Below are 144,179 nucleotides of genomic sequence, written 5' to 3'. Positions count from 1 at the left end.
AATTTCTATGCTGTGCATTTTCCCTGAATGACTCTGGTACTTCAGACAAGGTTTTCAGCAAGAAATCATCATAACAAGAATATCTTCCCTTTATTTTCTTCTCAGAAGAACTAACATTATTCTGATAGTTGAAAGGTTTCTGAAGCCTAATGGTAGAATTTCAAAGGTCTTCTTATTTATTTGAGATTTTTTGGGCCAAATTCCTGATGTTCTCCCTCTTTCCTGACTTTTGGCTGATGTAAAGTCATCAGCTATATAAAATGTTGTTTATTCAATATATAAAACATAAAGCATTTTTCATGACAGTGAGGTCACATCATAAATGGGTTGTAAAATTTTGGGGTGACATATTCAATAAATTTTTAAACAGATTTTCCCTGGTTATGTCTAAGAAAAATACTGTAGTTTACCTACTTCTTTCAAGGAAAGATGAAAAAATATACACAAGGTCTGACTGGCCATGTTGAACATATTTTTAACTACTGAGTCTTAGGAATAATCCCAGCTATTGAAAGCTCAACTGAAGAATATTTTCAAGTGCTGGTATTGAGAAAAAATAACTGTATCATAATTTTCTCGCAAGCCAGAGGGTAGGGAAAAGAAGCACTCATTTGGGGATGTGTGTATATTTGCTTTATGTAGCATTTTTGAGGGTCTTAAAGCCTCAGTTTGTTTCAGTTCAGCCTTTGTTTGGCCTCAGTTCAGCACAGGCTGCATACATTTTGGATGGAAATGGATAAAAATAGTTCCTTGGTTTTAAGTATGCTGCTTTTCTGAAATGGGCCTTTCTGAGCATAATGTGAATATTGATCAGATTAAGTTATCTCTAATTCCTAGAATAAATTTCCATCTCTAACAATATATGTGGAATTTTAATAAAATCATTGCTCTGCAGTGGGAATGGCATGCACACCACCAGTCTTCCAAGCCTGTTGGTATCTCTGTGCCTGGTCTGGGTTGAAAGTTTGAAGGACATGAACTTGAAGGATGGTACACAGGGATTTTTCAAAGACCACTGCTTTGGGATACTCCTTGAACTTTTGAAAAGTCTTTAATGTGATGTCATTACCTGAAATTTATTAACATTTGATCTATGCCAGAGCATTTGGAGATAGAATGAAACTAGACAGTAATATGAAATGGAGAAGTGGATGTTGGAAGAGTAAGATGATGGAAGAGTAAGAAGAGCAGATATCACAAAAGAAAAAATATCCTGGAATAAGTGATGAAAGAAGTGAATGCAAAATGTGAACCAAGAGAGTTGCCAGATGTAATAAACTTATGGATGGAGAAGCAAATCCACTTTTGTGTGTAGTTCAGTAAAAAAGAGACACTTAGTGTAAGGGCTTGGATAAGGTCAGGGAGAATAGAATAGAATAGAATAGAATAGAATAGAATAGAATAGAATAGAATAGAATAGAATAGAATAGAATAGAATAGAATAGAATAGAATAGAATAGAATAGAATATTAAAGTTGGAAGGGACCTACGATCATCATTGAGTCCAACTGCCTGGCCACTCTGTGGATGACCAGAAGTTAAAATACATTTTTACAAGCACTGTTTACATGTCTCCTAAACAGTAACAGGCTTGAGGCATTGATTACCTCTTGTAAGACAATCCTGTTGATATAGAAATAGTTCCTAAGATCTAGTCTAAACCTCTCCAGTGCAGCTCTGAACCATTCCCATCAATCCTGACACTGGACACCAGGGAGAAGAGACGAGCACCTCCCTCTCCACATCCCCTCCCTAGGAAGCCACAGAGAACAATGAGGTCAGACCTCAGACTACTTTTCTCCAAACCAGACAAGCACCTAGACAAAATGGTCTAGGGCCATTCAGCTTGGAAACAGACAAACAGGAGCCAATATTGTTAAGGAATATAATATCATTAAGTTCATGGATAAATTACCAGGGAAATATTTTCACTAACCATAACACAAGATTTAAAGGAAAGAGGGTAAATTTACAATATAAAAAAAAAATTGGCTTTTATACCAATTGCCTTTATTATGAAATTCAATGCTACAAGATGTTACTAATGAGGAGATAAATTAATTTGTCAATTGCTATTAAACAAAAAATGTGTAGATGGAACCTTTGACTCCAGAATCCCTAGACTCAGAGATCAGAATCCGAGACAGAAACTCAGAGAAAACAGAAATCAGAGGCTGGCCCTGTGCTTTAATTTTCCCCCATCAAAATGTCAAGTGTCTGTTGTAAAAGACAAGATATTGGGATAACTCAATTGTAATCAGATGCAAATTTCCAAGATCCTGAAAAAAAATCTTTGAATCCTGAAAAAAATCTATGAGAACTGAGGAAGTGCTTGATGTTAGCGTGAATTGGAAGAGTCTTGAAGTAAAACTATAATCATTATTAGGAAAGCCAGACAGTAAATACAGGTAGAACATTCAAAACCTTATCTCAAAAAAGGAAAATTAATTCTGTGCACCATTCAAATGAAAGGAATACAAAGCAGAGGATTTCCATCATTCTGTATGTCCCATTACATTTCAATTCAGTTCCAAGTACATTACATTCTGTCCTTTTGTCACTTGTTACATCTTTATCTGTAATTGTTTTTCTGTTTCAGGGGATTTGTGGAGTTTTTTCTATGTCTGATGGTTCCTTTACTTCACACTCTGTCTCTTCCCCATTGTTTTATCCTTTAGTCTCTGTTTCTTTTCTCTCCTCATTTAAATAATCCATCAAACAATTGTATTACATGTGACTGCATTTTTAAGTTGGATCTGAAATATTTTTATCTCATTTTAGCTCATGTAGATGCACTCACCTTTGCACTGTTGTTTGACTAACTTGCTTCCTGATTAGATTATAAGAGATCTATTCTTTTTATTTTGCTGTGTTTGGGCTTTTTTCTCAAGTCCACCATTTACTTTTTGAATTAATTAGGGATGAAAATGTTCTAAATATATGGATTACTATGCAAAAAAAAAACCCAAAACCAAAAACAACAACAACAACAACAAAAAAACCCAACTAAACAAAAAGACACCTCCTTATATTTAAACTTACAACAGATTTTTCAAAAACATAATTTTGTACCCACAGATTCTTATTATGGTGATTTAATTTTACTGGATACCTACCCTTTAATTGCATTCAAGATAATTAAATCTAGAATGCTATTTTTACTGTAGAAATGGGTTTTGACAGTTCCTTTTGGAGATGAGCAGGACACAAAATGAAGTACTGCAAGGTGTGAATAGCTTTGCTCAAACAATTCCCCAAGGCAAAAGAAACAACTGAGCTTGCATGAGAAAGCTCAGACTAAGCCTCTGAATCTCAAAATTATTGATAAATTTTAGATGTATTTGTCTTAGGAAAGGAAGGCGAATACATTTGTGAATTACTGCAGAGAAGTCCATTTTCTCGGTGTTTGTTCCAAATACTCTAGAACATTCACTGTGCACTGCTGAAATATCATACCTAGTTAATGAGTAGGATTAGACCAACAACTTCTTTTATTTCTCAGGTAGATGGACATACAAGTTTCATCCATCAATTTCATAATAAATAGTAATGAAAAAGAAAGAGCCATTTGGGCCTCTAAGCTATGAGATAATATACAAAGGGGCTGCAACTGCACGAAACTAAAAATCAGAGTGTAATTTAACATGAGGATTAGCCCCAAAATCAGTAGGGTGATTCCAGATTTTCTAATAAGTGTACAAACTTTCCATGGAATAAGTTTAGCCTGGTCTAGTGATTGCACCTTCCTTAGCTGGGGAACAGAATGGTCACTGCTTGGGATTAAAATTTAGTATCTACTTTGATTCAAAAAGTCTTTTGGATCTGTGTAACACCGTGCTTGCATTTGCAGTTGTAAGAGCTGGATGCTCTGAGGAGGTCATATTGTGCTTGATTATTTTATATGCTGTAGCTGAAATAGAGAATTTACCATTTAAATATTTTTTTATTTGAAAGAAAAATGATCGTGTAGTTAAGTGACAAATTCCTACCAAGAAGTACTTTTTATGTGCTACCCCAATATTTAAGCAACAGAATCAATTATCAGTCCCTCACATAAAAGTGATCCTGGATCTTGGTATCTCAGCAGAGAGCAGAAGATATAAGGATAAAATTACAAAGGCAGGCTTAGATTGTATGAACTTCAGAAAGAGGAATATTCAGGAAATCTGGATCTGTAACATCTGTTAAGCTACTCAGGATTGCTACAGAACTAAGAGTTCCCAAATTCCGGAGAACTCAAAGTGAATTATTTGCATATTGATCTGTTGAGAAGCGTGCAGGAAATCTAAGTCATCACTTCCAAATACTTTCCATATGTTGATTTTAAAACAATATTATCTTATCCAGTTGCATAAGGCTGTCTCAGAATACAGTAAGCACATACTACTACTTGAAATTGACCTACCCTCATGTTTTTTGGCTTTTTTCTGTCCTGAATAAGCAAACCTCAGTCCTTAGCAGACAGAAATCAATCCAGGTTTATCACACTATTTTGGAAGATCTTTTGTCCAGAGAGTGCTATAGCAAAAAAGTCAATAGGAAATGACAAAAATAATAAAGAGAGAGGATTGACACTGATATTTCAATATCTTAGTGACAGATGAGGAAGAACTCCTAACAAGGGAATACTCCAGCATATAGCTGATAAAGATTATTCTACCAATGAGGGTCTGAGGATCAATAGTAAAATTGAGAAGGATAGAGAGGCTGAAGGTTCATCATGAATCTGTGGAAATCCTTGGAAAGAAGCAACATTGTCAAAGAACTGCCTCTTTTCCAGAAACAGAATTAAATTATCTAATCTGTCAAAATTTATCAATTAAGAATTAAGAGAAAATATGCATATATAAATCTATATGTTCATATCCTATAAATTTTGAGCTGAATAAACACTTTTTTTTTCTGAAGATGACAGTTTTTGTTGCTTTAATCAGAAATTGACAATACCCAGAAGAAAAACGATGAGGGTGCCAGATTATGTTAATCATGTTAACTTGTCTGAAAGTATCATTACGCCTTTGAGAAAGGAGCAGCTTGGCCTTGGGCTGTTGCCTTGAGTTTGAACTGAATCTCAGTGATGCAAAGAATTCAGGAGAACCATACAGCTCATGCTCACTCCATAATTATGGTATTGCTTCTTGCTCCTTTCCAGACCAAGGCAGTCCTTTTGATTTTTTTGTTAGATGTGATACAATTATTGGATTCATTTTGGGAGTCTTGAACTATTTGTCTTTGTTCTGTGTGTAGAAGAGAGAATCTCTAGTTCTAGTTATTTTGGGGGGTTGCTGTAGAAGCTTAGAGAGTAAATGTGGTGTGAAATAGAAATACTGAACAAAACCCTGGAATGTATGAACAAACTTTATTTGGAATGGTCAGAAAAGTTCAAAAAGTGATGCCTTAGAGTAACAACTATGAAATCTTTTCTATCACTATAAAACTGGTCGAGCTCTCTGAAAATCCCTTGAGTTTACAGATAGTTTTTTGTACTGAATTGGTTTGCCTATTACTAGTTATAAAACTAGAAACCATATTATCAGCTGTGAAACTATATAATTAGTTTCTTTATGGACCTGCAGTTTTTGCTAGATAAAATAAAAACTGACACCAAATGCAGACGCCATTACGATATGACAGGTCATTTATGGAAAGAAGGTTGTGTAGAATAACATTTGATAATTTGTTGGAAACATTAGCATATAGATGGCTATGGAATGTGTGAAATATTATCGGAAGAATTCTAATCTAAATTGCTGCAATGTCCAAATAGGATTTAGTGTTTTGTTACTCTAATGCTCATAGCAATTCCGACTTAAACAATTTATAGACATAGCATTCAGCTGTGAATAGAACCATGCATTCTTTCTCTGTGTTAAAATATTGAAAGCTGTTGAGTTGAGAGCATAGATTATTGTTATTATACGAAGATATGTGATCAAATGTTCAGAAGTGACTAATAACCCTGAGGAAAAATTATTATTTTTTGCTCCAATACATTTGTATAGCTGAGGAAACTTTTTTTTCTAATCATATTTTCTAATCATGTTTGACTAAAACTAGTAGGAGTGCTTTCACAGTTCCAGCATGCATAAGATTAAGTCAATATTTCCTGAAAAGGAAGAATTTTTCTGTAACTATGCACCATTAGGGATTATATTAGGAGAAAAACCCCAAGCCCTACTTATTCACAGAGCCACTGTCAGTGAGTGGGACAGAAAAAACAACAGATGATACAATTACATGTATAAATTGAATGGTTTTAGGCAGAATACCCTGACCTATGGATTAAAGTGATTGAAATGGAGACCAGAAATTTCCCAAGCCTGAAATCCAAGGTTACTCACAACCCAATAAAGTAAAGGAGTGGTAAAATGTTGGAATTCTCTTCCTGACTGCTCAGGGAACACATTACTGACAATCCTCTCTGTCCACCACTGCTTGCATTGGATGTGCAATTCTTCTCAACTGTGAAATGAGTGCTAGGAGTCTTTTGTCAGATCAGAGATAACACCTAATTTTTCACAAAGACACTTGACATTCTTTCTAAGAACTTCCACAAGAACATTTGTAACAAAATCAATTATTTTAACATCTGTACATGTATACAGTAATTTAATATCTTTATTTGAACACTCAACATGGGAATGTAAATTCCCATGAGAATGTAAATTTCTTTACCCAAATGCAAGTGTTTATCACCAAATAGTAAACTCGAAAAATCCCACAGTACATGGGAGATATAAAACTTATCATCTTCCATTCTTCCTGTTAAATAGGTTGCTCTATCTCCAAGTTTATGATTTCTAATTGGAATTTCTCTCAATGAGTTTGTTTGGGTTCTGTATATTACTATTCAATCCTAATAGTACTCCTTGTACTCCTTGTGTTTTAAGGGCTTTTTTTATTCTTTCCAGTGTCTGCAGAGATATAGGGAATATAATTTTCTGCAGTTAAGCACATCTTAAAAAGGGTTGCAGACTGAGTATGAAGATAGCAGATTCCTTCCAGTTTATTTAAAAGAAACCCCTCTTTATCATGCCTCTCAGTAATGGGAAGTAAGGATTAATTCCTCAGCAAATGAAGTAATTTTACATATTTTTGTATGTAAGTGGGTCAGGAAACACATGTAACTTCTATGATGGGCAGGATCCAGTCTGAGTTTTTTGGGGGAAAATGAAGCTTTTAATTATTAATGTAATGTATTATAACAAAATGTAATATCAACTTCTGATTTTTTTCTAGATTGAAAGTTCATAAAACAGTGAAAAGTTTTTTCTATTACTTCCCTTCTTTAAGGGAAATAATAGAAAATTATAGAAAAATTATTTTATGGAAGAAAGAGTAATGCAGAATACACACTTGTAAGATTTCTTTGTTTAGATTTTTGTTTTTAAGAAGGTGGGTAATTATTGAATTAAATCTTGCAAAATAAAAAATAACATAATCAAACTTTGAGGCATGCATCTCAATTGCAATTGGTACTTGTCTTCCTAGAAAAACACGTATATAGATTACAGCTGGAAGAGCTTTCAGTTCATTAAAAATCCAAAATTATTTAACTTCTGTAATTAATTAGGACTCCAAAACTGCTCATCCTGAAAATACTGGTCCACACTGTCTGTTCTAAATGCATGGATCTATCTTTTTGACTGCCATTTATTAATATCTCAAACAAAGCAACACTATATGGTTTTGGGAAAGCAAGAACCTTCCCTAGAAGTTCTGTTGTCTTTCCTGTAGCAGCTGTAATGTCTTAAACTCTGTGTCCTTCCCTATGAGGGAACCTAAAGGAACACAAGATGATAAAGCTGCTATTAATATGGATAGCATTGCATGCTCTCCAAATTCCAGACATCTCATGGTGAACCTCTATTATATTAGAAACAGGGGGGAAAGAAAGCTAAATATAAGGAATTGTGAAGATGAACCAAGATACTGTTGCATGTTCTGTCCTCAAAGCAAGCATAAAAATATAAAATGAAACCAGTTCATTCCTCTCTGAATAGGTCAACTAACTACACTGGTTAACTATTAAAATGAGTGCTAAGTGACTTCTTTTTCAAATTTTCCACTGCAAGAGTAACACAGTCATTTGACTTGATTATCTGCTGTATTAATTGATGTTTTGAGCATTTGAATGTGTTGATTTATTGATTCAATTTAAATTGTGACTTTGATCACAGATACGTGCATCACCCTCTGCCACTTTTAATTAATGCTCTAAAACTTCTAAAACTGGAGTGTATCAATTTGAGAATGTGTTTGTTCAGTTTTAGTAGAACAAGGAAATATAATAACCATAAAAACCATGAGTTTTTATTTCTTCCCTCAAAGTGACACGTGGGTTATGTACTCAAGGGCTAAGCAACACTAATGTACCTGCAAGCTGCTTAATTCACTTTCTATATTCATATTAAGTCACCCGTATTTTGACTTGGTCAATAGAAAGGTGAGTGGAATATGTTTCTTTAGAGATTAGATTATGTATATGAAATATTAGATGATCAGATATTTTATGAAGTGTTCTTTTACTATTTTAAAGGAGTCTGGTTTTGGATAAAAGTATTTTTTTGAATAAAATTAGGACTTGAATAAATTTTCCTTTCTGACCAACAGAAACTAAATTGAAGTTATCTTTGGGTGAAAATTCTGAAATCTCTCTAAAAGTTGCAGAAATATTGGCATCAGATTTGAAAATCACCATTTTGATAACTTAAGTTTTTCTCAGAAAACAATTCACTGTACTCAGTGATACAATGAGCCTCAGGAAACAGAAGCTGGACTTTCAGGCCTGCTCAAAACATCATTTTCATCCATTAATATTGCTCTTCTGCTTTGGCCTCATTGTTATTAACAAAGATGTTATGTCCTCATTGCATCTTCACAGAGCATGACCCTGATCCTCAGGGAAGGATCTAAGTTCACTCAAATTATTGCCAGTAATAAAAGAATCTTTTTAACTAGGATATCACAACTGTGAGTAATCCCCTGGCTTTAGATGCCAGAGGTGAGCTGGGGAGGATCTACTCTGTTTCCTTGCCCTGTTGCTTTTCTGAGACATGAGGGTCGTGTGAGGAACAGGAAACCAAGACCTCAGAGCACCTGCTGGGTTTGCATCCTGATCTCATGCATGAAGACTCTAAGCACAACTTAGCACACTTCTTTATCTTTTTTCATTTACTCAAATATTCATTTAAAACTCAGCTGCTACAGATAAAATAGTACATCCCATTTCAAAACATCTCAGAGCTCTTCAACATCACCATTAATGGCCTGGATGCAGGATCTGAAGAGATACTGTGAGGTCATAGACAATGCAAAACTGGGAGAAGCTGTTGACTCCCTTAAGGACAGGGGGGCCCTGCAAAGAGACCTGGACAAGTTGGAGGACTGGGAAAACATCGACCATATGAAATTCACCAAGGGAAAATGCCAGATTCTGCACCTGGGATGGGGTAAGCCTGGATGTACAGACAGACTGGGGAATGAGACTGGGAAGCCTCATTGCAGTTACAACTTCCTTGGGAGGGGAAGAGGAGGGGCAGGCACTGATGACCAGTGACAGGACCTGAGGGAGTGGCCTGAAGCTGTTTAGGAGGTTTAGGTTGGATATCACACAAAGGTTCTTCACCCAGAGGGTGGCTGGGCACTGGGACAGCTCCCCAGGGCAGGTCACAGCACAGCCTGACAGAGTTCAGGAAGTGAAGTTTGGAGAATGCTCCCAGCACCTGGTGGGATTCTTGAGGATGGTGCTGTGCAGAGATGAGAGCTGGACTCAGTGATTCATGTGGATCCCTTTCAACTCAGCTCTTGTGGATTCTTGTGGATCTCTTTCAACTCAGCATATTCTGTGATGCTGTGATTCTGTGATTCTCCTTTCTTTCTATTCGTTTATAGTATTGTTTTATGCAGTGCTAAAGCACCAATTAACTCACAGAAAACTTCCAGGTTCTCATGATTATTAATCTCTGCTTTTCAAAGAGCTAACTGAGTTACTGTTGTGTAAACCCAGAACATTATTCATGAGGCTCTGACTGAAATGGCATTTCTTTCAGTTTTCAACAAGATCAACTATATCCTTAATGAACAGGAGCAAATGGGAAATAAATCCAGCAGAGGATTTTGATACTGAATCTGAAAATACTACAGTCTATCAGTCTTGGCAAGAAAATTGCATAAAAAAGAGAGAAATAGCGTCTGAATTATGCATGTTGAAAAGAAAGAAGGAAATGTGTCCTGGGTGCATGAGAACATTAAGAATATTGCAGTGCTCAACTTTGCTGTACAAACCTCACAAATATCACTAGGTACACTATTCCTACTTTATAGCATATCACGTCAGATAAGTGTAACTGATTATTATGACTGCAAAAAACTTTAAATTTCCATGAAGCCTTGCTTTGTATCCTGTCGTGGTGGCCTTTTCTGTCCTTGTTCCGGTGCTCTCACCACCGAACAAAAATCAGGGCTGCTTCCAGGGTTGTCTTTTTAAGGATGCTTTGTCCAGTTCCAGAAAAGCACAGTATCTCACCTTTGGGACATCTGTCCCCCCCATATTTTATATACCCCCTGGGGCCGAGGGGTACCCACACTGAACCTTCTTTGGCTCTGGGACATTTCTCCCCCTGGACTCAGTCTCTGTATCACACGGAAACATGGCTCTGTCCATGGCTACACAAAAGAGTCCAGCATAAAATGCCACTCCATCTTCTCCATTTTTCCAACATCTCTCACTCTCTCTCTCTCTGGTCCAGACCTTCATCACTCGTTTAGGAAGGGTTAATGTTCTGTGAAGTTTTCATTGTCCAAGAAGGGTTAAAAACTCCTCCAGGCGGCTGGACTCCTGGCTGCAACCCCCCCCCCCATCTCCTCAGCCGGGCTGCCTGCTGCCGGCACATGTTTACTGAATTTCAAGGTAATGGCACACAAACACAGGCTGCACTCTCTCTCTGTCTGTCTCCAAGGGTGGGGGGGGGAACAGGCTGCCCATCGCTTCCCGGTATTTCTTTACTTCTTCCTTCCACCCTTCGAGGGGGGGGCCAGGCCTACCTCTCCCAGGCCGGGCCGCCAGCCAGCAACTGGGCCAGGGGAGAGACCCAACTCCTTCCCGCCGGAAATCCAAAGGGAGAGCCTGCCAGGGGGAGAGCCCTGCTTTTACCCTGTGTTCTCAGAGGTGGATCCAATGCCCAGTGGTTGGGCCAGATGGCAATATTCAAATCTGAGCACTCATTGGCCCTATCTACAGCATCCCAGAAATCCTTTTTCCGGGTCAAACCATGACATATCCTCAAATAAAATCTCATTGGTTTTTTTATTTTCCCTTGGATCCTTTAGTATATTTAGAACATTATGCTACAAATCTGAGAAAAAAAATGAAAATGAAATAATTTCCTTCATTTTAAAAGGTATCTTTTTTTTTATTACATCCTTTCTATTAAGCCAGTCTTTTCTGTGAGGTGGTGAAATTCATGATGTTGCAGGAAAGTCTGCTTTTCTCTCAATTTCCTTTTCATAGTGAATCTGCCTCCATGATGACCATTTTTCCAGCAGATGCACCATCTCTTAACACTGTATTTATTCACTGCTGTTAGTATTCACCAGTGAAAAGACAGCAGGTTTTTGCATCAAGCAGGAGCCAGGCAGTGAGGCCATTGGCATTCAGTGCTACCCTGAGTCAAACCCTTCCCACCAGGGTGAGAGGTTCAATGGAGATTTGGGGAGGCACTGGGTGCCCCTGCAGGGCTGCAGCAGAGATTCTGACCCCTTCACTCTGGCAGACAGGGGCTCCTTCTGGACACCTGGAGCTTCCACAGTCTCTGCACTGGCTGAATTGTAGTTTTCTGTCTCTCCATGAGGACTTTACCTCTAAGCATCTGATCTTTCAGCCGAAATAGAGAAAACGACCTGATCCTTTAGCTCCTTGAATGCTTTTTTTACTGTACTAGTAGTCAGCAGCAGCTGGCTGTTCTACACTCTACCCAAAATACATTAACACCTCAACCACCTCTTTCTGTTAATCATTTTCTTTGTACTACAGCAATCACAGTCCCTTTCTGTTAGTCACTGTGTATTTTTTCAAGGCCTATTTACTTGAAAGATCTTGCCACCCAAGCACAAAATCAGAAATGGATACAAAGAAGATGGGAGAGTCCTCAGGAAACAATGAAATTATATGAAATTATATAACATAAGGAAGGAAAGACACTTATGTCAAAACCAGCCATTAACCTGACCAGCTAATTTGAAGACTGCAATCATAAAATCTGCACACAAGGGGGATCATACTTGCAAGATTCTGCATGCTAATTTGTCTGAGTGTGTTGTTAAAACTACATTCCCATCCTTCTGTAGATGTAAATTTATTTTAAAACTAATTAAGTTTTCAGAATTTTGAAGAGATGAAAGAGACTGAAGATGCTAAAACACTTAGAAAGCACTTCAGTCAGTTGTTGCTGTTTCTTCACCTTTCATAGAAAAATAAATTTGGGGCAAAAAATTTCATTTTATTGGCAGAGTTACTCTGGCCATGGACACCACTATGCAAGTCATTCTTGCATGTCATGTGGATTTATCATCTGGAGCACAATATTCATACCTGATTTGCCAAACCACCAATGAGGGTTTATTCTCTGAGATGTGCAGTGAATGTATATAAAACAAATAATTAAATAGACGTGAACGTAAACCAGGAGACGACAAAGTTGCAGAACTGCCACCTACTAGATTCACTCTGTGCTGTTCACAGCTTCCTAAGAGGGTTGTTTTTTAATGGACTTTGTCTCTATGCCTAGGTAAAGTATGTTACTAAGACACTCTATTAAGAAGAGAAAGAAAAAGAGAACTTCTGTGTTGGGGGATTTTAGTTCCAGCTAATTTATGTAATATTGCTACATCATTTGTACCCAATTCAGTGACAAGCTCATAAAGGGACTTTATTACACTCTGTGCCTGCAAATAATTAAGGGAAAAAAGAGCCTTTGTTCAGCTAATCATCTGTGTGTTATCAAAATAATCCTTCTGGGCCCCATTTAAAAGTCTAAATACCTCTGGCAGTTGAAGTGTAATGCATGTAAATAATTGAAATTATAAATATCTCTAAACAAAAGAAATTGCTAGAGATCTGGTAGCTTGCCAATAAAGTCTTGCTCAGTGAATTCACTGAGTTGAGAACAACAAAGGAGATGTTGTAATCGGACAGCATATGGCAAAGTTATTTTTAAAGTTTCGAAGTAGTGTTTTGTTTACTGACTTCCTTTTAAATGGTGTGCTGTGGAAACAGAGGGCATCTAATTTTGCTTATGGTAGAAGACAGATGTTCCAGGCATCAAGAAAATAAAGGAATATTCTTCAGGTGTCTTACTTTATGTTTTTCTTTGCATTTTTATGCCCCAAAAATAATACCTCAGGTGTTGAATCAAGGACTTTCAGTAATTTACTGCAAGCAAGAAGTAATTTTACATTCTTTAAGAGATCACAGCTCCTCTTTAAAATAATCCAAGGAACCTAATGAATTAAACATTTTGCAGCTGCAGACTCTCAATTTTTGTTTACTTGTCCTATAAGTAGTAATAATATCTTTATATGCAGTAATATTTGGTGTACAAATATATCTGTTTATTTATTAATCAGAAATAGCCAGAGCTGAGTTAAAATCAAACAGTCAAAGAAAGTACTTTGCACAATATTTATGAGATTGTGGTTTGGTCTGAGTGGTAGTTTACAGGTTCAAATATTTTTTTTCTGTGCACCATTTGGAAACATCTGCGGATTTTGGTATTCAAAGATGTGAAAATTCACTTTCACTTAAAATGCTTTACATTTCAGGTGCTTGAACAAGACCTTAAATAATTAATTTCTGTTTAAATTTAAATGGAATTTTTTCAAAAATTTTCTCACTGAAATTTAAATAAACACGCTATTAGTCTCAGAGAATAAAGAAAACCTGACTACATTCACCTATCACTTCCATTTTGTGTGTCTCTGATTAGAAATAGTGCTTGCATATGAGCAATAAGATTTATAACATTACATCAATGACTGTACTGGATGAGAAAAATGACCTAGTATGATCCTAACCCCAGCTGTAGCATTGAGCACAAGTCTAGGGAAGGGAAAAACAGTGCACACATTTTTTGTATCTCCCACTCAGCCTTTGCCTGTTTTATCCTGAGAGGGGCTCACGAGACTGATTTTGGATTGTCATTTAATTCTCCTTATCTGATCTCTCTTCCCAGAACTTTAAAGTATCCTGTGAATCCACTTCCTCAAAATCCTCTGGAAAGAATTTCCATGGGAGCAATACTCTCTGCAGTGCCCTGGCTCTTCTACTGACAGAGATAATGAACAGCTTCTAACCCTGCTCTCTGTGTCTCCCATAATTCTGCTGATCTCTCTCATGTCCCCTCTGCATCAGCTCAGCAAGTGAGTTCTGCTTCACTCAGAAACTGTTTCCTATTTTTGATCATTCCCATCAGCTTTCTCTGAATCTCTTAATGTGTCTTTTATCAGGATGAGGGGATCAAAATGGGCAGGATGGGATGGGAGAATAAATAAATTTATTCTTATAGCATGAATGATCTGGTTTTTTTTCCAGAAACTACAGGAGAGAACCTCAAATGTCCATCCAAAATGCTAACAGCACATTTCTACTAATGCATCATATTGCATAAAACTGATTTCCACCTCTTATTTGACTACCTAATCATAATATTTCATAAAGGCCCTTGTAATTATTCACAACCTGCCCTGATCTCATTACCCTGAATAATTACAAATTACCAGTATACTTTCTTCTCTCACTTCACACCCTGGTTTTAGATAGATAGATCATTATAATGCAACATTTCCCTAGACTTCCTCTTCCCAATGTGATATGACCAGGACAGAACAGGTTTAGGATAAATCAGGTTCCCAGACCAGCACTTTTCCAAATCACTTCCAAGAAATACCCTCTGCCATCACCGTTTGCTGCCTGTTCTCCTAATTACTGTTGTTTGTTTCTGGATGAAGTCAGCACATGACAAGGAAATATATTTAGCAGATTGATTGAGAGAACCTTCATCCTGGGCTATAGTGATGAATGACTTTCCAATTGCAAATTCTTGCAGATTTTGATGCATAATGTATTTGATCCACTATAGTGACATTTACAAGTCTGCGAATGTTGGGAAAAACTAATGAATATCAAATATCAAAAGTCTGCCTTTAAAATTTCAGCAAGACAATTGTGATTTGTTTCATTGCGAAAATGGTAATTAGTTACATTACATCTTTTAATCCTTGGACCAATCTTGGTGCCATCAGTTGAGACAAAGTGGTATGTCCTACAAACATCTAAAAGAGTATGTGATGGAAGAGCTGTTGTTCACCACTATCAACTGCCTCTCCTATTTCAATCTGGCCAAAATTCATACTTATTTCTTTGCTTCACAGGATTTTTCAGATAGCTGATTAGATTCTTTTTCTTGTCTCGTTTGGTGTCAGTATGAATACATGTTATTCTTTCTGTTTGCTTATTTTGTGCTACTTTTATCAAGTGATTTTTTTTCTGTCTTGTCTGTTGGTTTTGACAACCATTACCATCAATATAAGGACCAAATTCAGTAAATATTTTTATTTAATGGAGACTATCATAGTTATTTAGATCTCTGTGTATGATAGAATTAGGTAAAAAGGTTCATCAAACAGTAATTAAAACAGAAACATTGGGAAAAAAATCTGAGGTAAAGAGGTCTATAAATGTGACCTTTCAAAGGGACTTTGCAGGGCTTCTGGCTTTGGTTCTGCTACTGTTCTTACTGTTGCAATGCTATGGCACATTTTAGCTAATGATTTTTTTCTTACTCTGTAAATATATAATATTCAAATTATCAGGAATATTATAAGGAAAGAGCCTTCTATTATAAAAAATTTGGGGAAATAATTCCTCCTTGACATTTTGACACTGGAGGAGGACACTAGTTTTATGTGCATTGAAATAATAACTCCAGAGGTCACATCAGATGAGACAGAATCTAAAAGAATTCAGTGACTTATTCATCTTGTTCCTTCAGAAGCTGAACAAATCCAGAGGTCAAGATTATCAAAGCAGGGTTACAGAGGTCTAGTTCTGACACATATATATAGATATGTATTCTGAATTAAGGTCTTGGACCTTGTGTCATAGCTCCAAAATCCCACAAAGAGTTACTGAACTGAGGCAGATGTTCCAAGCAGACCCCACACAGAAGTGAAGTCTCACTGACCTGCTTTTCAGAAGATTATTGGTTCAGAAGTTCCCACTGAAACTAACAGGGCCTGCTGAATGCTTGGCACTTCTGACAGTAGCACTTTCTGTGAGTCCAGAAACAAGTCAGGACTTACATGAAAAATCAGATAACACATTCCCTGTATGCAAAGAGAGAATGTGGGAATTGCTGATTGCATTTAAGACACCTTTGCAGATGTTTCAAAATTACTCGTCCATCCTGCATACAATTTTCATTTAGTGTGTTAACTCTTAAAACTAGATTCTTCTCTTCATTTCTGACAAGCAGTATTTTCATTCTCCTAATCTAAATTGAACTGTGTGATGGTGCAAAGTACATTTCCTCAATGATAACTCCAGACATACGTAATTTTCTCACATCCCAAAGTCTAATGTGAAGGATACAGCATGAAGCACATAGATGGGAAAGCAAAATTAAGATTAAAATGTCATTACTTTACTTCTGGGGAAAATGCAATTGCTAGGCTTGAAGCTAATTTGAATATTATTTGAGAAACTGGATGACTGTGTGCAGAGCTCGGCAGGACATGACAAATATACTTGCAACCCTCTTCCCTTTAAAAAGGTGAAAGGAGTTGACCTTAAATGAAAGGAAACTGGGGTTCATTTACATTATGTTTATATGGTTCTCCACCTGGCCATGTCAACAATAACTGGTTTTTTACCCTGGAAAAATACCTACTTTAATTTAAATTTCATAGGAAAAGGAAGTTTTAATAATGACATTCAAGTCAAAATGAACAGGAATTTAAGTGGCAAGGGATAGAAAGCTTCAAGAAGCAGAGTTCTGCACTAGATTCAGAGCCAGTACTGACCTACTTGTTTAGACAATAAATCCTTATTAAGCTACCATGACTACAGCCTCAAAAAAGAATCACAACTGATCTTGTATGTACATCTCAGTGAAAAATGGAAGTAATTTCTCTATATTAAACAAGTAAGGAACTTGTTAAAGTGGCCTTCCCAAGGTCACACAGGGAATCTGAATAGAGTCTTTCTCATGGCTCTTCTGCTTTTTATTGTTTAGGCTAAAGTCTCAATTTGGATTCAGATCTGAGGATTTTTTAGTAAATCTTACATATGGCCTAACTTTATGTGACCTTGTCTGCACTATGTACACTTCTGCTCAGAGTGAAAAAGGTGAAATCCTAAATAATGTAATTCATCAGAAAATGAGAGCAAAAGAAGTACTGTAGAGGAAAACTAGAAATCTTGATTTAATTTTAAATGTTTCTCCTTTTAATTACTCAAGAGAAAAATCAATTTGGGCCATTCCACACTTCATTTTCTTTGAAGCATGTAATTTTAAATGCTTGGTTTTGTACTTTGTCTCACTTTTTTATTAATTCTAAGTAATAGAGCTATAGAACATAAGTTAGAAAAATATGAAAACTACTTAAATTTACATTGTTTGAAATTTTTTCATGGAAAAAAAAAAGAATTAATGTGAAGTCTATTTTTCTCTTTAGTTGCAGGTTTCCCAGGCTTTATAGTAGAAAAAATTAAGAAAAGGGAAATCTGAAAATACTAGGAATAAAAGTATTCATTTATTTTTAGTAACATATGTTTTCAGGATTCCTCCATTAGATATGAAACTCTCACAGCCCATTCTAGGCACTCCTCCCTTGTAAGGACTGCTGCTTCAGAGGGCAGTTTGATGAACTTGTTTGAGGACATGCAACTACATTTTGGAGTCAATTTAGAAAGAGTGACAGCTCTCCTAGATGCCCCCACTATTGCTGAGCATGTTATCCACTCCTGTAACTGCTAGAACCTTTGAAGGAGTCAGGCTAATCACTTTAAGGAATAATACATATTACTGATAACAGAAAACTGACAGTTTTGCCATTGACAGTGACTGACTGCAAAAGTGAATTTAACACAAAATACAGATAATCTCTAATCACAAATGAGTTAGCTCAGGTAGTCATTCATGGTACATTGAGTTAGGTCCTTATTCAGTAGGTGTCCCTGTTAGGTTTGAGAGATGGCTGAGGCAGGGTAGAAATCAGGTTTAAGCTGTCAACCAAACCCAGAAGGTATGATGGAGTATTCCTTAACTTCTCCCCATTTCTATAATTATTTTTATACTGTTTCTTTACACATAGGTGGAACCTGAGTGACTCCGGTCTTACACACCTTTGTTACTGATTACTCTCTCAATCATAAGGTATAGTCAAGAAAATATGGAAGGCATGCTCAGGGAGGGGTGGTCATACCTTGCAAGTGGATAGAGAAGGATCTGTGTGTTAGTATCTAAAATTAGATTAAATGAACCAAGTTCACCTGAGAGGAGCGGTATCACCACGGTTGCTGGTTCAGCAGCAGGACATCTCCTGTCTCCCTTGGCTGATGGGTACTTTGTGGTTTATTGGCTACCTGGGAACACCAAGTTTTCCTCTTCAAGGATTACAGCAGAGCCTGGCTGTGGTGTTTCCACTCTGGTCCACCCTCCATCCCATCCCTCTCAGCAGCTGCCTAAAGTTGCAGGCTCTGTTGGGAGGGGAATCGTGGTGGGATAGACTTTGTGCACACCAACTGCATTCCATCCAGGAAGCAGCAACTGCATTTCACCATACAACATCTGTACTGCCATAACTTCTGCTAGAAAGTGAGTATAACTGCCCAGTTTTCTATAATTTCACCCCTAGCCATGTTCTCACAACATGAGACCATCATAATATTAGGCATGGTACAGATACATGGAAATAGAGTTCTTCCTCTCAGAGCCCAATCCTAACATTCTCCTTCATCTTAGCCTAGCAAACATGCTGAATACTTGTTTCCCAAGATGTATTTGTATACAGAAAATAATTAATTAATCTATAGAAGCAATTATTCTGCCAAAAAATAATTGTTTTCTAAAAAAAAATTATTCTGCTGAAATGACCTATGAAAGGAAAGCCAGGATAACAAAAATCAAAACAAGAAGCGGTCCCAGATTTCAAACACCTTTGAATTCCAAAATAGTCCAATGAGCATAATGTAAAAGCACACACCATCTGCAAATTTCATATTTCCTATAGACTGATTGTTGTAGAGTGGATAGTTGATTTCAGACCATGTGTGAATGGGTGGCAGATTTTCTCTGCAATATATTTAACAAAACCCACACTGACATTTTATAGCATTATCATGTCAGCATATGACATTAAGAATAAAGATTAAAAAACATTTAAGGCATTTAACTGACTTAATTCCAGCAAATGACCTTTGCTGACATTACTTACATGCTGTTTTGCAGTGAAACAAAAAATTAGGTTCAACTGTTCACAGCCTGTCAACATTTTAAAGTACTTGAGGAACAAATCTGATTTTTCAGAAAACTGGAACCTTTCCCAGTGGCCTGGATAAGTGAGCTCTTGAACAACCTCAGGCAGTGAAGGAGATAAAGGAGATGGTGAAAATTTTTTGGGAACACCTTTCCCAAAAAGGTTTTTCTCCACAGGCTGACTGATCTGCTGTCCTCTAGCTAAGCTGAAAAATCAACATGATGCTACATTTTTTTGACAGACACCCAACTATATCTCAAGCTTTTCTTTCAATTATTTTTGGTCTAACACCACCACTTGACATTTCCAGGTGTTTTTCTTGAACTATGTAAAAATAGCAGGGTGAAACTTCTGAGCTCCTTCTCCTGCAGTATCCCACCAGAAAGAACAGTTATTTCCATTTTCTTACATGGAATTTCCCACTTAGCATAACTACTTTTGTTTCCTTATATTCACATGTTTTGGACGAGAAACCATCACAAATAAATACCAATCCAATTTCTCCTGTCATCCTTCTGCTCCTTTCATTTCTGGCCAATCAAACTTGAAAGAGCCCTTTACACACTTCATAAATCTTCATTTTCTTCCCACAAATAGTTAAAATTTGTTGTTAAGCTTTAAGTCCTATATGTTTACCTTTCAGACTTATATTAGAATTTTTGTGCCTTGTCTTATTGACAACTAATATTTTTCTAAACTTGAATATTTTTGTCTGCAAGGATCAACCAGTTTGACTCACACAATATCAGCTTGCTTTTCTAATACCTGCACAGGTCATTACACATCCTTTTTAATCCCTAATGACAATGATTTATGTGCATGATCTTCTTTTTCATTATCCTTGTCCATCTCTGTAAAGAGTTCTGCCTTGCTAGAGAACTGCCTGCTTCAGTAAAATTTTCTCGTATAAAACTAAAGAGAATTTAATTTATCATACTATTTAAAAAAAAGGATTTGAGCATGCAGAAAGATGTAACTTTTCCAATGAAAATTAAACAAAATCAAAGGCATTATGATGTGCCATCTCCCTGTTAGTCTTTTGCTAGATACAAAACTTGTTTTCAGCTAAAACAGCACTAGTAGCATGGAAGGTCTAACACATCATCGTAACTTCATAGGGGTTTATTTAGGCTTGTTTCTCCCTTTTCTTTAAAATTTAAGTTAGAAATTAAAGTCTCCTAATTTTTAAAAAAGATCATTTCAATAAGAGCCCTCATTTTTAAATGAAAGCCCTGCTCTATGGATGCATATCATCAAAACAGAAGTCCCTTTGTATTGACAGCAGCTAGATGAAAATGCAGAGGGCTGGTTACTGATGTTTGCATGTTTTAGGTCTGTTAAATGCTGCACAGCAGCTTGGCATTAATAGCTGTGCTGCCTGGTAGCTTTGTCTTTGTTAGCTCAAGTTAATGTTGAATGGAGTGATTTTTCAACTCCCTGGCAATTTGAAGCAAGTTAGTACCAGGACATGGATCCTTTTTTGAAATCTGTATGGGATCTCTCTCTACCTGCTGTGCCTAATTTCTAAGCCCAGTGCTATCATTAGGAAAAAAGTGTTGTTTTCTCTTTTGTCTGTGTGCTCTACTTCACATCAACATCATCAAAAACCTCTCATGACTCTTGCTGTAAATTGATCCTGTGTAGCCCTGACTGACCTTCAGACCCCACAAAGCTGAGTTTTTTCAAAGTTTAAAACCTTTCTTTGTGACAGATCAAATAGCCTGGGACATGTTTGGACCTCTTATTATTCCATTGAGAATATTTCATTTCCATAAGGAATGGATTTTTAACCAAGCAGACCACTTTTCAGCAGTTATTACAGCCCTGCTCTCTCCAGCATTGTACAAGGTGCAATCTGCTTTTATCCACTGGCTGAAAAGAAGGACAGAAAGAGAGGAAAGTAATTCCAGGCCTCACCTGGTAGTTGCTGCATAGACAAAAGTACTTTATTTGAGGGTTCTTCAGGTGGCTGACTTGGAAGATTTACTGGATTTTCACAGGCATCATAGCTGTGTACAGCTATGATATATCTAAGTTATATCCTGGAATTCATCTTGCTCTTCAGTTTATCTTCTTCTGCAATTTATACTTTCATACTTTAGTGCAAACATCTGTTTATAATACCTGCTCCTACCGGAAACACTTTTTATATCCTTTTCCTAATGCATCCTTTCTTTAGACTTCTAATTGTAAAGGCTGTTACTTGGTACAGATGTTCATCAGTTTTTGTTAATAGAGACAAAAATAAAGGGCTTTTTGGTCTCTCCCTACCTGTGTTTGATAATCAGTATACTTAGGTATGTTTCTGTATTTCAGCTCAACACAAAATTGGGATATTTCCAATCCTAAAAACTGGGTTTGGGCTTTACCTGTTACTAGGAGAAAGGTGTTTATAAGATAAAATAAATATTATCTAGTAGTGGTTTTGCACAACATTTTTTTTAGAATATATTGTTATCAGACACTAAATATGCTGGTAGGCAAAAGCAGAGCAAGAAAGGGGCAGAACAGAAAAGAGAAGGTTCTTGAATCTCAGCACAGGCACTCTAGCTTCTACAGCTCCACTACATGGGACACCAGCTGCTTTTGGAATGCTGGAATGCAGTGATTTTATCAGTGTTCTTCTAATACCTCCTGTGAGCACAGCATTCCTGGGAGAGGAGAGAAAATGCAGCCTGCAAGGCACTCTGAAAAACCCTTACCCTGTCTGCGTAAAAAGGAGGAACATTTTTTGTCTGATTCCAGAATTTTTCTGAGTTGCTCTAATTTTTTGTTATGGTTATTATTACTGATTGTTTAGGATTTATTAATTGTTTATTATTATTATCCCACACAAAAATTATGTCTGAAAATCTGTCATATGTAGGAACTGCATCTGTTATAAAGGCTCTGTTAAAATAAAACCCTGGAGTCTCTTCAGATGGCTATGTGGTGAGTTTTAGGGGTTACAATCAGACAAATACCATTAACTTCCTTGATCTGCTTCTTTCACCTCACTCTGCAGGTCTGATTAGACAGGATTTCAGTGGGAATTTCTCTGGAACTGGAATGCCTGGGTCATGTTGACTTTCTATGCAAAGTCAAAGTGGCACCACAGATTCCTAGAAATGTGCATTCATATATCAATGGATCCATGCAATATTTGCTCTGATATTTGCTTTGAGAATGTCACAGTAGCACAGATAGTGCAGTTAGGTGCTTGGCTTTGGTAAGTTGCACCTGCTTTAATGTCCTTAGAACATAATGGCCTTTTTATTTCTTGTAATACATTTTCAGCTGGTGGAAAAGTACTTGCTGTTTGCATTGGGGTCCTTCTATGGCAGCAGACTGTCTCCAGAGGAATATAGGGCTACATTTTATTTACTGGTGCTAATGGGACCATATGACTTTTACTGTCAGTTGGAAAATGAGGCCACTGCCAGATGTGTGAAACAAAATTGCATTTTGTACTCAAATGCTTTTTCTCAGTTAATTCAAAGGAAGCCTGCAAAGACAAATGTTCTGGCTAGTAATGACAATCTACCTTTTTAAATTAAAATAGAACATGTGTTTTATAAAGGAGTTAAGGAAAATAAATGATAAAATGTGCTAAGTGCTGCAGCTAAATTAAAGCTCTTTTTTTTCCAGGTGAAGCACTTTGATTTATTTCCCTAGACTACAAGGACTTTTTCACTGCCTTCTGCTATCAGCTAAGAAAAAGGAGCTTTTTATTTTCACAGTGGCACTCCAAGCTTTCTCAGATCTCTGGAATGAGTGATCCAGATGTTAAAGGACACAGCAGGACTCAATGGGGATTTGGAAAAGACTGCCAAGTAGATAAGATCATAGCTTAAAGAGCAAGGATGAGTCTGTCTAAATTTGAGAAGACTTACAAGTTCCTACATCTAGAAGAAACTTTTTCCGCCCCTGGATAACTTGTGAATGTGCCCTTTATCCAGGGAAAACACAGATATGGTGCAACTACTGGAAGTAAATGTCATGGAAATCCTGCTAAGATTTCCTTTCCATAAGGTAACTAATAAAGAATCAGTTTTCCTTAGTGCAGTTTCTTTTTTCCAACTTAGACAATTTTAATGTGTCATTCAAAAGACTTTTCTAATCACATCTCAGCCCTCCAAAAATTCTGAGAAGTATTAATTATGGTCTATTAAAATGTAAAATGTAAATTAGGGTTAAAATACCAATCAGAAGGATCATATGCATGAATTTTAACACACCTTGCACAAAATACTTTTAATTTAGCAATTTAGCAATTAGTTAAATTTAGCTTATATTTCAGACTGAATTAATAACAAAGATGCCCCCTCTAAAAGTTTTTATATTGCTTGAAGATTTTACAGGAAAAAGCATACATACTGATTGCCATTTTGCACAAGCATATGCAGTTCTGATTTGTACTCAAGTGTTTCATCTCTCCAACACATTCAAATGTGGGGGTTATAGCAATGGATAATAGAAAAATGTAATTTAAAATGTAGAGAAAATAAAGTATCTCATGTCCAACTGGTAGCAAAGTTAGACATGCAGAACATAAAAACCTCTGTTCTTCCTTTTTCTTTTATACCTGCCTCCAAAACACACAAACAGATCATCAGCTGTGTTTCTCAGATCAGCTGAGTGTTCCTTCAAGACCAACTCTATGCTTTTTGCAGTTTACCTTGAACACTAATATTTTTTCATAGGAGTATCATCTCTATTAATTGCTTCTTGGAACCAGCCTTCATAAAAGACACTGCACAAGGAAGTCCAAATCCACAGAAAATTAAATATATATCAAGTTACAGGCTCAAGTGTAAAGGCACAAGGGAAGAATATCCAGGCCTCACCTCTTAAATGAAAAATTTTGTAAACCACCTATATAAAAATGCATTCTCTATGTGTGTGTGCATGATATCCATTCATGATACCTTTATACTGTGTCATATAGCTTGTCAAATGTTAATGAATGATGAGCCAATTAGCCTGTCCAGGGAAGTGGACATCAGTATTTTTTCCCACAATGCGAACTGCAGATGTATTTGGTTTTTGAAAAATAGAAAAGAATTTTTTAAAAGCAGCTAAAAACATAGAAGTTATAAATGGCCATGGATGTCATAAATAAATGCATCTAATACGTTGTTGGATATCCAAGTGGCTGAAACACTCCTCTTCCTTGACAGGGTGAGAAAGTGAGATGAAAAGCTCCTTGGGGAGGAAGGTCAGGGAGGGCATTAACCATCCTCCCCTACTACCAACCCCTTGACAAGTACACCAAGTGCAGGCAGGGTGTGTGAGGGGACAGCCCAACCCCTCTGAGAGATCCTGTCCTTCAAACTCATAATGCTGTGCATGAGCCCCAGGACAACCCCTCATCACATTGAACAGCAGCTGCATAATAGAGACAGGTTATTGAAAGTGCCTGAACAGCAGTGTGGCAGAAATGGAAACTTCCATGAGGTGTTGGTAGAGGCCTTGGAGCAGAAAGACCCTGCTGGCACTGCCATCCCCCCAGGCCATCCCCATGCCTGGACTGGGCTCAGCGGGGCCCTGTGGGGTGCAGGAGCCCCAGTGAGGGCAGTGGGGACAGCCCTGCTCTGCAGGCACACAGGGACACCTGGGTCACCTGTCCTGGCCCCACACAGGGACCTGCAGCCTCACAGAGAGGAGCTGTCTGTGCTGCCAGGCAGTGTGAGAGTGCATGGAAATACAGGGGCCCATTACCTACGGAAGGAAGTTTGGATATGGGCTGGTGTCCTGCATTTCGAGCATCTGAGACTGTGGTTTATCTGTTGTGTCACCAATATTGATCCTGAATGTATAGTTCATTGATTGCCAGTTCACTGACTGCCCGGTAACTATGTCATCAATAAATCAGCAAACCTTTAATCCTTATTTGATTTAAACCACATGAGGTGAGTAGTGTTTCCCCATGACACATATGATCTATCTCTACACTGATTTAGAGGCCTGAGACCCACTGAGGAGGATACAGGACCATGCTTGTGTCCATAAATAAACAAAAGTTCTTTGCTGAAATGGTCCAGTAGTGGCAAGGGTAAATATAATGGAATATGGAGGATATTATGCTCTAGAAAACAGAACTTATAACTCCATTACTAGGGAGAGCAATTTGAGAAAATTATACAGTAGGTTTTGCAAACAGCAAGACTCCTTATGTTTAGTAGCCATTATTTTTTCAGTTTATTGAAATACCACAATTTCCACCTTCTATTCACTGTTGATTTACAAAGGAGCTAAAAGGTTTGTGACAATTCCTGCAAGCACAGAATGGGTTTCTCTTGTTAGTTTTGAATGTCACTACTTTGTTGCTGATTGTGATTTCAAACTGGCAAGCTTGGTTATCCAGTGCTATATGGAGATACAATGGTAACCAGCTGTAGAGAGGGTATTTACAGCAAAATCTTCAGCTTTCTCTAGAAAAACTAGATTCCTGAAGCAGGGCACAGAGTCAGCCCAACAGAGACGTTAGTGAGAAGAAAAATCTGAACCATGTTGCTCACTCAGAAATCAAACGTTCATGAAGAATTTTCTGGATATTTATCAGACAGAAGAATCAAAAAGCTGAGAAAGATAACTGAATTTTAGAAAAAAAAATAAAAAGGATCAAAATTCATATGGAAAACTTCTGCCCTGAACCATCCCTAATACAACAAAATTTCATGTGAACAAAGTTTTCCAGTGCTTCCAGAACACAGAAATATTGAAATCCCAGATACGAAATAAAGATTGTGGGGACATTCAATAGTTAGTGAATAATTATACCTGGTCTCTTAAAACATCTTTCATAAATTTAGTCTTTAATAAATGCAAAATAAACATTCAAACTGGAGGAGCTTTTTAAGCAGTAACGTCCAACATTTCTACTAAGTAATTACTAAGAATATTTGCTTTTATTTTGAACACAGACTGGTTTTGACAGTCATTCATAGGGAAAAATGTATTTGTAATTAATTTTTTTTTCTTACCAGTTTAGTTCTGCAGCACTTCAGCCCTAGATAAAAGACCTATTCATTGCCTCATGTGCTGAAAAATGTCAATTATAAACACAATCCTTCCTTGCAATTGAAAATACTATCATTAATTAGTTAATATTAGAGCAAGATCCGAAGGTTTGGTATTCTGCTCACATTCAGATGTGAAAGGAGTTGGATGTTTCATTATACTTTGATTTGTAAAACCAAACAATTGGAAAATGCACAACTGGACAAAATTCTCTTGTAAAGGGGCTTCTGGAAGCAATTGTACTTCTGGCTAATGGCTAAGGTAAATGACAAGTTTCATTGGATTTTGACATCTGGATTCTGCATAGTACCTCCTACAGAGTGAGAATTGTAGAATTGCTGATTTATTCATACACATGAGATATATTCATTGTTTCACCCCTCCATCTGATATTTGTGTTCTGATTAAAATAGGAAAAAAAGGCAGAAGGATAAAATTAAATTTCAAGGCCAAATTTATTGTTATTCTTTATGTGCATGACAACTGCTGATGAATCTGGATATAGCTGCCGCTGACAGAAAGCTGAATAAACTGCCATTGGAACTATGGGCAGTATTGTCTGTGCCATGTCTGCAGGCTCTCTGGAAAATTGACTACCAAAATGGTGCAAACAATTCAGCACCTTTGTAGCAACAAAAAGGTGAAAATAAAGTGTCAGAATAAAAATGAAGTACTATTCCGAAAGAATTGGTCCCTTTAAGACCAGTTGGCTGTTCTGCAGAAAGCTTAAACTAGTTTAAGCCAACCTAATCTCACCTTACTCCTGTCCACAAGTTCCCAGTCTTTTCCTTGTGTCTGTACAAGGCTTTATGCAATCCGGCACACATCCTAGTGGCCCTACTGGAAGAAATAATTTTCTGCATTAGTTTTTAGCAGAATGAGCTGTCTGAGCTGGCTGACTGGAAAGCTAATGTGAGTCAGGCTGGCAGCAGAAACACACCATGGAGAGCAGGCTGAGAAAAGTCCGCGCTGAAATCCCAGCCAAGCAGATCAACTGGAACCAAGGCTGCTTTTCAAATTGGCTCTGCTCTGAACTATGGAGACTATTTTATCATCCATGTCACGCAGCTCCTGTGATATTGTGATAAATAATATGAACAAGTAGAATAAATGTATTATCCTCTGTCATGATCTGCGTAAGAACTGAACAGTATGTGCAGTATAAAAATAGGCCTGGGAAGACAGAGGGGTTGTTTGTGTTGTAAAAACAGTTGCCTTTGAAAAGAGTTGTTGATGAATATGCTAAAACAGCTGAAATTAGGACAGACCTTGTTAAGAAAAGAAGTTTGCAACAGGCTGAAATGTTGCATTTTTATTTTTTTAGTGTCACTGACATGTGCATCTGCTTCTTAAGGAGCATGGGGTGAAAAGACCTCTCCTTAAATGTCTCATTCAGTTCCATGTCATTGCAGACACTGATGCTACATAGTTGTTTTAAGAGTTTATCAAGATCAATTTTTAAAGAGATTTGTTACATTTCTTATCTACAGTACTTCTATGAGGAGAGCTTGAACCCAGCTTTCAGTGATTACTAACAGTAGAAAAAAACAACTGAATATCTTCACAGAGTTCTCAAGCATCATTTTTAAACACCAAAAAAAGAAACCTCATTTCCTCTTTCAAATCACAGTAAAGTCTCTCATGCTGACATTCTTTTTTTTCCATAAAGGTTCTGTAGTTAAAAATGTCTCTTTTGTATTTCTGGTTTTTGTGCATTTCTTTCATATATTCTTTTAGTTCTTCCAGAATCTCAACTTCAGTGACATTTTTTTCAAAAATCAAGCAGGAATTTATGAAATATGTAATGTTCATAAAACATAGTGATGATCCCATCAAATTAGAATGTGGCATCAGGATATCACCAGGATATTCAATTAAAAGTTTTTTCAAATGAGCATTTTAAAAGCTGTTTCGGAAGATTTTCAAAGAAATATTTTCTTACTTTTCTCAGATAAAAATGTGTTCATCAATATCAGAAAAATAAAGAATTGTGCAAATGCCTTTTCTTGAAGCCAGCAGGAGGTTTGGCTTAATCAAAATTCATTATCATTTTGATTAACCTTTCACTGATTGTATTTCCGTATCAACAGAAATAGTAGTATGTAATACTAAATAATTGAATCTCTTCTGCAATTTAATAAATCATAGAATCAATTATTTAAATCAAACATATCAATTTCTTCTTCAAAACATTTAAACTACTTGAAAGGTCTGCAGAGAAATGGCTACAAAAAATTGAAAAGGAAACTAAGGAAATTCATATATGCTATATATAGCCATCTGCATGCAAAATGCTTCAAGTTGTTTGTAAAGCTCATCTTTGAGCTGTAAAAAAGTCAACAAAATCCACTCCTCCCTAGAATTACCAATGCATCAAATAAAAGAAAAATACATAATGGAAAAAAAATACCTTAACAAAAATCTAGCTATTAACCTGATTTTAATGCAACAGAAATTATTTTAAAATCAAATTTTACTTTAATGAGTTATAAGTAGCATCAATACTGTTACCTTGTTATGCAATGCTTCTTGTCATTCAGTAATGTGTATATCTGGAAATTGGTGTTCCAGAATTACTCAGGAATAAAAAGTATAAAATATACACATGGAAAGAGAAATAGTCTTGGTCAGAAGAAAAAGTTGAAATTAACCTTGCTGAATCCTACCTCTCTCTCTTCTATTTGTACTCCAGCCAGCCACCAAAGCGAGTTCTTGTAAGGCTTTTGGTTCATAATTTATAGCAACAGCTATTGTTGGCTCACAGGGAATGTGAAAAGAAAAGAATACTTTCATGGCATTTTAGAAGAATAAGTTGTGTGCACTTTCTTCTTTTGCAGAGGCCACAGGAGGATTTTCAGCAAGTTCCGCAGTCCTGAGCTACTTTGTGCTTCCATCTTTGGGAGCAGAGCATTGCACCTTTGGAAGATGTCAATTCCAAAGCACTTTCTCTTTGTCTTAATAAATGTGGACAGTTAATTTACTGTCCATTTTATGGCAATGATATTCCAACACTTGAAAAGCATAATTCATAGCATAGATTGCCCTCAGCCTGCCCTCTGCATCATTTACCTTCCTCATCCTTGTGTCACCCAGGCACAGCAGACTGCTAAGCTGTAAAAGTTCCCTTGTTTGAGTTAAAAAATTGAAATTAATCTTGACAGAACAAATAAAACATGTTATCTCTATGGTGCGTACCTTTCAGACACCTTAAAAAAAAAATAAGACCTTCAAAAGTTGTAATGAATATTTCATATATCTGAGAGGAACCATTGCACTCACACCTCATGGGTGAAACTGCATATTTATAGGGATTCATAAGGACATACTCAGGCATTCTGGAATGACAGGGTTAACTGGACTACTCTTCCCCAAGCACATAAGAAAAACTAGAGGTGAATCACACTGGGAACAAACTCTGATAATTTTAACTGGGAGTTCAAAACCTGTACTACAGTGGTGTTATGACTTTAATTAGAGAAGTGCTAATGGTGGCTCACACATAGAGGGGCTACTTGGACACCTCTGCTGGGTGTTGTTTCAAAGAAAAAAAAGAGGTTAAATTCCATATTATGTTTTGGCAGTTTGCTCCATGTTCTAGACATCTAAAAGTAAATATAGATCTTTAGATTTGTGTTTATCAGCATGTGAAGTATTAAGAAAAATCAAAAGAAGATGTGGTGGAAGACAAAAACTTCTTTTGCATTTTTTCTACGCAATAGCATTTTCAATTCCTGAAAAAGCCGAGATATATTTATTTTTCATGAACTACCACAGAAAAGAGACACATAAGCAAGCCAAAGTGCACGTTAATGAAGATTAAGCAGTTTTATGATGCTGTAAATTGTTATAAATATTAAGAATAAGTTTCTGGACCAAGACTAATGAAGAAAAGTGCCCTGGAATGAATTTTCTAGCTGAAAATTTGAGTATTTGGAAAACAGGGTGATTTTGAGGCTTATTATCTTGTTAATGTCTTGTCTGAAATTTTTCCAGCAACACTGAGTAGACAATAATTAAATAGGACATGTATAATCTAAAAAGAAAAACACTTTTTATTTGAATTGCCATTATTGATCCAAATATTAGCTCTCCAGTCTGAATACATTTGGCTTCCTAAGGAAAGCTATGGTATCTTACATGTGTACTGGATAATTCAGTAATGAACAAGTGCTAAACAGAGTTTGCTGGAGCTGAAATAGTACTGACAGAGTTTTTGCATATTGGTTTCAGGAACTGAGTGTAACAGCATTATTCTTGCCACATAGATAAGACATAAAATATACAGGTAGATTAGACTAACAGGATTAATTTTTGCAAATGAAGCTGTCTACAGTATAGATGTCTGAATTTGAGCTAGACCTTGTCAGATCTCTTTATTGTGAATAGAGAGAAAACAAGTACACTAGAGTACAATTGCCTTAATGCTGAACCTAAAGTCAGCACATTCAGAGCAGGTCAGATACATGAAAATCATGACCAGGACAACTATGTTAGAGTTAGACACATGCTTTGTACACTTAAAGTAAAATGAGATTATTGATACAGGAAGGATCCTCACACAGGAAGAATCAAGACTGACAGAGTCCAGCCACATCCCTCAATTTCAGTGAAGTTAATGTCCAGCAGAATTAGTTTAATGGGGAAAAGAAGTTACTCAAAACAGCTCAGTCTGAATTCTGGGAGTTACTGATTCCCATACAGTTGGATTTTTAAGAGAATTCCAAATTAATTTAAACCTAAAGGAAAGTAGTACCAAACAGGAGAAGAAACATGGAGGTGAAAAAATATTACTCAGCTTGAGAAAACACCTTGGCAATATAAAATATGTTCCATGTCATATTAATAAGCTTTCCATTGCTGCCTTCCCCCACAGGTGCACTAGAATGCCCTCTGAGTCACACAGTTTAATAAACTGTGATTATACTGATCCCCAAATCAGAAAACTGGGAAAATATAAAAAAAATCTGAAGGCATATTGGAATGTTTATGAAAGAAAATAGAAGTCAAATTTCCAGTGTGTCTATATAATGGAAAGCATGACAGGACATAGGACCCACTTTTCTTATTTAGAACTATGAGCAAAGTCTGGCTAAACATGGAGAAATTGGGACTAAAAGAAAAAGTTTGTATGTTCAGCAATCTCCCTGAGGATAGACACCATCAGGTTCTGGGATAAGCCTGTGAAAAAGATGGATGAAATTGATACAAATAAATACCGAGCACATTCACTGAAAAGAGCATCTCCATCTCAGCCACCGAGGAGGGAATGATGTCTGATCTTGGCAGTAGCAGTTTAGTCTGCAGTTAATATGTTCATGAAATACTGAGAACCAAAACACAGATAAGTACACATTGGCTCCTAGAAGGGACATAATGTCTTATGTCAGTAAATTAACATGGGAAATTATTGCTCCTCTCAAATGAGAAATATATATGTTAGGAGAAGATCTGATGTAAATTTCCTTAGGCAGAGACCCTGCACCACTGTTCTACCTGCCAACCTAAAGGTTAAACACTTAGCCCTATTAAATACTGTGCTTTTTGGTTCAAGAAATTTCTGTGATGTGACAGAAGTTAATATGTGTCTATGTGTTTGTACACAAGTTTTTTCAAGAGAAGGATTTTGCTAAAAAAGCTGTAAAGGGAATTTATGCTGGCAAACCCTCAAGAGGAATAGGGGGGAAAAGATTTATATAATGCTAACATTAGTTCCATTCCTGTGCTGGGGTTTGTGGGTGTACTTTAGTGAATAAAGACACTGATAAAGTGGTACATAAATTCCCTGGATTGAAGGCATAATGTGATATCCTGAGGAAGAGAAACACGTTTGAGATTCAACTCCTCTGACACACTCATTAGTGTGATTCTGGCAAAAATTTCACTACGAGAAACACTGACCTGAGAATAAAAACTTTACTGGCAATTTGTCATTATCTTGCTGTATCTCCAAGTTAACCACATGCAAGGAGTGAGGCTGTGCTTGAAAACACCTGGAAAACATCTGTATTTTTGAGGAACAACACAGCCCTCTTTTTTTGTTGGCAAGAGACCACAATTTTACTGCATAGCAGTCGAATACAGTTTTTCTTTTATGATCACCAAAAATAGTGTACAGTGTGCAGAACCTACCATGGGAAATGTGAATTCTTCATTCCTCTTTTTCGCTGAAGAGATTGGAAAGAATGGAAATCCATCCTAATTTAGAATCTGCTTTTGTCATCCTCAACATTTTGCACTCCATGTGCTGTAACTCCTGCTTTAAAGCCTGTCAAGTTTGTTCACAGAAGCACATCCCTGGAGCAAGCAAGATAACCAAAGTAACCCGGTCAAAAGACAAGGAAGAAAAAACTTCAAATACAGAATGATGGGATTCTGCAGAGGTAACCTGGATTTCTTAATAACTCAGTATTGTTTCTCAGGAGAAAGACTCTCATCTATCTATTTTCCCCTCCCTCTTCTTACCCACACACATAAAGGGTGGAGCTCCATTACATGCCTACCCTTTCCATCCTTCCCCATTCAGGCATTTGAAGGCAGTTTTTCTGTAAAACACAAGCAATAAACTCAAAGGAGGGGGAAAAACCCCTGATCAATATAGCTACACAGGAATATTCCATTTTACCAAACATTCTACTGATTATTTTCCCTCAAACACCCACTTTTTTGTTCTGTCTCTAGTTGCTCTCATGGCCTTGTTGAAAGCTTTCTAATTTGGAGCCAGGGAAGAGGCCAGCTGACTGCAGGCAGGGCCTCACCTCAATCTGCCTCCTGCAGCCTCAGCCCTCTCTGAGAGAGATGGATTCCTTAATTGCAATTTTATTGCGCCAGCATTTGCCTTTGCAAGTGTAGCAACTTTTGGGAAAGCACTTTTCCAATGTAAGAGACAAGCGCAATTTCAAAATAGAGCAGTTTGGACCATTCTATTTAATTCAGTTAAATGTAATGGCAAATGGTATTTTAAAAAAAACACAACTTCTTAAGATGGTATAAAAAAATCAATGAAAATGTATTTCCCTAGTTCCAGTTGCATTATTAGAGAAGCTGCACATTTTGGATTCCATATCTGTGGGGCTTTGCTCATTTAATCCAAATTCAATCTTATGCTATTCTTCCCTAAGGAAGAGAAGAAAACTGACTAGGGAAAACAAACAAAAAAACAACAAAAAAACAAGCAAACCTGAAACACCAAACCACACAAAAACTCAGAATATAATGTTTCATTTCACATTTTTGAAAAATATTTGCTTACTGACAAGGCAATAAGGTCTAAAAAGGAGAGACATAAAATTTCTAAATGTGTGGTTTTCAATGGTTAAATTACCTCTTTTTCTAGTTATTTTTTTTTCAATTAATGCAGAAAAGTATGTCTGATGTAAGATTTGATCCTGTAATACCTCTACTAATATGAAGGTGGCATACATAAATCCTCTATCCTCCGAAAAAAAAAAAAAAAATTAAAAGTATAAAATAAGGAAAATACCACTTTTTATTTCACTGCCCCTAACATGTCATCCAACACATGATATAAAATGAGCTTTCAAACAGAGAAACCTGCCCAAGTGTGCAAATGTGTGTGTTTGCATTTCCAGAGCAGCGCAGGGGAGCAGCAGCCCTCCAGGCAGAAGCCACAGGTGTGCCCTGCCAAGCCTTGCACCGACACTCAAAGTGCCCTAGCTCTATCTAGTGGATGGAAAGGAGATTCTGCTTGCCATGCAAAAGCTCTTAGTGCTTTTGCTGGACCTTTGAATGCAACACAAACACCTTCTCTTTCCACTTTTAGTGTAGCTGTGCTGTCTATAAATTGATGCATGCAACAGCCAAACTGGCTGTACTATTTTATAATACTTCTGCACAAAAAACTTGGGGGTGGGGTTATAGAGAGAAATAATATTTTATTAGGCAACCGATATCATTGGACTAAAGCAAAAGTCACACAAGTTCTTCTCTGGAGTTAAACAAGAAATTTTATGTTATGGAACAAACTAGGTCTTCACCAAAAAAAGTATTATTTTCCTTCTTTCTTCCCTCTTTTTTCTTGCATTATGAGTTTATGGTTATGAATACTTTGTTCACAAAGATACTGCTTATCTCCTCTATACACATTCTTGCATAAAAATCATAAAGACTATAGCACCAATACAATAAGTAATATCTTTTAAACTTCTCTTAAGGTAATTAATTATGACATTTTTGTCTTAATTTTTATATATTATACCTATTTAGAAAAAATTAAAGACAATACAAGATGAAAATGTTTACACATCTATTAGCTAATAACAGTGTTCCCTCTTGAAACTTAGCTGTAAATCCAGCCCAGGCTTCCACCTACTCTTTCCTGCAAAACCTTGTGCAGGAAGAAGACCTGCATGGGGACTGCCAGGTTGGGAATACAGCACAGCCCTTGCCATGGACTCAGTGGGTGCCCAAAGGCCTGGCATGAGGTGGGGGAGAAAAACTTTCAAGGGGATCTCCTATAACCACCAGATAAAAATCACCTTTTTCATTCAATTTGAAGATGGGGTTGAAATGAATTGTGAGATCCACTCACAAAACCAAGAGGAGCTCAATGAGATCCCGTGGGAGGTCCCCTCTATTTGTCACTGAGCAAGTATGCTCGCTCATTTCTTAGCAAGGTATTTGCCAGATTGAAAGCTCAATTACATTTTTTCATTATCATCACACATTGCACAAATTTATGTGTTTTTAGGGTCTCCCAAATGAACTCATGAGATGTCTGCCATATGAGCTGGTTTTTAAGGCCTACAGGAAATTTATGCTTGTGCTGAATGTGGCTGCCAGCTTGCTTACTGGAGTGAGAAATGCGTCTTTCTCTTCCAAGGACTGTAGTTTAACTCTGAACAATGTTTGGCTTTTCCTTTTGATCAGTAAATCCCTGTATAGTTGAAACTTTCTTCACTGCCAGAGCATTGATCTGTTGAAACATTTTAACTAACTTCCTTTAACTTTTGCACAGAAACTCTTTCAATCTAGATATATCTTTATATATTGCAATGTCAGCAAAGGAACCAGTGTTGTAAAAGTCTCAGAAGCATGACTGCAATAAAAATTACAGAAATCTAAATAAATCAGAACAATGTCAGGAAAGTAAAAGAGAAGTGAAAGGAAATAAAAGATCATTGGCTTAGTTAGATAAGAAAAATATATTTTGTAAGAAGAGACAATCCTAAGTTAAACACACCTTAAGGCATGTAACACGTCCATATCCATATAACATATGGACATGTAACATATCCACCTTCACTCCAAACAACTAAAATGAACTGGCAAAAATCTTTCTTTCCCCAGCGTAATTGTGTTTACATTCAGATTTACAATAAGAAATATAGAAAACTGTACTGCTAAGTGTTGTGACTTTTTTAGTCGATGCAGTAATTTTTTCAGATGAACTGACACAGCTTTATAAAAATAGACAAGTTTTATTTATTGAGAATATATGTCATTATTTTTAGCACAGAAGTATTTCTAACAAAGGTTCTCCTTCTCCTCTCCTGAGAACCTGTAGCTAGTATCACCATAACACAAAAAGATTCTAGCATGAATCTACCTGTAAATCAATACTTCCAAAAATGTTTTTCCTAGCATTTTTCAAAGTATAGACACTTTGAAAGGTCTTCTAGCAGAGATAATGATTCCTGTAAAGCAAACTTCACCTTAATGTCCTTAATTAGCTTTAGCAGACGTTTGTTTAGACCAAAGATCTTGAGAGTCCCATGGAAGCGCAGATTTTAATTGAGTTAATCTATTTTTAAACAGTAGATGTACATATCATAATTTTCATAACATGTAATTTTACCTACAACCAGACTGAATAATTGCAGAAGATCAGAGAGCAAGCAACTGGCAGAGATGAGAAGAAGCAGTCTTGTTTAGTGCTTAGCTGTACAACACTCAAGTCTTATCATTAATTACTGGTTTTGCCTGAAGCTGAGGAAAATGCCAGAGAAAGACTAATGAGAGCACAGCACTGTCTTGGGAGGAGGGGATGCTCAGAAAAGAATGTACTACAATTAAGATATTATTATGCTGGGGCTGGAACATTTCTGGGGTTTTTTTGGTGCAAGATGGGATCCACTGAAATAATGCATGTTAATATTTTACATGCATTCAGATCTTGTTGATTTAGCTTGTTTCCTAAATCAAAAAGTGTACACCCATTTACACAGCTGATATTACATATGCAATTAGCTAAATTAAAAGCTGGAATGAAAATAGGAATATTATCACCATTTTGCAATTCCATGATTTCACAGTCAAAACTCTACCACATGAGGAAGTATTGTACAACTGGACACCTTAATGTACTTGGATGAAAATTTTCAAAATTCCTTAGACTTTTTGACCCTTGGTGAGGTTTTGCAGAAAAACTGAGATGTCTAAATATAAGTATATAACAGTAATTTATTCTACAAAGACTGCCATTTAATTGAATTGGAACTGCACTATGAGAACCCTTTAAAAATGAGAAATGAACCCCTCTGATTATTTCTTCTTGATTAGGAAAATAAAATAAATGTAAAAGCCTCTACAAATCCCAAGTCCTTTTGTTGACAGCATGAAGTAGCTGTGCACAGTGCACAGATAGTGATTAGGCATTTATCTGATATACTGAAACACTGCTAACTGTTTGCAATGTATCAGCCTCCCAAACAGAGGTTCAAGCTATGGTGTGTAAAATATTAACAGGCAGATATAGGCTAATTTTATTAGCACATTTTGAAAATACTCGCTAGAAAACTCCCAGGGAGGTGAAATGCTTCTGGTCTTTGGATGAAGCATTTTCAACATTTATTTCTTGGACCTTTATATGACTATTCATTATATTGCTGAAGGGATATCATTTCACCCCTACCTTTTAAAATTGTATAAATAGCTACATAGATTGTAACCCATATATTCCTGCCTGCAAGTGCTATCTCTATTGCACTTTGCCTATTAGGATTCAGTCATTACTGGAGGCCATGGGCTTCACTCCCAAATTATTTGTTACTGCAGCTTCTCTTCTTGCTTGCCTCCAGACACACAACTGCAAATACAGTAAAAAATAACTGCATTCCTTACAACACTCCCTTATATCTCTTACTCTCACTCTGCTTCCAGTTGTAATTCCTGATTTGTAGACTACTGCTGCAGGCAGTCCCACAACACAAGCAATGAGTCATGCAGAGCAGTACAGAGTGCCCAGGCAAACAGGGGAAATCAGTTACACGCTCACGAGGGCTGCAGCCAGGGAGGCAATATGTAGAATTTAGACAGTGGCAATATTTCTAGGGCACAGCTGAAGATATAAGCCCTTCCTCTTTCTCCTAGTCAGAGCACAGCTGGGGAAGATGGAATTCATGTTTGGAGTCTGGGCCATCCCAAGAGGGCAGTAACAACAAATCAGCAAGAACAGCCTGCCAGAGGGAGACAGGGCAAGTGGTCCCTGTCTAAAATATGCTAAATGAAGGGGATGAGCACATGGTAGGGACTGAATCCCTTGCATTGAACAGGGAACAACTCAGCAGTGAGAAAGGGGAAAAAAGGAAAGGAACTCTTTTTAAGGCTCAGTATACTTGTGGAAGTTGATATATTGTATTGGCACACTTCTGAGTTGCAATATATATGGAAAAACTAGCAAACCTGATTCCACCCCCTCTCTAAGACAGATGGTTATGCTAGTGGAGGAACAGCTGTCAGTGTGCCTCAGGCACAGATGTGATCTTCAGAATATGTCTAAAGTGCTAATTGCAAGAGATCCTCTGGCTGCCAGGACCTAGGCCACCCCCTGTGTTGTCCTTTACTGGGATGAATGCTGATCACAGACTGGTTTGGGTGGGAACAAACCTTTAAAGGTCCTCTCATCCAAGCCCCCTCAATGAACAGTGACATCTTCAACTAGGTCAGGTTGCTCAGAGCCCTGCCCAACATGACTTTAAATTTTTTCAGGGACAGGACACCTACAACTTCTCTTGGCAACCTGTTCCAATGTTGCACCACTTTCCTTGTAAAAAACTTCTTTCTTATGTTTAATCCAAATTGACCCATCTTCAGTTCTAAACCATTACCATCAAAATGATGCACACCAACTTCCTGTCATCCTGCTTCACCTCAGTTTGTGTGAAGGGATGGAAACCTGGGCATCCACTGCCAGTAAGGATCCAAAACATGTTACACTCTTCCCATTCTGGATGGAAATTCCCTTTTCCCATTCTGGATTGGATTCTGTGGTCTGGGACCACAGACTCTTGTCCTGTTAATTCTTGTAAACACAAACATATAAATAAGTCATGGCTTATGTTCGTATTATCTCTTAATGGGAAAAATGTAATTGCTCTACTTAGCAAGCACAAAAATCACTTTCATCACACCTCTGACCACATCACTGTGTCAGTAACACTTTCTTAGACTTCAGATGGTATTTGTTCAGAGCTGGTTTTGAAGACCCCAGGCTTCCCCTCAAGGGTGAAAGAACATAAAAGATGGGTGCATGTATTACTGCGCCTGAGTGGGTCGCAGCTGGTGAGAGAGAGACGGTGAATCTTGTTTCTTGATCAGAAGGCTGATTTATTAAGATATTATATATAATACATTATGACTATACTAAATAGAGTAGAGAGAGAAGTTTGCAGAGCAGCTAGGCTAGCTAGAAATCGATAGAAAGAATGTACAACAAAGTTGTAGCCAAGGACTCAATCCCCAGCTTGCACCTTGTGATTGGCCCTTAATTATAAACAAGAAGCATGAGCCAATCAAGGTGCCCCTGTTACATTCCACAGCAGCTGATAATAATTGTTTACCTTGTCTTCTGAGGCCTCTGGCCTCCAGAAGACACAGAAATCCGAAAGAAAGGATTTCTGTGAAGAAATGTCTGCGACATGCATGTGCCAAAGTCTGCTCTTGCTTAGAACCATCACTTGCAGTAGACTGCTCTGATTGTACATCTTCAGGTTGTTGCGTGGAAGGAAACAACTAAGTAGATCACACATGAAGATCAAATTAAGGGCTGAGCTGTTGAGTTAAAGTCTGTCATCACCATGGTGTAAGCACAGAGAAGCTGTACTCATGTTGGTGGATTTAAACTGATATAAAATGAGGGTAAGTGAAACAAGGGCAAGACTCCATCCACTAAGGAGTCTCCCCAGTCCTTGGGGTATTGTTATGCAAAATTAAGGCATTCAAGAGAGAAGTTTGAAAGAAAAGGCTCTGAAGAAATATTGCCCTTGCATTATCACAGTATGAGGTCTGATACACAGAGCTGAGACTGTAACCTACTATGTCAGGAATCATGTTTAAAATGTCAGATGAGCTGGAATAAATCTTCTTAAAGCTAATAGTTCCTTTCATTGTTATTCTTTACTTATCAAAATGATGTATTGATTTTGGAAAAGCAGAGTGGGTGGGATTTTTCCACTTCTATCTTTAAAAATGTAAAATCTTACAAGGCAACAGACAAGAGTTCAATCAGGTTAAAAGATCTCAAGGACCGGGATGTTGTGATTATTTGGGGTCTTTGCACTAATATAAGAATCTATGTATCTCACTGGAGGTGAGATTTGTTCTCTGTAATAATTTTTTTTTTCTTAATCACAGTGTCAGTTCAAACTGCTTTTAGAATTAAATACACATAGATTGTATATACACTATGACAGGTGAAAGAAATATGGTTTTCTTAAAACAAAATATTTGTGTCAGTCAGAAATAAAAGATATCTCTGCATGCTGTAGAGAGGAATAGCTATGGAGTAACTCAGAAAAAATCCTGAACAAAGATAAAAAATGTCAGTTATTATGCACTTAGCTGGCAGAACAGCTCTTAACAGCAGAAATTACACACAAGAGTCATGAAAATAGGATATTTAAAAACCTTTTATTTTACAAAATCTGTAACAGAATAATTAGTTATAATTGTGATAATTAATAGCACTGATTTTGATTGGTATTAGAGAATATATAAATATTAAAAAGTTCTATTCTTGTATGGGAGAAAAAAAAAAGCCTGTTTTAGATGCAGCAATTCAGAGACAGAAGACTAAGAAAATAACTTTTATTTTTCTTCTTTACAAGACCAGGGTCCAGCAAAAGAGAAGGAAATTAATGAGAATAAAAATACTCTTGAAGTTCTTTCCTGTCTTAGTAGGTGGAAATTACATTTTACTATTTTTTTAGGCTTAGTACTATGCTGCTTAATAATCCATTTCTTCATGTTCCCATCTCCACTTGTAACACTGTTGTAGGAAAAAATATTTTTATGTTTCTGTTCCACACAGTCTCACTTTAATAATTTGGTCTTACTAAATAAAAGGTATCAACAGTACCTTAAGTTTTGCAAGTCAACAAGAAACACTGCAGGGTTAAACCTGAGACTAATTTTTTTGCTATTACTCAAGCATTTTTAAAATAAAAGCCTCTTCCATGTTCATGACTCTTGGAAGTGTACTTGTAGCCACCAGAAAATTAAGCTGAATACAAGTGTGAATTTCATCAAATAATTGAGTCTGCTCCCTCAGACACTGAAATCTGATCAGTAAAACCAGCAAATTACCCAACTGTATTTCCATTAGATCTCTCACCTAAGAAACAAATTTCATTGGATCTTTTGGGAAACATTTTGTTGCTTCAGGAAGTGTGTGCTATATTCTGAAATCTCCTGGATTGACATGGTGGCAGTTAGCACAGAACTGCTGGGATAGTGGTCTAGATAGACAAAATTAAGGTGGTGCCAATATTTGACTGTCTGCTTGGATATGTGGTGTTTGGAGTTTCCTGGTCAAATTTAAATTTAATTATCTACATAGTTCTTGCCCTTTAAAAAAAGATGTGATATGACAGAAACAAACTATATGGGTTTTTCTTCCATTTATTTTGCTCTCAGTTCACGGACATTTATCCTGTCTATGGCTCTGTAAGAAAAATCTGCCTAACCCCACTTTTAAAACAAATAATGCTTATTATATGTGGGGAAATGCACTGTGCTGGATCCAGCGTCCCAAGAGAGGCTGAGCAGACACACCCAGTAGGCACAGACACAGAACACACATGTGCACTTCTTACAGGCTCCTGGAACAGTCCTGAGAGGGGCCCAGGTGGCGTGTCCCTTCCTTTGAGCCCTCAATTTGTGTTCCCACATGCCACAGGGCTCTCTGCTCCTCTGGGGTGGTGAAGATCCACTTGTGATGAGCTGATAGATCCTGGATAGTCTTTGGAGGACACAGAGCAAGGTGTTATTTGGATTCTCCTCCATTGCTTCTCTGTGTTTCTGTGTTTAAAGAGCTTTTGAGACATAACATACAGATGCTGGTGCTCACACAAACAGATTTTCTGTCTAGTCTTTGATTAGCAGGAAGTGCCACGCTGAGGATGTGTAGAAAGACAGAAAATATTAGAAGAAGTTGCCTTTGGGATCATCTTTGACAAAGCAAATATTTCAATACCTCTTTCACTGTAATTTCCCTAAGATCATGATTTTATGAAGCAACAGCTTTCCAGTTCACACAGTGCACCCAGAGAGGTACATTCTCTGCTGTCAGAGAACAATGATTGACACCTGTCTTTTTCCAAGATTTGTGGTTACAAATAGCAGGTAAAATGCAAGGAAGACGCTGTGTGATTAATCAACTGGTTTCAACAAGACATAACAGGTTTTGTTTTGCAAGCTGTCATTTGTGAAGGTGCATAATGCAGTACATAAATGGAGAGTGCATCTCACACAAGCAGTATGAGCTGCATGGCTGGTTCTGACAGGATCAGTTAAAATATCTGTCCCCCTGCTATCAGGATGTAGTAACATCCATTTCTGCTCATCAAAGCAGCAAGGTGGGTAGTGCAGACGTTTCAACCATGTATTTTACTCTGAACAAGTAACCCAGACCCACAAAAGTGACCCACTGATACTCTGTAGCATCTCAAGAATTAATGAAAATTATACCAGATTGGCATTGGCATCTTGCTTGTCATTCCACACAGCTCCTTCTGAAATCAGCACTGAGCATTTGGTTTTAATGGTACAACAAGCAAAATGACAGCACAGAGATGTTGCTGCCATCCAGAATTCTTGCAATGGCAAAGGTTACCCAGAGGCTCTGAGAAATGGCTTGTACAGGTTCTAGATTTTAGAAATATATTAATCCCTTTTATTCCTTCAAAAGAAAGCAATAAACAATGTATAGGATGCTAAAAGTGACTTTGGCTGAGCCCTGATCCAAATGGTAGGTTACATTTTGGTGTCTGGAGTCAGGCACAGAGGCAAGGGGGTGACAGCAGCATTTAAACTGCAACACCCATAGGACAGAGAAAGGATCTTCAGGCTTCTCAGATCCAGCAGTACTGAGCTGAAGCAGCAGCTGAGCAGATGGAAAGCTGCTGTCTGCTGGATGCCATTGTAGTACCAGTCCTTTTTGGCTCTTTGATAAGTTAGGAGAAATCACACATCAGTCCTGTAGCATGCAGTGACTGTTCCAGAGCTTAGAGTGCTTGGAATCAGGCCCTCTTTAAAATGTCAGATTAACTCATTGCTTAAATGTACAGCAACTCCAGAGAAGCCAACCACTAACTGAGTAACCACTGGTGTCTATGTGGCTTCTTTAACTAATATTTGATGTCTCAGTGCAATGACATTATTTGACACTGTTGGTCGTGCGTACTTCAAGGTCAAAAACATGCTCTGAGTGGGGAAGTTACATCAACATACTAACTGTGATACATTAGTAGTTTACAAAGCAGCTTTGTTAGCTATCTCCAAAATAACTTTCCCTTGGGAACCGCCTCTAGAGGCATCCTTCACAACCACTTCTTTTTTGATGGGTCATGTGCCAAGTATACATTGGATGAAGGATGAAGCCTTTTGCCTGAAGCAGCCATATGATCTCTGTTTTCTTTTGCTTTTCCACAATCAGCATCAGCTTTTTTTTCTCATTCTTCTGGTTTTATTGGTGCCTGTATATCTGCATGAATGTTCCCTTTTCCCTTTCAACCCTCAGTACACCAAAATTGGAGTGTAAACAATTCTGTATGCATATATCCTTGAGAGAACTGCCCCAAGTTTTCAGTGAAAATACTAGAAAATATTAGTCACAAGAAAATGTGACTGATCTGAAGCTATTCCTCAAAACAAAACTAAAGTAAGTTTTAAAGTGATGTTTCGCAGAGATTCCTGTGAATGTTGTTTTCCCAGTGTCTAGTGAAGTATCCCCAAAGGAGAACTGAAATTTACTTTCAATTGTTTATTTAACAAATGCACATGCTATTAAGGCAACCAACGGAACCCTGGGATTAGTTCATCCTCACTGTCGAGCAAGGTCAGCAGGTCAGCAGTGGTGGAGCAATGTGCAGAACAGGCCTGTGCTAAAGAGGCCACCTCACAGCCCTCTGATGTTTAAAATTCTTTTCCTACTATGTCCCTGTGTGTTGCAAAGCTACCACATTTCTAAGCAGAATTGTGGGCATCCCGAAGGAAGCACAAATTTGATGCAGTAGTTGGTGGCCACATTCCATGTGCATCCTCAAAGTCAAACTGATTTACCATTTTCCTTAACTCTACCTGTCAGTGACAGATACCCCCAGATCACTACAGCAGTAATAATAATAGCCCAAATAAAGCAAGGTGCTTGCTGGGCCTTGCTGTAACTTAGTGATTTATTGTATATTACATGGGAGCTTAAAGGTGAAGCTCATAGTGAATTTCCATGATTTAGCACATATTCCAGAGACGCTTAGCATGTAATTCTGTTGTAAATTTATATTGATTTGCTGTACAATATACAGAACCTTATGGTGTAGCTTCATTGGGAAGTTCTTTTTGCTCACTTCCAGTATCATGCACTGTGACTGTAGCTCCAGTGTGAAATGCTCTGATTTACAGAGGGCACAAACAATTTCACTGTGCAACTCTGCTGTGACCCTCTAATGATGTCCTCACTGAGTCCTGCTGGAGGGTAGGCTGAACTTCAATAACCCACTGATGCTACCATGTGCTAAAGTATCTGCAGACAATTAAATATTTAAATATAAAAAAGTTTTCAGAACACAGACCCTGGATTAAAGCATATTTACTTCTAATCCAGACATTAATAAGGTGTCACAAAACATGACTTGTTCACCTTTTCCACAAAAGTCCTAATATCACCAACATTATGCATCAATTACTCCCATTTCCAAAAACTCCAAAATTTTTAGCTTATATACTGTTTTCACCTAGGTTTTTCTTAGGCCAGGGTCACAAATTTCCAAGCAACAGTTTGTGGCATGTTGACTGCAGTCAGCAACTAAGCACCCCACAGCTGCTCACTCACCCAGCCTCCCACCAGGATGGTGGAGAGAAATGGAAGAGCAAACACAAGAAGAACTTGTGAGTAAAGACAATTTAACATGTGAAGGAACAAGGAGGAAAAAACCCAAGTGACATACAGACAATCACTCACCACCTCCCACAAGCAGATCAGTGTGCAGCCAGTCTCCAAGCCATGGCTGCTTTGAAAAAACTTCTGGATTTATTGCTGAGCACGTTATATTGTATATAAAAGATATCACCCTTGTCGGTTTGGGTCAGCTGTTGCAGCTCTGTCCCCTCCCAGTTTTTTCTTGTTGACCCCAGCCAATTTGCTGGTGATGAAGGTTGAGAAACAGAGAAAACTTTGCTGCAGTGTAAGCCCTGCTCAGCAGTAGCTAAAACACTGATGTGTTACCAACACTGTTTTACTCACAAATCCAGAACACAGCACCTTTGTTCTGGGCTTCTTTGAAGGGAATCTACTCCATCCCAACCAGACCCAGTACACTGTTGTACAATATCTAAGAAATCAGATTTCAGTAGCATTGTCCTCAGCCCTAATTTTGAGAATTAAACAATACAGTAAATAAAATAATGTAATTTATTTTTTTGCCCTGTGGCAATTTCTATCTGTTTCAGTAAACAACCAGACGTGCATGGGAGCTAAGCTCCTAACTGAGGTGCGCCAATAAAGTGCCTAAAATTCTCTGGGGTGAGTTTGAGCCCAATAGCTTTGAATCCAATTTAGTATTCTACATAAAATTCATATAGAGTGTGCATGGAAGAGACACAAAACAGTGTCAGTAGTAGCTGCAATTCTGTAAACGGTGGCAGCAAAACAAGAACCCCAAAATGAAACAACAACAAAAAGGGTAAAAAACCAAGGACATAACATTACCAGGATGGAACATCATAGTCAGTGTGAGATGGTAGAAGGCTCTATTTGTGGATGTTGTTATGATGAGAGCTTTGTGTCAGCAAAGAAATCAAAAGGCACTCCAAAATTACAGATTAAATTGGACAAACATGATTGTATACCTTCAATAAAAAAAAAAATTGCTCTGTATTTGCAAACTCATCCAAGTGATTTCTCACTTTCAACCAGTCATCCTTCATCCAAGAGCTGGTCTTTTTTTCTCAGGTGATGAGTTAAAGCTTGCACAAAGCACTTGCACTTGCTCAGTCCTCCTCACATCTTTCTCCCGTTGCTCCACACTAACACTTTTAGTGGAGCTGCTTGCAAATAGCTCCTCTCCTCTTCCTTTACTGCCATACCCTGGGACTGCATTGGTGTGTTTTCCACAGACAGTGTATTCAAATGTGTTAAAACAACAGAGTTTCAGAGCAGCTAAATTAATTCTCTGCAACAACATTGCTGTATCAATTTTTATTTCGAGAATAAATTTGAAAAATTTGAACATAATTGAGCTCTTTAGTTAAAAAGAACCAAACAAACTAAACCAAAAAGCCATAAAGGTGTTGCAAAAAATAGTGTTGGAGGAAAAGGATTGCTTAGACTTAAATACTGCAACTTTGTGAAGAAATTGAATATTGAAAAATGTGAGTTGTGGTAGCAGACTTGCAGAGCAAAGCCATATGGATATATGTAGTCAGAACCACTTAAAAATGGCTATCCCACATGCTGAAAGATATCTAGAATGTGTATCTAAATTTCAATAATTCAAACTCTGGGTAAAGTTATGTTTCTGCTCAGAAATAGAAAGGTTGTTGGAATAGGTGTTTCTAGGGTGTGTTTATTCACTATGCATTTATGATTTTCTTCCTGCAGATGGGGAAAAAAATGACACAACAGTATAGGTAAAATGGAAGTCTCCGTAAGCAAGCAGACCTCCCAAAGTATTTAAGTAAGATGGAAACATGAAATAAATTCCACTGCTGGCCTACATTACATTACAAAAATGGAATATTGCCATGAAATTGTTTTTATTTTTGTTGCAATGCCATTAAAGATGATACACCTAAAGATCTCACACACACTCACACATAAATATAGATACATACCTTTTACTAGACTAAGATTTAAATGCTGTTATCAAGAATGAAAGCAATATTTTGGATCTATGGTCCTTTACTGAACAGGCTATGCAAATTCAGTAGATAATTAAGCTTAGCTAAACCAATGAAAAAGATATGCCTTAGCTTTCAGCTGCCACACTATCTTTTTTTAAGAAATATTGTAAGTACATATATAAAAAATATGGATGTATTTTAATGGGTGTTTTTCAGCACAGCATGACAGCTTGAGATCCCAGAGGAACACTGCACAGTGCACTGCTGCCCTCTGGCTGGAGCCTGAAAGAATAAAATTTGAATATATACTTGGGTACTTGACATCATCACCTTGACTTGCTGGAGACATGTTAGCTAACAAATTCAATTCTCTCTTCATATCTCATGAAACCTGAAGCCTGGTTAGAAGAATGGCATTTCCAAATAGAAAATGAGCTACTGTATGAAGAGGTTTGTAGCTTTTGTATTAGTTTTTGGATCCTACATCACAAAGGAGATCAAGTCATGATGTGCACCAGGGGTATGAGGTACCTCCATTTCTCATTGCATACATTCAACATAAAATTTTCCTGAGCAATGATATTATAGTGTTCCACTACATTTTCACTGTGTACCCAGTGTTCCATTACATTATATGTCTAAGTGTAGCTGTACACCAGTTTTTCTGACTGTTTTGCTGCTCTGTATCTTCTGGTATGTTTTCTTCCATACACTCACCATGGATAGATTTCTCTCATTAAAAATAATGTGAAAAAGTAAATGATAAAAATAAAAATAATGATAAAATTATTATTATTTAAAATTAATAATTATTAAAAATAATTATTAAAAATATTTTTTTATCTCCTAAAAAAATATGTAACAGTCTGTTCAATGATCTCACAGTGACATGGGACCCAGCAAACAATGAAAATGAGCCATGCTATTATAGCTGTAAACACTGTGAATGTACCATGCATCAGGATATACTGTCTTAGCGCATCATAATTACACTATGGAGTCCCTTATCAAAGCACTGCCACTTTCCATGGACATCTACCTGGCTCCAGTTTCATTCTCTTTAACACTCTGATGTATTCCAGACTGTCTAATCTAAATTTTCCTTTATGAAAACCTGCTGCTATATTTTAACTGTAACACATAGGAAGAAAAGATAGTATTCTGCTCCTTAGCTACATCCTCTACATGCCTGGAAACCATTAGTAAAACCTATACTCTGTCTCCACTTTCTGAGCTACACAATTCAATTATTCCAGGTAAATAGGTCCTACCTAGATGTATTCACTTACTTTGGTGCTCAGATTTTGTCCAATAAATCTGCATGTCTTTGAAGTGTGTCACCTTATTATCAAATCCTGAGAAGAATTTAATTGAGCAAAATGATCAGGTTTTTGTTTTCGCAAGCTATACCCTTGTTAATATTTCCTGATCTGCCTCTTCTACGCAATGCTGAGCTGGTGAAATGAACACAGGCCAGATTCCTCTCTGAGCAAGCACAAACTGAGGCTCCTCACATCCTTGTCTCAGTGTAGTATCCTGCTTTTACTCTCATTCAAGTACATATTTCTCCCTTGAGGCCCCACCCTGGAAGTGTTCGACTCCACCCTGAGTGGGGCTCCAAGAAAACCTGTTCTAGTGGAAAGTGTCCCTGCCCATGGCAAGGGGCCTGGAACTAGATGAGTATTGAGATTCCTTGTAACTCAAACCATTCTACGGTTCTATGATTTTATGACCCTGAAAAATCATCAGGAGCATATGCAAAATTACAGATGCTGGGATTTTTTTATTTTATAACACTAGACATATTTGTATTATCTAACTAATAATGCTCTAGACATTGACCTCAGACCTGTAGAAGAGTGAAGAGTAATTTCAGGCAACACTTGAAGACCAAATGTTAATGATACAACACTCAATAATAGCTAATTTCAGCTGAGCAGAGTGAAGTAATTAACTTTTCTTGTTGTCTTTCTAAGGAATATGCATGAAAACTTAGTTGGGGATACATGCAAATTTAAAATTAATTTGAAATAAGTTGAAATAAATGTTTTTGTGCTTTCTGACAGAGTTGGAGTTATTCTATTTTGATTATATAGAATATATTTAGGAACAGGTATTGAACAATATTGACCAAGATTTGGGACCCACTAGCTTCAGACTCCATCTGTGAACTTTCTAGTTTAAAAAAAAAAAATCATTACTTTGCCAGAAACATGAAATGTTTTCATTTAATCATATATCAATGTCTTTTCAGAGTATGAGTCATCAAGGAGTATCAGTCACTACTTAGAAAATACCTGTAGGTTTATTTTACTGGTTTACCTTATCTCGTTATAACTGATTATAACTTGTAGAACATCAGTTCTAGACACCTGAGGTTTTTTGGTTTATAAATAATGGCTTTCCAACAATCTAGTCAAGTAGTTGGACATATAGCAAGAGGTTTATTTATGATGTTATCTTTTCAATATTGTGATAAGAAAATATATGGATGATATATGTAGTATATATAATAAACTTTATATCATAAGCTTTATGTTTATTAAATTCAGTTTTAGAAGTCCATTATATATATTTTTAAGGTATACAGTGGCATATAAATTATAAATCCAAGACAAATGAGAAAATGTCTTATAAACTCACACCAACGAATAACTATTAATCTGTGTGACTGCTGAGACTAAATATTAAGTACGGTAAGTAAGCTCTCTGAGCAAGTAAATAATTTTTATGTGTGTCTTCTGCCAAAAGCTTGTGAAAATGGTGAGTAACCAGAAAGAGAAGAGAGAAGACAGATTTCCAGAGCCACCGAAGAAGTGCTTGGGCAGCAAAAGAGAAGATTTTTTTTCAGAATGGGAAGTTCTGCTTAAATGCAAGGCTATGCAAATATATGCCCATGCAAATTAGCCTCTAGCAAAGAAAAGTAGTCCCTTATATGCCTGAAAATTGGGCATTCAAAGATGTATCATGAGAGTAAGAGGGAGAATCAAATCCATGCACCAATCACAGACATGGGAATTCATCATGTTTCTTCAGATTATTTATTTCTTCTTGCTACCTGAGTATAAAACGAGTTCTTTGGAATCACACAAAAACCTTTAGCATACCAGGTGCTACATTTCAAGTACAATACTTTGTAGAGGAAGAATGGGAGATCCATCAGTAGGCAAGTAGCACATTCCTGTTCACACTTTCCTAATTCTGCAAGTTGACAGAGGCATTGACTGAATCTTGTTTTTACTCTACTGGTGACCAAACATTCACTGACAAATTCCTACACGTAGATCAAAATATTGTGACAAGACAAAGAACTCCAGAAATCATTGTTAATGCAGAGGTGGTGTAAGAAACAAAGGTTATCTTTAATAACAAAGGATGACAGCAGTAACAAGAACAAAGAGCAAATCTAAACTCCACCTCCTGCTATTCCTAAAAATTATTTTTCTTTACACCAGCTGCCATTTCTAATTTTAGGATTGGGTCTTTTGTCCCTCAATTTTAACCATGACTTTTCAGTCTCTGAATTTGCATCTTCAATGTTTCTTTCTTGTTTCAACTTACTCTTTCTGCTCCTCTCAGGTGTTTTCTGTATGCGTGATAAAATCAAGTTTCCCAAAAAGTACAGTTTAAGCTCTAAATTCTCTGTCTTTTTTGACTTTTTTTTTCCTCATTTGCCATTTAAATCTGAATTAACCCATTAACCATCAAAACAGATATAAAACCAACTTATTTTTTATTGCAAAGTGGCCTGACACTGCTGATGTTCCATTAACTATTCCCATTTCAAGTCACCACTTGATTTCTTTTAATATTTTTATTAACTATAATTCTTGAAAACTCCATTCAGCAGCAGAATTCATGATGTATAGATTACTATACAATCCATCCTGTCTTTTTTGTTTATACCCATTAAGATTTTTTTTTGTTTATACCCATTATTCCTGCCTCTCAGGCCCTACAGCCTCAGTCCTTTGCCCCTCTCTCTACAATGTTCATTGTTCTAGCTTATGTTTTAAATCAAGCTCATATCCTTTTGGTTTAGCAACCCATCAGTTACTGAATAGGCTGTAACAAATGCCACAAGCATGCTGAACATGAAATTCCCCACCTTCCCCAGTTCTAAACCCCACTCCTCATCACTGTCCCCATCACTCCCATTTTTCTGCATGTTATATGGTCTTGTTACAGTTGAATAGTTGCTCTTGTCCATTTCACCTTCTCTTCTTTTCACCAGCAGGTCTGCCAAAAAAACCTCCACCTGTTTCTTAAAAGGTTGTTAATGTCATTTCATTAATATATCAGCTTTGTGCTGCATGGATGTATATGGACAATTAAGTGTAATTACCATGTACTATACAAAGGGGGCGGGGGAAATCTCAAAACATTAAAACGTTTTTAACTATATTTAAAACTAATTTCAAGAATCTGAGCCATTCACTGTATACATTTACACAGCATCACTACAGAAGAGTGTTCCTCCTAAATAAAATATCCCAGGCATTTATTCCTTTCACTATCCATTTCTTCAGTTTCTAACTCATAGTGTTTCATGGCGACAAAGTATCGGATAAAAGTTTCGCCTAATGCTTCCTTAATGCACGTGTCTTTCTCAAGTGCAACCAGAGCATCTTCTAGTTTCAGAGGGATAGAGGAGTGTTTCAGATCAGCAGTGTGATTTTCCTCCTCAAGCATATCATCATACCTGAGTCCTCTCTTCACTCCATCTAGACCTGCAGCAATAGTAGCAGCAAGGACCAGGTACGGGTTTGCTGCAGCAGAACTTAATTTATTCTCTATGTAAGTGCCTTTTCCACCATGGCACTTGACATTAAAGGCGCAGCTGTTATCGTTATATGCCCACTTTGCATTTACAGTTTCTTTTGATTCTTTACTGTACTTAGAATAAGACTTGCGGCAGCTGGTGGTAGGAGCCATCAGGCAGCTGATAGCTGCTGTGTGTGCCAAGAGACCTGACAACCAGTTTTTTCCAAGCTCTGAGAGCTCCTCAACTCCATAACCGGCAGAAAACAAATTCTTCTGGCCATTCAGGTCCCACAGGCTGTGTGATAGAGCCCCTGAATTGTAGAATCCTGATTCTGAGAAAAAGCTAGCCACGTAGTTATACTTCTTAGCCACCTCTTTAAGGCCTGTTCTGAATGTGAAGGCACTGTCAGCTGCATCTAGGCCAAATGCTGGATGAAATGTGATCTCCATTTGCCCAGGCCCACTGGAAGAAGAAAAGCTTTCAATGTTGGCACCAGCATAATACATTCCTTCAATGAGCTCCTGAATGAAAGTCTGGTCATGGTTGTTTAGTATCGTGGCTGCAGGAAAGGATATTGTCTTTGAATTTACAACCTCAGTAATGCCATAAATACAAAATTCATAAGTGAATGCAGAGTGCAAAGAAAAGCCATTGTCCTGAAGCTGGCTCAGCTGTTTCTTGGCAATGTGCCTTGGGGAGGTCATTAGTGGGGTGCCCAGCACGGTGAAGGAATCACATATCACTCTTGCAGTCTGCTCAGTCCAGGGCAGTATTCGAAATGTTGATAAATCAGGGTTCAGAATTATGTCACAATTGAAATTGGTTGCATTTATGTACTCTAATTCATTATCTTTGGGATTCAGCGTCAGTTCAAGGTAACTTCTGGGCATGGCAATACCATGAATTGCTTTCTCCTAAACACAGAGCAGAATGACATATTACCAAACCAGGAAACAGCTCAATGGTATTTTTATGTATGTAAAAGACAAAAAATTCAGATTGTCAGGTAGAACAATGATATTATTGAAAAAGAACACTAAAATGCAGTGATCACTGATGTGAAGGGTAAGAGCCAGTTGCTTTATAAAGCAGAACAACTTTCTGCAAGATTGTTATGAAAACTCTGACATCAGTGATCATTTTTAAAATTTTCATAAAGGACAAAAAATTGTTCAAAACTTTTCTTGCATGGTTTTTACATAATTATGGGTATCACCAGTTAGGTGCACAATTTGCAAGTCAGACTTTTATCTACAGTTAGTCTATCTAGCTACCATTTTTTTAAGTAGACCCAAGTGACCACACAAGACTCATATAAATTCATTTCAGGCTATAACTTCTCTTTAAATACTGTTTTTCAGATGCAATTTTTAATAGAAAAATCTCACTTTCTAGACTTAAAAAGTTTGGGCAAAATGCAGGGAACCACTTACAGGTGACAAAATTTCATAATTATACATTCTTCTCCATTTGAACAGAAAGTTTCAACTAATGAAGATGAAATGCAGGCAAGATCCCAAGGAAGGATCATCTACCTTTAATCAAGCACCTTTACAACTTCCCTTATGGTCAAACATTTTTCTGATGAAAGCTACAATTAGGCCAAGTTCTATCAAGTGAAATTTGGCTCATATTTACATCTTACCTTTATTCTTCTAAGAGAAAAAATTGCCATTTGTGTGAGCAAAGGAGACTGAACAAAATCAGAAAGGAGAAATCTCAGAGCTGAAAATAGCCAATTTTGCATTTCATATGGAAACTGCATATGGTGGCTTCTCTTAATGTGAATGAATGAATGAATGAATGAATGAATGAATGAATGAATGAATGAATGAATGAATGAATGAATGAATGAAGTCTTCTTTTAAGCAGGTGGCAGTCAACAGTACCAATGTGTGGCACTCATAACCAAATTCTGATGATCTCTGCTCCAAGATGTCTAAGCTGCCCCTTTGGCACTGAAAAAGGTGTCAAAGGTGACTACCCCATAGTAGTACCTCTCCCTCCTTGAACACCGTTACCTAATTTATCCTGCTTCCTAATTGGATTTTTATTTCCTGAATCATTACTATGGCAAATATTGCTGTTAAATCATTGTGCAACTCAATGATATTTTCCTATCTTATTGATAATTATGACAATTTTCATAACTAAAATTATTGTATTTTCAGTGATTTTATTTCTTTCAGTGTTTATTCCTTTCTTTTTTCAATTTAGAAATGTTTGGCAAACTAAAAGTTTTATAATGTGTTGAATCTGAAAAGATATTTCTGAGGGTAGAGATAATTAGAACTTCAAAGAACTGAAATTACTAGCCTTATCTAATTAGATTAGTATTTGGAGGAGAGGAGGAATAAATGATTGCGGTGATGAAAGGAGTCTAGATCCTTTGGGAACATGAGCAAGGGGAGGGAACAGATAATTTGTTCTAAGTTGGAGTTGCTGCCTGCAGTATGAAAAAATATATAATTTAAGGATGGGGGCATGAAAACACATAAAGATACAAGTAGAAAATAAAAAACTTACTTGGAAAAAACGAGAAGGAACATTCTTTGATCTTGACACACCATGGAGGTCTATTGATTCAAATCTGACAAACTGCACGTTGTCCCTGGCCATCTGCTGCTTAATAAATTCAATATGAGAGAACAGGTAAAGGAGAGTTGAGTTTCCGAGGCCGTTTACGTCAGGGTCTCTGTTGAATGCTAGAAATGAAGAGGAGTGTTCACGTCAAACAAAATAATGAATGCTGGAATAAGACTCTCCTAAAAAGTGAAACAGTAGGAAATTGTGGCATGGCGTATAAAAACAGAAATGACAAAAAGACATGGATCATGAAAGAGTTTTGCAAATAAACACAAGTATTTTTCCCTGGCATCCTGTATAAAATTCCTTATTTTGTGGAATGGTCTTTTGTTTAAACTCTTTTTCAAGTTAAGAAGAGAACACGTGGTAATACCAGGAATTTATGAGGTTTGTTGAGGGTTTTTAGGAGCAAAAGCAGTAACTGGATACCTATTTCCCACTGAAAACTGACAGAATACAGGTGCTGTTTCTTCAATGACTTCGTAGAGTGTGTTGATACGGAAACATAATAAAAAGGCACTTGTCTTCTACTAAACCTTTCTCAAGGCCTCATGAGGAGGATTACTTTCTTCTCCAGCACCGGCAGTGACTTTTAAGGGAAGTTTAGGCATTTATACATTTGCTGTTATGGAGTCATCAACTGTATTGCCGAAGCTGTAGGGCACTATAAACTTCTTGACATGAAGGCAATTACACCTGAGTACAACTTCTATAACAGAGCAGAGAGATGGGCACAGAAACTTCCTTTCTCCAACCTCAGTCTCAGTCTGCTTTTCTTTGGAGTATCTATGCATTATTTTTATTCAGGTTAAACTACGTAAGGCATTAACTTCCACTTGATACAATAAACTAAACCAAGAGTAAAATTTTATATTAACAGGCAAAAATTTGAGAAAAATATATTTCTTTTCACATTTCTGGGAGAAAAGTGTTCCGTTCTTCCTGAGGATGTGTGCAGATGAATTTTTGCAGAAGTTTCAAATCCACAGTGAAAGATCACCAACAGCAAGCCTGCACCAACAACAACCTTCATGTGGAAGTTTAAAGCTTCCTGCTGAGGCACTCTTAAGGTTGGTGGGTCCATCCTAATCTCTCCAGTAGCAAAGTACCCAAACTAGAGCAGATCTCCTCTAGCAGGAGCCAGCAGGCACAAACACAGCTTTTTGACCTCCCCTTTGGGGCAGGTAGGACTGCCAGTTGCAAGGCTTTAAGAAGATTCACCAGCTGGCCCAGTACAAGGCTGTCAGATTATTCCCTAAGAAGGCCACAAATTCATCTGTAGTCACAGACTTCTCAGAATCTTTGAGTATTGCTGGAGCATCCTCCAGCTTAGACGGCAAGAATGAAATTTTAGGTCAGTCAAGTAAGAAAAAGTTAAGTAATAATAGTGCTTCCTGAGGAATGGCAGCTGAAAACACAGAACAAAATTTAAGTAAATAGGAGAACAGAGTAAAAATTGAACAGAAAGAAAATAATTTTGTCACATACACTTCTCTTCATGACATCTTTCTCTTTGGCCTGTTTCAGCTCTAAATTCCTTATGGACATAGCTTTTTCATCCCCAATGTCTTCTATAAGCACTGGAGCAATATGCCCTTTAAAAGATGAGTATTAAATAAGGAAGTCCTGCTTAAATATTCTGTGCAACACTCAGTCTGCTGTAGGTGCTGCCAAAACACAAGAGCAAGCAGAGAGGACTGGCCTTGCCCTGCCTGTGCCACCAAGTTATTTGAATACCATTCCAGTCACCCTTCAGTCATGTTGTTATACAACATATGAGTTTACTGGCATTTACCAGAATAGACTTTTTTAGGAACATGACCAATATTTAGGTTTTTTATTAAGAAGTATAAACTGTGGCTGTTTAATAATTTAACAGAACTTTAAAAGATTCTGAAAATCTTCTTAAAGTTTATATCAAGAGAAGTTTTTTTTATTCCAGGGACAGAAATCTGAGGCTTTTACCTTTAAAGCTGTGCTCGATGCCTCATTTTATAAGTTTAATTTCCTTGGCAAAGATGGTAAACATTTCCTGTCAACCACCCATCACACTGAGATTTTTATGTCTTTGTATTGTTCAAAGTAAGGATTGGCTGACAACCCTTGACATCAGTCAACTTTTAATGGGAATTTTGCAAGTATTTCTTAAAATTTCCTGAAATGTTGTCTGCTAAATTTTCATCTACTAAACAAATATTTTTTAGGTAAAAATATACAAATCATGAAAAAAAGCAGCTTTAATTCTCCTCCAATTAATTCTTTAAAACAGTATTCCGAGAGATAAAGATTCTATTATTCAGTATCTAAGAAAAACACAAATTTTATGTCATATTATTGATGCATAAATTCATTTTAAAAGTACAGCTACAAATATACTTAATTTAAACATCTTCCAATGGCAGATGATTTTCCAAATTTTATATATGTGTGTCTTGGAGCTAAAGTTATTTAAATAAATACATAATTCCATATGTGAACAAACATTAACAGAGAATTCATACACATACAATTTTTCTAGAGAACACTAAGAAAGAAAAAATTAATAATTAAAGAGGAAGAATTTGTCTTCTCCAGTTAGACTTTTACAATCAAAGATATTTTTAAATTATGAGAATAAATTGTATATATTGGTCTGTATTAGTCTAGAATTAATCTATATACCCGTGTAGACACCCTGCCAGTCAAAAGACACTTATTCATCTACAAGAGCTTTTTCCAAAATCTTTTAGAATCACCAGAAACAGTTATGCAGCCTTCACATACTCTTTAGAGTTCATCTTTTGCATCATTTTCAGATTAGCTTTCTCATTGAAATAATGTTTCTGTAAATTGTAAGATAGATAAAAATGTCACCTCTGATTGATTTTGGAAATATGTGAGGGGATTCTACTGCATAGGACCCAAAATATATTTTCTTGGTAGCCACTAAATAAATCACTGTCAAACTACATCCATGATTCTAACAATTATTAAAGTTTGGAAAAGTATAGCAGGGAACTCAGTACTCTGCCTTTACTCAGTTCATATGGTCATTATCCAGAGCATTAGCTACTAGAGGTAATGTAGATAATACATATTTGACAGGCTTAGCTGATTTAGAATCACAGTCTAAAAGTTTTACATTCTTCTAAGGGAGGATTCTGTTCACAAGTGTAACTTTTTCTCTTGGTTTCTGAGTGCCTGGAAATAAGGGCGTCTTCCTTTTCATTTCAGAAAATCTTGTTAAAGAAAGTTCAATGAGATGCTCAAATTTTTGTTCGTATTTTCATTTTAAAAATCAAATAAAAAATCCAAACTGGCCGTCTTTCTTTAAGCAAATCATTAAATATCTACATCAGTTTGGGAGGACACAGGAAAGGATGTTTGTTTGTCTATGGTTCTGTCTGCATTTCCCATTTAAGTTACCACTGAGAAACAATTGGTAATATTCCCATTTTTACTGTAATCAGTACAAAATATCTACAAATACAAACTATCTTCACATATTTAAAGCATATTAATTACACAAAATTAAAAATATTACCATTATTATTGTTATTATTATTATTAGAGGGGTGCCATTCTTAGATTATTAATATTTAAATAATCCAGATTGCTAAGAGCAGCTGGGGCAAATAGTGGACATCAGCTTTCCCTTCTCAGCAAGAGAAAAGTACCAAAACAGAAGAAAGTGAATGTCGCAGATCAATCTCTCATTTTCAACTTGTTCAAGGGTGTTAAACCACACCACAACTCAAGTGAACAGTTTCTCAGTTCTAGAAGAGGCTGCTATGTTAGAAATCTAACAGGGGACGCTCTGAAGATCTTTGTTTGACCACTTTACAAAAACAGACACCTTGTGTTGATTTCTCATTCACCAGAAATGAGTCCCACAGGACAATCACACAAACGCACTCCTCTAAATCCTTTGGAAATTACTGTCAGAACCAGTTCAAATATGTCTGCTCTTCCTTACAGTATTCTGGTTTATATTGTTAAGAACAGCCAGTTTACTTGTTTTACACAGCACGTTATTTACTTTCTCACTTTTGCCTTCAAACCTTAAGCACCTTTATTTCTCAAACCTTTTGTGACAGCTTTCCCTACAGCTGATATAATTCTTATTGCTACTTTTCTATTCCCATCTGGTTTTTGACATGGTAAGTAGATGAGTTGCATTCAAATGCTCTATTGATGTAAACAGTGATCAGAAGCATCTTAGGTTGAAAAAATTTGTAATTTCCATTTCTTTCTCTCCTAAAAAAATGTTTCACCAAAATTGCTTAATGATTTGATTTCTGCAGTAAAGCACATAAAAAGTTGTTTCCTACCTTATATTTTAACTCACCTATGAGACTCTTAACAGGACAATAAATATGTAAGCCTACTAGAAACTCTCAAAGGATACGAGACAGCAAAAATATTTCCCTGATCTGTTTGACAGTGAACTTTTCAAGTTCGTTTTTTTCCATTTTTTCCTTTTTCTTGAGTTCTCTGGCTAATTTAGATACTGTCATATAGCTTCAATCGGCCATGAATTCTTGTTTCTAAACTGTATGATAACAACATGACACAGCTTCTCAGAGAAGATACATCTTCAAGATTCAAATGCAAAGTACATTTTTATCTTTCAATAAGTGAGAGATGACATAAATAACCTATATTTTACTACATTCCAGGATATTTTATAGAATATCTGCAATGAATAAGAAAATCATCACAGTTGTGTACAAAATTTAGAGGATTTGAAAACAAAATGTGCGGGTGTCTGAAAGAAATTTAAGTTATGTAATACCCAACGGAATTATCTAACTGATAGTCCTACCTAAGATTAAACTACACTGGCCTATCTTTCTTCAAAATCAAAAAGAAAATTTGGATTTTCAAAAGAAAATATGGAGGAATCATTGAGTCAAGTTGTGTGAACCAAGGCATGCACTGTTGCAAACTGGGAAGTCCCTACTGGTCTAAAAATATTTGTCCTAATTAAAAATAATCAGGAGAATCATAGAACAGGTTGGGTTGAAAGAAACCTTAGAGATCCTCTAGTTCTAGTGCCTATTCCATGGGCAAGGACACCTTCCACTAGACCAGGTTGTTCAAATCTCCATCCAACCTGGCCTTGAACACTTCCAGGATGAGAGAGAGAACTATGTTTAATGGGAAGTAAGGTTAATTAGGGAAGAGACTTTGTACAGCGTTGAAGGTAAGGACTTAACTTTTCATTAACATGTTGTAGAAGGAGAGGCAGCTGGCAGCCATAACAAGCAAAGAATGCATTTCCCTTACATTAGGTCCAATCAAACAATTTTTGGCACCTTTAACTATTACTGTAAAGAAAGCAAGCATCTCCAGTGGGTGGAAAGAATTACTGTAAGAATACACTTCTTTCTCACAGAATCATGCCATGACTAGCTTACAACAAATACCAGAGACAGATGAGTTGAATCTCAGAGGACAAAATAGATCAGAAAGACTGGATGGAAGTCCTGTCTGAGCATTTTTCTTTCATATAGATTAAGAGGAAAGATGGGAAATCATGCAGAGTCATAGAGGAGGATGATTTCATCTGTTAGTATGGAAGATAAAGGACTAAAGAGTTTTTGGTTATTTTGGTTTGTTCTTAGAGTTTGTTATGTGAAAAATAAATGCTCAGTTGTATACAGCTTAGTTTGTAAAGAAAAGGAAAGGAAAATAAAAAAAATATGTTTTTCAACAGAAAATAAGGACAAGCAAAAGGGTTTAGAAAGGAGCTGAGCTTCAGCCCTGCTATGCTCCAAATCTGTTCAAAACATAGAAAAAGAGAGAAAAACTTTGTTGAGCCACAGAAAAGGCATGGGGAAAGAACATGAAAGAACAGTTTATCTTTTGTTCTTCACTTTAGGAGAACTGCAAGAATGGCACAGATTGTGTCACACACAAAGTGGAAAAGAGCACCAAGTGAAAAAGACAGTCCTAAATCCCAAAGTAAGACATTGCTATGCTGCATGAATTACAGCAGAGGCAGTGATTGTGAAGTGACCACTTATATTCCCTGATTGTCCACCTGCAGCTCCCAAAAATCTCCCTTTCTGTTTCCTTGTGACTGACTGGTTTTGCTGAGCAGAATCAGGGGGGGCAGACGTCTCCTCCAGGTGAGCACAGGGACAGTGAAACCACATGGGGAGTTGAAATTTGGTTCAGACTGTGTGAGCAAATTTTTGTATGTCAAAAGAGAAAAGCCTAGGCTATTTCTTTGCTGAAGGATTGATAATTCTGTCCCTAAATATTAGGTAGCATCATTTGTTAGTGCCTCATTATTAAAAATAAGAGCTTTGAACAAGTCAAGAGTAAAAATATGAGGTTAATATTGTAATAGAAAAAAAGATTTCCTGTAGGATTGATGAAATCCACTTCTAAGTATGAAATACAGCCTGCTAGTATCTTCTCGATATGTTTTTCTTTAAAAAGCCAAGTTAACAAAGGAACTTAGTGTTTGGAGTCAGCATGTGATTCTTGAAGCATTCAGACTTTCTTGTGCACTTGAAATTTCAACAGTCTCCTGGTTGAACAGCCACTGCAGCCATAGCTGAAACATATTTTCTTTCTTCAGTTTCCTCTCAAGCAGTTCTTGGCCTCATGTTGGTCATATTTACATGGCCATGTACTTGACATATACTCAAGAATACGAGTGCTGTTGAGAGGAGCTGCTTTGGGAGCTGTCCTGGATGCCCAGCTCTGCAGTCTGCACTGAGCAGATTTTAAAACATTTTTTATCCTGGCTACCTACCAAGACACACAAAGCAAATTTGAAGCCTCAGGTGAGAGACTTATTCCAGTGCTTTGCTCACCTACAGCTACCTGGGGGTGATGTAGTTTCCTAAGGTCCAGAAGAGCAATTTCTCCTCAGCCTGTGGGATGTCACCAGGCTCAGCTGGTCCTTGTGCCCAGAGTGCCTGTGGCTGCTGAGGCCACCCTCAGTCCCTGGCTCTGGGAGCCCACACACCCCTGTGTCAGAGGGGATGATACACCAAGAGTCTGGGGCATCATGATCCTTGGGTGCTTCATATTGCTTGAATAAAGTTATTTCCTCTGGCCTTCTCTCTGGCAGCTATAGAATTAATATTCTAATTTAGTAGCATACAGAGCAGCACCTGGTAACATTTCAGTTCAGAGAGGTCAGTACACACCCACCCTATGTGTTATACACACCATACATGCAGCACATGCATGAATTCATCCTGTGTGCATGTACATACCATGAATAGTTATGTAATACTACCTGCATCTTTTACTGTTATACTCATCCTTCACTGTTTGGAATCATCCCTCTTTGTCTCCCAAAAATACAGGCACTGAACAGCTTAAGAAGCAGCTGATAATTGATGACTACATACCAACTTGCAGAAATTCGCATCATTATCAGATATAGACACTTCAGCAAATAAAATTCCTAAATTCAGGGTAGTGCTGACAGCATATTCACCTAATTAGCTGCATGTGTTAGTTTCTACCTTTCTTTCTTCCTTTCTAGCTTTAAATTGAATTTTAGCTTTAGATTCAGCTCCAGTTTCTCTGACATTGTTCAAGTAACATTTTTCTTACTAACCTGAGTATCTTACATGTCTGCTTCTTTCCTTTTATTTCTTCCCATGCTCAAGTACTTATTTACAAAAGATATGACAAGAAATGGACAAAATGCAGATCAGAATTTTGGAAAAAATACATGGATTTATCATTTTAGAGAGATGTTAGCCATGTAACTAACATGACTGTGTATAAATCCTCTGATGTACTCTGAATCACTGATACTCAGCTACATGTTTTAACCTTTCTACTGCTGATCTCTAGAGATTATCCCTTAACTGTGTACTTTTATAACAATAAAGTATATTCCTGTTTTGACCATATCTCAACACTGAGTAGATCAGAAATATAACTTCTTGTAATTTTTTTCAAACATTTGGGATGAAGTCTTCTGATTTGAGCAAGTTCAAATATTTGAAAACTTACAAATGATTGGAGATTGTATTTCAGATCTACTCAAAGTCAAGATATCTTTAGATCCAAGACTTCAGGCACTTTTGGTAACTGAAATATTAACATAATGTTTTAGTCCAAAAAATTGCAAATGTTTAGGATTTGATCTTATCAATCAATAAATTACCACAGGCAACAATGAAATACTTTTATGCAAAGGCTCATTAAACAGTGCAGAAATTTATCTAAAACTTTCTTTTCTTCAGTTAACTTAGTGAATGTATTCAATGAAAATTAATTTTTGAACACATACAGTTCTTATTAAGTAGAAACTATTTCTGTGCATTCCATTAACCAGTTGAAATGCACAGTGAGACCTACAGCTTGTTTGGTCAAAGCCAAATGGAACCCAAACCTCATGAGATTCCAAAACCTTTGATTCTGAATACTTTTCTGCTGAGACAAAACAGTTTTCTCCCAGCTCCCTTCATAGTTACTTCTCCCCTGTAGGTGTCTACAGCCATCACTGCCACCAGTCATACAGGGCAGGGTTAATCCCAGGCAGCTTTAGACATCTCAGAGTTAGACAAATGGCCTCAACTAATCATCACGGGGCTTCTTCCCCACTGAGTGGAAATATACACCCACCTTCAGAGGTCAGTTTTTCACCTACCTCTAATACCTCTCTGAAGAGAAAATGCCTCTCTTTACTGACTAGGTAAAAAGCTTGAATTATCTACTTCATGCTGAGTGGTTACAACTGGGTTAAAATCTCCCTGTGGAATCTACAACTAATCTCATCAGTTCCCTCTACCTTGTAAGTGGTGTTATGACAAAGAATAATTAGTCCTATGTTTTAAAATATACTTGCTGGTTTTGCAGACAATGAGAACACAGTATTGTTAAAATTTGATAATGAATTTTGCTAGCCTTTAACAATGTGAAAAACAACGTAGTCTGGAAAGGGAACAACATCAAGAACAGGCTGAGAAATAATGCTCTAAACTTTTTATTCTAACAGACATGAATAGAGAGTGGTTCAAGTGTGAAGTATGTCTTCATATCTTTGTATTTCTCATGCAGTGCCTTGAATAAACACTGATACTGTTCATGGATTTCTTTTTCAGACTTCTTCAAACTGGGTAATACAAAATGTCTGCCAAGAAATCCTGCTGCAGCTGATAACAATTGACATGTTCAAATTGTCTGTTTTCAGAATATCTATAGCAGGGTTTCTATCCATCTGTCAGGAGACTTGAAAAAAGCAGGATAAATTAATATTATTGTAAACATTTCATTGTTATTATTACATTTTCTTATGTAGTTAATGATGGATAAAATATTTTATCAATGAAGAGATTCATATTTCTTGTATTAGCAAGATAAGTCAAAAGGCAAGATATCTGTCCTGGAAAGCTGATGATGTGATCTTGTACTGATGCTCATGGAAATGTATTAATCTCATATTCATACAACTGACAAACTGATGTTTTTGTGCTTCCTAAAAACAGAACAACAAACTGTTCAAACCCATTACATTATCACAGCTAATAATAGTTTTCAGTTTGTTGATCCATCTAGCCCAGAAGCTTTTACAAAGAAATCACAGCCTATTAGTAGCAATTAATTGTCTCTACAAACGCTTCCAAAATGGACTTACTGAACAGCATGAAAATAAGTGGAAGTTTTCTCTGCCTCATTTGCTTTTCTTGCTCTATAATTTGCAAGAGATGTTTTTTGCGTTCCAGTCCTCTCACAAGACAAATAATTGAAAACACCATTCCTACTTTGGAACAATTTCTACTGCTGTAAATGTTTTTTAAAAAATAAGTTTTAAGAAGTGCAGATGCCATCAGAGCTTTGCAGTATGTAGCAGAATTTTGGGAAATGCTGCCTTCACTCAGTTTAAATTAGGAAATATTTTAGTTTTAGTGAAAAAGACATGACCACTTGTGCATGAATGGTTTGGGCAGGCAGTTGGGCTTTATAAATGCCTTGCTTAAAAAAAACAAATAGAAAAATCAGCATAGATATAGAGCACAATATCCAACCCATCCTGATCACACAGAAACCACAGGTGTCAGATCTCTCATGCACTAGCTCCAACTTAAATTTGCAGCTTAGCAAAACACCACAAAACAACAGGAGCATTTTCTTTAAGGGGAGAGCAGGTGATGTTTAAGCATCCTTACCGTCGAGGCCTGGGGAGGAATCAAACTGCACCTCAGGAGCTGTGCTGTCTGCAGGTGTAGGAGCTGCTGCAAGTCCCAGAACAAGGTGATCCACATCGCTTCCCCCTGGTTGCTGCTGATCAGAGCCGGCAGAGCTGAGGACCAGGACGGTTTTGCTCTGCTGCCCCGTTCCCTCCTTGTGGAAGCTGAGATACTTTTGCTTTTCCTCTCCAAAATGGGGACTAAAAGTCCCAAAGGGCCGGCCCTGCTTGTCAGATGCTTCCTCCCGGGGTTTCAAATATTTCTGAGCAAAAGCGCCGCCTGCCTTGCCACAGAAATTGGGCCCATGAGAAGGCAGATGACCTTCACTCAGCAGGTTTTTCAACTCTTGTAGACTTCGTTTAGAAATGCCAGGAGCCCCCTTGAAGGCCTCTCCAGTTCGGCTCCCTGGCATGGATGTGGCACTTCCCAGGGAGCCCATCTTTGTCACGTGAAACTTGACAAGGTTTTCTTCCATCCCACCCCGTTCTCCTGGCTTACCCCCTGCCTGCTCACTGTGCTTCTCCCTCTGTGCTGCCTCCTTGCAGCCACCTTTCTCTGCACCCCTCACAGGCTGCACGCTTGTGGGCAGCTTCATCTGGGCTGCTGTATCTGTTTCCTCATGCATTTTTCCTGATATTCTTTTCCCAGTATCTGCATATTCCTGTGTTTCTCGTGTTTCCCCACACCTGTCTTCTTTACCATCGCTGCCAGAGTTGGAATTGTCATGACCTCCTCTGTCCTTTTGTGCTGCAGGAAAGGTACTGGGGTTTTGGAGAGACTGCTCTGATGGCAGCTCTGAGCAACCAGTGGTTCCTTTAAGTGGACAAGGATCTGGGATTTTTGAGGTGCGGGACAGCTCCATCTTCTCATTTTCTAGAGGAGGAACATACTTTGTAGGACCTTTGATTCCCTTTTTCTTTCTGAAACCACATATATTGTTGCCATCAACTTCATCATTGTCACTTTCAGATGTGTTCTGTAACTAGCAATAAAATATACAACCAAACATGCATGAATGACACAAACACGGCAATGGAGCACTACCACCTGCTGCATTCACCTTGTAGTACTTTCACTACTTCTTGATAATGGAAATCTCAAAAGTGAACACTATTTTTGATCTTTAAAATACATCACAGAATTCTTTTTCCTATGTTTTTTAACAAAATTGGAGAGAACACCTTCATAATACTACTCTTAGGCAGATTTAGTAGATTATAATACAAGACATACTACATAGTGACATCATTTACCAAATGTGCCCTTCGAAGTTGAAAAAATGTATTTTAATACTTACAATTAAGTATAATCCTGGTCACATTAAAAGTATTTGTATTTATAAAGGAAATTTATTGCCCTGAAACCAGAACACCGGCAATTCTTATGAGTGTGAGAATTGAAACCTGAAAATAAGCAGCTTTTAAATTAATTTCAGGACGTAATTTGGACAAATAACTTAACTTTCAGAACAGTTTCAAAAGGAAAAACTCATATTTGGATGTTTAAACAGGAAAGAAGGTGATGTTTACCTTTATATATGATACTGATATAGCTTATATTGTAGTGGTGGGAGTAGATTTTAAAATGGATGTAATCCTGTGGAAAAAGTGGGAAAAGGAGCTACAAAAAGTAAGGTGCTTGCATTATGCCCAGATATATCAAGTGTCTGGATCACCATCTCTCCTAAGTATCCTGATCTTATCTCAAGTGTGATTAATTTGATGGTGACAGGGAAAGGGACAGGAAATCAAAACAAGACACTTTCAAATTAAAAAAAAAAATTGCACATATTTCAATATTGTGAGTGATTAATTGTCACAATAGTGATTGAATTCTTCATTTCACAATGTCTTATAAAAGACTTAATTTAACCAAAATCACTGCATATCCAATCACAAACTGTTATATTATTAATGAATACCTACTCAAGTATGTATTTAAGAGACATGAACACTACTTGGCTTGCTTGGATTGGGCTGGAATTAGCACCAGTAAAAACACTGGGAAATCAAGGGATATCCTCTGAATGAGACCATTCTTTACCTTTTCCACAAAGGAATAATCTGCACTCTCTCCAATTTCTGGATTTCCAGAAGAAAGGATCTGCACAAAAGCAAAATGAATGCCAGTCTGGGTAAGGCAAAAGCGATTTCTTTTGGAAGACAAAAGCATGTAGAAGGAAAGGCAGAAGCGTCCAGTGTGCATATGGAATGAAGCAGCATGGCCTACATTAAGTTCATTAAGACCTCCCCTTTTTTACTATTTTCTCACCATACTCTTTTCCATCATTTTGTAGTCAAAAGAGGTTCACAGCTTCTCTCCTCACAGGAGAAGAGCTCACAGGAATGTTTCCTCCCTCTCTCCCGCCTCTCTCAGTTTACCATGACGGGCTGTATGTCCAGCTACTCTGGATCTCACTGGCTGTATGTCCAGCTACTCTGGATCTCACTGGCTGCATGTCCAGCTGCTTTGGAGCTCACTGGGACCCTGCTGTTGGCCTGGCAGGCAGCTGCCAGCAGCTCTGTGGGGAGGATAAACAAACCCCTGACTCCCACACACATATCCTGGCAGGGACGTGCCTGTGGTGCCCATTGCAATCAAACAAGTCACTGGTGCATTCACAAGAGAAATCCTTTCCTACCCCAGTTTTAGCACTCTGTGATAATGAACCCATTTCTTCATCCAAGGGCTTTGGGTTATTCCCATAACACACCCTATAACACCCCATATAATTATTCTGGGTGTTTGCTGGTACCCCTTCACATTCACCCATGCAGAATAGACCTAATCCTTACAGCTCTGTATCATTATAGAATAGAAACACAATAAAAAAAACTTTTTTGAAAAGAAAAGTGGACAAAACCAGATTTTAATTCAGAATTATAATTTTAATACTTTCCTTAGTAATACAAAAAGGGAATGAGGCTGGGGGAGAAACAGTAGTGGTGGAGGAACTGGGCTCTGCCAAATGGAAAAACACAGGTCTTAAAATAAAACATTCATAATATTTAATTTCTAAACATGTAACAATATTTTTTGAGAGAAAGTAGACAAGAGTTCCAGCTATGAAAGCTATAGTAATTTAAAAATTATATTATCATTGATTTATGACAAATATTTACATTAATATCTTTTGTGGCAGAGGCTGCCATCATCAAAATATCTTGATTTACAATTTATGGGGTTTTCAGAATTCTTTTGTTTCCTTTGAGTAACTCAAAACCGGTAACATAATCATAACACCATATGCATTTCTGCTTTATAATGTATGCTGATAGCTATTGAAAATTTTTTAAATAGACACAATTTTTGCCTGTTATCCATATTGTAGATCTCTGAAAAATATTCAGCAAAATGACTGAAGGAAAGTTGAGCTCATCCTTTTTTATAGCACCTCTACTGAAATTAGGAAAAGGATTGTATAGATGTTTAAAGGAAAATGTCAGAAAACTACTTATTCATATAACTAGCCATTCTAAAGGATTTCACGAACACAAGGTACTATTCCCACACTATAATCCTTACCAAAACAAATTCCTTCTGAATAGACATGAGTAGGAGAAGGACTGATCAATTGTAAGTTTGTAAATGGAAATTTTCTTTTGCAACAGACCGCTAATAACTGATGTGTCTATAGTAGTTTACAAAGGGTTTATTCTCCAGGAAGAACCAGGATATGGTACTGCAGTTTGATTTTAGACCCAAGAGAAATATACTGTACTCATTACTCTTAAACAAAAACAGTGATCGTTTTTACTTGCAAATAAAGAAAACTCTTACAATTATACAGAAAACAACCTATTAATTACTTTAGGTCCTCAGTCCATTGTACATTTTTGCAGGGAAATGACTCTTAATTGCTAAATGAACTCAGACATTATGGAATTTCACTTAGAAAATTTCATTTCATTTCATTTTCTGCAGTGAAATAAACATTTCTATATTTGTTGCAAGGTACCACTACATCATCTCTTCATATTAAAGACAGTCAAATGCATGAGATATAACACAGACTTAGACTTATTTGTCCAGTAGTTTATGTGGTGTGTACCATCAGAAAAGGCTTAGTATATGGGTACAGAGGGGAGACCACCCAGGAACTGGACTTATGAATTGTCTGTTTAACTTTTTATTTTTTGAAAGGATTTTTTATTTCTGCAGAAGACAGGGATGGTTAAGTGAAATAGTACCTTGAAAGAGATACAGTGAGCTAATAAATCATTACTTAATTTAATTGAAACGTGTGTCGTGCTGTGCTGAGAGGAAAGTAAAACAGTCATGGCATTAATATAGCAAAAATTCTGACTACTTTTAATTTCTTTTCTGAGTGCTCCCAGAGTTTTTGTTGGTCTGCATCAACAGCACTAGGAAATAAGCTAAAGTTCTTTTACCCAACATTTGTTTCAGCATGAATTATTTTTTGTTTGTTGATTTTCAAAAATTTGCTTGCACCTTAAGTCAGACGTCTTGGCAGTTCTGAAATTTGCTTCTCTGTCTTAGCAAGTGAATGCTTGGGCAGCAATTCAAATATTCCTGCCAGAAGAATCAGCTCCAAAATACAAACAGTGTGAGCCACATTGTGTGACAGATCTGAGATTTAGGTTCTTCTTTCTAAAGTTTTATCTGATGTTATTTTTCATTGATATTTATTGGTACTTGCCCAAGCTCTGATTTCTAGGTCTACTTGTTAGATCTACTTGTGCCAGTGCTGAAATTTGTGCTGATACATTGATCCCCTCTGCACTGGAGTTTGTACCTGGTAAGGTTTCAAGTAGAGGAGGACCAGTGCAAGTCCTACAAGAGGCAGGAAGAGTAGGATCACACTTCGTTTCCCTTTATGGATAATCTCAATTCATGATAAATAACAGTTTTACTCGTCTTCACTTTGTGCCAGCTGTGTTGCTCTGAGTACACAAGAGTCTGGATGTCTCTGTCTACCAACAGATAAGGGCTACGCTTAAGCTTTACAGCAGCATGTTAAGGCACCATGCAGGGAGGAAGAGAAGAGAACAGAGGACAGTAACAGTAGGCAACTATTTCAGCAGATGAAATTGCTCGCTCTACTTAACCAGATTAAGCACCGCTTCTGGCACGCGACCAAGATTCTACATCTGAGGGACATTCTATATCTTGTGATAACATAGAAAATATAAATCTAAAGCAATTTTTCTTAAGCAGTTTGTGTTCATTTTTGGGCTTTGTACAGTTCTGAAGTGAAGCATTAACTACATCTTGAAATACAGCACTGCCAAAAGGCAGTTCAACTGTAAACCTGCCCAGCTGAGAGCATTGGAAATGTAAAGTGTTGCCTTTGGGAGGAATAACAAATACTGAGTTTTGTGGTGCATGAAACAGGTGAAAATCCAGGGCAGTCCTTGAACTTTTGCCTTAAAATGTTATAATAGGTGACTGAAAATATATCTGTAGTGTTCTATGTGGCAAATTCAGATGCTGCAGAGGGAACCTTCCATTTTTCTCCTACTTTTTTTTTGTGTAGGCATCAGTGTCATGACTTCAGGCAAGACTGCAAGCACTATTGCATTTTATAAACCTCTCTCAAAAACATATCGACAAAAAGAGACATGGAAATGAGAAAGATAAACTCTCAGTAAAGTATTTGAAAGGAAGGGAAAAAAGAGAGAAAAGGAGTTAGTTTAAAAGGAGCTGAGTAACTCTAGAATCAGAGCTGCAGAAGGATTTCTATCAAAGGAAAAGATGAAAGAGGCAAGGTGGAACTCTAGCAGGAGCTTTAGTATAACTAATCAACAAAATAACTCAATGTTCCTGCTACTGACTACCTAAAAAAGTGATGCAAGCATTCAACAAACGACAATAGGAACTAAGTCACATTTCTCACTTTTTATTTCATATCATTAACTGACTGTTAAGAGGTCAACTTGTGATGGTCTTTTTGACTCAGTGCTATAGATTTTTCAAGAATGAAAGTTTATTTTTGCAAAGAACATGTAAATGTCAAAATCTGGTAAGGCTAAGAAGTAGAAAAACGTGGGAAATTAAAACAAAAGTAAAAAGTATATAGGGTTTGGTTGGATGAATTTTCTTATATATGAAAAGTTAATTGCTTCACTTAGGTTATATTTTTTTTATCATATAAAAAACTGTTGAAAAACTGAAATAAAATGTTTCCAGTCTAAAAAAATGTAAAAATGTTGTTCAGGTCATGCTGACATGGGATATTGTTCTCATTGTTTGAAATTTTTTCCAGTTCTAATTCAATTCTAATTATTTACAGTTCTCCCAGTTTGGTACATCAAGTTTATTTAATCTTTTTGTGTAGTAATGAATTTCAAATACTTGAAGCCAAGTCAGCAGGAGGTGCTGCTTGAGACCTCACAAAAGAGTACCCATAAAGCAAGTAGTTCTGCGTCCAAGTGATTTCCCTGCCCCTTTCCCTGGCAGGAGGAAAGCATTGCCCTGCTGCTTCCCCAGCAACCAGGCAGCGAAGGAGCAGAGGATGCAAGAACAAATTATCTACTGCTGGGAATTAATGAAGCCTCACTGGAGTCACTGGAGCTACAAAGATTTGAACCAGGACAGAATATGGGCATGGAGTTGTACCAAGGACAGCACAGATATTTCCAGGGAGTGTCTCCAAGCACAGAGAGGGGATTTGGCTCTTGGGTGCAGTGCTAAAACAAGGCGTGCGTGTGACGATAAACAGTCACTGATTGTTTGTAAGCAACAAACATGAGGATCACATACTTTGTCAAGATATTGCTGTGACTAATTTCTCCCTCAGTGACCTTGTTTGATAAAGTGGCTCTTTGAGAGTGATTTACTGCTACAAAAACCTTGTTGTGAAGGATGTGAAAGTGGCATAAATGTTAGGTACATCTCATTATTTTGCAGTTTGAGAAGTTGAAGCACAAACTTGCTGTAGGTCAAGGGAGATGTGTGGCAACGTGAGGAGCAGAAGGAATCTCCTTCCTTCTTTGAAACTTTTAAATATTCTCAAGATTATTAATATCCTTCATGTGAAAATTAATGGAGTGAGGTTAGTGAGGTTAGCTCACAATATTGTGCTACTTATTTTCACATCTAACATCTGCCATTGTCTGTTACACCCATTCAAAGCCTTCATACTACATACACAATTACCAGAAAAGCTTCTCAAGGTCGTTGATTATCTTGCTGCTTCAAAGCAACAGAGTTGTCCTTGTAACAAGATTATTTGCAATTACTTTCCCTTGACTATGTTACCTGCACTGTGTTAAAAAAAAATCCCTACATAAAGCAGAGTCTCAAAATGAATAAGCTCAAAATGAATAATGATCTTTCCAAAATGAATAATGATCTTTCTTTCACAGCGGTTTCGGACCACAGAAGTATGAATTCAGGACTAGAATCTGCTTTAAAATGCAATTATAGAGAAACTAAATATTTCCATTTGGGTCAGTAGCCTGACTTGAGAGTGTCACTTTCTAATCCAGGTCAGATCCTGATCCACAGATTGTAGTGCTTTCGTTTAGGTTAATGAAGTCAAAGCCAATACGTTTCTCCAATAATATTAATAGGATCAGATTTCAGACATCTGTTTCTGTTACTTTTGATAAAGCTATAAATGAAATTAAAAGGAAGTCAAAATCTCTTGGACTTGCTTCCTAAAGCAAATGGAGTGTTTTCAGCTTAAAAAGAACCCTGTCTTTGACCTCCATTTCCTTCAGAATCAGACCATGCTCAACATACATGCATGAAGAGCCTTGCACATAATTCACAAGGAACAACACACTCACTTGAAACCTTGAGGTAGATGCAAGAAGTATTTTATATCAGTATATCTGCTTGGAAATAATTTATGATCAATCTCTTACCTGCTGACTAAGATCTTCTTTTTTGTTCATGTCCACTTCATTCTAGTTCAGGTCACCATTAGAAATGGCCTAGTAAGAGTCTGGTAGAAAGGTATCCCGTATTTATAGGCACAGACACAATGAAGGTTAGTTCAAACAGAATTGCTGTAAAGTTCTTTTCCCAGAAGGCCACGCAGATGCTGAACCATGGAGAGCAACCCAACGAGTCATGGCCAGGAGCACTGCTCTCTGGAACAGCACAGAAGTAGTAAACTGACAAACACACATTATTAAGCTGCCTGCCTGGAAACAAAGACAACTGAGCATAAAACTGGTTTGCTCAACTTTTCTCCTCACAAAAGGCTTTTGTCCTGTAACAAGCCATTTCTGTTCTGGAATAGAAGCTATTGTTAGGCTCCTTAGAGGTAAAACCTATACTGGGCATTACAACAGCAGTATGTTTTTGAGGCACATGAACAGGGATTGGAAAGGCACAGAACATTTTTGAGGCACATGAACAGGGATTGGAAAGGCACAGAACACTGCAAGAACAACGTGCAGCACCAGCCAGTTATTCTGGCTTGCATGTTGTAAATTAATAGTGATGCATTTGGCTGTATTAGAACTGGTGAGGGGTCTTTTTTGCATTAGATTTCTAAAAATATTTCAAGATTAGATAGTTAGGCTTGTCTTTCTTATTTTTCTTTTTATTCTTCAGGTTTAATATGTATTCAAAGGACATTCCATTCATTCAAATACCTTTGGATGGCATAAAATTAAAGGATGGCCATATTGTTGTTCTTACAGGATCTCTACCTGACAACCCATCACTCAATACATTCTAGTAAACATGATGTTCAGAATGGCATTTAACCATGTGAAAACTCAGGTTTGGCATTCTTTTAGTACTCAAAAAAAACCCAAAAAACAACTCTGTTACCCAAAATAATGACTATGCATTAGGAGCTATAATTCAGAAAAATCTTGGGCATCACCAGTCCAATGCATAAATATAAGTGCCCAAGTCCCAACCTGGGATTCTGAAAATATTTCCTTTTCTTGTAGGCTAGAGATCCCACATTTGTGACTCCATCTATGCAATTTCTGGAACTATCCCATTCTGAACTGCCCCACTTGTCACAGACCAGAGCAGGCAACAACAGGAACAACTACTATTCAAGAAATGGGCTTATTTATGTCTTAACATTTTGTCAGCCAGACATTAAAAAACTCAACACTCAAATCATTCAATAGGATCAGGCTCCTACAGGTCAGATAGCATGGAAATCAGCATTTTGCTTTCAGAGTAGCTCTTTCAGAAATGTTTGCCTCAGACTTCCACCACACAGCAGTAGGCACAATTGCACAGTTCCTTTTCTAGGCAATGTACAGCTGTCATAGACCTACAGAGATGCTTGTGAGCCTGCTAGGATGAGCTGTGTCAAAAGGACACTTCTGACCAGGAAGGACCACTCACACCAAATTGTCTGAGAGGCAGAGGCCAGACAGCAACAATTCTTCTGGCTTCCCATTTTTACCGTTTTGAATGTAAGCAGGAACAACCTCAGTTCTTAATTTAAAAAAGACACACTTCAGGTTAAAAATCTCATTTTTCAGAGTAATAAAAATGTTCTTCACAACAACAGTGGTCAAACACTGGCACAGGTTGCCCAGACAGGCTGTGGGATATCCATCCTTGGAGGTATTCAGAATTTGTGTGTAAACCACCCTGAATAAACTGAGACAAGTTCTGATTCAAGTGGCAGATCAAGCCTGATAACTACCACAGATGTTATCCAGAATAAATTATTATGTGAGTGTACATCTGATTAATTTATACATATTTTTAATTAACTTCATTACATTCTTGCAAGTACAAAACATCTCTGGCACACTTCACATTCTGTTCTACTCTGTTCTGCTAAACAGATCCTAAAGACAAGAAAGAGAAACCTCTGCTTTAAACAGTGTAATTGAGGCGCCAATCTTCTGAACATCATTAGAAAGAAACAATCCTTTCATTAATGTTGAAAGAATCAACTATTTCCATCTCAAGTATTTATTACATCCTCTTAAAAAAGTGTTGTTTTGTTTTGCTTTGTGGATAGACTGAAAGAGGAGAGGGAGGGAGTTCTCTGCCAAGATCTGCCTGCAAGGTGCTGCTGGTTTCAGAGAAACTGTCATGATTGGAGAATCTGAGAATCAGATCCAGAAACTGATGGAAGCTTATTTCAGATCTACCACAACACACAGATTAGTGCAAAGAGCATTGTTTGGTCAGTAACACTCATCATCTTCCCACCTTTGGGAAATAAGATAAATCAAGACAAATCACTGTTATCTCATGAGAAAAATCCAGGGGTTTATTAAAAAATGGCTTTTATAAATACATTCAGAAAGGCAGTTTCTGTAACTAAGCTTTTGTAAAAACCAGCTTTCAAATGGAAATGGGAGTTTTCTTCCTAAAACAAACCTCTCTGCAGTCTTGCAGTCTTTCCAAAACAAAGAAACCCCCCCCCCAAAAAAAAAAACCTACAGAGGAAGGCATCCTCTGAGGGAGAAGTATTCTGACAATAGAGAAAGGGAAAATAAAGTTAATGGAATCATGTTTATTTTACATTTATCACTGAACTGTACATAAGAGACACTATAAGTAGTGAATTCCAAATTCCTGAAAACCCAGTTTAGCATTGGTCACAGTAAGAAAGGGTGAAAAAGTAGTGAGCAATATTTACTGCTTGATCGGGAACACAGCTGTGAGAAACAGCCATGCCATGCTCAGCCACCCCTTGTTTCCTGGGAGACAGATGAGATGGGCTGGAGCAGACCTGCCTCTTAGGCTTGTCCTAAAATGCTTGTCCCATCTTTCATCCCCTCCTCCTTTTCTAATTCATTAGAGAGGAACCTTCTCCAGTCCTTAAACCTTTCAGGTAGGTGTGAGAGGCCTTGAGATGGTTTCAATTTGACATTAGCATAAATGTGCTAAAAATGTTCTTTTTCCAGCTATACTGACTACAAAACAGTTTTTAACATCATTAAAAGTAAACCAAATTTCTCAAGGGTATGTATGGTGCAGACTAATATTTTCATATTCATATATATTCTTTGTGTCATCACAGGAAAGGGAGTCTGAGAAGAACAGCTCAAAAAGGTGTTTTCTGGAGAAGAAGCAAAGATTTACACAAAATAATCCCTTTATTTTAGAATGTAGAACTGATACCATGAGTTTAGATAATTGTTTAATTTAAATATACAGGGCTTCAGCCGTAGTTTATCAAATACCAATATAAAAATCTAGACACTTCAGAAATATAATACAGAACAAATGTCACCAAAGTGGTTACTTAATACTTTAACTATAGATACTTTGTATGCACTGTCTCTGATGAATAAGTGCTAATGAGAAAGTGCAAACTGCTCATTATCCCATTAGTAGCTCTTCAGCATCTAAAAAAAGAGAACCAATTTCTCTGGTGACAGCTACTGTGGTGAACAACAGCCAGCTCAGGGGAGCGATCTGCTGGTGAGGTGATGGGAGCCTTCAGACAGACATCAGCATCGTTGTGGCTTCAAACCAATTCTGATTCCAGCTACTAACAAAAGAGTGGGGTTTTCATGTATTTAAAAAAAAAAATATAGAATTATCACTGCTTGTACTCTCCTCCCATTTAATTTGGTTCTCCAAGGGGGGAAAATTTCTAGATATAAATTAACATCGTTTTAAACAGCAAAGAATCAGGCTTTGGAGCTTCCACCAGGAAAATATTTTTTCTCCGAACTAGTGCAGGTTACATTCAGTTGCTAAAAAATGTTTTCTCCCATTTCAGGATAAAGAGACTTCTAAAGCTGTTTAACATTCTTATAATGTAGACTGGTGCCAACACTACTGTATGGATACACAGGTTACAGTATGGATACAGAATACAGTACTGTAGAATATACAGGTTACAATGAGTTTTGGCGGGCTTGTTGCAGGAATTTTTATTAAAAAGACTCTTTAACTCTCCAGTTCCAAGGCTGGCAAAAGGAGGTGTTCACTAAGTCTCTCCCACATCATCATAAACTTATTAAATTCTGTGCTAATATCCAAAGCCTAGTATTACAAAGCCAAATGCAGAATTCGAACAGTGAAATCCCTTCAAGTAAATCTAACCTAATGTGTTCCTTGAACAACAGGATACATTTCTTCTTCTACCTCCAACCCTGTGCCTTGCCATCATTACCAAACAACACTGTAGCTTCTATTCACAGGCCTTTTTCTTTGCATTTTTTTTACAGCTGATATATTATTCAGCATCAAGATTTACAAAATAGTTCACCTAATAAATTCCATATTGCCATCCAGTAAAACACATTGTTAGGGCTTAGATTTGTATTGCAATCTCATTTACTGTAGCTATGTTTCTCCTAGGTCCTCTTAAATTTTCCTCACATGGTTTTCTCTTTTTACATTCTCAAAAGGTAGGCACAAATGGTGCTCACATTGAATTGGAACCAAAACAAGACCATGACTAGAAGAAGAATTCCTGTGTTCCGAGTCCTACCCAATACACCCTCCTCCTCCGTGCTTCATCATGTGACTCTTGTTGCCTCTTGTTACTTGCCACCACCCTTCACAGGTTTCTTTTTCCATGTACAGTCAGTCTTCAAATGAGACATAAACTTTAAGGAATTTAGAGATTTTAGAGGAACTAAGGTTTTAGTTAGAGATAAGCTTTATTGGAGTTAATTAAAATAAATGGGTAGGCCTTGATGAAGTTAAGAGTTAGTAGTTAACTAATAACTGATTGATTTTCAACACAATACTTGGTTAGCAGGGTTTATAATGAAGAATATAGAAACTGATAAGTAGCTTTTAGGAACATAAGACAATTGTAGGCCTCCTCTGTTCTGAAACCAATTGAAGACAGGGAGTAGGAGTTCTACCAAGGATTCATTTGTCATATTTGCATTGAGAAGGTAGAAAGGTCAGAACAAGGAATACTTCACTTCCTCATTTTGGGACCCCTTCCCATGAAAGGGACCACTGACCCATTTCAAGGAACAAACTGTGCATGCTTAATAGCTTTTGAACTAATTACCATACGAAGCAGAGAATGGGATGTACCAAAGTGTTACATGGCTTTGCAAGGGTTCCTCAGGGTGAGAGAGAGAGACAAGAATCTTGACTCCATGATCAGAAGGCTGGATTTATTAATTTATGATATGTATTACATTATTACTATGCTAATAGGAATAGAGAGAAAAGTTCAGAAGCTTGCTAAACTAAGAATAGAAAAGGAATCGAATCCACAAAGTTCTGTGTCCAGGCAGAAAGCAAGAAACCTCTCCTGTGAGTGGTCAGTAAATCCAAACACTCACAGAAGGCCAATCACAGATGCACCTGTTGCATTCCACAGCAGCAGATAACCATTGTTTACATTCTTCTTCAGGGACCTCAGCTTCCCAGAAGAGGAAAAAATCCTAAAGAGAGGATTTTTATGAAAAGATGTCAGTGACACCAAAGTTATGAATGTGTATTTGTATTTTGAGTATTCAATACTTGTATAGATAAAAGGGCTCTCTAATCACCAGTAAATGGTGGTGTGTATTTGGGAGCATCACTATAAACATACACTTTCTAATTTTAAACTGTTAGAGAGTCTTTGTCCATCACAGTTGGATATTGGTATCAACATCCATATTTTTTTAATAAATCAAAAGAGCTTTTTGGCATTACACCTACCAACGCCATTTTAGCAGAAGGTTGGAGAAAATTCATGGTATCTTATGGCCTTTGTTCACATGTCTTGCACATCCTCCAGGTAAACACAGCACAATGTCCATCACACACCTCAATCACTTTGATTTTTCCAGGATTACCCCTGCTTGCTGGAAAAAGAGGAAGAAAATGTCACTTAATAGACTTGGCCTTTTACTTAGACTTAAGATGAGAGTTCAGATGTGCTTCCACACAGCTTCCAAATTGTCCCACTTTAAAGCAGATGGCCAGCTGCCATTAAAGTGTATTAACACTACAGTGAGAGGTGCTCCATGGCAAGGCATGAATATCCAGTGTCTCTAGGTGGTGCCCCCAAACAAATGGAAATAAGTAAGAATGTTTACTGTCTCTTAAGGGAAATAAAAATTAATAAGAAACCTTTCATATATTCTTGAACATATTTCTGCTAAATGTTTTTCTCTTTGACATATTTCAACCCTTTGTAACAGTGCTTCAGGTGGCTATAGTCCTATTTCCATGCTGTTAACTTGCCATCACAGTTGAAAATCTCATTAGAAAGAAAAAGTAAAGGGAGAAGCATCCCTCAAGTACAACAGGATCAGACTGATCCAGTGTGCAAACATAGCCTGCATGGCAGATGATTTGTCAAGTATTTTTCCTGAGGAACCATCAGCGGTTTCTTAGTACTCAATTATGCAAATCACTGAAAGCACTATGTTAAAATGATGATATTTAGTATGCACTCTGAGTATACTAACAATATTCAACGCCATTTATTCTACAATCCAAATTTTTCCAAATTATATGTCCAAAAAGTACATATTTTTGAGATAAATAATGATAAATTAATAGCATCTGCTACATTAATTTGCACTTATAAATTGACAAAATTGAAATCAAACAAAAAAAAAAAGCACATTTGCCCACATAATATATCTGCTTGTAAAAAGCTCTTTATATCCACTAACTTTTGGATCTCTTTCAGGTAACACCTGGAATCTAGAGGAAGTTATCTTTAAGGTTTTCTTTGCAATAACTTTTAGCATTCTATAGCTGCACTGGGTGTTATGCTTAATTTAAACTTTGGCACTTCTGATGATTAAAATTTGATATAAGATTTATTAGCCTAATTACCTAGATGTTTCAATGTATTTGTGCTATGACACCATAGTTCCAGATCCTTTATTTTGATTTCCTCAGTAAATCTGTCCACTCTGGGAGTAAATTCTCCTTTATGACATCTGCAGGCATAGAACGTTCTGGCTTACTTGTATTCATATTCCTTTTTCCTTAGTAGATTATTTGTGTTCACAAGTAGAGCATACTCCTTTTTAATTCAATAAAGTGCAGTTATCTTGGGTACAATAGATATGATTTGAAATCAGTTTATGCCTGAATGGATTTAGACATGTAATTCTGCCCCCTTTACTGACACCCTTAATAACTATGTTCAAATGCTTAGTGATTCAAATCTGTATTTGATATATATTCAAAAATACAGATTCAAATCTGTATTTGATATATATTAAAAAATGTGAGGTTCAAAAGTAGGAAGCATTTCTCTGCCAAGAGGAAATCAAACACTGAACAGGCTTCCTAAATATGTTTCATGTCCCTAGACTGTCAATGCTTAAGAGGCATTTGGGCAATGGCCTGCATAATATGCTGTAACTTTTGGTCAGTCCTGAAGTAATCAATCAGTTGGATCAGCTGGATTGTACATCACTTCCAGCTAGATCTATTCTATTCTATTCTATTCTATTCTATTCTATTCTATTCTATTCTATTCTATTCTATTCTATTCTATTCTATTCTATAACAACTGCTGTTGCTAAATGAATAGATGACAAAGATGCTTAGTCCTCTTTGTTAAAATTGCTCTGCTTGATGTAAGCTGATTAAAAAATCATTGGGTCAGATAAAGAGAAGTATAAGCTTAAATCTCTATAACTAGTGAAAGATTCTTCCGGACAGAGGGAGAAACAGCTTTAATCTCTGTCCTGGTAAAAATTATATTCTTTATATTGAGGTTGTTTTCTATCCATCTTTTCAGTCAGTCAGGTTTTAAATTAGCATAGAATAGATGCAGTGGGGTAAAATTAGGAATCTCTACTTTCATTTAAAATACACATTTATATCATGTTTTCAAGGAAGCCTCGAAAGCAAGGTAATGTGAGAGGAAACAGAAGGGAGTACTAAATTCCCAATCTTTCAGTTCCTGCTGTTAATTTAACAGCATCAAACTAAAAGTAGCTGCCATGTTCTTTGCTTACATTAGGTGGCACCATCCTCCCAGATTTATTGTTTATGTAAAAAAGCTTAAAAACATTAATTCAGAAATTATGTTAATTCGAGTATGAAATACCTTGATAAAGTTGATGCTTGGATTGCAACTCAGAGGAACATCTGACATTATTTAGACAAGAAAAAGTACTCAGATTTTGTGTAAAAGAAATCTCCTTTGTTGAAGAAAAGGTGCAAGGAATAGCTAGCAGGAAAGCAGGAATGCTGATGGATTTAGCCATAAATCTTGCTCTGTAATAGGCTTATTAGGAAGCCCACAATTCACTCTTCATCTCTAAACAGATTTTGTTCCCAGAAAAACAATAGTGAAAATCTCTTTAGGATTCAAGTTATTTAACTGGGTTATGATAATTTGCAGGACCTTTTCATTCTTCACTTATCAGTGGAGGAATTTCTAAAAATAGTTGAGAATTGCCAATTCCACTTTGCAACATTCATCACTATTTTGTAGTGTGGTTCTCCTTGCGTTAAAATGAAGTTAGTACTATTAGAAATGGAATGAAGGAGAGGGCCAGTGGTGAGAGCAACCAACATCAAATTCAATTAAGATCAGCCTCTTCTCAAATCATCTCTGTGTCAGGCTAGGCATGGACTTAGGCATGGATATCCAGTGTCTTTAGGTGGTGTCCCAAAACAAATGAAAATAAGTAAGAATGTTTACTGTCTCTTCAGGAAAATAAATAAAAACCAAACCCTTTCAATATTCTTAAACATATTTCTGCTGAATGTTTTCTCTTTGATGTATTTCAACCCTCTGTAACAGTGTTCCAGGTGGCTGTAGTCCTGTTATCATGCCATTAACTTGCCATCACAGTTGAAAATCTCATTAGAAATAAATTCTTACAAGATTCATTACAGTAGGGCTCCTGGTCTTGAGAAGAATTCTTCTAATAGCTTAACTTTAAAACTCAATGTTTAGCTTTACCAAATTTGGAAAATTACATACCATCAATCAGATAGAAAGAGGTGGGTGTGAACTGCCTAAATATTTTAGGATCTCAAAAGAGAAGTGACTTTCTGTTTCCTTGTTCCATCTCTAGGGTAGCATACTAGGAACTCATTAAATCAGTTTAAGTAACCTCTTTGTCATGGCCTGAGTAGCAAGAAGAAAATTTATAAAGGCAAATAGATGTTATTTGAAATTTTCATCCACATACCTCACTGCTCTTATTGTTGGTGATCCTCTGATACCAAATTTCACCCCAGTATGAACTCATGCCATTTACTGAGGTTCACAGAGACAGGTGACCCAAACAGCCTGTGATGAATATCCCTCCATTCTGTTTACGTCAACTCAAAAAACCAATGACAATTCAAAGTTATGACTTTGGGTAGATGATTAAGGTAAAAAGAATGCTAAAGTACGGAAGGCCCTGGACACCCAGCCATGACATTATTATTAAGTCTATTATATATTACTGTATATGTATAATTATCATATTTTATTATTATTAAATCTATGTATAACACAGTATGTACGTAAGCCTGGACTAATTACAGGATGTTCACACACTGTTTTCTTGCACATATTGCTGCTTCAGAGATGAATTAAGGATGACTGATCTATTTATTAAAAACAAAACCAAGAACTGGTCTCAAATAACAGTGATAAAAGTTAAAAAACATTGCAAAGTAATTGAGTATGCATTTTCTATTGCTCTAAAAAAATACATTGGTGTCACCAAGGTTTTCACCCTTTACCCTGTAGAATTGGAGAATGGTATTGCGTAGGTGACTAATGCATGGCATTTATCCAAGTTACAAGTAATCTGGATAGGTTTTCAATAGAGCACGGTAGTCCTAGAAAACAGATTTACTCCCACAAACCAGTGTATTTCTTACACACTTATTGGGGTGATAATACAGTCCATACCTAGAAGACAGAGGAAAGAATCAGAGGCTTGTTCCATAGGTTCTGTTACTGGGACTGTATCTGCAGCTGTGAAAAAGAGGCTTGGCTGTAAAAAACCAACCATGCCAGCTAAAAGCAGTCAACACATGCAGCAGCACATACTGCAGTAGGGAATATACTGAGAGTTCCTTCTTGCTGCAATTTTGCACATTTACTTGAGCCAGGTAATAGAAGTGGATCTCACAAATGTCATTTAGCATTTGTCCTAGTGCTTCAGGCAAACATTCTAAGACTGAGCCACTGAATGAAATACTCATTACCTAGTGGAGGTAGGAACTGGACAAAGTAAAGCTGAATGTACTGACTCCTAATACACACATTTAGTGTTTCTACCCTAACCACTGAAAGACCACTAGGTCAAGGCTATACAAATAGATTTATATATTGTCCTTACTGTTCTTTTAATCTTTTAAAAAAGGATGATTTAAACTATAACAAGTATTCCAACAATGGTATGGAAACTTCCATGTGCACGACAGACGAATGGATTGAAGGCACACCCAAATCAGTTTGGGCCCTCTAGTAGTGCACTCGTGCTCCATCATCCTTCCTGGCCCATAAAGGACTGTGTTTTGTACATGCTCATGTGCCAGGTGGCATTCAGGGCTCAGAACAGGACAGGGATCACTTATAATAAGTGGTTTAAATATGTCAAACCGATTTTGGAAGGCACAAGCTATTAGACATAAGAGCATGAATGAGGCAGTTCCAATCAGCCTGAGGATTCAAGAGCTGTTCTTGGCAGTATTTATGTACTCATTTGCATTTAATCCAACAGTCCAGTGTGGGTGAGGAGGAGATGGTGTAGCACATAAAAGGCTATCAAATGTGTGGCTCCTATGAGCTCTGCCATGGCTCTTTGAAAGAATTTGGTCGCCAGATCATTTCCTGATACTCTGATAAGAGCAGTGGGGGACTTCCCCCTCTGTGTCATAGTCCAGAGGTCATCACTTAGTGCATTTTGAATCTCTGTAAGCTTTTTGTAATAAGCTAAACAAAATTGGCATAGATTGTTAAATAAAGACATAGTGTAGATGTAATTTCTGACTGATTTTCCTCGCTGCCTTATCAGGCCAGACCTAACATGTCTTCTCTAAGAAAATTGCTTGCAGTGCCATAGGCAAGTTTTCTTTCCCATATTCAGCCCAATGGTTCAAATTTCCACTCATAAATAACTCCCTTTACCCTGTAGCTATTTCTAATGATGAATGCTTTTCCTAGATACTTTCATCTTCAACAAGATCCTGACCTTACAAATATAATCCAGAGAAGTAATGAGGAAAGATTCCCTATCTGCTTAAATGAGAAGGTGCCAAATCTCCACTTCTTCGCTACTGTTTTGGTGTAATTTAGAAGACTTTTTTTTTTTCTAGTGATCCATATAGCAGGTTGAGCATAAGAACTCTAGATGTAGGAGCCTGAGGCAAAAGTCATTACAAAAACAGCAAAGAAGAGCCTGACCTGCATTGCAGTGAAGACTCCAAGGCAAACTGCATGGACAGAAGTGCTCTGCAATTCTTTGTTTTTCTCAGATAAGCACTACTCTAGGTTGGTTCCCCTTCTAGGCCCAGAAAGCCAGGATAGAGTTAAAAGTGTTCCAAGACATGGAAAGATTTTCTGAGTTCACCCAAAGTCAGTGACGGAAGCATGTTTATTCTGTGAGAAAAGTACATGTGTTACACCTGATCAGCCAAGGGTAAAGCAATGGCTTAAAATAACAATGAAGCTTGCAAATTTTTTTTGCAGAACATTTCTAAAAAGCTTAAAGCTACAGCTTGCTCACAACTTTCCTGAACCTTTATGAATTCTAATTGACATAATCATTATCACCTCAAAAAAAAATGGGAGGATTTTCATCGTCAGGAAGGAAGGTGTTGCAGTAATGGGCAACATAGGGACCCCAGGCAGGTACAAAGTTGTGCTCTTTTTTGCCAAAAACCTGGCCTTTTTTAAGCAGTTAGCTGGTTATCACCAGCTAACACAACACAACAGGCCCAAGTCAGTCAATCACCATGCACCAGGGTGTGGACATGTGGCTGTCACACAGCAGGTCTATCACATCTCTCATGTCTCTCTACCGCTGTCCCAGCTCAGTCACTCTCCCATAGCAGAAGTAACATGGAGCCACATTACAAGGCCTTCCTTTTATAAAGCCTTACCTATGGGTAACAATTCCCTCTTCTTTGTTTATGTGTTGCACAGCTAAAACTGTCTGCACCAGTAAAGCCATTATCTTATCTAGACTGCTATTGATCATTTGCTGCACACAAGATATAATACATGGGGTGTATATCACAATCATTAAGAACACACAGAGGAAAACTATGCTATACATTACTAAGTGTTTCAGCCATGCCTTGAAGCTGAGGCTGTCGAGCCATGAAGACACCCCCACCGATCACCTTCATTGTGTTGCAGTGGCAGTTTAGTGAGCTGCTTAAGATTGCTGAAACTCTTATGAATGGACTTTGGATGGTCACTTAAGTTCATGCAGCACATGCCATCAAAATCTTCGCACCCATGGCCATGAGCCAGCAGTAAGAAATCAATGGCTGCCTTGTTTGCAGTGTTGCGTGTTGCACCGATTTAATATCAATTGGCATTGCTCAAAGAGTGGCACTAGTGGTGTTAGCTTCCTCTGCAAGCCACAGCTGAGCTTGTTTAATGAAGACAAAGTGTGAGCAGTACCAGTTGCTGGAATCAAGCTGCCTAAGATGCACTCTGCAGTGTTCCAGAAAGTCACTGTCGGATCCCACTTCTCTCTGAGAACCCATGTGCTGCACCAGGCCCAGTGCTGAGCTGCAGCTGTTAGAGCTGTCTGATTTGGATGAAACAAGGTCAGTTGGCCAATAGAGCAGCAGCTTTGCCTGGTATGCCTTTCCAGATACACTCCCTACACATAAGAACAAGTCCAAGGGGAGAGCAATAGCACTGATGCTATGGGACTTTCCAAGGTTTGATTACACCACAAGGAAGTATTGCTGAAAATACCTTTAGGAGAGACATCAAAGTTAACACTCTTCATAAGAACATCAAATGTATCCTCAATGTAAAAGCATAGCAAGGCCTGCAAAGCCCCTAGCGTATCTAGTTCTTGTGGCTGCGAGAGCAAAGCTGGAAAGTTGTGCATTCTTCTCAGACCTTTGTACCATATCTCATCCCATCCTGTGTTCTTTCACCAGGGGTCCTGGCACCACCACCTGGGCTGCAATGTCCGTGGGGCCAGGCAATTTCACATTGTACAGCTTACCAAAACGCTCCTCGCCAGTGGGTACCCCTACGAACCACGTGTGAAAGGGATCCCCAGGGGTTGCCACAGAGGTGCACACAGTATCAGTGTGTGTAGCATTTGCAAGGGTGATCCATGCATTTGTGCTGTCCAGTAGGGGGTAAGACATTCACAGTGCCTTTGCCAATCAGGATGATGCAAACAAATTTAATGTTGCGACCTGTGAAGACACAAGCATAACTCCTTCCCCACATTAGCAAGTCTAACAGTCCTGCCCACTGCCTTGTTTCTAGGTCCTTTACCATCACCGGAGGCCTGGGATGAGCCTTTGTATCAAAAGAAAATTGCCTTTCTCATGCTGTTTGGCCAGGTTCATCCCAATTCAGGAAATTGAGAACATACTGGGCTTTTGCTAACCTATCATGCAGGCAACTCCAAGAAGGCTTATTTTTGACATGAGAGCTATCTCTTTGCCAAATTTAAAATACCTGCAGAATAGTGCTGGAGAACTTTACAGAACAGATCTCAAAGTATTAACATGAGTAAAGTGGCACCTTTTTCTTAGGCTCATTTATTGAAGGAGCTGAATTATTTGACTGAAATATTCTGGAATTCAGCCAGAAGCACAGGAAAGATATGAAACATTTTGACTTAAACTCAGTGCTTCAGAAAGGTATAAACAATTAAAATTGGTATTGCATAATGGGAATGGAAGCTGTTTTCAGTGGTGCATAGTGAGTGGTGGTGCTCACACATGTGCAACAGACAGACAGAGCTCTCACCCTGCTGCATCTCCTTCCACTGTTGCAGCAGGGGAAATGATCTTTCAGTAGAAATGCCAGACTAGTGTAAAAGGTCATTAATGACCCATTCTATATAATACTCATTTACACTCCACTTAGCATTCCATTTTAATTAGTAGCTCAAGTAGCAAACAGGAAATAAGCATCATCTGAGGACACTCCTAACATTATTCTCTACGACCTCTCCGAAGCAGACAATCCTCCCAATAGGCTGAGACAAGAAAAGATTTGAGAAGCAAGTGGTATATATCACTCTTTCCTGTATGCCAGCTGAAGCCAGCAAGATGCACATGCCACTATGACTCAGCAACAACAAACCTGCAATTTCCTCAGGCTTTGGGCATTTGACATTAGAATGACTCATTGTCCATATGGAGAGCTGAGGAGTCATTTTCATATGAACGCACCAGAGCATCTTGAGAGAACTTAGAGAAATAGCTGTAGTTCCAAGGTGTTCTTTTTCTGATAAATTTTCTTAGCTATTTCAGTTACCCCTCTGTGATTGTTTCACCAGCGAGATACAGCTGCTGATTGTGGCTCCACAGCTCTTACAAAACAGTATTGCATATCCTCTTAGAAGTTCTTACGGCAGCAACTTTCCACCAAATCTTTGATATTCGGCAATACTAAAACAACTAACACACATATATGTTAATGTAGGTCATCACTGAATCGTGGAGAAAAGGAGCTGAGCCATATCCTACAGGCCATGACATTTTACATGCCTAGGAATGAGAAGCACCCCACTGCACCCCAAAGAACAGCCTGCTTTCAGCACCACAGCAGCACCAACCTTCCGTGCACAACATGCCGCAGGCTCAAGGACCTCCCATCTCCATGAGGAGTTGAAATTAAAAATATGTGCTAAAGTAAGCAAATCTCTCCACCCATGCTTTGGAAGGTGGCCACAGCTATCCACCTTCAATCAAGAAGCGCCACACAGCACAGAGCACAAATTTATTCCGTAGAGGAACCACTCTTTGTTACTCTTTCTCCTTCATCAGGGCATTTAAGCATTAGCACCTGGACTGATATTCCCACAAAAAATAAGAGACCCTTATTGTCCAAAGGTGACCTACATGAAGCTTTGATATCAGCAATCTGATAAACAAGAGGGTTCTAATACGACCGAGGTTCTTAAATTGTCATGTAAAAGCAGATTTCAGTCAAACTAAAGCTTTCAGTCACCTTTTGAAATCAATAAAGTAACCAACTACAAAACTAAAATGTGAATATAATATCACTTAGGTTGAAAGTTCTTTTGCTATCATTTACCATTTCAGGCATACAACTATGGCACTGCAGCTGGTGTATGACTATCCATGGGGGAATGCAGGCTGAAGAACTGAGGCTTGACACTGGAAGATAGGAAACATCAGATAAATTATTTCCTGTCAACCTTTATTCTGTTCCTTGTGCACTTGTATTTCAATACATTCTTTAATTAAGTAATCATATACTATTCTTCCCCCTTATTTTTTGCCTTTAAGATTTAATGCAGAAAATTAATTCCCATGGTAGTTAGATGAAGGTTTCAGGGGCAACTCTTGGTTGTGGTGCTCCCTAGCTTCTGTGCAGCTTGATCTTTCATCCTTAACTATATTTTTTGCAGGTTTTTTTTATTACATATGAGTTTTTATGAACAGATAACATCAAAATTAGGTGAATTTTGAGTGCCTTTTCCCACAGCTTTGCAGGTGGCTAGCAGAAGCACTTCTTGTGTATCCCAGGCTTGAACAATACACAATAACATGAGAAAAGTTTCAATATGTTGGTTGGTCTGTTTCCAGACAAAAGCTGTTTCTACTAAACTATTAAATATGATAATTTTTCATGTGGGATGTTGCATTTGCACTGAAAATTGCAAAAAAAGGTGATACAAGCAGCTGAGCTGCAGTTCTCACAAGACATAAAAGTAACATTCAACATAAAATCCCCATCATTTTAAACATAAAAGTTTGAGGTTGGAAATTGATGAGGTTGAGCTCACACCTGAAGCATTCAGTATTTTGCTGTAAAGCAAATAAACTCTTCAAGGGAACAAAATCAATCCTCCTACTAATTCTGCTTCCAAGTGTCAGCCTGCATTATGTGAAAATGTTACCAGGCAATGGCATGACAGCAGAGAACAAATGAAACAAAAATCTCTTCTCAGTGTACTTTAACTTCCACATGAATTTTCAGAGAAGAAACTGCAGTTTTGCTTACTTAGCCTGTATCAGCTCCATTCTTTACAGTTAAAATGATCATTTAGAGCTGGAATGACCTCCCTGAAGAATACTATCTTTCTGTCCCTGACAGCCCATGTCTCCAAGTATTGGAAATACAAGCTTTTTTCTCTTTTCTTGGCAAAGGAAGAAAATCTGATATTTGCTGATATTTATGTTTAATGCCTGCTTAAAAGCATCTTTTCCAACACATCACTGATCAAAAAAACCTGTAATCTTTTTTGCATTGTCCTGAGGAAGTTAATCATTCTGCTCTAGTCTATGGATGATACAATCCAGACCTCAGGTTTGCACTTCATAGAACTGTGTGATTCAGCAGCCACAGCTACTTCTATTTTTGTGTGTCCAAACCTTCAGCCTCTGCTTCTGGGTTTGCTGCAGTGTGTGTTTGGCTGCATTCAGAGAGACCTTCATTTTAGCCTCTAACTAAACCTAAAGTGAGAACATAATAGAACCAAATACTCCAGGGTTGTGATGAAAAGTAAGACTTTCTTAGATGTCATTAACCTGTGAAGATAATTAAACAATCAAGGAGATTCAATGCTACCATATGGAACATGGGAAATATTTGAGACATATGAAGTATTATTCTGTTACAAACTTTTGGCTGATAGGCTTTTGTATGAAATTCTTTTACAAATATTTGGGAAATACAATTTTTCAATGTACAGCCCTGGGACTTTGTTATGGCTCGCACCAGATACCCTGTGCCTGGAGCTAACAAATAGCTGCGATAGCAAAATTTGAAAGGCAATACGTGATGTGGTCTGTACTTCTGTCTGTGTGTGGTCTGTAGTGTAGATTCTTACGGCAGCCTTCCTTTCCAAAAGCTACTGATATACATTTTTCTCCACTAAAATCAGATATTTTATCAGAAGTGGTTTGATATTGATTGTCTATGCTATCTAATTGCTGTATTAGTTTATAGGACAGGGAACTTACTGCTCACAAGAGGCACCTCTAACTAATCTGTTCAAGAAATGGCAATTAATAAATGCTTTTGCTCATCTTTATCAAATCCACTACTGTGAGCTCACTATGACTCCTTCAGACAATCTCTGTTGCTTTGTGGAAACATTTCTTAAGAAAACCATTCTCTTTTTATGGTGTAGGTACAGAGTTATTTTCTTTTTATTATGGCTCTCATTTTTATTATTATGAAAATAAACATATGCATGGAAGCAGGTTTTTTATTATTTGAAAATTAGTCAAAATGCCACCAGTTTTTTTGCATTAATGTAATTATTTTTATGTTTGAAAAGCAATAAAACATCTGTTAACTATCTATCATAATACTTTGCCACAAATTAATTCTTTTTCCATTAACATCATAAAGGTATATGTGATATGCTGCAGTAGACTGTCATGAAAAATATTATTGTAGCACACTTGCTTGTGATAATTTTACATGGGAAATACTGTGCCAGGAGATGAATTTCAACTCTTTCTAATAAACTGAGGAAAAACCAGCAGAGCATAAAAACTTACTGACCTTTGCTGCCTTCAGACAATTGCTGTTTCCTGCAGTCCTGCTTTGGAGTTTTAATGTCATGTGTAAGCGAATCTAGCATTCAGGAATGGGATCCTGCTTACAGAAGGTACCAAAGGAAAAAAATTTATTTTACTAACATATTTGTCCTCATTTTGTTGCACAAGTTGTTGCAGCCATTGCAAAATTTCCATAAAGAAAGAAGAAATTTTAGACAATAATTATCTATCAGAATAAATCATACTGTTGGCTTTTAATGAACAAAACAACTAAACAAAAATGCTTCCATCATTTTTGTGCCTAATGAAGCTTCAGACAGTTATTAAATTACAGAGGTCTAGCACTGCAATCAAAACCACTATCCCTTTAATCTTCATTTTCTCATAATCAAGGCCTTGAATCCAGTTTTTTAACTTACTGGTACAGTCTACTTTTTATAAATACAGACTGACTGCTGTCAATGATGTAAGGGGAAGTACAGACCACATCATGTATCCTCCTTATGATGTTTCCTTTTCCTCAATACAGGCATAACTTAATCACCTTAAAAAAGTACCAATTATTTCTGCTTGAAATCCCCATGAAAAATGGACCATACATCACAAAATAGTATTTTCTTTACATTGATCAGTACATCCTCTTACATACAAAGCAAATATTTCATCATTCATGCTCTTTCCATTTCCTCTACTAAAACAGGATTTCCATGTAAAGAATGTCCACATGATTTAAAGTATATTTTAGACTTTTCAAAAAATTCCTCAAAATCTTGCCTAACTCCATGCCCCCAAGCCAAGCTTCGTGGATATCAAAGAGGATTTTCTAGTTAGTTCTTTCTTGCCCAAAGGGATTCACAGAAGCACTTTGCTTCTATGTGCCTGAAAAACTGAAATAACTAAAATAATTTTTGAAAAAACCTACAACTTCTTCTTATTTGGCCTCTGAAATTCACCTGCTTAGCAATTTTGCCTGTCAACTTTGAAGACGGAAGATAAAATTAGTGCAGAAAAATAGTTCTTTTTAATGGAAACATCCCTCCTCTCCCCCACCCCCAATTATATTTAGTTCTATGAGAAGGTAAAAATTTTGGAGCACTGAAATGTATGTTTTTAAATGTTTTTATTATCATGTAAATTACTCTTCTTGGCCTATCTCTGGTCAATGTACCTTCTTTAGAAAATTTGCTGCTGCTGGTGGTTTGCAAAGGTAATTTGCCTACCAAGTTTGCAGGTCATGGCCAAGTCACCAAGTGGTGTTTTCTGGCTGATTAAGCTGTGGGACACGTTCCAGTGAGCAGGTCTGAAGGCACATACTGACCCCATCTAAATCTTCAGCCAGATGAAACCTGGGAACACCTCAGTTCCCCCTGCCTCCACCTGAAGGCAACCTGGGCACCTGGTCCAGAATGTGATCCCTCTCCACACCAGCTGCAGCCCAGCCTTGGCCGTGGGTCCTCACAGGAAATGCTTCTTCCCCCTTGATCAGACATAGCTGAAGCCCGTGCACACAGATGAAGATGTTTTATTTAAACAGATGTTTTATTTAAACAGCTTTTCATTACAAAGTTCTGCAAAATCTAGTAGGTTAATTGAAAAATTATTTTTTAATGAAAAACACTGAAATATGACAATTCCCTTTATTATGAACATAAAGGTTTGCTACATAATGAATTCTACCTATATCTTCAGGAGCCTTGTGATCTAGAAGCTGTTATTCTCCTTTGTCTCCTAGGAAGCTTCCTGGACAAATAACATTTCCATTATTTACTGGAAACATCCTTTCCTATAGTGAAGAATGGCGGCTTTTTTATTAGAACACAGATTTCATCAGATGAGGTTTTAATTCTATTTCTCTCTTTCCCCTTATTAGACCATATTTCTGAGGTGGAGGACTGGGATATCCCAGCCTGAAATTCATTCATACTTCACAAAGTCTTCAGGCACAGTTGGGCCTTTAAGAAACATGAGTTGCAAATTGATGTACCTTACCCATGGTAAATTCACAGCATCAGTTGAGCACCCTGTCATCTTTAGGGCATCCAAAGTTGTGCCTTACCCTAAAGACTGGCCACAAAGTAGAAAGCATACAACACATTTTCTATGCTTTGGATTTCAGCACATCACCCATCGGAAATCCATCAGCCCAGACACCCACTTGAAAGTCCTGGATTACTTACAGATAATGGCCACACAGTTCCCCCCACCCTGCCTCCTTCAAAGAATCGAGGACCCAGGAGTCAAAGAAAGCCACCAGAATACTTTGATGTGAAGTTGAAGTCCAGAGATTAAGAATAGTGATGATGGGCAGAGACCGCTGGCTGGTTTTACTGCTTCGGAGGATTAATACAGAGAACATTAAAATCTGTTAAAATGTATTAAAATCTGGGCAAGCTGTACAGATGGGCTGAGGCCAATGGAATGAGGTTCAATAAGACCAAGTGCCAGGTCCTACACTTTGGCTAGAACAACCCCAGGCAGCACTACAGACTGGGGGCAGAGTGACTGGAATGGGGCCCAGTGGGACAGGACCTGGTGGTGAAGGTCAGCAACAGGTGACGTGAGCCAGTGTGTGCCCAGGTGCCCAAGAAGGTCAATGACACCCTGGCCTGTACCAGTAATAGTGTGGCCAGCAGGACCAGGGCAGATTGTCCCTCTGAACTCAGCACTGCTGAGGCCAGAGGAGGGCAACAGAGCTGGTGAAGCATCTAAAGAGTGAGTCCCATGAGAGGCAGCTGAAGGAGCTGGGAGTGTTTAACCTGGAGAAGAGGAGGCTCAGGGGTGACCATGCAGCTCTCTACCACTCTCTGAAAGGAGGTTGCAGCCAGGTGGGGGTTGGCCTCTTCTCTCAGGCAGACAGTGACAGGATAAGAGGAAATGGCCTCATGTTCCACCAGGGGAGGTTCAGACTGGACATGAGGAGGAATTGTTTCACAGAAGGGCTTGTTAAACAATGGAATGGGCTGCCCAGGGAGGTGGTAGAGGCATCATCCCTGGAATTGTTCACAAAATGACTGGACGTGGTACTTAGTGCCACAGCCTAGTTGACAACATGGTGATCTGTCAAAGATTAGACACCTTGATCTTGGAGATCTTTTCCAATACAATTCTGTGAAATCATAGAATCACAGAATCACTAAGTTAGAAGAGACCTTCAGGATTATTGAGTCCAGTCCATGCCCTAACCCCTCAACTAAACCATGGCACCAGTCTTTTTTTAAACAGATCCAGGGATGATGACTCTATCACCTCCCTGGACAGACAATTCCAGTGCTTTATCTCTCTTTTGTTAAAAAACTTTTTCCTAATATCCAGCCTATATTCCCCTTGGTGCAGCTTGAGACTGTGTCCTGTCATTCTGTCAGTTGCTGCCTGGACAGACAGACACCAACACCCACCTGACTACAACCACCTTTCAGGAGATTATAGAGGGCTCCTTTCTCTCTTTAGTTAAACTACTGTTAGTTCAGTAATATACACTAATCTTCTTAATGGATGACTCGCATCCAAGCCCAAATTTCCACATATTTCGGCCTGACTCATCACTGTTTAAGTTGGAATTGTTCTGTCTCACTGTTTTTGCAAATACACTGTCAGTCTTTGCTTACTCATATTAATAGTTTTGCCATGGCTTCATGTCTCCTCCCTCAGTACCTTTCCAGCATCTGTGGGCAAAACCCAATGTTTTCTGTCTGAGACAGACTGGAAGACTTGTTGCCTCCTCCATGGAAGAGGAATCTTTGCTCCTCAGCAAAGCCAGTCACAGCTTTATCCCTACTTGCTGCTGGGAGTATACTACAGCTGATCTAAAAAAGCCTTGGGAGGTGCTTGAGAATCAGAGCTGCTGGCAAGGCAAAGAAGTGGCAGTCACTCCCCACCGCCTCCAAGAATTCACATTCTGTAAGGGGGATTTTCCTCTCATTTAAGCCTGAAAACATTCATGAGAGGAACAGTTTGTCCTCAAGTTGGCATAATGTTGCTTTAAACATTTGCCACTTACTGTTCTGCAAGCTGTTAAGCTTCCTGTGAAAGCAGTAAGATACCACAGAAGCACTCTTTTGTAAACAGAGTCCTACATCATTTTATTAAAGAACCGTGGCAATACTTATCTGGGAAAAAAACAAGGGGAAGTTGCATCACTATGTGGGCTGCAAATTAGGCAAGGGGAATTATTAGCCTAAATTAACACAGAAGAACAAATTATATTCAGCCAAGAAGTGTTTTACAAGGAAGAAGATGAAAGAAAGTTGTAGCTTTCTATACAAGGAAAGATACAACTTTAATGATAAGCAAAAGAGATAGGATACACAGATTAAAAGAAAGGAAGGGTGTAATTTGATCTTAGTCCTGAGTTGTAATTACAATGTGAAATAAAAAGAATACCAATGAAAATTTCAATACACGCTTAAAAAGGCATAGAAATAAAGGAGAAATGCACTTACTACAAAGATTCTGGAGAACATTCCAAGTGAGCAAAAAGTCCCTTCTTTTCTAACTGTGCAAGGACACCAGCATCATACTCGGCAACATCAGTCCCTTGTTTTGCTAAGGCCATTTCTCTCCTTACCCAATAAACCATAGATCTTATTAGGAGTCTTGAATTATAACCCTAATTGCTATGTGCTTCACAAACCCCCACTGCTAACTATCCAGTTACAACACAAGAATTGACACAAGATAAACACAGATGAACATCATTCAGTGAATCCGTGGGGTAGCCTAGAATCTCCATAAAAATGGGACAACATGCTGAAACTTTCTTATTCCCCATGACAGACATTGGTTGAAAAACACCTGCATCCTAACCACTACCATCTGCACTCTAAATGCATTTCTTGCAGGTTTCTGTTTTTCTGAGTGGATCTCAGTAAATGTAAAACAATGAGAATCCTGTACTTGTTTATATCTCTGCAAATGTGATCAGGCTCAGCCTGCTCAAGAGGTGGCAAGTAAACAGTGTAATAACGAGTTAAAGCACTGCACTACTTTACAGAAGATTAAACATGCCCAGAACACTTTTATACTGAAACTGGCTAGACCAAAATATCCAGAATGCCAGCACTAGTGACCACGCTTTGTCTCCAAAGCACTGTAGACTGCTTTCAAACTGCCTGGAGGGAACAGTGTCTGTTCTGTACTAACTCCCAGGTAGTGCCCAAGAACTGCTGGGAGGAGTCTGAGCTGATCCAGCCCAAACCAGGGACAAGGTTAATGATCTAGCACTACAGATGACTGAGTTTATTACTCTGGAAGATTTAGAGTAAGAGACACCTCCCATGGCACTAACCTCAAGGAAGTCATGAGCAAGAAATAATCAGAAAACAATAGTGCTTTCAAGGATTTACTGCAAAAGCACATTCATTAGACTGCACCCCTGAATATACCAGAGGCCAAAAACAGATCAATAGTCCAGAAAGAAACCTCCTAAAGGAGCTCTTGCTCAGCAGAACACTGCTTGGAAGGGCAAACTCAGGACTGTAAGCTCAGAAAAGATCTTTGGTAAGTTTCTACAGCAAGGCAGTTGAGTGCTGCAGCAGGGGCTGAGGAGGAAGACAAGGGCATCCCTATTTACAGACAAGACTGCACCAGAAGTGCCTGACTTACATAAGCAATTTGTTCTCTTGTTTGTGTAAGCAATTCAGCTAGACCACAAATACCATCCTGAGTACTCAGGTGAAAAGTACTTGCAAGTCATTCTTCTGAGAAAATGCTCTGAAAAGCAGAGCCCAAGGCTGTGACATCAACTGCAGACCTCTGTATGTCATGACTTGATGCTGGTGAGTCATGGCATGCATAAACCAGCAACATTTGAGAAGACCTTCATAACCAGGTCCAGTAAAATTTATTGTTCTAAATTTGCAATTAACTCAGTTTAAATTGACATAATTAGGAGAATCTGACTCATAGCCTTTTTATAAATGTATTTTTAAATCTCATTTATAAGATTAATGCATCTTCTGTTTCTGAAATGACATAAATATTTTTTTTTAATGAAGCTATGCTTCATTTCACCCAGTCAAGGAGTCAAACCCTAGTTTATTAGTATTTGGTCTATGTCTGGCTGAGAAATGAATCAATACCCTTAAATCCTGCCCTAAATGAACTTTTGTGCAAAGTTGTGTCTTACAGCACAGCTGAGGATTTACATCAACACACTGACTCAGATCCTGCCTGGAGCCACAACTGGATTTTTATTGCTGTTAGAGAGACCGGAGTCTTTCATCGGTCCCCTCCCTCTTTCTTTTTTTTCATATAAAACCACCAACTCTAATTCTAACCTGGACTGCAGAGCAGCTTCCCCGACGCCAGGGGAGCTGGCCTGGGGCTGGATGGGGCTGCAGGGAGCAGGGCAGGGCTGGCTCAGCAGCGTCAGGAGCTGTCGCTAGGCAGCGCAGGTAACCATGGATACCTGCATCCCCGGCGGCCCCGGCTTCTGAGATTACTCATTCATCTGCAAAAACACTTTAAAATAAATAAATAATAATTAATGTGTTACAATGCAACACTGTCTCTGCATAAATGTTGTTGTAATGACGAGATCCAATTTAACAGAACTTACTTTACTGGCACCTGGTTTTTGCTCCACCTGAAGACTCTGAGAACTCTAGGTCACAAAATAATGGAATCACAGAATAGTTTGGATAAGAAGAGACCCTAAGGGTCATGTAGTTCCATGTCCCCTGCCGCGGGCATGGACAGCTTCCACTGGACCAGGTTACTCAAAGCTCGATCCAGCCTGGCTTTGAACTCTTCCAGTGATGGGGCATGGTTTCTCAAACATTGTGAGCTGCGGCATTAGTGACAGAACCAAATCTCTGGCCAAGGGTCACATGTTTTTAAATCCTTCATTACAGAAATACCTTGAAGCTTAAAATGCTACAAGAAAAGTAGTAGAGTTCCTTTACATAGAAATTGCCCAGTGAGATTGACTGTGCCTTCCCCAGCAGTCTAGCATTGGTGTTTGGTTGGAAGGTAATGATTACTGGCTGATTAATATCAAAGTTGACAGCAATCATGTGCCCACAACTAATGCTCTCCCATCTTTCCCGTGTTGGAGGTTTCCAATTAGCAAAAGTGGCTCAGAAAGAGCAGCATCTTGGAGGCCACAGCAGCAGGACAAAGAGCAGCCGAGGTCACCAAGCACCTTCCTTTCAGCTCTTGCAGGAATGTGATTGTGTAAACACATGCGCACGATTTTAACAAAGCCAGAAAACCTCCAAAATCCTTTGAAGTCTGTGATCACTACACCCTGAGCAAAATTCCCTCCTAGCTCCAAGCCTGGGAACCCGTTCAACCCTGGGCTTATGTGCCTCATTGCACACATCACCTGCCATACTGGTATTGCCAGTCTCCTTCCGACCACTTCTTTCCCCTGATGCTGAACACTTGAGTCAATAAAATCAATCTGTAGTTAGCAAAGGCATTTACAGGAGCATGAATTTGTCCTTGCACAAGTGGTGTACCCAAAGTGATTAGCTCAGTCATTCCTGATGGGGTCTTGTAAACAAATTATTGATTCCTGGGTGTTTGAGGGATGTTGATTAGAATTAGAGTTTAAAGCAACTGCTCATCTTACTTCATCAGAAGAAATTGCAAAAAATGTATCAAGGAGATCAGTTGCTTAATAAAAAGTAATTTTTCTTATCTGTGATATGCTGGCTATTTAAAATATTACTGCAATGGAAGAAGCAAACCAAACAATGATAACACACATGCTATATATATAACCTGTCTTGCCTTAATTAAAGTAGTTTACTTTGTTTACTATTGGAATGAGGCAGGCCCTGTGACTTGCTTTAATCTGCTTATTCAACTTCTTTATTAAAATCATGCTTTTCAGCTGTGATCACTAAGCCAAATAATACACACTGTGAGCAAAAAGCTTATGAAAATCTGTATAAACTATTTTGATCAGTCTTAACAAAAAGTTGAATTTGGCTTCAAACAATGAACCTTTTTTTTCTGTGAAGCCTTTTAGGAAATCCCACTGCAAAAATTCTCAAGCTTAAATGGTAGCTACTGAGGATACCATTTGCTTGCTGGAAACATTTAGAAAGTTTGATTCACTGTGCATCGTAGAAAATCAGAGAAAGTAGAAAAAAATTTCTGGATTCAGTTGTACATTTGCAATACTGACGCAGTCATAAACCACTCTTTGATCAATTTTGTGGTTCAGCTTCACTGACGTCGACGTCCTTGGACAAAAGCACTTGTAAGTAGCTGCATAGTTTAATAGATTTTTCTTCATGAAGCCTAAATTTATATGCACATCTATGCAGTGTCCTTGCACTCTCACACATACTTACACAGTTAGCAGAGATCCTGATTTAGCAATCAGGAAAAGGCTTTCTCTCAATCAGAGTTGTTAAGAAGTTGAAGCCTGAGCAATGGAGTCTTTCATTGTAAATGATGCATCATGGAGAGTGAAAAGTTTTAGATTAGATAATTAGGATTAATATATTTTATGTTAAGATTACAGCCATCTAAAAACAACCCAAAGAGAGACTGGAACAAGACACACTTTAATGGATGCATATTATCAAAACCTATTTGATTTAGTTGATGGACTATAAATCACATGACAAATTCATTTTCACATGACTGCCCAGACTTTCTGCTTTAGACTGGCTCAGAAATGCCTTGGTCTTTCTCATAGTGTTACCGAATTTCTTCTCCCCAACCCAGTCAAAAGCAGAGTCACATCAGGAATAAAAAATTTACTAAGTAAAAAAATTATATTCCTGAACATTGAAGCTGAAAATGCCTGTTTTCCTTATAAATCTGTGCCTTGAACTTGTTTGACTTTGGCCAGACAAGACACAGGAAACACTGCTCTTCACAAACTGCCCAAATGCTGCCCAAATGAAGTTTTTCATTCCAGGTTTCAGGCTCCCTTTTCATGCACATTCTAATAGAGTATACATTCCTATTGCAGACTTTAATTAACAGACTTCCTCTCCTCTAACTGTTAATTTATTTGCATAAATCTTGGGGCTTAATTATTTTAGAGATGTTTACCACTTTGTCAGAGTAGTAGAAATCAGACAGAACTTTCCAGTTATTAGGGAGGATTCAAAAAAGTCACCATATAGGCAGAATTACCTCAGCAGACGCAGTTGCACAAAGCTCATTTATTTTTGACAAACAAAAAACCCAAATCTAAAAAAAAAAATTACAGTTTTGGATTCCAAGATTGTTTTATTTTTATTATGATCTGGCTTTGACTTCTTTGCGCCATTATCACCTGGGAAAGCTTTGAAGACTGATTCTTGGTTCAGATTCCCCAGTGACAGCTATTAATCTCTTCTTATCTGAACTGTCTCTTAAAGGATGGAAAGCTTCTTTCTCACATCATCTCTTCGTTATTACCTATTCACAGAAGTGTTGGAGTTGGTTCTGAATGCTAAGGAGGATCATCTCAGCTTGCTAATGAGGACAAACACAACATCAGTACAACGGTGACTAGCTTTAGAAGAATTTTCTGAGGTGATAAAACTGGTTCTTTACACAAAAAGATGCTGAATATTCCCACAGGGGAAAAGCTAGTTTGTGTTTCTCGTACATCTCTGCAATATTTATTTTTGAACACAGTGTTGGAACACACAGTTCATACAATGTGATCAAGTGAGTGCTTTTACATTTTAAACTGCGTTAAATGGATCCTATTTCACTCCTACTGAGCTTGTGGCTGAGAACAAATTAGATTTCTCTCCAAGAAAATGCCTGGAATTGTCTGTTTTTCTTAGTAATTTATTTCACTACTTAATGTCCTTCAATTTAATAGACCAGTATCTGTAATAAACTGCATTATTAACATCTGTTTTCACATTTTCCCTATGGGGTTCAATGAAGCCCAGCACTATGATGCATAGTTTGTGAAATACAACAGTTCATGGACAAATTCAAGCACACTAGAGTCAGGGTGGCCAAAATTGATCCCACCCATCTAAAATCTGGATTTTGGGGCTAAATGTGCCTGGACCAGAAGTGACTTCTCATGCTACTTAGATTCCCTCACCTGCAAGCAATATTACAGCTGCTGGACACAAACAGGACCCTCAGGCCTTGTGTATACCAAGTTTTTCCACATTTGTTGCCTTACAGAGTGCAGTAGCCTGGGAGGGCAAAGGCAAGGGCCCACACGTCTGCAGCAGTGCTTTCCCAGTCCCTGATCTGAGTTCTACAATACCCACTTCAGGGACATGGAATAAAAAGCACAAACAGTATCGGGAATACACATTTCCTCATTTCACATGACTTTTTGTCTTCCTAGGTCTATGGATTTTTTGCAGTCTTTTTGGCATAGATCCAACTTCATCTGTACTGTTGATTATCTGCCAGCCTGGTGCTTCCCAAAACTCTGAGACAAGGAAGATGTGGGTTCATCATCTCCTAGAACAAAGGTGATGGCCAAGTTCTTGCATTTCTTGGGCAAGTGCTCTAATTCCCTAGCTGCTGAGCAATGGCAAGTATTTCTTCAAATGCAACTCAGGGCTGGGAAATTCCAAGGTGATGTTCCTGCCTGCAATGAGTCCATGACAAAGTTTCAGCCTCTAAACAAAGTGTAGTGTTGGTGACCAAGATGTGCCTTGTGTTCATCCTGCTGAAAATAGTTTTTAGATCTTAGGAAAACTCTAACTTTTCTTCAGAGGTAAAAAGCAACTCTGGCTCATATGACAAGCACAATGTAGAATTGCCAGAGCTTGACTCCTCAGTGATGGGTCCACTATAGTGGCAAAGTAACAACCTCCCATCTAAGATATTTAGCAACAGTATGATGTGGCAACAAATCAAGAGTGGTCTTTTCTGTCCACTGTAAAAAATTCTAAAACACCTATTGATTCTCAATTAGACTACAAGGAAAAGAAACTTAGGAAAAAATTTTCTGCTCTGTTGATTGATTAGAATTTTGTAGCTTATCTTTTGAGGCTTTCTTTGTGTAGGTTGCTGACTTTGGCAGGAAGGTGTCTGGCATCTTGTAGGAGTGCCATCTGACTTAAAGGAAGAATTTTTAAGAAATCATAGAATCTCAAAGCTATAGAATCATTAAAGTTGGAAAAGACCACCAAGATCATCAAGTCAGACATTTGAGCAAACACCACCTTTTCAACTCAACGATAGCACTAAGTGCCTTGCCCAGGTATTTCTTGAACACCCCATGGGATGGTGTCAACCTCCCTGGGCAGCCTGTTCCAACATTTGTGGTCACCCTTGTAGTAGTTTGAAAGCAAACCAGTGGGAGATCACAAGTCAGAAATACAATTTAATAGGAAAATTAAAATAAATGCAAAAATACAGAATCACTTGCAGAGTAAAACCTGGCACCCTGTTGGTCAGGGTGTTGGTAGCAGTCTGATTAAATGGTGGCTGCAGTCCTCCTGGAGTGACCGTGGTTCACAGATATGGTTCTGTTGAAGCAGTGATCCTGTAGAAGAGTTTGATCTTCCTCTAAAGGTCCAGTGGTGGTTATGAGGCTCTTGTACTCTGGGAATTCACTGGATAAGGCTGTTGTGGTGTTGTAAATCTCGGAATATATCCAGATAGAAATGCTTGGCTCCTCCCCCTAGGCAGAACATCTCACAATTGGATGATGTAATTTTCATCAGCCATGCAGTGACAATCAATGGCCCATTAACAGAAGTTGTCTTCCTGGAGGGAGGATGGGTCATGGAAGAGATAAAGAACACTGCTCCACCTGGTTTTAACAGCTGGCCCATTGAGAGAAGATATCCCCCAGAGTTATCAAAGATGACTTAAGAAGGAGATAGGGAACAATGCCCCATTTGGTTTTAACAGCTTATGAAGATGGTGATAGAATACTTACCTTTGGGTACATCTTACATTGTAACCTAAGACAACCTCAATGAAGAAATTCTTCCTGATGGCCAGCCTGAATTCTCCTGGCAGAGCTTGTGTCCATTTTCTCTTGTCCTATTGCTGGCTGCCTGGAAGAAGAGGCTGACTCCTACCTGGAATAAAACCTCCTTTCAGGCAGTTGTAGAGAACAGAAAGGTCTTCCCTGAGCCTCCTCTCCTCCAGGCTAAACAACCCCAGCTCCCTCAGCTGCTTCACACAGCGCCTCTGCTCCTTTGCTTTTCTCTGGGCTCGCTCCAACCCCTCTGTCTTTCTTCCAGTGAGAGGCCCAGAATTGGACACAGCACTTGAGGTGTGACCTCACCAGTGCTGGTGCCAAGAACAGAGGGACAGTCCCTTCTCTGGCCCTGCTGGCCACTCTGTTACTGATACAGGCCAGGATGCCATTGGCCTTTTTGGCCACCTGGGCACACACTGGCTCATGTTCAGCTGCTGATGATCAGCATCCCAGGGCTTTTCTGCTGGGCCCCTTTCCAGCCACTCTGCCCCCAGCCTGTAGTGGTGCCTGGGGTTGTTTTGACACAAGTGCAGGACCCAGTACTTGTATTGCACCTCATACTGTTCTTCTTGGTACATCAACCCAGTCTCTCCAAATCCTTCTGCAGGTGATAAATCAGATTAAATTTTCATCGGTGAAACAATTCTTTATTGGTATGGGCGATTTTGAATCTGTCCTGATATTTTATTCTTTATAAACAGAAGTGGAACACAATAAAGACAAGCAAATATTCTAGTTTTGTATGTAAAAGCATCTGATATGTATTTGTATGTATAAAGTATTTATATACACATAAGGTAAAAGAAGGTAAAAATAATCGTTCCCCAACTAGCCATCTTAAATTAGGAGTCAAGTTCATACATTTCACCAGAAAAATAGGATACTGAGAAATCTGGAGGATGAGCAATTGGCAGTTAAAATTTACTTAAATCAAATTGCAAGATAACTGTTGTATAATGTTCTTCTTTGATGTAGCTTATTTTTCTGCTTGACACATCTGTTAAGCTGTAAATTCAGAAGTACTCTTAGTGAGAATCTGAATACTCATCACCACCTAATTTGCTAGGGATCACAGGAAAGTACATTTGTATTCCACTATATTATACCACATCTCAAACATACATATTGAAGTTTAGGTCACAAAGTACATGACAGTGAAAAGGTAGCATTACAAATTTAACAAATTAGACAGTAGTGATCTTTCGTTAGATGGTTGAAAACATTGCCAGTCCCAGGCTGGTCGTCTGTCAGTCTGTAGGAGGCTGTTGGTGAAACCTGTGAGCAATCCCCAGTTGACTTCAGGCAAAGGTGTTAGGGCTGGTATCACCTCTGTCATGGACTATTTTGTCAGTCTTGTTTGAAATTAGATTAGAAATTGAATCCACAAGTGTTTTGGCAGCCAAGTCATAGAGAATTAAATAGCACATTTGGGGCCATTAATGGCTTCAGCTGAGACAGGTTCAGAAGAGACATTTTCCCACAGCCTGATTGATGCCTTTCACGTAATTTAAGTTCCTCATCCAAAGAGTCTGAGCTTTCTGCAGGCAAAAGATTTGTACTGGAATGTGATTTGAGTACCTTCCTGAGGTCAGGAAAGAAAACTTTTTTTTTTGCTAAACAATGGTCTCCCATACCTGAAAGTTTTCTAAATATTTTTTCTTGGTTTATTAAAGCAAATGGGACCACATGTGGTCATATTAATGGGCTGTGACAGTATATGGTACAAGGAACTTTCCTTCCAGGATTTAAATGGTGGTGCAAAGTTGGGGTATCATTTTCTAAATCACCTGCACACACATGACCCCATCAGGCACAGTGCACTCCAGGGTTTATGGCAGAACAAAGCACCAGAGTTACTGACGCAGAAACGGATTAGAGAAAAGCAAAACAGTGCTGAAGAAACACCACTGTTGCTGGTGGTCAAAGAAATTACTTTAGAGCAGCTTTCCTCATCATCCAGACCTGGATATTAAACTGCTTTTATAAATGCTTCTGCCATAGCACATCCCTGGACAGCATACACTGAGCTCCGCAGATCACTGCTTGACTCATTTTGTTACACTTTTTTACTGCTTTTTTCCTTTCAGGTGGACATAGCTTTTTTTTTTATCCAATGTTTCAACATGACAGTATTAGATTATGCAAAGCAAGGAATTAGTCAATAAAAAGTGGCATTTAAACATTCTGTGAATAAACCACGCCCACTCTTGGGTTTTTGGTTTTATTAACTATGAAAAGACTATAATCTCTGCAGGGCTACTTTATATTTTGTTTGTTTTTTTTTTTTTTTTCAATTCTGGCAAAAATTTGCCCTTGAAATTACCAGTTCCAGCTACAAAGAGGCCTGAAACCTGTGTTCAGATACACCGGGACACAGCCAATGCAGAGAGGTCAGTTGGGAGCCCGGGATGGCCCCAGCACAGGGAGCACTCCATGAATAGACACAGCCCCATGAGTAGGACACAGCCCCACGGGAGCAGGACCTCAACAGCCCGGGATGGCCCCAGCACAGGGAGCACTCCATGAACAGACACAGCCCCAGGGAGCAGGGACCTGAACAGCCACAGCACGAGATGGACCAGGCCCAGGAGCCACCCAGTGCTCAGCCAGGAGCAGCAGGGTCCATCCAGGCCACCAGCCCCCTGCAGGAGAGGTCTAAGGTCCATCCAGGAGACAGGCACACCTGCTCCACACCTCAGGCCCAGGAGAAATAAAGGGCAGGGGTCCCTGGGGGAAGGGTGAGGGTCCCAGGGAAGGCTCATCAGGGCCATTAAAGTCAATTCATGCCCTGACATGTCTCACCATGAAACAGCAGCAACACTTATTACAAGTCTATTCTATTGCACTTTTCCTACAAGTAAAAAAAAATCAGTCCCGGGGCTACACCAGTATCAGTGTTATCAAAAACATCTTACAAGTTTCACAGTAGAAAGTTTTATCTGATATTACATTTCATCTATCTTGAAAACCTTCTAAATGACTATTCTATATCTTTGTACTAGATCTATCAACACAGGACATAACTTCTTATCGTGCCATGTATTAAACTATTATTATCTATCCCATATAGATGTTTCAGTTAAGGTCTATGCTGCTGGGGTTGTGCAAGTATAAAATAGAAAGCAACTTTTTGCCTCAGCAGAAGTTCTTTAAACATAGCACAAGGCACTCTAATAAACAAAGCATATTAAATACAGTAAGTTGTGGGGGGAAATGGAAAATAAAAGACAAAGGAAGTAAAATTGTACATTAACAAAAGGCAGCAAAATGAACTTGCATCATTTTGGTTTGATTCTTCAGTTGAGAATCATACCTAGTTGTCAGAAACCTCCTCTGGATGTTTATTTCCAGTGATATTTCTGGAACACTGTTTCTGTTCAGTATAAAATTCAACTTGCACAATTATTTCTTTTTTTTTTCTTTTTTCTTTTTCTTTTTTTTTATTATTCTTTGTTTTATTTCTTTTCCATCAAAAATTTTCTAGTAATAAGAATTCCTGGCACTGCGTTTAAAACCAAAAAATATTCTTAATTGCCCTAGGATCTGACCTGGCATTACTCAATGTCCCCACTGCTGACTGGCTAAGAAAGTGTTTTGCAGTAATGGAAAATGTGTACAGGTCTGCTGCTTTTGAAGAGAAGCAGCCAAGGAATGTGAATTTTACAGGAGATACTCTGCTCCTCTGAGATGAAATGGGAACACAAATATCTCTGAGATACTCTCAAATTCTACACATCTGCAAATCTGGGGGAGGAAATTTATATTAGTTACAAACCTTTAGCATTTACAGAAGATAAATATAATAAGTGCCCTACCTAAATAATCTGATCACCATAGTAAATATCTGGTCTGCTAGATACCCTTATTTGTAAATAGCCTCTAGGGCTAGAAAAAAAAGGTAGAACTAGAGAAAATGAAATCACTCCCAACCCCAATGTATGCTAAAAAGAAATGTTCTAAAGTCAGCCAAAAGGAACCACTTTTTTAAAAAATAAAAGGCAGTCTGATCTCTTTTTGGGAGATTTGATTCCTTTCTTAAACCAGTAGTTGAGTTCATCTATCCCCAGAGATCAAAAGCTAAGACTTACCCATGGATGGCTTGTTTTAAACACCACATTTAAAAAAAACTAGGCAGTGAGGCTTATATTCAAAACAAATGAAAACTGAGGACATAAATCTATCCTTTACATTTTATGCATGAACATCAATTTGATGCCACATTTCTTTTAGCAAGGTGGAGGTGCAACCTCAGCATCATCCATCGCTTGAGGAAATTCAAGCCCAAATAATTTTGGATTGTACCCTGAGCACCCAACAATGGACTAACTTGATAAAAAGAGTACTTGCCATCATTCTTGCTCTAGTTGTCATTGTACACAGAAGAACATAGTGATCTGGCCACAAAACACAAATGCATGAGGGAATATGACAAAGTAGGCATAGACACTCTTCTGGGCAAACAAGAGAGCAACCAGAGCTCTGAGCACTGATACTTTTCCAGAGGAAAACATAATATATTAAAACATTATTAAAACATAATATGTGTTTTACATATATTACCTATGATGCTCCAGGATCAACATTCATCATTTCAAAATTCAGGTCACACTTCTGCCAGTGTACAACCTAATTATTACTCATGGGGTCAAGATCTCTATTGTCTTCAGTCTTCACAGCCCAGTGAAATGGTCTTCATTCTCCAAATGCTTTATTTCCAGAAAAGGAATGAGCAGAATAATTTGTTGCTCATATCACTGTCCACAGTGGGCTGAAAGCAGACTGCATCAGAGCAGATAGGAATTATCCTTTCCTGGGATTTGCACAACTTTTAGACATACTGTAGCATCACTCCTACAATAACTGAAAATATAACAATTATTATAAAGAATATGAATAAAATATTTAATAATGATACATTCCCTGAAATCTGAAATGGAAAAATTCTGACTATTTTTGTTGGGATCTTTACTGACTTTCTGTTCTTGTGCTCCTATATGTGCTGGCCTTATTCCCACAAATCATCCTCAGGCTAAGTGGGTCTCATCTGCCCATAACATCTGTACCTGACTGAAGGGCAGGGAGCTTACAGCACTGCTTCTCACAGCAGGAGGAAAATTCCAGGCAAATTAAGGCTTTTGGACTCCTTGATACCTTAGGCTCTATTATAGTTACTTTTGGCAGAAGGAGGGTAAAGTGTAGTAAAAATCTTGGGATTTACTGGTCCCAGAAATAAACATAAGGAGGTCAAATGCATAGCTCTACAGAGTCCAGCACAGTCATGGATGTCAGATGATATTTTAGAAACCAGGTATCCCTAAAGTCAGCTTGTATAATCCAAAAATATCAGTAACAAGTACAAGGGCAAAAGTTACTCAGTTTTAGATTCAAACTATTGCAGACTGACTGCTGAGATGCTTGTGCATGTAACTGGGTTAGAAAATATTCCACTGTAAAAACTTCTGGAATTCTGGATGCTTTTCTGAGAGAACAATATATGTGAATACTTACAGGTCTCCAAAATTTTTTCCTGGTGTGAATCAAGCATGCTGTTTTTGCACAGGGAAGCCAAGACACACTTGGTACCTATTTCCTGAAGTTAATGTGCAGAAAACATACATTCACATTTTGTGTCATCTCTCCTTGTCTGTTCTCCCATGATCCCAAATGGGCTGCTTTTATCAATGTGCACCAGTATGTCTACCCCATAAGGTAAAGAGCAATAAAGGAAATCAAGAGAGGACTACAGGAATAAAGAGTATCTCGGTTGGGTAAACACAGTATCTTGTGGAGCCAAGAATATAAAATACAGAAACTGTAGTTCTGGTGCCCAAGAAAATGGAAGAGGTTAATCAGAATCTCAATCAGCCTAGCTTCCCATAAGTTTGAAGAGCCCTTTTTTAGGGTAGCTTTCTATGAAGCTGACCAATCTCAGGAAACTTCTGTTAATAATCAAGACAGTTGCAGTGATGCACATACTGACATTTATCTCTGGTTACAGTGATATCCAAGTCCTCAAAATTGGTAGCTGCTGTAAATCTCTAGACATTTCCTATCTGAGTAATGATTTAAAAAAAACCATTTCCCATCTTTCATCCTCCCATGTTAATCACCTACAGGGTTGCTTAGCCCACTGAATCACAGACAGGCAATCAGCTGAATGCATTGCTTAGAGATACTCAAAAACCAACTTTCTGCTACTTCTTTAAGCTTTTCTCCATGACAGATTAGAGTCTGTCTGGTTTCAAGTCAGGACTTTTGGAAAGTCCAAGCATGGATGAATTCTACCCCCAATCTAGAGCTACAAATTATTTCTATTCTAATGAACAATAATTATCTCAATGAATCAGTATTTAATCTTCTCAACAAATTTAGATTTTTCAAGAAGCTTTTCAAAAGATTCTGTCACAAGAGCTCTTTTAAAAAATGTTCAGTGTCAAGAGAGGAAGAAGGAAATTCCTCTCATGGTAACTAGTCAAAGAACAATCAATTACTACTAGAAAGAAATGGCAGATTTTTCATAGAGAAGGAATGTGCCATAAGAGCCCCTCAGGTATCTGTGTTTAGACATATGATATTAAATATATTCTTAAATGATCAGGTTAAAAAGTAAAAAGAGAGGAAAAAAAATCTCCAAATGGAGCAAAATTACAAGAATCAGCACTGGAAATAACAAGGAAAAGTTTCAGAATGGTCTTATATGCTCCCATATATACATGATAGAGGGACAAATAAAATTCATCATTCATGAAAGCAAATCCATATCTATCATTGTGAAGGAGAACAAACCATAAGGCCACAAACTTAAATTTATAAATACTAGAATTCAAATGACCATGAGGAAAGTGATCCTGGATGTAGATCTTGTCTAAAGTTTTCTGTTAAAAAATGTTAAAGCAAAAAATAGAATATCAAGAACTATTATGAAACCAGTGAAGAATCAAATGGAAAAAAGGTTCTGTGATCGTACCACTAAGAGGCACAGTAAAATCAGAAAATAAATATAATTAGAATTGTTTTGGAATTAAATAAACTAAGATTTATGGGGAAAAATGGGGAAATTTCAGATAATTATGAAAGAAAAAAATCATGAAATTAGAGAGAAGCATACAGAAACTGTTAAAGGCATTGAGAGGGCGAATAGGAAATAGCTATTTATTGTTTCCCTATTTATAACATAAAGACAAGGTGGAACACAATGAAATTACCAGGCAACTGGTTCAGAGCAAAAGGAAGTATCTTTTCATGCAACACATAATAAAACTGTAATACTCATTGCTACAGGATGTTGTGAATGCCTGAAATATATAGGCTTAAAAAGAAATTAGACAAAATTAATGGATGAATTAATGCAAGATCTCCGTTCTGGAAGTCCCAAAGCTTCAGACTGGTAAAACTTATAACCATGGGAAAAATTAATTATGCCCTTGTATTTCTCAAAATATCTACTAGTAGCCACTGTCAGAGACACATCAGTGAGCTAGGTAGATCTAACAAAGTTGTTCTTCAACACAAGAATTCAACTCATTTTTTTGTTGGAAGCACGAACTTCACTCATATTCTAAAATGAGAAATTTTTTTTTAAAGTCATGGTTAGACTTTATATTAGTGGCTAGATAGTGATTGGATAGTGGTTGCAAGCTAGTGGTGAAAATACTGGTTTGATGTCTCAATTCTGGCACTGAGTAGAAGCTTTTGTCATTTGATGGCTGATTTGTATGATGGGGTCAGTCTGATTCCCAGAAATGAGATGATTCCACCCAAAAACCATGCTCACAAATAAGACTCTGAGCGAAAAGCCCATTAATTCAGTATACTTCAGCCCTCTTCATTAGCAGGACACATGGATTGGGGTACATCAACAGGCCTACACTGACAGCCTTGTGTGTAAGGCTGGCACTGGAAATCTTGTATGCAAGATCTTAGGATGAGCTTCTGTAAACCCTCAGTAATGTAACAGAAGAGTAATTTTCCAAAGATTATTGATATTATTCAGGATTATTCCCTGCACCTAACTGGCTTTCAGGACTGGGGCCCTTGTCTAGTTTTATGTAGTGTAGGGAATGAAAATTTCAGGCCATTTCTCCTTTCCAAAAGAGCTCCAATCTAGAGCATAGCAAGGGACAAGATAGGTATTAGTGGAGGGAATATGAATGGAGCCCATGTTAGTAGACTTCATTCCTTTGAGTGATGAGGCTGAACTGGAGTTTTGCCTATTCTTTTAGTATGGGATTTCCTAATAGATAGGAAGGCATTGTGCTGTTGAATAGCTGTTAAAGGGAAGGTGATAGGGTAGGCAAGAAAAGGGAAAAGAAGCAGAGATTCTTTCACAGCTTAGTTTATAGGATGCCTCCTAAACATAGTGAAGGGCTTAGAGACTATTGAAAACCAATCATAGAATCACAGAATATGAGATAGAAGAGACCCACAAGGATCATTGAGTCCAACTCCTGGCCCTGCAGAGCTCCATCCCCAAGACTCACACCTTGTGCCTCAGAGCACTGTCCAAACACTTCTTGATCTCTCTCAGGCTTGCTGCTGTGACCACGGCCCTGGGGAGCTGTCCCAGTGCCCAACCACCCCTGGGTGAAGAACCTTTTCCTAGGATCTGACTTAAATCTTTCCTGACACAACCTCAGGCCATTCCCTTGGGTCCTGTCAGTGGTCACCACCTTTGGATGGTGACTCTCTAATAATTTAACAACTTTCTTATACTGCAGCAATCAAAACTGCACACAGTACTCAAGGTGAGACCACATAACTAGTTCAGAAAAGACAGTACTACTGAGACTTCTTGCTAATAATCAACAATTTATTTTTTCCATGCTGTGTAACTCTTTTTTTTTTTTTTTTTTGTCTGCATGGTTTTCATTAGAGTGTGCTTTCTCCTTGACTATTGTGAGAAAATATGGTAATAATCATTTTGTGGAATACAACTGTTTGTCTTCAATGTTGTTAAATAGCCTTGCTTGGAAGGCAGGCAGATTGCCGGACATGTGGATTCTGAGGTGTATTTTGCTCTGCAGAAACCATTACTAGCTGTTCAGATATCACAGATGATAAACTAGATACAGACACACAAGGGATTTTAGATAGATCAAATTTAGATGGTTTCAACACTGACAAATCCATACCTACAAGATTCCATGAGAATAGGACAAATAAGGCTGTTTAATAATAGTTTAGCAAGATTTTGTTGCTAAATATATTGGGAAGAGACAATCTCTTGATACTTGTTAAATTCCAGATAGTCTGAGACGTGACTGGGATTCTTTCTGCCACTTTGTGCTTACTGCACAGCATTGTTGTAATTCAGGCACCAGATCACTCTAAGTTTGGCATCAATGTCAAATTTTTTACTTACTGCTGAAATGGGGCTATGAAATCTGATGTCCAGAAGAATAGGCAGCAGTGGGAGGATGGCAGGAACTGCTTGCACAGACATGGTGTGGGGGTTAGATTTCATGGTGATCAGCATTTGAAAGACAGCAGCAAGCAGCTAATTGTTTATAAATGACTGTATTCATCCATTCCACAGGGCAAATTCTAAGCTAATGATACTTAAATTCAATAGCCTGCTACACAATCAGACAGACTACAAATTAAATCTTTTAAAATTACAGCTTTCTCACAACAAAGCAAACAAATAAATAAGAGAAAATAATGTTTTCATTTGTAGTGTTTGCACGTTGATAGATTACTGAGGTTTAGATTGACTCAAATGCCACTTAACACTTCTGTACTCGAAATAATGGATTTATTTAACTGAAATATTGTAAGGGGTTTTCACTCCAGCTATCCATTTCTGCCCTCTTAGGAGATAACTGCTTACTTTGCACAAAGTTGCAAGACCAGCATGCCACTAAATGTTTTGAACACATTTTCTTGATTCAGTTGTTTTTTCTAGTTTTGCTATTACTTGTTACTTAGAATTGAAGTGCATCTGCAAAAGGTGTTAATTTTGCTATGCAAATTTTTAGTAGGCTGATACATCTATAAAACAGCCAATAATATATTTCAATCCTATTTCTTATTCTCTCAAAGAATATGAAGACATCACTTTCCATTAAACTTCTGTCTTGAACCTTCCCCATTGGTCTGAAATAAGGTTGTTCATCAGTTTTATATTTCTATCCTGCTGTCTCTTCTATGCCTTGAGAGGCACACAAATAAACCATTCAATCTTGTATATACCATGGAGGTGTTTCTGCTTGTACTTTGGCTACACTTTGTTGTCTTTGCCATGTAATAATTGCTTATGCAAACTCTTTGAAACCAGTCCCCAAGCAAAGGAGTAAGGCAACCATCTTGCCTCCCATTTTTTTACTGTTAGGTTTTTAACACTGAGTTTTTTGCAATCACAGCCTGTTGGAAATGTCAGAGCTTATTAGACATGAAATCATTAAATACTTCACTGGCAAAACAGGTCTACACCAAATACTTCAATAAACTGCTAATAAATACATCGTGATAAATGTAACCTTACATCCTGAGTAGAAAGTAAATACACCAAGATACAACTGCACATTGGTGTCTTTCAGATGCTGATACCCCACCTGAAACATCTTCCTCTAAACAAGTTTTTTGCCCAGGGACTACTTGGTCAGACAAACCTCAACAGATGCCTGAGAGCTGAATAGCATAACCTCGGAGATACAGGCCAGTCTAATGGAATGACACACTTCTGCTGATGCCTTTTATCTGCATCCCCTGTGAGATATTAAAGCTGTATTCAGGCTACTAACTCAGTGCTCTTAAGTGTGACGCCCTGAGTGCAGAGGAGGACTAACTGAGTGTTTGAAGCTGTTACTGACTTAAGCTGTTTGCCTTAAACTTTCTTTGCACGACCACCATGGACATCTCCTGACATCAGGAAAGAAAGGGTATTTTAAAAGTTTGCAGCAAATCCAATCAAATCTTCCAGATTATATGAAAATGCCTTCATCCTTTCTGGGGATGGTGGCATTATTTCTGGGGGTTTTTAATGGCTTAACTGAAGAGCACACAACCATCCTCTAATGTGTAAGACTATTTGCTACAGCTGAAACCAAGGAAAGTTAACTTCAGTGTCAATAGGGAGCTCTGCAGCTAGCCCAGGTGAGTGGGAGTGGTACTGTTGTTTCTCCTCCATGAATATGCAAGGCTTTCAATCTGTATGTGCTTTAACTTCTAACTTTTTTTCCGTTTTATGGGCACACAACTGGGCTCTGGGTGTTCTGCAAACAGGGACATCTTATGGGTTGGATTTAAAATCCATTCTGCTTCAAGAGATATAATTATGAAGTGATCACTGTGAAGTCCTGCCCAGAATCCTGCCCCAGGTCTCATTTTGTCTCTGGAACTGTGGCCTGTCTGTACAAAGACCACATCTATCACATATATCGATGTCCCTGTCACATTACAGACACTCAATGACTGATTTCACAGATTGAACACAGTTTTTCCTTCATCTGCAGGCACCAAGCTTGCTCAAACAAACCCTCACTTGACCTATCCTATCATCTCTGCAAATTTTTCTCTCCAAGCAGAATCAGTTAATCTCCAGGGAATAATAACCCCCTCCTTGCAGAAGGACATCTAGCTGAAAGAAATTTTTTCTTTCAGCTTCTTTCAGCTATAATACTATGTATTACCAATCATAGTAATACACTTTGCAAAACTTTGCTTTTCCAGTGACACCATATTCCAGATGATATTATTTCTTGCCTGGATGCTTGCCTGTCCTTGCAGTATCATGTTTTGATACACTATTAGACAAATTAATCTAGTCTTCTCTTGGATTAAGCAAATGAGTGTTTTCATACTCTTACCAGGACACTTTCCTCCCCTGCTGTGCAAGGGTTCACCATGGCCTTAGGTACTCCAGGATACCAAGGAGAAAGAGAATCCTGAGTTCACAGCAGAGCATGTCAAGAAATTAAACCAATTTTCCAATACCTAACAGAGGCTCAGGTGAAAAATTTCTAGCAGTCACACTTTCTTCCTTAGCATGTGATACATGGAAATGTCACTATCCTCATTTAAAACTTCTGCATCAACTGACAGTCATTACAGCATAAATAACAGCAATTTTTCTCTTTAAAAATTTAGAAATTGAGTGGGATGAAGATGGGACCTAGACAGGTGGTGATGAAGTTAGCATGCCCCAGCCAGCCAGTAGGTCTGGCCTGCACAATTTCCATGCTCTGAGTGTCCCACTGAGCTCAGAAGGGATTCAGAGGCTGGGCACACATCAGTACTTACCTGCAAAAGTTCTTCCAGAGCAGTGTTTGTGCTCTCACTCCAGCCCAGGTGGAGATCAGACAGAAGCAGCCACTACATCTGGCAGACTCAGCTTCCAGGGCAGCAGCTGAGCCCTGAAGCAAAAAGCATATGAGAGAAGTGCTGGATATCACAGATTTGTGGAAAGTGAATAAAAGATTAGTGTGTTGGTTTTGACTGGGACAGAGTTAGACACAAAACAAGAATGATCACACAAAATACACAAGATAAACTAGCAAAAAACCATAATACATGATTTTTCCAATGCAAGCAGTGAGCATTCATGACCTGACCTTGCAAGTACATATTGAATGGGTCCTAATCTGCTCTACCAGATAGTCTGGCTCTGCACAATAAAGTATAACTGTTCTTATCATTGAACTTCATATCTATGTCTAAAATCAAATAAACCCTATGTTCTCAAACCTGTTTTATAAATTCATATTCAAATTCCACCTGATAGAAAACACAGACTGCCTTGTGTTAATGAACACAAGATTAATTTTTATTACCACTTCCTGAAAAGTATAATCTGAGAAAGAGCTTTTGCTTTTATAGCTATTTTAATACACCAACTTGAGAGTTTTTCTCTGACTAACAAACCGTGCTGCTCAGAGAGGTGGGCAACAGAGTGTTCAGAGCCCCATTTAATCTGCTCTCGAATACTTCCCCGTCTCTGGAAGTGTTCAAGGGCAGATAGGACAAGGCTCTGAGCAACCTGACCTAGCTGAAAATGTCCTTTCGAGGGGTTGGACTAGATAGCCTTGAAAGGTCCCTTCAAACTCAAACTATTCTATGGTTCCACAAGAAACAATAAAACAAGAGCTAAAAGAATGTCTTGTGTTGATGGCAAAGGACAAAACTGACAACAACCAAACTGAGAACGACTGAGGAATGTGATTTTGCCAAGATCAGAAGGTCTGTGGTCTGATAACAGAAGAATGGCAATAAAGCTAACATCTTATTGTGTATATCATTCCTGTTACTCTACAAGCAAGGCAGACTGTAAGCCTGAAGATGCCTCAAATGAGGAAATATACAACGAGCAATCCATTGTCTAAGAATTATGAAAAGATAAATAAAATTCTGAAACAGAAGTATCACCCTGAAATAATCTTTGATTTAGAAATTATACTGAGCAGCAGTCCAAAAAAACATTTGATATCACCAGTAAGTAAGAAAACAAGAGAAATAGTGAGGAATCAACAACTGTATCCTTTCCCATTGCTGTAAACCACAGCTGATCCTTGCCAGACCACTTAGACAAACATTTGTGTTTTTTATGTGTGTATGAGTGAGTGAAAATCTAGGGCTGACTGAAATCAGGGGTGTTTAAATAATTTTCTCTAAGTTCTCACAAGTTGTTTTCTCCATAAATTTCCGACAAAGCTGAGGAGAAAAAGGATGTGACTGTACTATGACATCAAACACCTAAATTTAACTACTACAGGTATCTAAGCTGTGGATCTGTTTTATTTGCTAGTAAGGTCATAGTCTTAATGTCTGCTCTGAGGTGAACTAAATTGCTCTTCTGATTCCAACTGTGTTCATTAGATTTCCATTGACAATAATGGGCCATAGCATGTTCTATATGCATCTAAATATGAAAAATCTAATTTAAAGGATCTTAATATCTGGCCCAGTATCACTGTCTTGTTCTAGATGTATCTTTCTTTGCATGTGTCTCCAAATCACAATTTAGAATTTTTTTTTATTAATGTCCTTCTATTTTACAGTGTAAACAACATTTTTAATGCGACCAATTAGTATTTTTTATTACTTTGTTCAAGTAACAGCATTACATATACTTAATTTATGCTAAAATTATGTATTTATTGAATTCATGTTTCATTTTGTACAGTAGAATTTTTTCACACATTTAAAAATTGACATATTCATAACTGCTCTAGTTCTTTGGTGTTATTTATGCTGAGCACAAGAGGGTTAATGTTGGCTGGGTTAATGTTCCTGAAAGATTAACAATGTACAGATTATGTAAGGTGAAATTCAGCGTGAAATGGAGCAATTATTTGCTCTTTAGCTCACATAAATTTTCCATTTTTCAGAGATAACATGCCATGGAAAAATGTTCAGGTATTTCCATTGAAACAGATCAGATTGCATTTTATTTTTTATAGTGAGAGTAAACTCCTATTCTTGAAAGTCCTGACAGCAGTGATATCTGAAATCTTTTGTTTAGGCACATAGCAACATTCATATTTAATGATAAAGTAAATTCATCTGCACTTGGCTGCCAATAGTTTAAGTGCTGAATGAAATACTCCCATTTTCAAAAGAATGTGATTAAATCTCCTCTTTCTTTCATGCCATTCTTGCTTGTAAGCTCACTATGGCTATACAGTTGTGAGAGTACACATAGAAATCAAGGCATTGGGGTTTTATTAGCCAGTTTTTCCTGTACCTGTGCTGCGCCTTAACTTACATTTCTTTGTTTCTTTGTGTGTGGTGTTTATTGTACCATCCAAAATCTTATACAATTCAGTATGTAGACAAATTCTAACAAGTCTAGTAGTTTGCAAAATGTTGCTTTTTAAAACTTATTTACCCGTCTTAAAGAATAGTTGATTTTAGAATGAATCCAAAATCACAGAATGGGTCAGGTCAGAAAGGACCACAGTGGATCATCTGGTCCAGCCTCCCTGCTCAAGAAGGGTCATCCTAGAGCACATAGCACAGAATTGCATCCAACTAGACCCTGTGCCGCTGATTACAACCCTCAGGGACCTGCCATTCAGCCAGTTCTCACGTTCTGATTATTCTTCTTGCTGTTACCCACAAGGACCCTTCAAAACTTCATTTTGGTTGTGTTTATGTTTGCCTTGATCTGGGTCACTACAGGGAGCTTCAGGAAGAGCTATCTGCTTTGCTCCTCACAGTGGCTGTGGTGTGAAGCCAAGGAAAGAATGCTGCCCTGGCAGTGCAGGAGGAATGGGAATGCCTCCTCCTGAAGTGGCACCCCCTTTCATCCCTTTAACTGGAGCTGGAGCCTGTGGAGTTTTCCAAAAAGCTTGGCATCCTTCCATCCACACACCTTTGACAAAGCTGAACATGGATGCAGCTCTGAGCAACCTAATCTGGTTAAAGATGCCCCTGCTCACTGAAGAAGGGTTGGAACTAGGTGACTTTTCAAGATCCCCTCTAACCCCATCCATTCTATGATTCTACACCTTCTTTGCTGATTATAGTGCTATAGTGTTGGGTATTTGTCCACAATTTTAGTAAAGATTTATTTCTTTTCATTTACAGCCACAAAGCAGATGTCTAAATACAAGGGAAATGCAGTCTAGAGTTGATACAGAAAGAGTTCTCCTAGTCCACATATACCCCAACCATGGTGTAATGCACACACAAATTTTGATAATAATTGTTTTTTCATGTTTGTCAGAAGAGGTATGATGTAAAAAACATCTATGGAAAATGAAAGATGAGTGGTAGAACATGAAACTCTTTTCTTTCTTGATTGCAGTAACAGATTTGGCTTAACCTGTTGCCATTTAATTTTGCCAAAAATGCCAAAAGTCACTATGTAAATTATCCTCAAGAAGAATTGTCCTTAGGCTAAAGTTTGAAGGGATTCTTTCTCTGTTTTGATACATCAGTATCTATTAATGCTTAGTATCTGCCTAATGTGATTTTTGAAATAGATTTTTTAAAATTGTAGCTTTTATCTTCCATAAACTGATTTTACTGGTTTGTTCCATTTTTCCAAGCTCAAAATCTTATTTTTCAAAATGCAAAATATAAAATATAAAATAAACTAAAACTGAAATCTAAGCCTGACTCCCTTATAACCCAGTTTAAAACTGCTCTGTTGTCTTTTCTTTTTCAACAAATAAATAATATTTGACAACTTGAAACTGTTCCAACGTGTCTTTTTCTCTTCTAACCCTAACTCATATTCTGTTGATTAAGGTGGTCTCACAGAAAGGGGGAAAGCTGCTGCAGATCCTGATGTATCACAGTGGTTTTTTTTGGCCTCCCACATAAGTGGGAAAAACCCCCAACATTGCTTTTATGAGGTAGTGAAAACATCCACTACCACATACTGCAAAAGTCTTTGTATCATTCATTGGAAATGTTATAAAAGCATCCTCTAAAACTCGTCCCCTAAGAAAAGATAGCTGAAAAGATGCCTGATTTGGCAATCCTGCAGGAGATTGTTTTCAGTGTAAGTGAAAGCTTTGAAGTGTTATCCATTTATCCAGGCCCTGCAAGGTGGCAGAAGCAGGTCAGTGGCAGAAGTTCACACGGTACATGAATTGCAGGATTATGTCTCTGCAAAGCTGAAGAAGTTGCCTCTACCTGAGTGAGTGAAAGATTTTTACATTAAACACCTTTTGGTATCAGACATCACAGCCTCAGATGATGGAGAGAACCATTATCTGCCCACCTTGCAGGGACTGTGGGGAAAATCCATGCCTTAAAAATTGCAGAGCTCTGAGTCCAACACAGAAGTAGTTGCTTGCCTCACTTTCTAGGATGACACATTGTGTTCAGGACCTATGAGAAGAAGCTTGGTCTAAACAGATGGACAATGCAAAACAAGAGGGTGGAAAATTTACAGATGGCACAGAAATATTCTGAGGAATGAAGCCAACATTTTCAAGTGAAAATTCTCAGAAACCATGCACACAGTAAAAGAAGCACCTTCTTTGCAGGAAGCTGCTCAGAAGTGTTAAGTCCACCAATGTAGACAGATCCTGGTTATTTATTTCAGATTTAATTTTAGTTTCAGGCCTTAAGTGAGCATTCAAGGTTGAAAATCTTTGTCTGTTTCTCACTTTAATGCTCCCAACCAGGAGTAAGGTAGGCCAAGCAAGTCATGCCATGACTGAGTCAATCAGCCTGACTCTCAGGCACCAAGATCACTTTCATTATCTAAAGAAGAATTAGAGCATCCAGCACTTGTTACTCATGGGCATCAACTCATCATTTTGGACAAAAGTTTGTTCCAGGAAAACAGCAAACCCGACAGTCTGTGCTGACATGAAAACACTTTACTGCAAGATTCTATTTCCCTTCTTTAATTTTCTTATTTTACTTTATTTAGTTTATCTTTTCCATTTTTCTCATTCTATTTTTTATCTCATTTAACCTCCTCCTGAAATTGTATTCCAAATTAGTCTCCTATTTCTCTAATCCTCATTCAGTAACTCCTACAATGGTGTAAATAAGGCTTAGGAATCAGTGTGCTGAAATTCTTCTGTGATTGACAAGTGAACGGATAAAGAGCATTCAGATTTCTGAAGGTGGTATTTCCTACCTCTGACTGACAGAATGAGTTCAGGACAGATGATATTAACTTCCTCTCATTTTTTTTTCTTCTTTTAACCTAGCCCAGATCTTTATTTTTACTCAATGCCTTACAGGACTAAAATTTCTCATTTCTCTTCTTCCTTCTGTTCTCTTTCCCTGTGATGTCTTCACAACCTTGTCTTTTAGCTTTCTTTTTTTTTTCCTCTTTAAGAAAAATATAAATTTAATTTATACTATTTCTCTATGTTTTTTATTCATATTTAAGAAACAAAATACTCTAATGATGCAAGGAAGGACTTTTTAAGGTTGAAGAGTGGCATACAATTTTAAAAATTGATGACAAAGTATCGTACACTATTTCACTTAGTTTATGTAGTTCACAAAACAATGCTTTGCATTTCAGAATACATATCAAAGCATCTGGTTATAGGTTCACAATGAATGGACATATATCTATATGGAAGGATAGTCATGTATGCATATCTGTGGATATATATTATAATTTCAAAAACAAGACTATCAATACAAAATGTAAATCTGTCATAAAAACACATAAAGGCCCCAAATGACTGAACTTTTACTTTCCAAAAAGCAGCTGGTTTATGATTAATTTCTGCATTTTTTCCAATAAAATAGAGTGATTATTAATTTCTACTAGTAAATTAATGGCTTTGAGTCTTCTTTTTCTGCACAGGTCATATGGCAGTGCATTATCTTTTTTTTGTGAAGAAGACAAATGTATGAATATCAAGAAGATGTCAATATTTTATCAAATTTGGAACAGTTTTGCTATTGCAGAGGGTAAATTCCATGTACTTTCAGCAGAATTTGTCCTACAGAATTATGGATTCAGTTCCAGTATTTCCAGTATGACATGACAGACAGAGGACAGTGGACTTGTAAATAAAGCCATCTAATTAAACCCAAGACATTTCTTAAATCATAGCATATTTGAAGGGCATTTAATTTTTTATGCCAAAGCATTATGAACACATGATCCTTGAAATGAATTCCCAAAGTAAATTTGGAGGCAGACAATCATATCTTTTTGTGGAAAGAACAAATTTTTTGTAAAAGCTGTATCTTCTATTTTAAAGCCTTTGAAAGCATGTTTAGAATAACTATATGTCAGACAGTTATTTAAAGGAGAATGAGAAATTAGCAGTGTGCAATTCAGAAAGAAACCAGAATACCACTGAGTTTGGAAATCCAGAGAAGGAAGCCCCTCTTTCCAGCCAAGCTTTGCCTCATTCATGATTGCTACACAGCAGCAGTTCTCCTTCTCCTGGGCAGTAAAACACACTTCTGTGGAACAGTTGGTTGAACTGGCATTTTCACCTTACCCTAACTTATGATGAAGAAAGAACAGTTTATTTGAAACTACTTGTGGAATAGTTTGAAAAACTTCCTGTGTTACTTTCCTCAATTGTCTGTGGGTCTTGGGCAAGCAAATTGGAGGATGGCTTTAGAAAATGCCAGGATAGCACAGACAGAACACGCATTCTCTTGATGGAAGAATCCCAGGAGGAGCAGCAGAGCTGACATGTGAAACACATTGGTTATTAAACAACACTTCAGGGAGTGTAACAGAAGTGGATTTCCCAGCCATGCCTCAGCTAATAAAGACAAACTGCAGTTCCTACTGTATTAGTAACTCTCCTGGAAAGGTAATTATTGAGATGATATGGAAAACAATCCCATTTGCTGATAGCTTTTGAGATCACCTTCATTTTCATGCAGAGTGAAAAGAAAATAGATATTTTTTTCCCAATGAAATTCTGTCGAAACAACCCTTAAATTTCAAGAACTCAAGTGTGATCACTAGTAATAATTAAAAAGCCCTGCCAGAGATTAACCATGCTATTAAATTCTGCTGAAGATTTCTGAAAATCAACACATCTGAAAAGTATTTCAGCCATAGTAAACTGGATATTTGAACATCCTTTCATTTTAATGAAATTAGTTTTTGTTATAATGTAGAAAAATAATGTGAATGCTACCACTCCTCTCTTGCAACAGTGCAACTGCTTCAGTAACACGAATCTTATTTTGCAACTTCTCTAAGAAATTAGTTGAAAGGAATAGGAAACAAATGCAATGGAGAACAGAGATATTTTGTGATCCTCATTCTTCATGGATTAATTCAGATCTCTTGTTTTCAGAAATGATACTTTTTTTTTTTATTTGGCATTATTTTTATTATTTCCTATCACTTTTACACTGATGTACTTTTGCAAAGATAAAAACATTTTGGACTTGTACTGATGTAATTTGAGGCAGAATGAAGCCCTAGAATTACAGGGAGAACAAGTGTCTGAGATAACCATACCAATACTTTCAGTAGAAGATCAGATCATTTTAACTTGCCAGTTAAAATGTGCTTAAACAACACCAGTTGTTTAGGATGACAGTTTCCATACTAAAAACCTGGCTGAGTCTGAAAGCTTTTAAAAAAAATTAGCAATAATACTTTGGTTATTTACAAGAAGGAAATAAGGAAATCCAGATTGTTTTCTACATAATAAAAAAAATCTGAGGTCTTTTCTTGCCAATATTTTAGCCCCATCTCACTCTTTCTGTCTTCCTCTTTTCCTTACCTTATGACATGTTTTTGAACTTGAGCAAGATTTGGTCATTTAAAGGCTGAACCTGTCATTGTCCCTGTGAAACACCACCTTAAATGGCTGCATTGTAAACTTTAAAGTGCCACTGACACACACCCAGAGAGACCTGAGAAACAGAAGTCAAAATCCTCAAAAATTCCATACTCACTGAACGCATTTAAGTTATACAAGACTTGTAGTGATGAGTAACCTGTTCCTACATCATATTCACACACACACACACACACACACACATTTAGATTTTTTTTTTCATTTTCCTGGCTGTCTCAGCTGTTCTGCCCGGGACAAGAAGTGAAAACTGCAACCATATAATCTGTTTTTTTAAGTATTAAGCACTCACACTGTAACAGTTGTTAGAGGAACCGCTGCTCTAGACATATGGCTTACTAAAAATACTACCTTATTTGAAAAATGAGGCCTCAGTCTTCTTGGTTAGATACATGAAATTAATGGATCCCTTTGACCTTAACCTCTCCATACTTCAGCTTCCTTCACATCAGATAAGGATAAAATATTCCATCGTTTCACATGGCATAAAGTAATAAATCAATGCATTTTGTGGTGCTTCCAGATGCAAGTGATACATCTCATAGAAAAATCTGTGAGAAAGGCAATGATTCATAGAAGAATTTCAATAGTATGCACTGTCAGCTGTAATGAATTAGGTAATATTTTAAATATGTGCTTCTGTGTCATAATACATAAGCATTGTGATGCCAAATAAAGACTGTAGATCCATTTTTCATTTTGGCACTTACAAACTTTTTAGCGCTTGGTTTCTCAACCTTACTCACATTTTTATCTTTGTGCATATGCCTGTAGTCTTTAGAACAGTGTATTTTGCTTTTACAGCACTATAAGTCTGTAGTTAATGTCAAGTTCTACAGGCCCTGGATAGAAAAGGACTTATTTCTCAGTGCCAAAATTGTTTTTCATTGTAATTGTTATTAATCACTACTGAGAGTGTTTTGCATTTACAGTTTTTCTGCCTGTATGACCTGCCTTGCATGTTTGCAACTCCTGTATGAGCTAAAGAGACATTGAAGAGAAAATGTCCCTTAGTGTTCTGCAACCTAATCTTTCAGTTGCTGACCATCAGGGAAAATAAATTATCAATACACCAATGGAGAAAGGATTCACTCACAACAGGCTATGAAATCACATAAATGGAGAGCAGAACACATAATAATTTATCATTTCTTGCCATTTCACCTCTAAAGGACATTTTTACTGCCCAATTTGTTTTAGCATCACTTGACTTTGAAGGTTAGAAATTTTTGTCTGTGCTGCATGGCCTCAGACTTCATAGCATTTTTAACTGTTGTCAGCAAAAATCAGCCATATAAGTATGTCCTTGATGTTAAATCCAGAGATGTGAATGGAGTTAGCAGGAATGTGAGTGAAGTAGCAGGAATGTATTTTCAACTTTGTTTCGTCAATGGCTTACTTACATAAGGGCTTTCAATTAATAAAGGAATAGCTTAACCTCATAAGAAAGTGTCAGATTTACAAAAACAGTGTTCAGGGAAAGTCATAGCTTGATGCTTCAACTAGAATTGGAATACACAAGAAACTGCAGTATTGAATATCTTAGAGTTGATAGAAGACTATAGATTCACTTCAATACCAGAGCTAAAGCCAACACAGAAAAACACCTAAAGTAATCGATGCTCTGGCAAATTCTGCACATTGTCAGAAGAAGAACTGTTGTTTTATTTGTATGCTGTTCAAGCAGGCAGATTTCTAGAAACAGCCTTTTAAAAAGTGCATAGCCAAAAAGACTGAGTCTCAACATAATGGCAGCAAGTAGGTCACAAAGAAAACAGCAACATAACAAAAATAAAACAGAAATAATCCTGAGGAGGAAACGTACACACAAAAAAACCCCCAACAAACAAACAAACAAAATAAAAAAACCATTCAGGGATCTAGCTGAAACAATCATTTAAATCCTAATGAAAAAAACAGGTTAGACAAAATAATTTCTCTAAGAGAGGTCAGTATAAATCCAGATCAAGAAAGATTAAAATAGAAACAGGAGAAGTTCACCATAGCAAATCAATTTTACAAAGCAAAAGTCCTTTATCTCAGTGTTAAATTAGAGACAAACTAAAAGCATGCATAGAAAATCATATATAAAAGAATAACTGCAACCTTTGGTGTAATACATGAAAGTTAAGCCTGGAATACTATCCATATTTTAGCAAATGTAAAGATCAAACACATTAAGAGAAAATAAAACTTTTGATGAGTCCTGTACATTAGAAATACCCCAAAATCCCAGACAGAAACAGAGTCCTGTGTACAAAGAAACTACTCTAAGCAATGCATTATGAGCAAGATACAGACCTAACTTGCTTTATTCACTGGAACTTTTTCACCACAAAAGCGATGGGCTTTTTCAATAGATTTACTTTGCTGATACAAATTTATCCATAATGATGGTCACACAAATTATGGGTGTTATGATGGCATACAAATACATGTGTATGTGCATTAATTAGAGGTAGTAAGGTTCTAGGGAGCAAATAAAACACCACAAAAAAAGACCAGCTTTTAAACATGAATTCCTAAACTTGCAAGAGGTTAAAGTTCATTTGACTGTGCACTGCATTGTGGTTTCCATGTTACATCAATAATGCCAATGTTTTAAACTTTCCTACAAAATACATAGAAACCAATTGCATTGCAGTTAGAAGGGAGTGTGCATCACACATTTCAAACATCAAAACAATAATGTTCTATTTTGTCTCCTAAATGCTTCATCAGAATTTCCAAAAGACAAAAGGAGCTTTAAAAATACATTGAAAGGTAACAGGACCATGCCATCAGCATTGTTCTCCATAAATTCCCTGTAAATACCAACCAGCCAAATGTGGTGTTGCAGATCTGACTTGATCACATGTCTGATGTGCCTGTACTCTTCCAATCTTCTTCCAGAGATACAAATGGTTTCATTTTGTCAGAATAATATCCAAAACTGTTCCTCCTTTAAATTTTTCTACTTGATATCTAAATGAGATAATGATCATGATTCCATCAAGTAAGCATAAAAATGTTTGCAACTCTAAATAGCTGCCATCTTATGACTTCAGTTAATGAGAAGGTCCCTTAATATGGAACAGGATTAACAGAAGGCATGTAAGTGATAACGAATATAAACAGCACTGGACCTACCCAGCTAATGGCATAACAAATACTTGTAGGATGTACCTCTAACATGAACTTCAGAAACAGATTCCCTAAGAGGTTTCTGTCCCATTCTTCTTCTTTTATTTTAATAATAGTTTTCTGTTTACATCCTACAAACTGAAATTCCAAGTCCCTGTCTCACTAAGCTCTGACCTCAGGAGAAAACCTCCACTGCACAAAGTTTCCCTTGAGTCTTCAAAATTAATTCAGGTACGTAGCATGGATAGTCTACTCTTTCAGTTACTCAATGATTTATTAAAATTATGCTGGTCTTAAAATAGACCAGTATTTTCTTCTCCCTCAGCATACGAATGATTCAGCCTTATCCAGGGGCATGAAGACCTTACTTAGGAGTAAGGAAGAGGAACACAACACATATACAAGCACTGGTATGTGAAAGACAACTTCAAGCTATCTTGGGCAAGTTCACAAGCTGTCAGCACTTCACTGTCCCAAAGGCCAGTACTAAGACTTTCCTTTGATTATGGACATTGGGTTGAAAGAGCAGTTATAGTTAGATTCTAGGCTTTTCCAGCCACTAACAAAGGTTTAGGAGGTCTTTACTACAGATTGCTCACCTACATTAGCATTTAAGCAGGTAAAGAATATAAATACATGCAAAAAATTGCTGAGCTTTTAGAATACTCTCTGCTTTTGTACCTTTAGAATATTAAATAAGTGACTCGATTTCCTTTTACCAAAGAAGAAAGGTTAGTTTCAACACGGCATTTTTACACTCATAAACAGTTGTTTCTTCTAGCACAATCTCATGGATTAAAAATTCTCAATAAAGAAGTTTGCTAAATTGCTAGTTAATCTAGCCTATTCCTCTATTAATGCAATATTAGCAATATAAAAAAAATATTTAAATATATATTATAACAAAACCAGCTCTTTGTGAATATCAATATTTATTAATTGGTATAATTTACTTGCAATTAGCAGATAGCAACATCATTGCCTTGTTTTGTAGTTATATGAGAGTACAAGTTTACTTAATCCTCATGAATATCAAAAAGGAAGTTTACCCACTTTTTTTTTTTAACTTCATGTTTTTATGCTACTTTTCCATTATTTCTCTTGGCAATCTGCACAGCTGAATTGAATCTCTCTTTGCCTTTCTCATCTCACATCTCAAAATCACTAGACAGTGACCAAAGGTGATCATCAATTATTAATAGGGAGTTGTCAGTACTTGTTTTAGATTTTACAAGTACTGCATCAGTGTAGGGAGATAGAACATAAGTAAATGAAGGTGGTATAGAATGTAATCTTATCCCCTAAAGAGTTGCAGCTGAACCAATTACTAAAGATTAGGAACAGGCCTGATGTTAACAGGCCACACCTGCAGCCAACCAGAAGAGTGTTATAAAAGAGTGGATTGGTGGGAACTGGAGTTAGTTGGCTGCTGTGAGGATAAGTATGTGTCAGTGTGTAGAGGAGATGCCCACAAGAAACACCAAGGAGGTAAGGAACTCTAGCAACATGGAACCCTTGCAATGTAATGACAATAGAACACTTGCGCTATAATGATAACATATAAGTTGCATTAATGTTAAATGGCATTTTGTAGAAATTGAGAAGCTATCATTTTCTTAATTACATTTTCTCAGTCATAACCATGGAAGAGTTAAAAACAGTAACTAGTCTGGTGCTGATTCACTCTTCATTGCTTCTGAAGACACTTGTGTTAAATCAGTATAAACATAGGTTTAAAAGGTATTTTAATCATGAACTGAGCAGTAATGCATTGATTTTAATTCCAGTTCAAAAATTTTGCAAATCAAAACTGCAAACACCTTTTTCCACAATTTTAAGAAGAGACTAAAACAGCTTGTAATGTTATTTTGTCACTACGTTCAAATGAGAGACAATATCTTGCCAAATGTGAAGAGTTTTCACTGAATCAAAAAACTTTTTCTGTAGAAAACATAAAATTATCTTTTAAATGCTGTTCTGAAACGTCTTTTTATCAGAAGTGGGTTGCAGTTGTCTGTTCTAGTCATAGAATCTAATAGTTTGGTAGGAGCTCAAACTGGTGCTACGTCAATCTTCTTCTGTCAACTTTTTCTACAGCATTTTATCCCAGTTCATCCAAAACACATGAAAAAAGCTTTTTTCTTCTTTCAAGTCAGTATTTGCTAGGAAATAATTCCAGGCCAAATTGCTCCAAGCCAAACACCATAGCTCTCAGTGGCAAATAGGCTAGAGAAGATTTTTCTAAGAATTTTCTTCTATGAAGTTTTGGAATGGTATCTCCCTTTGCAAATAGTAAATAAGACTCGAAAATTTAGGTTCTCCACTCCTTCATGCAGTGTCTTTTTTAACCTACCACAAAAGAAAGGAGAAACAGAAAAATAATATCTGAAATGGCCATTTACAGGCATATGCAGACCTGCTAGAACTGCACAGAATTTTCTACCGGTGCAAGTTTTTGGAAGACCTGTTTTTTTCCTTTAATTAATCTAACCATCTCACCCATGTCTCTCCCCTCTTCTTAAAATAACTCAGTATTGTAACAACCACCTTCTGGCTCTCTCTGGTAAATGGCCTATCAACTAATTTCATAGAGGTAAAATTAGAGGCTGAAAAGCTTTACTCATTTTGGCAAAAAAAAAAAAAAAAAGCATAGCTTCACAGCTTTTCAACATAACTTTGTTTATTTTTATATTTAAGAAGACATAAATTACATGAAGCTGAGCCTGTGTCTGTGAGACTTCATTCCCAAAAATACCAGCAGCATTACAATCATAGAAACAGGAGTCTGTAGAGGCCATCCCAATTTAGCTGAAGTATTGCTCTCCTGACACTGTCATCCCATAAACACAAAGCTCTTCCTATTCTCAGCTCCCACTTGCAGTTTATAAATAGCTGTGGTGCGTTGTGCAAAAACAGGTTGCAAACAACATGAAAGGAGCCAGTAGTTGGAAACAACCTACTTTTTTCCTGGGGTCTAATTGCTGTTTGTACTGCTGCAGTGACCAGAGTCAAAGCACTTCAGTGTCCTGTGTGCTTTATAAATGAACTATGTCCTTTCCCTCTCCTGCAGGATTTTGTGTCATTAAATTGGTGGCCATTAATACAAGTTTATCATAGAGCAGTTGAAATTAAAAATAATTTTCCTTATTTGTTCCCCATACTACCACTCCTTCATGATTCTTTGGGCAACATTTCTGACTGGCACAGAGACAGGAAGTGAACATTTGGTGGGATGAAGGCAAAGGAGTACATATTGTCACTCTAGCAATTAGGAGGCACCCAATGGCCCCAGTGGCAGCAGGAGTACAAAGAGGACCTACCAGGCACTGGCACACAGCCCACGTCGTCTGGGCTGCCTGAGGAAGGGTGTTGTCAAATTGGACTTTGTCTGGCCAAGACTTGTGGGACAAAGAGCAATTTGTATAGGAGGCAATGATATTAAAAATCCCAATAGAGAAATGCTGGACTTCTGCCAGTCAGTGTATTCAGAGCATTGGGAACTTTTAAAGTGGTAAATTTCCCCTTGCAAGGGGGGAACCGTGTACTGCCCTACACATGTACTCCTTTGCTTTTATTTTTTCACAGAGATGCTACTGACCTTGCAAAAATCCAGTAATCCTCTAGTCAGACAGTTCTTCCCCCAGAAGTTCAACCAGGTCTGCTCTTAAGACTGAACAGCACCTGTTTTTCCAATAGTTTGCTCCTGTGTCCTCCCTGTCCCTGGTATTTTCAAGTGGACAACCTTAGCCTAAAACCACACTGCATCCTCTATTTAAAGAAGATCTGAAAAGAGACTCAATAAAAATATTCAAACAGCTGGTCCCAGGAGCAGTTTTCAAACTGAGGGTTTGGCAACCACATGACATATATAGCACATAGCAGTATGTAAGTGACTAGGAATGACAACACACTGTGATACCCTGCTGCCCAGACCATAAAACATCCTAGGATAGTGACATGTCTGAAATCCATCCTGTCCAGAAATGTTGTGTGCCATGCCAGACAACATGCCAGACAGGCACTCCTGCCCCCTCATGATCCACAGCCATCAGTCCTTGCTTGAGAGTAGGCTGGAGCTGTATTTATTCCTTTCCTTCTACACTGCAATGACATGGCCCCTCCATAACTGCTTTGATGTTAACATTCTGCTAAAGGAGGGAATGTCTTAGATTCAGATTAGTATCTGCCTTCAGACTCATCTATATATTTCCTATTTTCTGAAGAATTTCCTAATCGACATGCTAGTTGTAGGTGGTAAATAAGGTTCCAGAAAGAATTCTAATAAGGTTCCAGAAGAATATCTAAATATTAAAAGGGAGGATTAGAGGTAATTAGGAATTTTCAAACCAGTCAGCCTACTGCAATTCTCAGAAAAATACTGCAATAAACAAGCAAACAATATGAATGCCTTTAAGAGATAGCCTAAAAGTTTTTTAGGGAATCTCTGGCTTTAATCCAATTTAATCTCCTTCTAAACCAAGCAAAGATCATACATATTAACTTACAAAAAGTTTTTTGTTACTTCCATATGACTATTAAAAGCAATCATGTAAAAATATCTTGATGAAATTAAAGGAAAAGGGGCACAAAAACATTTGGGAAATAATTTCAACTATTTATTTTTTAATTAAAATTAATAGTTCATTGTCCAAAGGGAGAGATGACTGACTATAGAACCACAGATATTTTCTTTGTACCAGATTCTACTCAGTAATGTGAATAAGTAAATTATCAAATAAAAAATTAATTTATTAAAGTTAGACTTTATATTAGGCTTTGGAGAGTATACAAGCAGATTGAAAGGCAAAATCAGAACTTGGATGCTTGAATAAATCGGAGGATAGGTCAAGAGAAAAAAAAAGAAGCAGACAAATGCAAAGTATTACTCTGTTTAGAGTTTACTAAAAGTGTAACTGCAAGATGACTTGGCAAAATTTCCTCAAAAAAAGAACCCACAATTCGCTGGGTTCATCAACCAAAGTGAATCAACACTGTCTTACCATTTGAAAAAATAAACCATACTGACATATATAAACAGTACTGCAGATACTATATTAGTAATGTTTAACTAAATTAGTAAATGCATATTAAAAGATCTGTTTTAACCTTTATAACTTAGGGAAATATTTACTGAAAACCAAGGCATTTATAATGCATGCCTCTGTTTTTTAGCCAGATGACTAACTGCTACCAACAGGAAGCTGGGCATTAGCAAAGTCTTCCTTTACACTCTTTAGTTCAGAAGAAAAACTTTGACAAAAGGAAAATAAAAACAATTATTTAACTATTAATAGTCAATTTAAACTTTTAAAAAATTGTACTTCCAATTTACAAAGGCCTTAATACAAAGATCTGAAATTATCACATACTTAGTCCAGTGAGCAGAAAATCTGTTTACTTACATAAAGTAAACTTAATTTTGGATTACAGGACTTCCCTCCCAAATTACAGGGAGATGTCAGACTTTGATAATCAACAAACGTAATTTATTACAGGCATAAAAATGTGTGGAAAATGGTGCTTCCTAAGGTCTGTATTTCATGTTAAAAGGCGTACACTCTTTGTCCAAAATCATACCTGAATTCTTTCATTTCAACACTGTGTATGATTGAAATCATATTTTTAAAAGCATGTTTAAGGACTGTGCTATTGAACCTTTTAGATAAGCAGAGGAAAAAAAAAGATTCAATCTGGCTGAACGCCCCCAACAGAAGGCAGTAAACAGAATACAAATTCCTTTTTGTTTCACACTAACTAACATTAGGTCTATAGTTCAAGTAAATTCACAGCACAGAACTTCATTAACCCTACAGTTGAGGGTTTTGTCCCTTCTAAATTGATAGTCATTTGATTGCTAGCCTTTTAGTGTTCAGTCTTATATTATGCCAGATTGTTTAAAATATGTTTGAAATATATTAGACCTCCTTGCCTTTTTAAGTCCAGATATTAGAAATAAATTGCTAGTTATTAATGCACTTTTCCTGCAATGTTTGAGACTTCTGTTTAAATCATTATCTATAAGCAAACTGGTGCAACTTCCTACTCAGATAAGAAGACTGGCTACTAGAATTCAGAGCAGAATTTGTGATGGGGCAGTTGGTGAACTGGACCACTGATGATACTGCCCTATTATGATTATAAAACATAATCAGTAAGCCAAAGACCAAAAGAGTAAAAAGGTAGACAATTCACTAACAGGTTGGCGTGTGTATTTCAGCAAAGGTTTTTACATCTTGCTGGAGAAGCTCTAGTCACTCATTATGTACTGAAGACATGGTGCAGTCTGAGAATTAAGGGAGTCTTCTGAGAGACACAGACTCAAACCCCAGAAGAAGCATGAGAGGATTAAACTTAAGGTCTTGCACTCCTATCAAGTGTGCTGACCCTGCAGTTTTAGGCCAAGAGAGGGACATAGTTGTATTTAGAAACCATGTGAGGCCCTTTGTTTTGTTTTGTTTTGTTTGGGGTTTTTGTTTTGTTTTTTGTTTTTTTTTTTTTTGTTTTTTTTTTTTTTTTTTTTGTTTTTTTTTTTTTTTGTGGGTTTTTGTGTTTTTTTTTTTTTTTTTTTTTTTTTCCGTTCATTAGCAGTACATAAATCATTTTAGGTCAAAAAAACCTTTTAGTGTTGCAAAAAATGAAATTAATTTATAGTGGATTCTGTTCTTTGTGCTTTCTAAATCTTCTCAAGGAAAGGATAACAAAAAAATTAACCTATTACATAGGACAATTCAAAACATCCGTCAGTGTAAGAACAGATACTGCTCAGAACTGAGCTGGACACGGCATGGTTTTAGGCACTGATGGGGTACTTCTTCTGGATAGGTGATATATTAGAGCCATTGGTAAGGAGAATTCATGCACCTCTAGATTGGTAAGATTCAGGTTTACCTCATGTGACCAGTTTGAAATATAGGTGCTTACTTCAATTGCTCATTCTTTTTCTACAGTCATGATAAATACTGCTGAAAAGCAATTTATCCCATCTTTAATACTTATGCCAGAACAGGATTTATCAGCCTCTAAAAGGACTTCTCTTGCTCTCTGAATTACAGGAAAAGCCTAGACCACTCTCTCAGATTTGACACCTAACTCATGGTAGCAAAAGGAAGCTGGATGTCTCCCACTATGGGAGGTTTCTACATGAGGTGCAGCCCAACACTTGTTAGGCTGTTTTTCCACTGGAAGTGAAATTACTTTTATGTAGCTTTAGTTAAATGTCTGAATCTGTGTAAATACCAATTAATACATTTACTTCTGATTAGGATATTTTATAATTTGGTTTCCTGATTTGCATTGTAACTTATATTATGGAGATTAATGAGTTTCCCTGTTAGTCAGTCTCTTAAGGCAATGACAGTTACTTTGACGATATTTTACATCATTTTTTCCTAATAATTATATGACAGAAGAGGGACCATAAGGATACAAATATGTAAACTGGAAAGGTCAGGTCAGGGGAGTTTTGTAAAAGCAGTATAGGAGAAATATACAGCATGAGGGAGAAGACCAACTGATCCCTAAGACTAAATGTAAAACTGTAGTCCTGGTAATTCAGCAGGGGGAAATAGAGTAATACATTTTCTGAGGCTGAAGTCTGTAATCCTTGAAGAATGTTCCAAAGAAGACTGAGATATCTGGGTGCACAAGAGACAGGCTTAAGATGACAGCAATAAATATAAAATAAATATGCAGTCTTGGGGCAAACAAGATAAATAAAACAATATTGCTGGTACCTATAATGCCAGCAGACGTAAAGCAGAAGGAAGGGTTACCAAACACAAAGAAAGTGAAAATCCTTAAAAAAACAGAACTTGTACTGCAAGTAGAGAAAGCGGTACACAAAAACAGTTAAGATAATTCATAATTGTATCAGTGAAGAATGCATGCTGCTTTAGTTTCTAGAGAATGAATTCAAGTGAAGCAGCATGTGAACAAGAAAATTGTAAGCAGGAACATTTAGGACCCCTTTTTCCATTACTATGATGGATAAATAGATAACTTTAAAAATTAATTTTGTTAAAGCACAGTTATCCTCATAGTGTTAGGCTGAAAAGCGTTTATCAATTGACAGGAGCAGTCGTTTACTTTGCTGAGAATTTTTTACCTGCATACTGTATTGGTATCTCTTCCCTTTTTGTGTAACTATTCAGTATTTTTAAAAATGTTTTCTTAGAAACTACAGCATCTTTTAAAAATGTCCTTTTTAAAAAAAATATTAATTTTGTGTTTATATTCAAAAATTTTGTCCCCATGTTTGTCTAATTTTTTCCCCTCCTTTTGACTGCAGCCTGGCTAAAGAAAGTCAGCTTCATCCTCTAAGAGTTGGCCAAGCTAATTCAAGTTTTATTTCTCTCCATTATGGTTTTTGTCTGCTGTATTTTTCAGTGAGCCATGCTGACTCCTACTGATTCCATTTTTAGTTTCCTAGTCCTTCTCATGTTTTGAACAGGAATCTGTGATGTGTAATTAAGGGTGTGAATTCCCATATGCTGGAACTGTCTAAAGCTGATCATCCCCAAGCAACTATTCCCTCAGAAAGCATGACTTTTGCTCTAAAATAATATAGATACTTTTGAAAAGTAATCTTTTAGACTAAAGGGCAACTTCCAAAGGCAAAATATACTTTTTGTTTGATCAGAGATGTCAGGTATTTTTTTCCAAAATTAATGTAATATGTTAGATTGTGCCTGAATAAAGCAGAGTAAAATCTGACTAAATACCTCAGGCTATTTACTGAAAGAAGACTAAAGAGGATATTGTTCTTCCCTAAATAAGGATGGTGACATTTCACAGAAATTGGAAAATAGTATTGGAAAAAAGCCCCAAAATATGAACAGTGGAAAAGTATTTATGATCAGTTTTAGTCCTAATAGTACCTTAAGAAAAAAAAAAATCAAGGTTCCTGCATTACCTTGCAATGTATTTTATTCAATTTGGAGAGAAATTGGTAGCCCTTATCTTGTACAAGCAGTGCTTGGTTCTGAAAGCTTCTGTTCAAGTCGAGGCTTACTGGATCACTAACAGGATGAGAGGCTTCAGAGGGTGTATGGATGAGAGCTGCCTTCTGAGCCTTACTACAAAGGCAGCAGAGCATCCACTGAGCAGCATAATGAGCTTGTTTCCAGAGTTCTCTCCAAAGTTTGTAGTGTTAATCTTTAGCAAGTGTCTGTAAAGCTCATTGCTTAGACATTTGAAAATGTCTCCAGACTGCTTGTTGTTTGCTTGAAAATGAACTAAGTAAAATTAGCTCTTGAATTGTATATTGAAATTTTATTATGTTTTCAGCAATGGAGTTTATTTAAATACTGGCATTTGTAATAAAATGACAAGCTACAAGAAATATGTCAGTAAATTTTGGGGTCTTGTTTCTTTTAAAATATATGTAGTGAAAATATGAGAGTCTACTTCTAAGCATCTTTAGTTATCCTAAAGTAATGCAGAAAAAAAAATATCAGTTTTATATTAAAACTTGTTTGCATCCTAAGAATTTTCTTCTAGTAACTAGAAGGCCTCTGCATCAAGTTTCTTTTGATATTTGAAATGTTTCCATATGTGACAAAGAATGTGCAGAAAATATTTGCTCTACTGGCAGCTTGAAGCTTCTTCACTTTTTTCTATTATTGCGAATATTGTTAATCTGAAATACATGTTAAGGCCTGTTTAGTGAGACTAAGCACTTGGCTCCATATCTGTCTACTCCTTTTTCCTCCCTTCCAAAGGCCAGCCTCAAGGACACAAGTTTCACTACACACAATTATGCACAGTGGGGTGTGTCACAGGACAGACTCAGGCAACCTTAAACCAAACTATCACCGATTATCTACATAAACCAAGTACCTCCTGAATACACAATGGTGCACTTGCTTACTCCAATGGTTATGATGATATTTCCCAGTTTACAAAGTGCCCTTCTGAGAGGTGTGTGTCTCTAGGAACAAAGCAATCAGATTATTTCTCCTTTATGGCTCTAAGGACAGTGGTTATTTTAGCTTGCCACCACACACACCTGAGGTACTTCTGGCCCCTAGAGCTCTGACTATTCCCCACTTGCATCACAGACACATTAAACATGCTTCCCATTCTGTTTGTATTATGATGCAGACATCCATGTGGAGTTCCATGTCTTTTGGACAGAATGAAAATGTGAAATTACCACCATAATATTTTCATTACAAAATGGGCAGTCATGGAAACTGCTGGAATTGTTACTTTATCCCCAAGTATACAATGGTGTTTCAAACAGGAATTGTGCAATTCTACAATGAGAACATTTAAACACAGATAGGGAATAGCTGCAGAGGCTCCAGAATTTTGTATCTAAGCAGATGTAGAAACAAATGTGACCCACTTTTCTTGGTGTGGAGATGCTAACTCTCATTATTAAAAAGAAATTATCCATGTGGCATCAGAAACATGTTGAAGTAATAGTTTCAGAGAAGAGGATTATTGCTGAAATGCATATGTCTACAGCTGGTAGTTCTGAGAGCACATATGAGTATATGAACTGCAGGAATATTAGACAGGAATGTACGGTTTTTGGCTTGATGGCAGGTTCAAGAATACTAGCTTGAAAAATTTAAAAGGGGTACAAAAGAGGCAGCTCTGCGTAAAGAAATTTGCACAAGCAAACTACAGTGTATTCAGTTACATTTTCAGTGGGGTACAGCTCCCTACCATTGGTTTGGTATGTATTATTTTGACCAAGTCTGCTGACCAAAGTAAAATTCTGACTGTGCAAGCTCTGAGAAAAAAACCAACATAATCACACACATAAAGGCTGGTGCAGAGTTCATCTGGCAGATTGGAAGCAAAATAGCCTGAGACCAGGAGCACCATTGGAATGTCATCTATGTCACAAAAAGTACATGTTTATTGACAGCCTGACACAGTGTACCTGCTCTAAGACAAAACAAAAGTCTTTTTTTTATGACAAAGGCTTAGCATATTTTTGATCTGCTAAACTAGTTTACTCAAGCAAAAGGTAAAAGAAATTAGGGATCCAAAAGAATTCCAGCACTAGATCACAGAGGCTGACAGTTCCCAGATGCTTTCTTATTTAAATCCAATTACAAAAGCCACTACATTTTTTTAGGACATGTAGAGAATTACTTATCTTTTCCTTAAGGCTTACAGCTTCCATCTTGATTTTTATACACAGGTAATTTTCTTTGTTTAGGTTAATACTAGTTAATCTCCCTTGTTTGTGATCTTTAAATCATAAGACTACACATATTTTGCTTTCCAAGTGATTTGCTTGTTCTGTTACATTGAACACAGGTATATCTCTCTTCTAATACACTGACAATTATAATTATATACAAAAGAGAAATGTTCTGCAATGGGAACATTTAAACACAGATAGGGAATAGCTGCAGAGGCTACTACTAATCAAAGAAACAACAAAAGGATGTATAGATATCAAGAAAAATATATTTTCTATGACATGTTCTAAATTTCCTTCTTGTATAATAATTTTGTCATTTAATAGTATAAGATCATATTTGAGCATGGAATAGAATTGCAATAGACCTTCCATTACCAACTTTAGCTTCTATTTTTCAATTTTTAATTCAATTCTCATAAATAAAATGAAAGGCAATGATTTTTAACAATAATGGGATTCCAACAGTAAACGATAAGATAAACCTTGAGTCTAATGATGGTCTAGTGAGAGCATATCAGCTAACAAAAGAATATAGTGAGTTATACAAGTGGATGTGCAAAATTTTCCTGTCTCAATAAATTGTTATTTTGCTGCACAAAACGACAACAACAACAAAACCCACAGAAAAATCAATGAGCATTCCTCCCTAGCAACAGAGGGGAAAAAATCAGGAGCAGTGTGAAGAGGATGCTGAACAGGCAGTTAAGTGACTGATAGCTGAAGTAATCTGAACAGACTGAGCAAAGAGATTGCAGTTTATTTCTGATTGCAGCACTAATAATGCAAGGCAATAAAATATGTGGTTCACATTTTAGAAACAAAAACATAAATGAATTTTCACACTTATCCAAAGAAACTTTTTAAAAATGAAAAATTACCAGTCTTAATAATTGTTGTATGCTCTTGTAATTGCCATGAACATATTTTATATTACTATTAAGAGTATCAGTTTAGCAGTTTTCATGGGCAGCATTGTTGAAAAACTGTAACACACAAAAATGAAGTATTTTAACAGCAGCTGTATAGGATCCTTACACCAAAATTTCCTAAAAAGTAATAGTAAATATGGAAAGCACTGTTAGCACCTAAGGCCCTGTTTGTCATCCCTGTGGCAGGGCTACAATTTGCCACTAACATACTTGAGAAAATATTCCCTGGCTGTCAGCTCAAACAGCTTCCTGAGATAAATGCTGTGATAATATCCAGAATGCCAAGCCATTGGACTGTTCCAAAAAGGAGAAAACCTAATTAAACCAAAAATGTCCAGTTTTCCTAGTGTAGAGGCTTTTACTTCAATAGGAATAAACTAGCAGATATGTTGTAAAAGAGCCTAACAACAGAAAACTTACCTGTAAGCAATATTCTGCAAATATTTTCTGAAATTATTCATCTTTATAATTACTCCTGTAATACTTAAGTACCATCTACTTAGATTACATGCTGCCTAAGGGCCAATAAGGAATGTTAAACTTGCCAAGTGACTATTACAGCACATGCCTATAAAAAAGATCATCATTTCTTCAGTCATGAAAAATCCTTCTTTACCACATATTCACAGCTTTAACACAAACTGGGTATTACAGAGACAATTCTTTTACTGAACAGACAGAAGCAATATGAGAAATTCAACAAATGTTTCCAAAAAACAACTGAAAAAGGGCTTCACATTGGTTGCATTTCTGACGTCTCAGTAGTAGTGTTCTAATTCCTCTGACCAGTCCAGGGCCAATGCATTTAACCAGGGTTCCAGAAAAAAACTAAAATGAACTTCTCTTCAAAATACAGAAACCAGTTCTGGAGCTGAAAATGGAAAATAATTGTCATTATCACAAAAGCATATAGTCAAGATCTCGCCCAAGATCATGAAACGAGAAACCTTTAGCATACCCAACTTTGTATATGAAGTGCTCATTTGCATGAACAGTGAAAAGCTCTGTGTTAAATCCTCATAATGAATTCAGAGTATTTTTAATAAAGATAAAAAGCCAAGGATGCTGAACAAATATGAAGAATCCACTGCAAAGTCTTCCAGCTTTGATAGCGTGCTAGAGCATCACAAATAGATTTCCTGGTAAAAATCCTGTATCCCTCTTCTAGCACATCAGCACAGAAATCTCCACAGCAGAAAGGTTCCCCTCCAGCACAGGCCAGTGCCCCCAGTCTCACAGTGCTCCTTAGGTGCTACCTGCCAGCAGCAGAGGGCTCCATGTGTGCTCGAGACGTGGAAACAGAACCGCGTCCTGCCGGTGCTATTGACCGAAACTGGGGACGTAGGAGAGACATTAACTAATGTTTAACAATCATGAGACTTTTCAAAGAACCGAAGACAAGAAAGAAGCTTGAAAAAAGATTTTGACTGAAGACACCTGTGGAGACAGACGGGCATGCCAGGCCTCTCCCTTGGAGAGAGGTATCCCTTGAATGGGTTCTTCTCAAACTCTCATGGACTGAGAAATCCTCCTGGATCATGGTGAGTTCCCGGCATGCTTTGGAACCCCATGTAGATTTGTTGGGACCCATTGGTTTTTCCCCCTTTGTACCACCCCCACTCTTCCCCATAAACCCCCAGTTTCTGCCCTGTTCAGGAGGGAGCTGCTGTCACTGGCATCCTTTGCAGGGTGCTGGAATAAAGGCTACCCCTGCAGAACAGCCACACAGTGCTCCTGTCCCCTTGTCCCTGTGTTGGCCTGGATACACCTCGCAAGGCAGAGCTGAAACCACTGCTAAGAGCTGAGCTGCCTGCCCCTTGCTGAGATACCCTGTGGCTGAAGCAATGTCTAAGACTCCTAGCAAGTTGTCTCTTGTGGAATCTCTCTGGGAAGGTTGCTGCATGCAGGCCAAGCCATCAGACCCCCGACCGGCCGCCCCCCACAGACATCCATCAAAAAATAAAGAGGAAAACGTGCCAGAGGGGAGAATAAATGAGACCAAGATGCAGAAATGAAGCTGACATAGTAAGAACAGACAACAGCAAGAAACTCAGGATTTTGGAGGTTTTTATACATACAACAGAATTATAATCAGTGGGAAATTAAAAAGAAGCACTCAGTTAAATTAGTCATGTTATTAAACTTTAGAAATATTAACAGCAGAATTTCCAGTTAAGACACAATATAAAAAATTCTGCAGCTACACTGAGATAAAAATACCATAAAGAGTTTGAACTAACTAAAAAAACATGAACTAAAGCATTTTTTACTACAAATCTTGTTTTGCTGCTAAATTTGCACTTCAAGATGTAAAAATCTGTATTTTACAGTTTATGATCTCCTGTGCATCACAGCACATGAAATTTCACCCAGTAATTCCTGTACTGAAGCCAGTAACTTGTATCTTCAGTAACTTCAGACCAAGTGAATTTGTCATACATTTACAAACCAATCCACCTTACTCTTCAAATTAAGAAACCATTAGAGGCCGATAGTTTCACCTTGTGAGATATCACTCCATCTACTTTTTGAGTTAAACAGGAAGAGTTCTCTATATGCCTCACTGTTTGCAATCTTTGAACATTTTCTGCAGATTTGCATTCTCAAAAACATATCACTTTCTCTTCTGTGACATGGCTGTGGACCTACCACTCAAACACAACTTGACACTGCCCTGCAGTCCCTTCCACTGCATTATCCTGTTCACCAGAAGGTCACAGAATCCAAGAGACCCCACAGCACTGAAGCTAACCTGAAGAGGGAGGCAAAAAAGGGCTAAGAGGTGGAGCAGTAAATATGAACAAAGAAGTAGGTAACAGGGCACATGAAAAATGCCACACACAGGCTCCAGATGACTTGGTTGGGATTCTATGTATATCAGAAAATCAAGTAAGGTCTGTAAGATCTGCACATGGTAATTCATTAGTATTGATGTTATTAAAAAAAATAAATCCCTCTATTCCTCACAATTTCACATTAGATATCTAAGGATAACAGAATAATCATTCTTATCATCACCAAACACTGCCCTGGAAGTTCATATTGACTTGTCCATTATCATCCCTCTACTCCTTTAAAAGTAACAAAAGTATTCTTGAAAATATATCAGTCTTGCTTGTCTTCCTTGTTCTAGGTGTATGGCTTTGCAAATGCCAGTACTAAACTGCATTTTTGAGTGAATAAAAGTCACTAAACAGCTTAGATTACTCTGAAGAACTATGCTGGCATCGTTGCTACTTGCTATTCATCAGTCTTTTCATCAGTCACACTTGTTTTTTAGACTGATCTTTGATTACACTCCTTTGGTAAAACTGTTTGAAAACATGAACATTTAGTGCTATAGCTATGCAGTTACTTTTTATGCCAATCTTGTAATCTTATCAAAGCATTAAGTCAGCTTTCTTGGCACTAGCTGTTTTCCTAGAACTACATTGATTTGCATTACTTACCTTCTTTTTCCTTAATTATTTTTTGTTTTAATCTGCTTAGTCATGTATGAGTTTTCTATTAGATGACAGTCTAACCCAGTGATAGTCAACTCACTTCACATTTTTTACAGATTGGCATGACATAGCCATTAGCACTTCCTTCAGAAACCTCTACACAAAAGGCTACAGTAAATATCAGCAGATCAAAGATCTAACCAGTAGAACCTTAAGTGTATACATTAATTCTATACATACTGACAAGTAATAGACATGACATCAGGAACTATATAAAATCCCCAATTATACTAAAATTTAAAATAGAATTAGTCCATATAGGCACAATGAAACTATGTCCAACTGAATAAATTCAGATTCTCACATTTCTTTCCAGTAAAAAATTGTCTCTTGGTTTTTGCCCCAATGTTATGTTACAGAAGACCCAGACAAACATTAGGAACAACTGACTGATTTTTAGAGGGACTGAAGAAGCTAAGTGTCTCCAAAAGATAAGGGTATTAATAACCAGTAATTTTATTTAGCCTTTGAGTAATATATTTATAAGTTGTTATTTAAAGATATATATTTAAAATATAAGAGTAATGTTTTAAAGTTTAACTTCCATGAATCCCATAGAAGTAGCATTCTCAAAAAACAACATACATAGTAGCAATGAATTAAAACCACTTCAAAGCAATACATGGTCTTGGTGTGACTGGATGTTAAAAACTACTTCCTGTTCTGGTCCCTCTGACTAAAAAAATAATATAATGGAACTTTTATAAGTACAGAAAGGTTGACGAAGATGACCAGAAGTAAAAAACTTTTCCCTAATTATATTAAGATTTCCCTTCTTTACAAAAATGGCTAGCAAAGCATATAAAACATTTACACTTTTGCATAAAGAGTGTGAATAGGGATTTTTTTCACTATTTTCACTATTCTTAGGAGAAAATAAAGTAATCATAAGGTATATTTGGACTTCTGAAACTTTGGTATTCTTTAAATTGACTGTTTTACTGTACAACTGCCTATTAAAACTTTCAAAACCTCTCGAGAACAGTCAACAAGGTAAGGACATTCAGTCCATACCCACATTTTGTTTTTCATTCTCACTACTTCAAAAATGTATTCAAGCTTTTTCCTATTATAGCCTCTTATCATAAAACTTGTATTAATCTTCCTAATACCACAAGAGGGTCATGATCACATCTTTGCTTCTCGTACTGGTATTATTAGCGTCTTCTAATTATACCCCACAGATTTCTCTTTCAGATTTCTCTTTTCAAGCATTTATTTCTTTCTTATATTGAAAGTTCCTTTGGACTGTTATCTCTTCTCTTTCCTCAACCCGTTTTGTCTCATCAGTTCATTAACTGGCACCTTGCAAGTATCCACTTTCTCTCTCTCTCCTACACATACCTCTGATTCTGCCCTGTATTATATGAAATAGGAGACTATTGCAGTCTCCAAGCATCTCTTGCCATCTCAGATCATAAAATACAAGAACTGCATAGTAAGTGACAACTAGTATGACATAATTAATCACAACTAGGGGGACCAGATAGGGTCAATCTAATAAAAATTATTAATATATTGTTAAAATGATCCAGGCATTCTTTACTCAAGAAGAAAATAATCCTTTTAGACCAGAAGTTTTCGGAGCTAAATCCTTCTTCTTTGAGTATATAATTTCAGAGAAACTGCCACACTTATTTTCAGTGTAAACTACTGTGCTGGAGCACTCAAAGGATGTTGCAGCAGAAAGTAATTTGATTTTAAAATACTGATCTGTTTATTGTGCAATAAAGCAGTAAACAAAACCTTGCATTGTTGGAGAAAAAACCCAAACACAAAACCCAAACAGCACGGATTAAAGCAGGTAGAGCTGTTTAATCACAGACTCTGTGATTCAGAGCAAATTCCTGAAACTTTACTAATGGTAAAAGTTATGTTGACTTTATTTCTTTATTACCAAAACCTTCCTATCATTGCAACCACCGAAAAGTAAACAATATTCCAAGCACCCATTCACCTTGGGATCTTATTTTATACCCTTCTGAGCACGTTTTCAAGAAGTTTTATATGGAGAACTAGAAGCAGCTGCGAGTTCACCAGACAGGTGCTCTAAGTCAGTAAATACTGACACAATGTAAATAAATACAGCCCAGGTCTATTTATAGCCCGGAGAAGCTAAGTACATTATCCTAGCAGAGACACGGCTCCTGGTTGGATTAGCTCACGGCCTCCTGAAGGCAGGTGCGGTGAAAGATGGCATAAACATGCTGTGAATAGCACATCGCTCACGTGTCACACACCGTGAAACCTCCGCTGGACAAGCCATGGCTTATGCAGGTTCTACAAACACAGGACATTTGGGCACAATCACAAACCAGCCGTGCCTTTGTACAGGGCAATAGTAACCTGAGACTCAGACTGGGGCGGTTTATTTTTTATATAAAAAACCAACTTCTGCAAGCTCTTATAATCTGTAAAGCAGCAATAAAATATCACGCAGAAGAACGACTTGACTAGTCAAACACAATTAGAACAGTTTCAGACGAGCCCAAGCTAAAAATAGGCTGTTACTTCCCAAAGCTGGCAGTGACCCACATCGAGGTGTTTCCCGGGCTGCCGGTGTCCAGCCCTGACTGCCGGCCACGCCGCTATCCCCGAGGCGCGGCAGCGACAGCAGCGGTGCCTGCCAGCGCCGGCTGCACCCCGCCAGCCCAGGGCTGCCTTTGGGGACCCCCGGGAGCCAGAGGGAGCACGAGGCCGAGCGAGCGCTGCTGTCTCTCACAGCGCCGCCGGCCTGCTGGGCTGCGCTCCTGTCTGCAGCACCACAATCGCCGTTTCCATCTCGACTTAAAAGACTCGGGGTAATCTGCGAGCAGAACGCTCCAAGAGCTTCCTGCCGGTATTAAACTCGCCGGAGCGGTTTTGCAGCCCGCGGGCGAAGGGGCGGAGGGATTAATCCCACGCGGGGCCGGCGCTGCGCCACGCCACTCCGCGTCCTATGACCCGCGCGGGAGCGGCTCTCCCGCCTCGCCTCGCCTCGCCTCGCCCCGTCACGGCGGGCACGGGGCTGCGGGCGCCAGCCGGCCGGGCGGCACCGGCGGCGCGGGGAAGGCTCTGGAACTCTGCGTCCCGCGGGAGCCGCAGCTCGCGCCAGGCGCTCGCCGGCGAAGCCGCCGGCACCGGCGCGAGCGGGCGAGGCGGGGCGCGCGCGGTGTCCCGGCGCGGCCCCGAGGAGCGCTCCCCGCGCCGGCCCCATTCACCAACCGGTTCCCGCCGGCCGCCTCCGCCTCTCGCGCCCGCCCGCCCCGCCTCCGCCCCGCCCCCCGCGGCCTCGCGCCCGCCCCAGACGCGCCGATGGCGCCGTTGATTGGGCGGGTGCGACGTTCATCAGTGACGCGCGCGAGGGGCGGGGCCGGGGCGCTCGTGCGGGAGGCGGCGCCGAGTGTCGCTCCTGGTGCAGCCGCGTCCGCCCGGCGCCGCCCGCAGAGCCGCCCGCCCGCCGCAGCCGCTGTATGGTCCTTCCCCGCGCCGCCGCCGAACCCCCGCCGGCAGCTCCGCGGCCTCCAGCGCCTCCTCCTCTTCCTCCTCCTGGTTCTGCTCCTCCTGCCCCCG

At 37.7% G+C, this 144,179-nt stretch overlaps 2 protein-coding genes across 4 annotated transcripts in view; one reads left to right on the top strand and one right to left on the bottom strand.

The window, feature by feature from the left end:
* Positions 1 to 51,312: 51,312 nt before the first annotated feature.
* On the bottom strand, positions 51,313 to 111,176 carry LGSN (lengsin, lens protein with glutamine synthetase domain). Of its 3 annotated transcripts, XM_063153518.1 has the most exons (5): positions 72,168 to 72,197; positions 66,379 to 66,438; positions 64,315 to 65,311; positions 54,125 to 54,303; positions 51,313 to 52,512 (listed from the first exon to the last, which is right to left on the bottom strand). In XM_063153518.1, the coding sequence occupies exons 1-5, from the start codon at positions 72,195 to 72,197 to the stop codon at positions 51,313 to 51,315; spliced, it is 2,466 nt and encodes an 821-aa protein (XP_063009588.1). The 3 variants fall into 3 exon arrangements, with proteins under 3 accessions (XP_063009588.1, XP_063009587.1, XP_063009589.1); XM_063153517.1 differs by lacking the exons at positions 66,379 to 66,438; positions 72,168 to 72,197 and adding an exon at positions 111,063 to 111,176; XM_063153519.1 differs by lacking the exon at positions 66,379 to 66,438.
* A 32,933-nt stretch (positions 111,177 to 144,109) lies between these two features.
* The window catches only part of LOC134416388 (uncharacterized), a 6,824-nt gene continuing 6,754 nt past the window's right edge, over positions 144,110 to 144,179 (top strand). The window contains exon 1 of the mRNA XM_063153000.1: positions 144,110 to 144,179. This exon is cut by the window's right edge and continues 64 nt beyond it. The gene's annotated coding sequence lies outside the window, so the exon portion shown is untranslated.

Source organism: Melospiza melodia, chromosome 3 (genome assembly GCF_035770615.1).
Source record: "Melospiza melodia melodia isolate bMelMel2 chromosome 3, bMelMel2.pri, whole genome shotgun sequence".
Lineage (NCBI taxonomy): Eukaryota > Metazoa > Chordata > Aves > Passeriformes > Passerellidae > Melospiza > Melospiza melodia.
Note: the sequence above shows the minus strand (reverse complement) of the source record. Positions and strands in the feature narration are given on the sequence as shown.

Bases quoted from the DNA above. Each gene is read 5' to 3' on its own strand.
- LGSN (XM_063153517.1), bottom strand. From the start codon at position 111,176: ATGCTGATCACCATGAAATCTAACCCCCACACCATGTCTGTGCAAGCA. The intron at 54,304-64,314 runs GTAAGGATGCTT...CTTCATTTCTAG, and splicing joins TTCCTCCCCAGGCCTCGACG to CATTCAACAGAGACCCTGAC. The intron at 52,513-54,124 runs GTAAGTTTTTTA...CTCTGTGTTTAG, and splicing joins TTCCTTCTCGTTTTTTCCAA to GAGAAAGCAATTCATGGTAT.